We start from the raw sequence: 137659 nt of genomic DNA, 5'->3' as shown, positions 1-137659 counted from the left end.
GGCACCTCAGCACAGAGCACCATCCACCAGATTTAGGGAGGATCTGCCCACAGGGAGCAGGGGCCCAGCCACGGACGCCTCCTTGCCACGCAGCCCAGGGGGCGCCTATGACGGCGCCTCCTCCCTGCCCTTCTCTGCCCACATGCCCAGCTGCAAGGGTCCTCCCCATCCCTGGGTTCACCTCACACACTCCAAGTGGGCCCATCTGAACCCAAGGCCCAAGCCGCGGGCAGGGAGACGCCTGCTTCCGAAGGCCTGGGGAGACCTCCTGCAGGGAACTCTGCTCGTGGGAGCAGATTCACACGGTCCCTGCTTTAACCTCTTGGGCGCAGAAGAGTCCAGGCCAAGCCCCACGGCAGCCGGCGAGCTGCACAGAGGGTGGTGGTGTGACTGCAGAGGCTCTGCCCCGCTGAGCGCGCAAGCCGCTCCTGGGGCACATTCTTCTCTGTTGATAGGCCTGCTCCTGACTCATCCGACTCCCCTTCCCTCCGCCTTCTGCCCCGGAGGCTCGGGAGGGAAGACGCCTGGGCCCCCTCCCAGGACCAGCCCCAGGATCTGTGCTGAGCCCCTCCCAGGATGCGGTGGGGTCCTGCTGGTCCTGCTGCACCCTTCTCCGGGATCCAGCACCCCAAGGCTCATATCTAACACAGGCTGTGGCTGCTTGTTCAGGGCTCAGCTCCCAAGACCTGGGATCCCAGGGCCCAGGACTGCCCCCAGGACCACCTCTGGAAGCTGCTCCCCAGATGCGACTGTATCTGAAGGGTCCACTGTTTTGCTGTGTGTTTTCAGCTCAGCTGTTTCCAGGGAAGTGCCCAGTCGACTCCCTGTACCGTTTCTAACTGGTGTGATTATAAACCACACGGCCGCGGACACCTTCCTTCCTGCAGTGACAGGGCCGCCCTGCTCCTCCCTGGTGGCGGCCTTGAACGTGTCTTCTGTGTCTCTCTGACTCATCGCTCGCCTTGTGAAGATGACAGGGCAGTGAGGGGTCTGGGGAGACCCTCTCCCTGGCCCCCTGTACCCTGGACACCGGGTCTGAGTGCCCAGCTCTGCTGGCCCTGGGCTCCCAGCCACGTGAGCCGTGCAGACTCGCACCCAGGGGGACCAGGGGCTGTCCGCCCCAAACCCCGATCCTCCCGCTGGTCTGAGTCCAGCGCGGGGCTCTCCGCCCACCACCAGACAGTTTTCATGGAAGCCAGACTGTTTTCAACACGACCAAGTACCTTAGACAAAGCCGGGTTTCACATGCCAGAACTATGTTCAACAAACAAGACATATTTTTATTTCGCAAATAGAGAGTGTGCTCCAGAAAGTGTCGGGCTTGTCACCACCAACACCTGGATCCCATTTCCAATACTGGCTAAAATTTGAACCATCAGCTTTGACAATGAAAAAAAGCTTTATTTTTTTTTTTACCCTGGAGATGGGGGGTGGTTCTTGATCGTCCTCAAAGAATGTCTCTTAACACTATGCACATTTAGAAACATGCTTTAAATCCTGGATCTTGAACAATAAAGTGCTTTTTGAAAGCATATGAGGACCCAAGGGCCTCTCTCCACCTGCCCCACTCCATATGTATCTGTGAGTGTGTGTATATATATAATTTACTATTAAAATATGGTCTTGATATATGCATGATTCCCAGGTGGCTCAGTGGTAAAGAATCTGCCTGCCAGTGTGGGAGACGCAAGAGACCCAGGTTCAGTCCCTGGATCGGGAGGATCCCCTGGAGGAGGGCATGGCAGCCCACTCCAGTATTCTTGCTGGAGAATCCCAGGGACAGAGGAGCCTGGTGGGCGATGTACAGCCTGTGTGGTTGCAAAGAGTCGGGAAAGGCTAAGCAATGGGCCACACGCAATGGTCTGCGTGCGTTTTATGTGTAAATGCGCACGAATGAGCAACGGACCACACACAGTGATCTGCGTGCGTTTTATATGTAAATGTGCACGTATGAGCGGCAGACCACACGCAATGGTCTGCGTGCGCTTTATGTGTAAATGCGCACGAATGAGCATGCTGGCCCCACTGCTCTCACGAGGGGAGTGTGAAGGGGCGGCCTCGGCGCTCTGGTTGGCACTGCCTGCGATGCGCTTGATGGGCCCCGGAGAGGCAGGGGCAGCTGTGCGGTGGACACCGCCCTCCCAGCTCGCGGATGGGAGTGTGCCAGAGGCACCAACTCCCCAGGAAGGCTGAGACAGAGGCTTCCCTTTGTTAATAGAACAGGGAGCCAACGGCTCCTGACACTTATCCTCCCAGGCACCAAGAGTAGAAATGAAGCCCTAAGGCCAGGTCTCGGAGCTGAGCCCTCAACCAGGAGCTACAGCCTGTGTTAGGTATGAGCCTCGGAGCGCACTCAGGTCTGACTGGATCCAGGAGGAGGAGACTGCGCCGCAGGGCCAGTCGTCAGGGATCGAGCGGCCTCGCTCGCAGGACACGCGGCGCCTCTGCTCAGGAGCCGCCGAGACATTCACGGGTGCAGGGACGCTGGACTCGGTGGGGCCCAGGCCCAGTTCCCCGCGGGGCCTTCACACGCCCCGGGTCGGAGGCCGCTGCAGAGCATCAGTCTCCTTATTGGTAAACCATGTGACAGCCGGGCCTGGGGCCCCAGGGGAAGCCCTGGCTTAACAGCACCTTATAAATCACCTGCCGCCTCCTCTCCCCAGGACCTTGAAGTGCGTGTCCATGTGAGTGTGACTGTCAGTGCGTGTCCATGTGAGTGTGTCTAGGTGAGTGTGCTTGTCTGTGTGTGTCCATATGACTGCGCGTCTGTGTGAGTGAGTGCGGGTCTATGTGAGTGCGCGTCTGTGTGAGTGCGTCTGTGTGAGTATGCTTGTGAGTGCGTCTGTGTGAGTGAATGCGCGTCTGTGTGAGTGTGCGTCTGTGTGAATGCGTGTGGGGCTACAAGTGTGTATGTCTACACGCATTCTCCCCCCACACACACATTCCACGCTATTTTCAAAAGAAATCAATGGAAAATTTAACTAGAACTTTAAGGGAAAGAAAGTCACCTTTATGTAGCGGATATAAGTGAGGTCTCTGTGGCGTCTGCTGTCTTGTAGTTTACGGTGGGAAGTAGATAAACCTTCACATATAAAATCAAACCAAAAACAAATCAGCAGACCCCAAAATTAAAAACAAGTGAAACTCTATTAGCCAATTGGCATCATAAACATGGAAAAACTGCTTTGGGTAACGTTAGCTGTTTTTTTAACAAGTGTATTGACATATAATTGATATATATTAAGCTGCGCTCACACAGCTGGATGAATGTTGCCGTATGGACTCGCCCATGAAGCCGTCATTACAGTTAAGATGCTGACCACGTGCCCTCAAACGTCTCTCCCGCAGCAGTTCCAGAGAAGGCCCAGAAACCGCCGGGGAGGACCCCAGGGCCGGGCACGCACCCAGGCTCAGAGCGCCGCCCGATCTGCGGGCGTCTGACCGGAGCGAAGGAGGCGGCCGCGCTGAGGTTGGAGGGGGCGCGGCAGGGGGGGACGGAGCAGGGCTGGGGGTTGTCGAGGAGGAGGGGCAGGAGCCGCAGAGGGCGGCCCCACAGAAGCTTCCAGAGCGTGCTTCTCTGAGTGACTGCCCGAGGGCACTGAAGAGTGGCCTTGAGCCACCCTCGGTGTCCTCTGGAAGGGACAAGACCCCGGCCCCTTCAAGTCACGCTCTGCTTACTGGAGACTCAGGACCAGGCACCGGAACCGGCTGAGCCACCGTCCCTCCTCCTGGACCTCGCGCTCCAGGAAGGCGTCCCACTAGAGCTGGAGGGCGGACGAGACAGGGAGGAGCCCGTGGCCCCGTGCGCGGGGTGGCCGACCCCAGGCGCCGCCCCGGGCGCGCGCTCACACGGTCACTGCTCGGAGCGCCTCTCGGGAGCAGACACCCGCGACCTCACTGCACCCAGGGCTCCGCTGCGCTGTCCGGGGTTGGGGCGGGGCTGCTGTCAGAGCCTGCCTCTGGAGCCCAGCCCGAGCGTCCACCCGCAGGAAGGAAGGATGGAGCCCCGGGTGTGCTGGGGAGACACCAGGTGCCCAGGGCGGGGAGGCAGTACTGCGGCAGGTGCGGGCAGCAGGCGGCGGCCCCGCGCTCAGCACCCGGAGGACGGGCCGACTGCGTTCAGCTATGAGTTTGCAGCTTGAGCTTTGAGTTCGCTGGGAGCCCTGGTTTGGAGCCGGGTTTGCAGAAGGAAGTGGGGGCTCTTCCGTGGAGGCCGGCAGCCTCCCGCGTGCCCACCAGGGGGCGCCCTGCCCACACGGGGGGGAGCCCGCCTGGCCGGGCGAGGCTCCTCCCCAGAAGTGCTCCCGGAAATCAAGACTCAGCCTCGGGTCTCGGACCCACCTCCAGGCGCTTGCAGTTTCTAGTTTCTTTGCTCTCCGATTTTCAAAGCGAGCCCGGCGGGGAGGCGGCGTGGGGGCCTGTCCCTAGGTCTGCGGTCTTCCCGTCCCCCTCCGTCAGAAGGCAGGAGCGTCCTTGCGGAGGGGAGGACGAGTCCTGGGCGCCCCTCCTGACGCTGGGGGACCCCGGTGAGAGGCCTGGGCTGTCTGCGTGCCCGCTCGGGCCCCTCACTGAAGCCCAGTGTTCCAGACAGACCGTCAGCACAGTCTGAGCCCAGGACCGTGGCTGTCGGCCTCCAGGAAAGGGAGACGTTGAAAACTCCCAGGACGCCCCCTGGGCTGGAGATCTGCGTCCCTGCTGGTCCTAATGGACGAGCCTCAACAGCCTGCCTTGGGAGGTGGCCTGAGAAATTTTATGTCCTGTTACCTATTAGATCCACTTTGAAGAATCTAGCCCAAGAAAAAGGCCCCAAATGTGGGAAATTACACATAATGTTCCTCAAAGCGCCATTTTCAACAGAAGCAGCTAAGATAGCCCCTTGCACACGTGCTAAGCTGCTTCGTCGTGTCCAGCTCTCACAACCCTTGGACCGTAGCCCTGCAGGCTCCTCTGCCCATGCGATTCTTTAGGCAGGAATACTGGAGTGGGTTGTCATGCCCTCCTCCAGGGGATCTCCCCACTCCAGGGACTGAACCCACATCTCTTATGCTTCCTGCATAAGCAGGGGGTCCCTTAGCTCTCGCACCACCTGGGAAGCCCAAAGTAACCCTTTAGAAGCCTTAAAAAAGGAGTGAACCTCACACCACCACATAATAGAATAACGTGCAGACATAAAGGTGTGGTTCCCTGTTATACGGAGCTGCCCTGGTGGCTCAGCGGGCAAAGAATCTGCCTGCAGTACAGGAGACCCTGGTTCGATTCCCGGGTTGGGAAGACCCCCTGGAGACGGGAACAGCTACCCACTCCAGCATTCTGGCCTGGAGAATTCCATGGACTCTAGAGTCCATGGAGTCACAAAGAGTTGGGCACAATTGAATGACTTTCACCTTCAGAATGTTTCGGGTTGTATTTGCAGTTATGTTAAAATACAGATATAGAAGATCAAGGATTAGGGAAATTAAACCAAGATACTAGTGCAGTCATGTTCCAATAGTGAAAGTCGGACTCTTCTCTTCTGAGCTTCCTAAATTTAATGTGATACGTGATTTTATTTCATGATAAAAAATTTATAGAATTCACTTTTTTTAAAGTTCAATGCATTTTAGATTATATTATTATGAGAATGTTGAAACCGAAAGCCAAAATCTACCAAGACCTCTTTTGCACCTCCGATTTGGCTTGAGAAAAAGTCCTTACAAGAGGTGGCAACGCACAGCCTGACAGCTGCAGCTGGTGACAGGGTGGGGTTCCCAACCCTCACTCCCTCAGTCACCAGACCTCCGTCCCATCAAATACTCGGAACAGCAGCTCGTGTGCTGGGCGCTTAAGGTGTGAAGGCGCGACGTCATCCTTCCTGAGAAACTTTGCCACTGGCAACACCCAGCAGAACCGGCAATTCCGGACGACCCAGGTGCTTTTCTCCGGGAAGACACGTGGATCCAGACGGTCAGATCATCAGCACCAACTTCAGAGGCGCTGACGTCACATCATCGCTCTTCTCGGGTCATTTCTTTATTTTTAAATGTGGGATTTTTAAAACTAATTCCTGGATTTTTCGGTAACCATCATTGTTCACTTAGAAAAGGAAACACATTCCACCTTGAAGAAAAAGAAAACCTCTGAAATTCTGCTCTATTTGTTTACACGCTCTGAGTGGTAAACAGGAAACACGATAAAAATCCACACGTGTAGGTGGGATGCAGGCCGGGCCACGCTGTAAGCCCTTAGTCCCCCTCACAGTCGCCTTCTCTGCCCTTGGCCCATAATTGGCTGATGGGCTCCCAGACGCCCGGGGGTTCCCTCTTGCCCCCCACTCTTTGTTCATCTCAAACATGTTGAGAAACTGCACTTGGTGTTCCAGCTGCACACTAGACATTCAGCTCAGACCCCCTCCAGGCAGCAGAAAGGGAGCCGGGCTCGCAAGGCGTTTTGAACCAGAAACACCGAGGTTCATCGCCACACTGAGGACACACGCGTGACCTGTCTAATGGCACCAGGGGCTTCCTGATTGGCTGGAAAAGTCCCTGGAGAACGCCGTCCCGCCTCTTCCTAGGACTGCGCTGTTCCATCTGGAAGTGCATTAACCCCCAGCGGCTTCCCTGGTGGATCAGACGGTTAAGAATCTGCCTGCAATGCAGGAGATGGGGGTTTCACCCCTGGGTCTGGAAGATCCCCTGGAGGAGAGCATGGCAGCCCACTCCAGTGTTCTTGCTTGGAGAATCCCATGGACAGAGGCGCCTGGCGGGCTGCAGTCCATGGGGCTGCAAAGAGTCAGACACGACTGAGCGACTAACACTTTCACTCTCAGCCACTTACAAAGCATGGCTGCCCATAATAGTGAACACAGAGTCACGTTTTACACGTCCTTTGTCACAGGCAAGTCACGTCAGTTTGATCAGTGAGAACATGCAGGCGCCTACATCCCAGGTGAAGGAAAGAGAACCCAGCATTTCTGTGTGTTTTCAGTGTAAGAAAAGCAGCTGGTCCTCGGCACGGGGAAGGGGCTTAGGGGGCCCTGGACACCTTCAAACTTGCCACCCGTGTCCCCAAGGAAAGAATCGGTGCTGCTGACCTGAGTGGCCCAGTCAGATGGGGGCCCAGTCAAATGGGATCCCAGCCCAGCTTCACCCTGAGAAACAGTTTTATGGGATCATCTTCCCACCACCTGAACTCAGTGAAGTTTCTCCCCCCAGCAGGCGGTGCAGGATGGAAACCAGAGGAGCTGTTCTCCACCCTGGTGTGTGGTGGGGGCGGGGGAACGGGACCCTCCTTCCCTGCTGCATGGCCGGGAGAGACCAAACCCATCAGAGCAAGGAGCTCCAGCATCTGCTGTGACGGCCAGGGGGCTGCAGTGCTGAGCCCCGGTTACGGCATTTCCCTAGGGTTTGCGCAGACAGTAAAGAATCTACCTACAATGCAAAAGACCGGGGTTTGATCCCTGGGTCAGGAAGATCTCCTAGAGGAGGAAACAGCAACCCACTCCAGTATTCTTTCCTGGGAAATCCCATGGACAGAGGAGCCTGAGAGTCTACAGCCCATGAGGTCACAAAAAGTCAGACACATCTGAGCAGCTAACACTGCCACTCTACAACCAAACGCAATGAGTTTCCAGAGCAATGGGTCACTGATTAGATTTACTCATAAGCAAGAGTTCCTGTGGGTGGATTATCTGCGCCCTCGGCCCTCCAGAGCCCCGGGAGCTGAGGGCTGGGGCCACGCCCCTCCCTGACCTCAGCTCCCACCTCAGGGTCACCAGCCGGCCCACACCTGTGTCTGTTCAGCCTCTGAGCCCCAGAGTGGTTTTTACATCTTAAAGGGGCTGAAAACAGCCAAAAGAGAACAGTTTATGACCTGTGAAAAGCAGATGAAGTTCAAATGTCTGAGTGCATAAATCAAGTCTTCAGTTTCACCAGTGAAAACTGGTGGAAATCTGCTTTCTCCACTCACCCGAGCACCGACGGGAGACGCGTGATTTGTGTCTTGTCCACGAAGCCTAGGACGCTGTCTCTGCCCCGGTGGACTGTGTGCCCAGTCCCGTTCTAGAGGTGAGCCTGCCTCACCCCCCAGACAGCCTGCCGCCCTCCCCCTGGGATGGGCCCCTGACCCGGGGGTGGGGTGCATCACTGTGGAGATACGTGGGCTGTTGCTATTGGGCGCTTGGCCAGCGGGGCCCAGGACTCCACACGCCCATCCTTCCTACTGGGCCAGTTCTGGTTCCGCCCACTACCTAAGGGAGGATGAGCTAGCTCTGGTTCCGCCCGCTACCTAAGGGAGGATGAGCTAGCTCTGGTTCCGCCCGTTACCCAAGGGAGGATGAGATAGTTCTGGTTCCGCCCGTTACCCAAGGGAGGAATGAAATAGCTCTGGTTCTACTTGCTACCTACGGGAGGGATGAGATAGTTCTGGTTCCACCCGCTACCTAAGGGAGGATGAGCTAGCTCTGGTTCCACCCGCTACCTAAGGGAGCTGCTCGGGGCAGGGCTTGGGTGCGCAGTGGAGTGGGCTGGCCAGGGCCGGCGGGGACTCCAGAAAACAAGCCAGACGGGTGCGCGCAGAGCTGCTCTCTCTTCCCTGGGCGAGTCCCTCCCATCCCCAGTTCAGGACAAAAACAGGAGAGGACTGAGCGCCGCCCTGGCCCACGCTGTTTCCCTGGAATGACGTCTGTGATAGAATCTAACCCGGATGGTGTTTTGTTTTGTCTTATTTTCCCAGTTGTCAGGAAAAAAAATAATTGTCTCACACTGGATTCTTCTCCCGTAACTTTTCCCGTAAACTCTCGGCACGTGCCATCATCCGACACTGGTTGCTGACGTTCAGTGGCTCAGCCGTGTCCGACTCTGAGACCCCCTGGACCGAAGCGCGCCAGGCCTCCCTGTCCACCAACTCCTGGAGCTTGCTCAGACTCATGTCCATCGAGTCAGTGACGCCATCCAACCATCTCATCCTCTGTCGTCCCCTTCTCCTCCTGCCTTCAATCTTTCCCAACATCAGAGTCTTTTCCAATGAGTTGGCTCCTCTCATCAGGTGGCCAAGTATTGGAGCTTCAGCTTTAGCATCAGTCCCTCCAATGAATATTCAGGGTTGACTTCATTTAGGATGGACTGGTTTGACCTCCTTGCAACCCAAGGGACTCTCAAGGGATCTGCCACTGGAGCCTCCCCCCAAAGTGGGGCCCCTGCAGCAGAGGACAGGGAGCCCCCTCCATCTCAGGAGACCCCGGGGTGTGACCCTCTGGCCTGTTAAGCCAGCTTTTGTGCCAGAACTCCAGCCAAGAGGCTAGAACTCGTCCTACAGTGTCCTCGAAGGTCCTGGGAGCCAACAGGAGCAGACAGGAGCCTCCCCTGGAAGGACAGGCTCCCATCTCAGCCCTTTCCTCAAAGATCACAGAGACGGACTTTCAGGTCAACAGTCGCTGAGCACATGGGCAAGCAACTCACCTGGTGCCATCCAAGGACAGGGTCGCCCCACAAAGAGACAGATGCCGAGAGGAAGGAGGTGCGATTTTAAGAAGTGGTTTTTGTTTTAAGAAATGAAAGATGGAGAACGTGAGGAAAGAAAATACAACTGTCAGAACTGACAGGTTGGATTTTCACAAGAACCAAAGAAAACACCCAGAGTGTAATACGTGCCTGAAACTAGCAATTGAAGGGACAGTTTGAACAGCGTGTCAGGTGCGTGGAGAATGACTTGATGAGCTCAGAATCACCTTCGCAGGTACACTGGGCACCGCTTCAGGTAACGTCTCAAGTCACAAAAAGACGAATACACTGGGCTACATTAAACAAATAGCTTCTGCTTCTCAAAATACAGTGTGCAGAGACGGGAAACCCAGCCACAAACCTGAGGTTCTCTGCAACCCACATACAACTCAAGGTTGGCCACCAGAACAGAGAAAGACCTGGGACATCAAATAGACAAAGCCGAGCAACCCTCAGAGACACGGGTGAGAGACAGGAGGCGTGTTGCAGAGCCTGAAGATCCGAAGTGTTATTGAGAGAAACTTCACCCACTATTAACCAGAGAGACGCAGTTCAAACCACAATAAAACAAAACACCACACTCAGCAAAATGGCAAAAGTGAGTGTGCTGGGGATGACCCCTGCCTGACCACAGACCCCTCCCTGCCTGCAGGTGAGGTGGGAGGGGGTCCCACACGTGGGAATAACCTGCCACACGGGTCGTGGGCGCTGGACGCCCGCTGCCAACCCTGCATCTGAGCAAAGCTCTTGCAGACACACCCAGAAGGCAGACATGAGACGTTTCAAAGCAACATTGTCATGCGGGGGATGTACGTGGAATGGATAAATAAACTGTGGCTCGTCACAGAGTGAACCGCAGCTGTGTGGGGCGGCACAGGGGCCCCGACAGGATTTGGGCGGAGACCCGCCATCGCAGAACCGTGAAATCCGAAGTGTGTCCGACTCTTTGCAACCCCACGGACTGCAGCCCGCCAGGCTCCTCCGTCCATGGGGTTCTCCAGGCAAGAGCACTGGAGTGGGCTGCCATTTCCTCCTCCAGGGGATCTTCCTGGCCCAGGGATTGAACCCAGGTCTCCCACACTGCAGGCAGACACTTGCCCATCTGAGCCAGCAGGGAAGCCCCCTGAGCCACAGTCGTGGCCTTTACGATGCTCCAAGGGCGTCGCCTGTGTTAGCCCCTGCTCAGCGCTGCTCTGAGAGGCACAGGCAGGGTGTTTGTCACCTGCCTCCAGACGTGCTCACACCCCCGTGTCTCCTCCCCCAGGAGCCAGCCCTGCCCCCACCACCCCACTCCCCTCCCTTCACGTCCGACCCACAGATAGACTAGCGGCCTTCCGTCTGCAGCCAGGACAGGCCTGGGTGATGGGGAAGCAGACGTTGCCAAGGTGAAGATGACCCAGGGGAGCCCAGGATGTGGCTTAAGCTGCCCCTCCCGGGGCGTCTCGGTCATGAGGATTGACCTCCGGCCCAGAAATCGCATTTTGAACACGTCTCCTGGCTTGCGCCCCTGCAGCCGCTCGGAGGCTCCAGAACTCAGAAGCGCTGACCCGGAAGCTGTGGCTGGAGGTGAAGGGCTTCCCTTCCCAGCCTCTCAGGGCTCGTCTGCCCCCTCTCCTTCGGGAACTGAACACCACTCCTGGCCATCTGCTTCCCTGGTGGCTCAGACGGTAACGCGTCTGCCTGCAGTGCGGGAGACCTGGGTCCCTGGGTCGGGAAGATCCCCTGGAGGAGGAAATGGCAACCCACTCCAGTACTCTTGCCTGGAGAATCCCATGGACAGAGGAGCCTCGTAGGCTACAGTCCATGGGGTTGCAAAGAGTCAGACACGACTGAGCAACTTCGCTTTCTCTCTTTCCTGACCACGTGCCACAGGCGGGGGAGCTGAGCGCCCAGGCAACCGCTCCGACCCCGAGGCGTTAAGTGGTAGTCACTCAGTCGTGTCCGACTCTGCGACCCTCATGGACTGTAACCCTCCAGGCTCCTCTGCCCACGGGATTTCCCAGGCAAGGATACTGGAGCGGGTCGCCATTCCCTTCTCCAGGGGAGATTCCCAACCCACATACCCAACCTGCGCCTCCTGCTTTGCTGGCAGATGCTTTACCGCCTGAGCCACCAGGGAAGCAGGGCCCTAACCTGGGAGAACCTGAAGCCCGGCGCAGAGGTGGGGCCGGCGGGGCCCCAGGGCAGCCCCCCAGCACTGGGGACCCCAGGGCGCAGGCAGTGTACGGCCGCACCCTCCCCAGGGCCCCTCCTGGGATGGGCTCCGCAGTCACCAGTGTCCACGCCCCCGGGGAGGGGTCCCCCGCCTGTCCACGCCCCCGGGGAGGGGTCCCCCGCCTGCTCACGCCCCCCTGCCTGCTCACGCCCCCGGGGAGGGGTCCCCCGCCTGCTCACGCCCCCGGGGAGGGGTCCCCCGCCTGCTCACGCCCCCGGGGAGGGGTCCCCCGCCTGCTCACGCCCCCCTGCCTGCTCACGCCCCTGGGGAGGGGTCCCCCGCCTGCTCACGCCCCCCCTCCCCCATCTGCTCATGCCCCCCCCCCCCCCCGCCTACTCACGCACCCCTCCTGCCTGCTCACACCCCCGGGGAGGGGTCCTCTGTCTGCTCAGAAGGACACAGGTCTGGGTTCTCGGGTCCCTGAGCCCAGGTGAGCCTGACCTGCCTGATCCTCTGGTGGCTGGAGGGCCGCTGGGCTGCCTGGACCCCCCAGGGGGCTGCCCTCTGCTTGGTGGGCGCCCCCTCCCCCCCACGAAGCCTCCTAGGGGACCGGACGTCTGGTCAACGTCTCCACAGGAGGGATCAGGTTGCTCAGCCCTGCGCCCCCAGCCACACCTTCCCCCCCCCCCCCGCACCCCCACCCCCCGACCCTCAGGGAGACCGACGTCAGCCACACCCGCTCCCTCCTCCGCGTCTCCAGCTGCACACCTGCTGCCGGCACAGGCCCGCCCTGCCCGGAAGGCCACCCTTATCCACCCTTCCAGACTGAGGTGTCTGGACACTTCCTCCTCCCTCCAGCCCCGTCCGCACACAGAGCTTTTCTGCAGGCCCCGCAGTTCCGTGCCGAGGCTTCCTCCTCCCTTGAAGGCACCCACGAGGGTCTCCAGGCCCCAGAGCGCGTACTGGGGCCCGGCCTGGATGAGGCGCTGCAGAGGCGGGCCCAGCGGCTCAGGAGCAGACAGAAGCCCTGGCCGCTCTTCCTGGGGCTTCTCGCCTCGGCGTCGGAGGTCACGGCCGCTGCTCCAGGGGCCCGTCATGACCCCTATTTTCAGAAGGTAAACCCAGATAAGGAGTTATTCTAAGCCCTTTGTTCGGTTCCAGTCTTCCCCGCAGGCTCAGCGCTCACTCCCGTGTCTTCCCGGGGAAGGAGGATCCAGTCTGTCAAACCCGCAGGCAGGGCCCGCCGCTGCCCCGGAGGCTGTGCAGGGCGCCTTCCGCCCCGCACCCTCGGGCTCCGGCCCCGGCTGGCCCTTCCTCACCCCATGTCTCCCAAGGTGGGCTCATGGAGCCGCTCACGGAGTCACCCAAAGCCTCCTCTCTAAGATCCTTCTGCTCAAATCAACTCCCGATAAATCCCGCCCGGCTTCCGCAAACCCCATAGCCTGTGTTCTGAACGTGTGGATCCCGTGGCCTCCACTGACTACACAGCTCCTGTTAGGTTTTCCTGTGTGTCTTCGCCTGTATTTGTGAGACACCTTGTTAAAAGTGCGGGTCTGGTGACTGGCAGAGAGTAAATGTTCCAATGACAGTTGGTATCATCTCTCTTACCATCTAGATTTTTCATCCTCTCAAGGACAGTGAAACCACCCTGTGTTGCTTTAACCCAACAGGTTAAAACTGACCCTGGCAGTTACTGAGTGGTTGCAAAGTGGAAGGGCCTCCTGTCTATTGAGTCACGTACAGCCGCTCCACGAGGCGTTGAGGACCCAACATCCCACCAGCAGAGAACTTAGCAGCAGTGACTGTGGCCCATTCAGGGCCTCTGGCTGGTTCCTGACTCCACTGCTGGCTCCTTCCAACAGTTTCTGCACGTTCTTGGTGAGGGAGGGAGCAAGCAGTCCGCCGTCGGCAGGGACCGCCCGTCGCCCACGTGGTCTTCTGCAGTTGCCTGGGGCTCGAATGTTGCCATCGCTGGCAGGCGTGGTGCTGAGGTGACGGGGCGCAGAGCTGTCGTAAATCAGGGTGCACGGGCTCTGCTCTGGCCTGTTCCTCAGACCGACGATCAACAGCTTCATCTTGAAACAGAGCCATGAGCCATGACAATGGAAACGCCCTCTGAGGAGGACCTGCCCAGAGTTTCATATTTTACTTGATGAATAAAATCACACACCCTTTGCTAGAAAGCCTCTGGGTGCTTACACAACATTTTAAGACCGAAACTGATAAATTCACTGGCGTTGAACTGCCCACTAAGTCAGCCAGCCTAGGAGCTGATTCTCGTCTCCCAGCACGGTGCTCTGGGCATCTGGTCGGCAATGCCCAGGGTCACCATGGGCATGGAGCGGACACGTGAGCAGCTCCCTGGGTAAACACAGATCCGCCCCCTCCGCCCGAGGCCCGTGGGGGTCACCGGGCGGCTTGGAGCTGAGAGGCAGGGATGGGACTCGTGAACTGGCTTCTAAGCCCAGGCAGAGACCCTGACAGGGGCTCGCCCACCCCCGCACCCCTGCAGCGTCACCTGAAGGACCGCAGACGAGGGCGGTTCACAGGCTCTGCCTGCTCAGCAGCCTGATTAAGCTGGCTGAGGAAGAGGGTGGCCCGCATCAGCGGTTTCTGGAAGTGTCCCGGGAAATTCCACACACAGTCAGTAGGACAAGCCCCGGAGAAGCGAAGCGAGCTGTGAGGAGCTCTTCTCCCACAGAAGCAGTGGGAGCCATGAGGCTCGGCTGGGCCTGGCCTGAGAGATGCCCCATCTCATTGGGGTACCAAGCAGAGCACCCAGGGTTTCCCCACAGAGAGTCCTGGGGTCCCAGCTGGTGTGGTCCCCGCAATTCTCAGCCACCTGTTTATTGAGAAGGTGGAAGTCCTGCGTTCGGTCCAGTGACTCTGACCGGGAGGTCTGACTCCCGAGCCCGCAGTTCACACTGCAGTGACCCCGTCCCCCACACTGACTCTGGGGTCAGACACAGGTGGTGATGCATCAGGGCTGACACGGGCCTGGAGTCCGTCACTGAGGGTCAGTGTCTTCAGGGTGTCCAGGGAGGGCCAGTGGGCACTCCCGAGCGCCTCGCAGCAACAAGCAGACAGAGGTTTACGAAGCCCAGCGCTTGCTGCATAGCTGTTTGGTTGCTAAGTCACGTCCGACTCTTTTTCGACCCCATGGCCTGTAGCTCACCAAGTACTCAGTAAATGTGCAATAAATTAAGAGAGAAACACAGCCTAAAAGTTAGGAGACTATGGGCAGAATTTCGTTTCCTTTAGTTCCCTGCTCTTCCGGATTATCTGATTAATTCTTTAATATTTATATGTAGCTGACTTCATAACGTTATGATTTTTTTAAATAATGAAGTTTTTGAAAATAATAACACTTGATTTAGCCAGATGGTGTGGCCAAAGCCTTGTCTCCACGCAGCACAGACTTTCTGAGGGGCGATGCTTTCACTCGCTCTGTCTGTCTCTGACCTAAAGACACACAGACGGAGCTGAACAGATGCGCGGCTGCCGTGGAGCAGGTCACAGCAAGCGTGTGGCGAGATCCAGGCCCTGATCTAACAGAGAGCACCCCATAAGCCTCCGCCAACCAGGGGAGAGCCACCTCGAGACACAGACACCAAGGCAGTGGACAGGGCGGGCCCAGGAGAGGGGTGGTCCAGCCTGCTGGGAGGGGCAGTCAGGCGAAGGGCCCAGTGTGGGGGGAGGGGGCTGGGGCAGCGTGAGCCCCCCAGGGAGACAAGGGCTCCTTCTCTCCCGGCAAGACAGCATCGGGGGCCAGGCCTCCCCTGGCCGACCGGCCCAGGGTGGACAAGGCCGGGGGGCAGCCCAGCAGGTTCGGAGATCGCACAAGCCAGGAGGGGGTTCATACACAGATCCCTTTGTCTACACACAAAGAAAAACTCAAGCGCTGGCTCGGTGGTAAAGAACCCACCTGCCGCTGCAAGGCACACAAGAGACACAGGTTCGATCCCTGGGTTGGGAAGATCTCCTGGAGGTGGAAATGACAGCCCACTCCAGTGTTCTTGCCTGGAGAGGCCCATGGATGAGCCTGGGGGCTGAAGTCCACAGGGTCACACAGAGTCGGACACACCGGCAGTGACCGAGCATGCACACCCGACGCCCACGCGGGTGGTGGACGCCGCCGGCGGGCGCCACGGAGTCCCAGAGCGGGTGCCACGGAGTCCCAGAGCAAAGACCAGGTCGGCAGTAGCACGGTGTGAGCTCCTCTTTAACATAAAGTATCAGCCCCTGGAAAAGAGCACACAATCAGACCAAAAGAAAAAAAGGTAGCTGCATTAAGCTCTGGGGGCTGAGGTTTTGGACTTCTTTCTCTTTCCTTTGCTTATCAATATTTTCCAAACTGTCTAAATAAGCACGTACTACTTTTGTACCAGCAAGGGAACATAGGAGGGTTTTATTCCCCAAATAAACTAAATTAGGGATGTGCGGAAAACAAGCAGGTCTGGCTCTTGTTCAGCGTCACCCGGGAGCCCTGTCTCTTCACGTCTCAGGAGCATAACCAGCACCATTTCTGCCGTTGGTTTATTTAATTCCAGGCCCGTGCGTCTCAGCAAACCCTGCCCACCCTCGGGGCTGGTGGACACAGAGCTTTCTGGCAGCAGCGACATCAGTACCTGCGAGGTTTCTCGCTCTGGAGGTTTTTTAAAATCTGACCAGCTATGGTTTCTGTCTCTCTTTTCAACGATTCTCTGTCGTCTTACTGAATTTGTTTAAATTCCCCCCTTCCTTTCATTCCCTTTTTTAAAACGTCTGCAATCTTTTTCCCCACGTACTATATAAGCACTCTTCTGCCTATTCAAAACTCACCGTGTACACCAGTGTGTGATCAAATTACGTGATAAAGTCAGTGCTCCATCTTTTTAAGATGAAAACCTCAACGACTTCCCGTGGTTCAACCCAGCGGAAGAGTCTTGTGCGATACTGTAAGAGGATCTTGAAATCTGTTTGATTTTACTCCTGTTCGGCTTCCTCCTGGGTGGAATTCTATTGTATATGGGGCAGATTCTGATCTAATCTAACACTGAGCCTGATTAATGTTTTACATCGAAAGCGTTGAGGTCATGGCTGCCTGCAAAAGTTACGCCTTTCTTCTCAATGCTTGTTTTTTCTCCCTCCCTACCCCCTAAAGAGCCGCTGTACAGGACTCTGACACCCTTTCTTCTCATCTGAAAGCATTTTATACCTGCCTATTTAGTTACACTCTATTTATACTCTGAAACTATCATGGAGTTATTACAAAATACATCAAAACTTTAAAATATTTAAACGTTTATTATAAAAATGCCACCTTACATGTATACAATATAATAAGGAAGGAAAGAATTCATATTTCTCCAACAATAACCAAGACTTCCAATAAAATTTCATTTTTGAAAAAAACATCTGCATTTCTCAAAAGAAGATTCACAAGTGTCCCCCAAAGTCACCCTTTTCGTCCTTTTCCGACTTTCCTCCCAGGTAAATGCACAGCAGTCTCACCTTCCAAAGCTGGACACTTTCTGGTACCAAGGCTGGCTCCACACAGGCGGGGACGCACTCGATTCTCAGTCCCAGGAGAAGGTGGCTTGATTGCTGCTTAGCCTTGGGCTGAGAGACGAGCGCTGTCTGAGCGGTTCCACAGCAGTTATCATTAATTTCCTTGTGTAAACGGAGACAGGTTTCTTAACCCTCACGGTCTGAATTCCTAGATCAGCAGGGTTACCTGGAGCCATACCCCATCCCAGGCAGGGACAGAAGGTGAGCGCTTGGTGCAGGGACAGAAGGTGAGCGGCCTGGTGCAGGGACAGAAGTCCTGGGCAGCTCCTCCGTCCCAGCGGGAACCTCAGGTTGTGACTGTCAGGCCTGGAGGAGGTGGTGGTGAGAATTCAGACACAGGTGACTGTTAACCAGAGCCACCCCTCACTCTCTTTGCTCCTGGTTAGAGGGTTGTCCCTGCTTCCTGTACTTACATGAGCTGAAAGCACATGAGGATAACCAGCAAAGTGTGTCTATCCAACAATTAAACATCGTTTCATTGAATCTCACACAAAACTGTTTAACAGCTAGATGTGGACAATTACATCAACTTGCCCCCAAGTTTCCTGTTTCTCGAAGATTAAAGTGCTCCCTTGCTTTCCAGTCATGACGGAGAGCCTGGTTGTGAGTGATGCTGTGCTCCTCTCAAATAAAAGGCGCAGGAGCGCGTGTGGTCCTCTCTAGACTCTGCCGGCCGTGGGCATCAGTCGGGGGAGTGTTTGACTCTCGTTCGAGAGTGGACGATCCATGGACGCCATGGACCAGCCTCAGCCTACACACGCCGTCACCTTTGTGAATCTCAGTGGGCTCTTCCCACATGCGGAAATCCCCATTCAAAGCAGATGTGCCTGTAACGGAGCACCTCACTCACTTAGGGTTTTCACTCTGAGCAATGTTACCGCACTCTGACCCTCACACTGAGGGCTCCCAAATTTGCTTTATGACTGTTGACTTCTCTGCCCATATCTTTACTATAGGGTTCTTACACACCCATGATAAGTATCCCAATTAAAGTTTTGACAAAATATTTGAACAGGAAAATACCAAAGAAGACCTAGAGATATATAAAAAAAAATCAAAAAAATGTTCAATCTCGATGTTAATCTAAGAATCATATAAAATTAGGGGAAAGTTTCAATAACACCTTGTATTGGCGAGACTTTTTCAGAGGGTGGGGCAGAATTAAGCACTTTACTTCAGGATGACTTAGACTAGAGAAAAATAATTGATTATATCACGTCCATGAACAGAGGGGTTGTAAAATACATTATTATATTGTCACAAAATGAGATATTAGGCATGAACATAGAAAAAGGAGAAAAAAGTGTAACCTAGAGAGCATATTGAAAAGCAGAAACATTACTTTGCCAACGAAGGTCTGTCTAGTCAAGGCTATGGTTTTCCCTGTGGTCATGTATGGATGTGAGAGTTGGACTGTGAAGAAAGCTGAACGCCGAAGAATGGATGCTTTTGAACTGTGGTGTTGGAGAAGACTCTTGAGAGTCCCTTGGACTGCAAGGAGATCCAACCAGTCCATTCTGAAGGAGATCAGCCCTGGGATTTCTTTGGAAGGAATGATGCTGAAGCTGAAACTCCAGTTTTTGGCCACCTCATTCGAAGAATTGACTCATTGGAAAAGATTCTGATGCTGGGAGGGATTGGGGGCAGGAGGAGAAGGGGACGACAGAGGATGAGATGGCTGGATGGCATCACTGACTCGATGGACGTGAGTCTGAGTGAACTCCGGGAGTTGGTGATGGACAGGGAGGCCTGGCGTGCTGTGATTCATGGGGTCGCAGAGTCAGACACGACTGAGCGACTGAACTGAACTGAACTGAACTTACAGTGGAAAAATAAAGCTCAATAAAACTGAAGTTACAAGGCAGCTTTACCTTCTCCGACTCAATTCCACCTTACAGACGGCTACGAGTTACAGATTTAATCTTGGAACAAAAATGACTGCCTTGCTAACTGACCATAGGACTCAGCACCCTTCGGTGTTTTAACAGAGCAACGCACACACAGACACACAGATGGGTTCTCCTTGCGACGCTCCCCTCCCCGCCCCCCGTGTGCCAACACGCTGTCAACAGCACTCGGAGGCTTTCTCACCGTGCATCTGTCATCTCAGAGCTCTGATGAAACAGACACCCACCCAGGCGATCATCACGGAAGGAGCTAGGAGTGAAACATTGCTGAGCTAATGCTCTCAAATCTTGCGAATTTAAAAAAAGGGGAAAGGGGGGGGCGGCGGGCAAAAAAAAAGGGGGGGGAGGAGGAATTAAGACGTGACTTCAGTTTTGAAATAAGAAGAACGCAGTCCAATAATCTGGCTCCTTGACATGCGACTTTCATGCTGTGGAAATTCACCAAGACTGCGCAGACAAGTCACACCACATCAAGCCAAAACGCCCGAGTCTGGATGAGTGATGTCATCTTGCGAGGTTTACGGTGGCTTCAGGCGAAAGCCACATGGAATCTCAGCCCTGCCGTCTCTTGGTTGCTGATCACAAGTGTTCTCAGGCCGTGCACACCGGCACGGAGCCACCTCCCCGCGTCCACACCCTGGGCAGCCCTCTCTCGGGACACTTACGGGAGCTTCAAGCCACAGGCTGCCTGCTCGCTGCTCCATCCAGACACAGGAACGGCAGGAACCGCTGCTCAATACTCAAATCCACATTTCGGGTGGATTTATGGGGATTTTTACGTGTCTCAAACAAGAGACAATGCTCAAGGCCCTTCACGAACACCCAGAGGTACTGAAAACTTGCACAAATCTTAATTCAGACCGCATCAGCCATCCTTCTGGTTTTTCAAACCCAAACCAAACATCATCAAGAAACCTCCCCCAAGACAGAAGCGGGTCTCAGCAGACACGCTGCATCCCCAGCTGTGAGCCAGGGTCACGGGCAGAGCTCCCCGGCCCCCTCTCGTCCCAGGACTGAGCGCTGGCCCCACTGGGAATGTTCCAACAGCCTCCCCATGACCCGCTGCGGCCTGAGGCTGGACTGCTTTCACCTTTCCAAGCAGGTGGCTGGGATGGCTGCAATCCGACATCAGTTACACGTCTGGCATCTTCTCCTGACCCTGTCAGGGGCAACCCCCAGGGCTGTTCAGGGCAGCACTGCACGCAGTGGTCCAGCCCAGGCACCAGGGACCTGGAGCCAGGGAGGAGCCTCCACCCTCTGAGCCCCAGATACACGGCGGAGCTGACCAAGCAGTCTGCTGGTGGGAGGTCACAGGTCCCAATCTTCTCTATGAGATGGTCTTATAGATAAAGGGAACCCTATCTGCTGATGGACATGCTGACACAGAACCTAACTGCTTAATCCCCAACTGCCTTTGGCAACAATATAATTATCGATTCCATATGGTTAGTTTAACAAGCATAGAGGCCAGTGTGTATCGGCTACAACTCTATTCGCATCCTTCTATTTAAGCAGAATAAGCGAGCCACGACAGCCTTTATCGAGCCCTAGGCAAGGAATACCTATACAGCTCGCTTCGTTTCTAATATTTTTCCTGACTGCTATATGAATGTGGTGATAGCTAGAGAGGTCTGAAGACACAGCAGCGTTGGCAGCTTTTCCTTTATTGGTCAAGAAGACTCACTACGTTTTTAACTTATAAATTTAATTACTGGAGAAGACTCTTGAGAGACCCTTGGATGGCAAAGAGATCAAACCAGTCAGTCCCAAAGGAAATCAACCCTGAATGTTCATTGGAAGATGGGTGGATGGAAAGACTCACGCATAGATGGAAAGACAGACAGACACATACGAAGATGGATGGATACACAGATACATAGACAGACGATAGGTTTGTGAACGGCCATGCCTTAGAATACATGCTTCTAAGTCACTTCAGTCGTGTCCGACTCATCGCGACCCCACAGACTGCAGCCTACTAGGCTCCCCCGTCCCTGGGATTCTCCAGGCAAGAACACTGGAGCGGGGTGCCATCGCCTTCTCCGCTTAGAACACATAAATAAGGCTTAATCCAAGAGGGACTGAGTTGCCGTCGTTCAGTTGCTAAGTCGTATCTGACTCTCTGTGACCCCGTGGACTGCAGCATGCCAGGCTTCCCTGTCCTTCATGGTCTCCCAGAGTTTGCTCAAATTCATGTCCACTGAGTTGGACGTCAGAAAATATTAATTTTTCTTTACATATCTCTAGAACCTTGCATATTACTTTTGTAACAAAACTCAACAATGTAAAAATGTATCATCTGGGGGATGACCTAAGAAAACCATGGTATAGTTTTTTCTCTTTTATTTTTTGGCCAAACCACTCCAGCTTGTGGGACCTCAGTTCCCAGACCAGGGAATCAAACCCAGGTCCTGGCAGTGAAAGTGCAGAGTCAAAATCGCTGGACCATCAGGGAATTCCCCGGATATAGCTCTGAAGTTTCCTTTCAGCTCAATGAGGAACAAATTACCAAGAGTTTATTCAGCAGCTTTTACTAGGCAGCTACTTGGAGCCAGGCTATCACCTAAAATACTTCCGTTTTTAAACGAAGGTCTCTGTTCTCACCCGGCTTACAGTCTAGTGGGGGAAACAAACAAGGAGGAAGGATCAGAGCAGGCAAGCAAACTCAAGAACGGGAGCGGACGGCATGCTGCGGAAAGGCAAAGCGGGCGGTGAGCCCTGGGGCCAGGCCCAGGCCGGCCTGACGAGAGCCTGACGGGGAAAAGGCGCGAGGAGGGCAGAGGAGGCCACGCGGACCTGGAGGCCGAGACTTCAGGGGAGGGCATGGCGCGTGCAAAGGCCCTGGGGAGCCGAGGGGCCATAGGAGGCCCAGCTGGAGGGGCTGGGGCGCCGGTGAGGAAGGCGGGGGCCAGGAGGGGTCAGAAGGAGGAGGGTGTGTGGGGGCGGGCCTTCGGGGGAGGGCCTTCCCGCAGCCCCCTGCTCCCTTCAGTCTCGCACAGCATGTAGGGCCGGGCGTGTGCATGTGAGCACTGGCTTATTGCACGGAGAAGGCGACAGCACACACTCCAGCACTGTGGCCTGGAAACTCCCATGGACGGAGGAGCCTGGTGGGCTGCAGTCCATGGGGTCACTAAGGGTCAGACACAACCGAGCGATTTCACTTTCACTTTTCACTTCCATGCACTGGAGAAGGAAATGGCAACCCACTCCAGTGTCCTTGCCTGGAGAATCCCAGGGACGGGGGAGCCTGGTGGGCTGCCGTCTCTGGGGTTGCAGAGTGGGACACGACTGAAGCGACTCAGCAGCAGCGGCAGCAGCACAAGAGAACAAATTTAACAAACAAGAGAACACATTACCCAGGGGAGAGAGGCTCTCAGAACCACAGCAAACTGACGGCTCCTAACTTCCTTCTGCTCCACAGCGAGCCTGCTGGGCTGCAGCTGCACTTTTTAGACACAAGTTTTAGTTCAGTTTGTTTTTTCTTGGCATCTTACACACATTTCCTTCACCCCTGTTTCGTTTCAGTTACATGGTAATCTTTAAGAGCTACATAAACGTATGATCACTGAATACGACACATACTTTCAGACCCTCCAACACTCACAAAGGAGTGGCCCGCCCTCTGCGCTCACTGTCACCCCAGGGGAAGGCAGGGGGTAAGGGAGGAGGTGACGGCTGGCACCTGAGCCCCAGGAAACTCAGGGCGGGAGGTGGAGTCCAGAGTCTGCGGCCTCGGGCCCCACGTCCTTCCCAGGCCAGGAAAGCGGGAGACACTCCCAAGAGCACTAAGGACGCGAGCGCTTCCCCAGGGCTCCCAGGACAGTCAGAGCGTGAGGAGCCCTCGGGTCCTCTCATCGCATCCCTAAGTCCCAGAACAGCGGAGGCTGGCTGGGGTAACTGGGCACTCCAACTGCCTCACGCCACCCCAGGCAGGCCCACCTCCAGGGGAGAAGCACTGAGGCCCAAAGCTCAGGGAGGACCGCAGAGCCTCTTTGACCGCTGCAGCCCCAGGCCAGCACTGGGACTTTAGAGCCCTTTTCTGCCTGCCCCACATGGAGGACAAAACCCGCAGCTCTTCGGGGCTCTCGATTCCTTCTTCCCCCACTTGCCCTCCTTCTCCATTCTGGACAGTTGATGGGCTACAGATAGAAAGATGGGTCAATGGGTCGATGGATCGGTAAACAGATTAACAGGAGCTTCCATGGGCTCAGTGGTGGAGAATCCACCTGCTGAGGCAGGAGACTTGGGTTTAATCCCTGATCGGGAAGACCCCACACGCCCCAAAGCAGCTAAGCCCGTGCGCCTCAACCACCGAGTCATGCGTCAGCACTGCTGAGGCCCGCGTGCCCTAGGGCCTGCGCTCTGCACCAGCAGAGAGGCCGCTGTGGCAAGAAACCCACCGCGCTCAGCAGCTGGGGCAGCTCCCACTCGCTGCAACCAGAGAAAGCCTGAGCGGCCACGAAACCCCAACACAGCCCAAAGCGGACAAATCAACTTTCACAAAAACGGATGACGGCTCGATGGTAGACAGGTGAAGGGACGGACAGACAGATGACACCCAGAGCTACAGATGAGGTGGTTGTGCGCGGGCGGAGCGTCCCCGTCGGTAAGACGCAAGGATGCTCCCCACTCAGAAAGACAGCCCAACCCAGGAGGCACCTCAGCAAGACGAACCCCAGGAGCAGCCTCAGCGAGACGAACCCCAGGAGCAGCCTACAAAACGGCTGGTTCTGGAAGCACAGCATCTCCAAAGTACTGAGTCACGGGCCAAGGAAAGTGCTGAGTCACGGCCAAGGACAAAGCAGGCGCTACTCCAGGCTGAGAGGCCTCCAGCACGGAAGGCCAGTAAGCGCGCTGCTCTGGAGGGGGCTGCTCTGAGTCAAAGGACATTAAGTAGGATAAAACCCGCACTGGGTCTGAAAATTAGATGATGATTACGAACCAATGACAATTTCCTGATTTTAAGGACTGAATTTGGTTATTTAAGATAACAAGTCTGTGCAGGAAGCAGACACTAAGACATCTGGGGCAGTAAGTATTGCACTGAGACGCGCCTGTGAGGAAAAGCCAGTTGTGGCCTCCCCGTCTCGTACAATAAACAAAAGGCCATTTTAGGTGGATTGTAGATTTAAATAAAAAAGGTACAATAATGACGTTTCTAGAAGCGGCTTTACATAATATCTTCAAGCTCTAAATAACGTCTTTGACTTTCTTCAAGCAAAAATTTCTTTAAAATGACCCAAACAGGATCAATGATAAGTAAGACTACATAAAAATTAAGAACTTCTGTTCCTCAAAAGACACCATTGAGTGAGTCACAGATGGGGCGTCAACAGATAACCAAAAAGGCTCCTGGCCAGTCTTCCTCTCTAAATCTCCCTTGGAATAAAATGTAAAGAGGAATCATACTTTTTTTTTTTCTTGTTGATTACAAAGAAAGCAGCATTAGGAATCGTTAATAAACTCATTTTATAGTTTAGAAAACCGAAGGCAAAAGAGCTTGGAGTTGAGGTCTCTTTAGTCCCAGCCTAACGTTTTTTCTCAATATTAGATAAATATAGATAACCAAGGGAAAAAACAAAAGAAGCCTAACCCGAAAAACTCAACGATACAAACACTCAAGAAACGTGGAGTCCATGAGAACTTCTTCACTCAGATAACAGGCACCTAAGGAAAACCTACAGCTAACATTTTACTCAAGAGTTCAAGACTGAATGTCCCCCCCTCTCCAAGAGCAGGATCAAGACAAGGACGCCTGTTCTCACCACCTCCATTCAACCTGCGCAAGAAGTTCCAGGCAGAGTGATAAGGCAAGAAAAGCAAATTAAAACCAACTAACTAAGAAAGCAAGAAATGTGTCCAGATGACACAATTTTGTAAATTTTTAAAAATGCAAAGAAATCCACTAAAAATTCATTAAACTAATTAAAAAATTTCAGAAATCTTGCTTGGATCAGTATACAAAAATTAATTGCTTATTTCTATACACTAGCAATGAACATTCTGAAAATGAAGTTAGAAGACATTTCCATTTATAATAATTTAAAAAGGAATAAAATTTGTAGAAATAAATTTAACAAAAGAAGTGCAAGATTTGAACACTGAAAACTACAGAACACTGTTCATTAAAAGCCTAAATCAGGGAAAACCACCACGTTTATCGTTCACAAGACTCACCCTTAAGGCAGCAATACTTCTTCAATCAATCGACAGATTCCAAGCAGTCGCCCTCAAAATCCCAGCTGCCTGCTTTGCAGAAATTGACAAGCTATGCTTAAAACTCAGGTGGAAGCGCAACAAACCCTGAATAGCCGAAACAGTCTTGAAAAAGAACAGAAGTGGATGACTCACACTTCCTAACTGGAAAACTTTCTACAAAGCAATAGTAATCAAAACATGCAGAACTGGCTTAAGGATAGACAGACACTCTAGTGAGATAGAATTGAGAATCCAGGAATTGATTTTTCCGAATCAACTGATTGTCAACAAATGTCCCAGGGCAATTTAATGGGGGAAAAAAAGGTCTTTCTAACAAATGGTGCTGGGAACACTGAATATTCACATGTTTAAAAATGAAGCTGAGCTCTGTGGCAAGCCGCGGAGTTGGGGTTCTGTTCCTCAGCATGGGGTTTGTTAAAGTTGTCAAGAACAAGGCCTACTTCAAGAGATACCAAGTGAAATTCAGAAGAAGGCGAGAGGGCAAAACTGACTACTATGCTCGGAAACGATTGGTAATCCAAGATAAAAATAAGTACAACACTCCTAAATACAGAATGATAGTTCGTGTAACGAACAGAGATATCATTTGTCAGATTGCTTATGCCCGTATAGAAGGAGATATGATAGTTTGTGCAGCTTATGCTCACGAACTCCCAAAATATGGTGTGAAGGTTGGCCTGACAAATTATGCTGCGGCATATTGTACTGGCCTGCTGCTGGCCCGCAGGCTTCTTAATAGGTTTGGTATGGACAAAATTTATGAAGGCCAAGTCGAGGTGACTGGTGATGAATACAATGTGGAAAGCATTGATGGTCAACCTGGTGCCTTCACCTGTTACTTGGATGCAGGACTTGCCAGAACTACTACCGGGAATAAAGTTTTTGGGGCCCTAAAGGGAGCTGTCGATGGAGGCTTGTCTATCCCTCACAGTACCAAACGGTTCCCTGGTTATGATTCAGAAAGCAAAGAATTCAGTGCTGAGGTCCACCGAAAGCACATCATGGGGCAAAACGTGGCAGATTACATGCGTTACCTGATTGAAGAAGATGAAGATGCTTACAAGAAACAGTTCTCTCAGTACATAAAGAACAACGTAACTCCAGACATGATGGAGGAGATGTATAAGAAAGCTCATGCTGCAATACGAGAGAATCCAGTGTATGAGAAGAAGCCTAAGAAAGAAGTTAAAAAGAAGAGGTGGAACCGTCCCAAAATGTCACTTGCCCAGAAGAAAGATCGGGTAGCTCAGAAGAAGGCAAGCTTCCTTAGAGCTCAGGAACGAGCTGCTGAGAGTTAAACCAAACCACAATTTTCTATCAAGATTTTTCAGATAATACAATAATAAACTTATTGAACAGCAAAAAAAAAAAAAAAAAATGAAGCTGGACTCCTGCCTCATTACATGCACAAAAATTAACTAAAACCGGACCAAAGACTTCAACATAAGCACCAAAGCTATTTCTAAATCTTAGGGGGAAAGCACAGATATAATCTTTGACCTTGGATTAAACAGTGGTTTCTTAGACAGGACGCTGAAAGAACAGGCAACAACAAAGAGGTAATTTGGTCTTGGTCAGAATTTAAAACTTTTTGCTGCAAAGTACACTGTCAAGGGAGTGAGAGGTCACCCCACAGAGTGAATGAAATGCCTGCAAATCATTTCAAGCGGAAGTGTTTCTAGAACACACAAAGAATATTTACATTTCAAACAGAAGACAACCCAGGTTTTAAAAAATTGGCAAAGGATCTGAACAGACATTTTGCTAAAGACAAACAAACAGCCAATAAGCACGTGAAAAGATACCAGCATCACTCGCCTTGAGGAAAATGGAAATCAAAGTCACAATGAGAGACCACTTCATTCATCCTGGAACAGCTGACTCTGAGAAAATTAATGTTGGTGAGGGTGTGGAGCACTTGGAACCCTCAGACAGTGCTGACGGGACATGGGGCGGGTGCAGTTCCTCAGAAGACTGGACACAGAAGTTACCAAGGACCCAGGAACTCCACTCTTAGACAAACACTCAAAGAGAAATGAAAACATATCTCCACACACACACACACACACACACACACACACAAGAAAACCTTGTACATGAATTCCATAGCAGCACTAATCATAATAGTTACCACAAAGTGGAAAACAGCCTGTTAAGGACTAAACAGATAAATAAAAGTGGGTCCTGCCATACCGTGGAACATTATTTACCAATGAAAAGGAATGAAGTAATACTTGCCACAATGTGGATGAACCCTGAAAGCATGATCAGTAACAGAAGTCAGTCCTAAAAGACCATCTCTTGTTTGATTCTATTTCTATAAAATGTCCCAAACAGGCAGCTTCAAGTTGGGGGTGCCTCGGGAGGACTGGACTGCTAGCTAGGCAGGGCTTCTTTGGGGAAGGAACGTAAAAACGTTACCTGAAGGTGATTGGGGTAATAGTTCTTGGTGAGCATACTAAGGGGCCATTGAACTGAACATTCTAACAAAGGGAATTATATCTCAATAAAGCTTTCATTATAAATTTAAAAAAAAAGACAAGCTGAGGCTTCTAGGAAAAGTGGAGGTTTTTTTCAAAGTTCTAATAAATTTATAATGGTAACAATCCTACAATGCGAAACTATGCAGCAATTTGTTTTATAAAAACTTGCTTTTAATCTGAACAAAACGTCCCACCGCCTTCAGTCTATTTTCACACTTGCCCACCGCCCGCGCGGCGGCTCTTCCCCCAGACTCCCTCCGGGGGCCCCGCGCGTCCTCCGGAGCGCCCGGGAGCGCGCGGCCCAGGCGCCCAGGGCGCGGGCCCCCGCCGACGGGGCGGGCCCGGGGGCGGCCGCTGTGACCCCGGGGCGGGTGCAGACGCCGCCTCCGCGGCCGCCGATAGGTCCCAGCCCGCCTCGGCGGCCCGCGGGCCGGGGGCGGGGAGCGGCGGCGGCGCGGAGGCGGCGCGCACGGCCGGGCGCTCCGGAGCCCGGGAGCGAGGCCGGGGCGGCTCGCGGGGCCGAGCGCGGGATGTGGGCGCCGGGCGGGCCGCCGGGGCCCGCGGGCTGGGACCGCCGCCGGGTGGGCGCCAGGCTGCGCGCGGCGCTCGCGGGGCTGCACGAGCTGCGGGGGCTGCGCGCCAGGCAGCAGGCGCGCGTGTGGGGCGCGCTGGCCGGGCCGCCCCCGCCCGGGCCCGCCGCCCCGCGCGGCCCCCGCGCCCACGAGCTGCGGCTGGAGGCGGCGCTGGCGGCGCTGCAGGAGCAGCTGGTAAGGAGCGCGCGGGGGCCCGGGGGGCCCGCGGGGGCCCGGGGGGCCCGCGGGGCGGGAGGCGGCCGAGCGAAGGGCACCCTCGGCGGCCTTGGAGGACGCAGCTCGGTCCCAACGCAGACGGACGCAGAGGCTCCGCAGATGCGGGTGCTGGGAGCTGCCCAGCCCGCCTGCGCCCTGGGGCTGCGCCGGGCTCTGCGTGTCGCCCGGCGCATACAGACTTTGAGGATGAATTCCTGTGTGGAGTTTCCCTCTTGCGCTGACAAGAACGCATCAAATCGGTTTGCCCTGCGGGGGTGCTCCTTGGAATGCCCATTCCGGGCGCCAGTGTCTCCCTGCGGAGTGGGTCGGGGGACAGAGTGCCGTGCGCCCCTCAGCTGGCCTGCTCCCAGGCTGAGCTCTGGGGTGCTGTCATTGTTGGGGGAAGTGGGGGTCTGATGAGGCCTCTCCAACTTTAAAATGTAACCTGACCTGCGAAAAGAGGTGTGTCCTCTGGACGGAGAGGCGGTGGGACCAAGCCTCCTGGGCCAGCAGCGGACTCCTCCACACGCGGGTTCCTTTTGTGCCACTGAGGACACTCAGCTCACTGCCCCGTTATTGATCTGTGTGATTTCACTTCATGTACTGGCGTCAGCTGAAGAGAGTTTTTGCAGGGTTGCAGTACTTTTTTAATGAAAAATTAGAAGGCTTCCCTGGTGGCTCAGGCGGTAAAGAATCTGCCTGCAAGGCAGGAGACAGGATCGATCCCTGGTTCAGAAAGGTCCCCTGGAGAAGGGAATGGCTACCCACTCCAGTAATCTTGCCTGGAGAATTCCATGGACAGAGGAGCCTGGCGGGCTACAGTCCATGGGGTCAGGAGTAGTCAGACATGACTGAGTGGGCTACAGTCCACAGAAAGACGCCTATTTGAGAACTGACTCTATTACACCAAGTGGAAAGTCTTTTGACTGAGAAGTTAAATCAGCCCTGTTTAAAGTTGCCATCTGTACAAAGCAGGCTGGATGAAGCTGCCACGTTGCTGTCAGCTTAGCGCAGTCGTGTCGTGCCAGTGATTTGTGAGCTGCTTCTGGGTTAGAGCATCCGGAAGCCCAGGGTCTTGCGATGCTTCCCAGGACTCCTGCTGGTGCAGCCTCTCCTCCTGGGATTCCCCGGCTCCTCCATGGAAGGAAGGAGCCAGTTCCCAAGTGGGACTTTATAGGCTTTTCACCGCGCCCCCCCCATATCCAATCCAGTCAGAGCAGCAGGTGTAGGTTCTGTGTGTGTGTGTGCGCGCGCCCAGACACAGCCTCCCTGGAGGAGGCACACAAAAGCCTGCAGAGGTGCCTGACACGCGTGTGACGGGAAGGAGCTCCGGGGTGCTGCTGTGCATTGCTCTGTGGGGGAGCAGGAGCACAGTTGATGATTAACTGAGCTTAAGTCACATACAGATCAGACTTGTGGGTTCTCAGCCTCTAATTACAAGTAGCCTTTTGGGAGAGAAGATCAAACCGGTTTTTTTGTTGTTTTTTTAATGTGGGGACCAGAAGGAACACGCACACTTTGTCTTGAAACTTTGTTCTTGGCACAGACTGTGTGCTCAGGAGAGGAGAAGAGTTGAGTTTGTGTGACATCAGCCCAGCGATTAGCAGGCTCACGTCTCTCCTACAGGGAAAGCGTTGGGAGTGATCCCCATTCTGCAGTGAAGGGGCGATCGCAGGGCCTTCGCACCCATCTCTGTCTCACACTTGGGTAGCTCGCGGCTCAGGCAGGGCCCCTGCCACCCACGCGGGGTTGGCCTGGGCAGGGCCGCCAGTCAGGTGTGAGGACAGGAAGAACTTTCATGGGGCCCCGCAGCAGCTGTGTCCGCAGATGTCCCAAGTGCAAATGAGCTCGAGCACCTGGGGGATTTACGCTGCCTTTAGGAACAGTCCCCACGCCAACACTTACCACAGGGAGCTGTGCCCTGTTAATTGCTACAGCTGAAGTCACAGCAGGAGGCGCGAAGTAGGTGCTTAGTGAGTCTTTGTTGGATAAATAGACAAGCTGAGCTACCATTACTGCTGATAGCAAAGGAGAAGAAGGGTTCAGTCTCTGCGTCCTAGACTTCCGAGCTCTTGAAAGCCCCGTGACCTCCAACCCTGCCTCTGTGGCCGGCACTGTGGTCAGCTGTCCGTCTTCCGGGGTTGTCCTTCCCCGAGACGAGGCTGCCTTTCCCATCTCTGTCAGGGTCAGGTTCCCAGAGGCCCTGATGAGAAGCCTTGGATGCCCCAGAGAGCCTGCAAGCTCCACGTCCCGCCAGGAGCCGCCAGCACGAGAGGGGCCCAGGGGCACGAGAAGGCAGGCCCTGGGCACCTGCCGGGACCCCGTGGGGAGTTTCCCGCTGGTCACGCTGCCCGGCCCGAGCAGCAGCGGCTCCTCCTCTCTGGCAGGCGCTGGCCTTTAGCAGGGGCTAGAGGCCTGACTGCCGTTGGAGCCGCAGCGTCTGGTGCTGTCCTTGGGCCGCTAGCGCTTGCCCCCTGACCTCTCAGGGGATATGGACTGGTTCAAGGTCACGGGAAGGCACAGGGGCATCCACAGGCCAGGCAGGGCTCCCTTGCGCAGCGCCGGTGCCCGTGGTCCCCGAGGCTCACCTGGGACCCTGGCCTCCCGAGGGCCTCTCCCCCAGCCGGATGGGGCTCTCGCGGTGCCGCGGGACTGATGCCCGAGCTGCTTCCTGTGCGTATGTCTGGGTTTCGGGGAGAGGGTGGCAGTGTTCTAGATGCCGTCTCTGTACCCCGAATGTGGGGACATTCGCCCTCCGAATCTGCCGCAGAGCTATGAGAGGTCCAGAAAGCCGGGTTGCAGATGGGAGCAGACGGGCCAAACTAGAGGAAATGGGATCCACCTCTGCAGCCTGTGAAGTCAACAGTTCGAAGAGGGGGCTAAGCCCGACGTCTGGTTGTAACAGCATGCCCTGGGGAGAAGTTCTCAAGCGTTCGTGGTCACAGAAAGTTGGTCCCTGGGGAGCTTGTCAAAGTGCAGGCTCCCAGGTGCGCCCTAGTCTCAGTTAATTGGTGTGGCAGGGAGCTTGGGGGTCTAAACAGAGGCCCCTGGGGGCTCCCGCCCCTGGGAACCCTGCTGTCTCTCCTTCACAGCAGACCCTCGCCCCTCACGAGGTTTAGGGGACTCAGACAGGACGTGCTTCCCGACTGTGAGCCAGAAGGCCTGCGGTGCGTCGGGGGCGCAGGGACAGCACGGCTCGCTGCTCTGGAGGGAGCCCGTGCGGCACAGCCGTCGCGTTTACTCCATGGTGACATTTCTGCCGCGGGCCTGCCTCTGCAGAAATGCAGGCGAGCGCAGGAATGCTGGGCGCCCGGCTCCGCAGCAGACCATGCTCTATGCGGCTCCCCCAGGAACCTCTGACTTAGCACAGCCTGAGAGCCCACGGAGGGGCTGACGAAAAGCAGAGACACAGCTCCCCATGGAGGACGGTGTGCGTCGGGGTGAGACGCCCTATCGCCCTGCAGCGGGGTCCTGGGGACACGGTCATTCCCTGGAAGGTACTAGGGCCTTTCGACATTAAACAGGAACCGCCAGCCACGGGCCAGGCCAGGCACATGGGAATTGCAGAGCATTTATTCCGGCACAGACAGGCCAGGGTCAGTTTTGGTAGGGGGATGGGGCTGGACAGGGAGGAAATAGCCAGAGGGGGCCTCTTTCAGAAGGAGGGGGCTCGTGGCTGGGGAGGGAGGCGATCTCATCGATGCGTTTAAACTCCTGCAGTAGAAACTCCCTTTGTTTGAATCTAAGTGATTCTCCTTGGCTGGAGCCTGTCCTAGAGCCCGCCCCCAGCTCTCAGGTCAGGCGTCCACCTGGGGAGGGTTTCCCTCTGTGAGAACGTTCAGGGACGAAGGTGGCCAGGCAGTCTCGGTGGTTGTGGGTGTGTAAGACGTGAATAAACTCGGGACTGCCTTTCACGGCGTTACATTTACAGACACTGTTCCACGAGGCTGGAGACTGTCGTGCTGTGAAACGTGGGGGTTGTTCTGAGACCCCTGCATCGGGTCCTGAGGAAAGTGGATTTGGACCGGGTGGGTCCACCCACCGGGCGCCGGGCTCTCAGCCCCTAACCCAGAGCAGTGTGCCGACGGCGTTGTCCCGTGAGGATCAGAAGCTGCTGCCACCTGCCCCCTCTGGGACTGGCTTCTTGTATTATTGAAATTGCTGAAGTAATTACTCATTTCCTATATAATAAACAGAAATACAATTAATCACCTTCTTAAACAGGAAGACCCATATAATTACAGTCACTAATTATTGGCCTTGAACTTCATTGCTAATCTAAACAAGAGATTTAGGCAGTGAGCCTCGGCAGCAGGGCGAAGTCTTATCACTAAAGGAGGGGCGTCAGCGTCTGTGAAGCACGGGTGCTGTTTCACACGCATGCGACGCACGCGTGTGCACGTGTGTGGGTGTGCATGGTGAGCATTAACCGCATGCATGTGTGTTACATGATACGCACACGCGTGTAGTTAACACAGTCACGCGTGTTACAGCCGGGGCAGCCGAGGCCTGGAGCGGGGCAGAGCCGGGAGGTGGGCCCTGAGACCAGAGGAGGCTGGGCAGTGCAGGCTGCGCCCGCCCCGGCGCCAGACATCCCCTCCTGCAGGCCTGTCCCGCTCCCCAGAGCCCTGCAGGACCATCCTCAGGGTCTCCTGTGCAAGCCATGTGTGTGTGTGAGTCACTCACGTCATGGTCCACGTGCGGGCTGGAAAAGAATTTCCAGACGTGAGGCAGAATGAGAGGAGAATGGAGTTTATTAGTGTGGGAGAAGCTGTTAGAACAGCGGGGTGGCTCAAGGGAGGGCCGACCCTGAACAGGGTCCCTGGTGCATCTTTATGCCCAGGGTGCCAGGCACGGGACGGGGCCAGGCCGGGACGGGGCCTTGCAGGTTGTGTGCTGATCGGATCAGGCAGGTGCACTGGGTGTAGGCGGGGAGGCAAAGGCCTCCCTGTGGGGTGGGAGGGGAGACAGGTCATGCTGCTCTGGAGGACCTGAGGTTTGTTACAGGTCACGGCACGGGCGAGGGAAGGACGATAAGGGCCTGGTTTGTTCTCCGCCTCCGTTCCAAGAGCCTGCTTGTTCACTCTGCTCTTTGACTCTTGGGACACCACAGCTCAGTCGTGTCCAGCTCTTTGTGGTCCCAGGGGCTGTTGCCCGCCAGGCTTGTCTGTCCATGGGATTCTCCAGGCAAGAATACTGGAGTGGTCGCCGTTCCCTTCTCCAGGGGATCCTCCCGACCCAGGGATTGAACTCAGGTCTCCTGCGTTGCAGGTGATTTTTTACCGTCTGAGCCACCTGGGAGACACACCTGCGCCCTGTAGGCTAAAGCTCTGCAGAAGGTGGGGCCCTTTTTCTCTCCTGGGGACGCTCCTGTCCCCCCGCAGAGCTGAAAGCCCAGTCCCCCCGGTGCCACAGACGGGCCGCCGTGAAGGGGCGTGGCGGCACAGGCACCAGACGCAGGGTCCACGGGGCGCGAGCCCGGGGCAGCGGGCTCTTGCAGAGATGGAAGGACCTTGAAGACCCTCAGTGGCTCCTGCTGGAGGCGGGGACCTCGGGCTGGTTTGGATCCCAGTCCCGCTCTCATACCCTGTCTCCTTATAAAGGAAGATGTCTAAGTGACCATCGCTGATTGCAGCGTCTGTACCTGGGAAGAGGAGCCGGCAGGAGGGCCAGGAGGCCATGTGTGGGGTGGAGCTCGGGGCTGCAGGCTGGGGTTTGCCGGGGGATTGGGGAGGTTGCCGCATGTGAGGTGGCTGCACGGAGTGCCCCAGCCTCCTGGTCTGTACTCAGAACGGCCCTGTGCCCCCCTCTGCCCCTTCCTAGGACCGCTTGAGACGCCAGGACGTCGGCCTGCAGACGCACCTGGACCAGCTGGACCGTCAGATCAGTGCGCTGCAGCTGGACGTGCGCAGGGGCCCTGGCGAAGCCGCGGACAGCGACAGCAGACCCAGCTCGGGTACGGCCGGCCGGGGAGCCCACCGCTGCTCGGGCCCCTGGGTCAGCAGCCACCGCTGCCTGACAGTGCGCGTCACGGAAGGATCCGATCACTTTCAATGCTTGTGTTTAAGTGCAATTGGGAAGAAAGGGGGGCTTCCCAAGGGGCGCTGGTGGTAAGGAACCTGCCTGCCCATGCAGGAGACACAAGAGAGGCGGGTTCGATCCCTGGGCCGGGAAGATACCCTGGAGGAGGGCACGGCAACCCCCTCCAGTATTCTTGCCTGGAGAATCCCATGGACAGAGGAGCCTGGTGCACCACAGTCCCTGGGGTCGCACAGAGTCGGGCAGGACTGAGTGACTCAGCGTTCACAGGGAAAAAGAGAGAGTGTTCTCTGTGCACTGTTTCGTTGGGAAAATGCTGCTTTGGGGGGAAGAAGCCGCGTGAGTTTCTCTCCTCTCTCTGGGCCGAGGCACGTTCTGGGCTGTGTCTGGGTGGAGCCGGTGTGGAGGCTTTGGTGTGACATCAGGACGAGTTTTGAGGCCGTGGGTTTATGCAGCCTAAGGGCAGAACTGCGTCCTCCCCGCGGCCTGTGTGCCCTGTGTCGAGCTCGTTCAGGGCCACACAGCGATGGTTGGCATCGTTCTGACCGACACAGTCCTGGGCACCCGGCTTCCTCTCGCGGTTCCAGGCTCAGGCAGCAGCTCAGACAGCAAACCCGGGAGACTAGCGTCTCCCCGAGGACAGTGCTCTCTGCCGCGTCTGTCTTTCTGTTTGCAAGATCCTGTCACGCCTGTAGCAGGGCCGGGCAGGGGCATCCCTGAACGCGGCCCCTTTTCTGGTTGATGCCTCAGATGGAGCTTGAGGGGCTCAAGGAGGGAGGGGAAAGGAGGGTCCCACTCCCGGGGCCAGACGCCAGTGGTCACGTGGGGGAGTGAGCCGGTCGCCCCAGAGAGGGGTGAGCAGGTGGTGAGCGGGGGTGTGGGTGAGGGCGGAGGGCCCGCTGACCCCCCGGGAGGGGGAGGAGGCAGCGGGGGTCCTGGGCATCCTCGCCCCGGGCACCCCCCCGCCAAGTCCCACGGGCCCCTCGCACGGGGCTCCCTGGGCCGCACTGAGCACCTGTACCCCCCGCCAGGCTTCTACGAGCTGAGCGACGGCGGCTCCTGCTCCCTGTCCACCTCCTGCACGTCTGTGTGCAGCGATCACGTGTCCTGCTCCCTGGGCACCTTGCTGCCCGCCGCCCCCAAGGCCAGGCCTGGCTCGGGGGACTGCCGGCCCCGGTCAGCCGACGAGACCGCCGTGTGTGGGGTCCCCCTGCCCGCGTGGGGGCCCCTGGCCAGCGAGGAGGGGCCAGGCCAGCTCCTGCAGGAGGAACCCCGGCCCCGGCCGGTGTCCACAGGTGAGGAGAGCCGGGCAGCGGGGGACCCGCCGGGCCCTCGAGCCCCGCCCCCCGAGGAGGTGAGGTCAGCCCCAAGCTCACATCCCGGTGGGCCCAGCCCCGACCTGCCAAGCACAGAACAGGAAGCCCTGTGCTTGTGGTGGGGGGGGGGGGGGGGTTTCCGCCCCAACAGGGGCTGCTCCAGGGTTTCCATGGGCTTTTGGATGGACAGAGGACCCAAAGGCCCGCTTCTGTTCATCGTAGCAGGGCTGTGGTGATGAAAAGCACGTCTTATTTAAAATGACCGTCCTTCCATAGCCTTCCGTGGCCCCCCTGGGACCAGGATGGAGCAGAGCTGGGCACGGACGGACATGGAGAGAGCTCAGCTCCCGCGCGGCTCCCCCGCCCCGGCCCACAGATGGTCCCCACACTCCCCATCCCTCAGGCAGTCCCAAAGGAGCAGCACCTCACTCCCGGTGCTGGACCTGAGCCAGCGGATGGTGGGCGCGTCTGCAGACGTCTCAGGGACGGTCTGCCCCGTGACCTTGTCCCCGACCCCCCTTCTCTCTGTGTCCTCGGCACCTTTGCCGCATGAGGGCAGAAACTGGGCATCAGGGTCTCGGCCTCGCCCCGCCCCGGCTGTGGCTGGAGTGGCCCAGGTGGTGGACGCATGGCAGCTGCCCACGTGTCCAGACGCCGCATGTGCGGGGCTGGGGTCGTCCTGCCTCAGCTGGGCGGGGGACGCTTCCTGTCCCAGGGCGGCACCTGCATCTCCCCTCGTTGACACCTCCCTCTTTTTCTCCTTCCCAGGTGACCTTGAAAGGATCCTGCCGGCCGATGTGGGGCCGCAGAAAGCCGGGGCACACCCCATGGCCGCTCCCTTCCTCTGCCACGGGGTGGACCCCAAGTACCAGTGCGACCTGGTGTCCCGGGGTGGCCGGGAGGTGTATCCCTACCCCAGCCCGCTGCACGCCGTGGCCCTGCAGAGCCCGCTGTTCGCTCTGGCCAGGGAGACGCCGCAGAGCGAGGGCTGCGCACCCCCCCGCCCGCCCCCCGCCAGCCCTGCAGGCCCCAGCCCCGTGCGTTCCGGCCTGGCCTTCGAGGCTGGCCCGCCCGCGGCCTACATTGAGCGGCTGCTGCAGCTGCGGGCCCGTGGGGGTGCACGGGGGGCCCCCAGAGGGGAGGCGTCCCCAGCCCCGCCACAGCTCGGTGCCCGGAAGGTGGACGGTGAAGGTGGCCTGGAGAAGCCGGCCTGCACCCCCAGGAGGGCAGTGGTGAGCGGGGCCGCCAGCGGGGTCGGCCTCGCCCAGCCAGCACCCACGCCCTCTGTGGGCACCCCACGCCCCAGCAGCCATCCCGAGGGGGGACGTGGCCCATGTCACGGCCATACACATGGGGAGGCCCGTCCAGACGCCCCCCAGTTGGCCTGTGGCCGGGCCCCCGCTCCCCGCTGCCCCACTCGGCCGTCGGTGCTCGCTGGCTGGCCGGGCGGAGGCAGGTGGCCAAGCGGGCGTGTGGACGGACACTGTGCCCACCCCCGCCTGGTCCCCAGTGGAGCTTACCCCACGGGGCCCCCCAAGACCAAGCCTGTGATGGTCAGGAGGGGGCCCAGTGACAAGACGCCGGGGCCTGCGAGGCCACAGCTGCAGTGGGGCGCCCTCGGGGTCCCCCGGCCGCCCCCAGAGTTGGGAGGCGCTCCCCAGAGGCCCGCACTGGCCACAGAGGCGCCCGGCCGGTCCTGCTCTGAGTCCAGCCTGTACCCCGTGTCCTTCTTCGTGCCCCTGCTGGTGGCGCGGCGGGAGGGCCACCGGGCATCAGCCCAGGCCTTGTTCCCCTGGGAAGCCGCGCCGCTAGGGGCGCCCGGGGGGGCGGCACGGAAGAGGCAGCGCCGGTGGCAGTCCTCGGTGGAGATCTCAGCCCGGGCACGCCCGGACCCCAGCCTGGGGCCCCACAGACCTGCAGGCCGGAGAGGGGGCGGCCCACGGCCTGTGTTCGCCAGGCCCAGGCCCCCGCCGGCCCGGCAGGTTGCCCGCGCCCGCAGCGCGTCAGATGGCTCGGAACGCTCAGCTGAGTGCGCCTCGCTGCTCCTCTCCACCGCGGCCGAAAGCAGCGGGGACGAGGCCAGCGACCACACCGCCAGCCGCTTCGGGGACGCCGAGTCCAGCGGCAGCGACTCTGGGGGCGGCGGGCGGCTGGGCCAGCGAGCCCGCGCCAGCTCCAGGCTGGCCCTGCCCCCGGTGCCCAGGCTGTGCCGCGTCAAGGCCTCCAAGGCCCTCAAGAGGAAGATCCGCAGGTTCCAGCCGGCCGCCCTGAAGGTCATGACCATGGTGTGAGGGGCGGGCCCGCCAGCAGAGGGGCCTCAGCCGAGGACAAGCCCAGCCTCGCTCGGGGCTTGGTGTTCGGGCCGCCATCTGACGCCTCTGCTTGGTCCCACCCAGAAGCCGCCCCTTGACAGGGGTCCCCTCAGAGGAGCTGCCAGGGTGTCTCTGGCGCGCCGCCCCTGGGTTAGGCTGTGACTCTGGCGCGTTGCCCATGGGGCCCAGTGGGCGTCTCCAGGACTCCAGGGTTGCAGGCCTGACGTCCTGCGTCCCGGGCCCTGTGCCCCGAGCCCGGGGTGGGTGCCCTGGGTCCTGTGCGCGTCGGGGGCAGGCGGTGTCCCCGACGGCTGCAGCACTGGGCTCAAGAAACGGGGTTGGAGTATGAGTCCTTGTCAAATGCTCCAGGTGAATAAACACCCGAAATGCCGTTGTCTTTGCAAGTCAAGTCTGTCCCCGTAGCCTCCCCTGCCAGGGACGTAGCTGGTGGTCAGCAAACCCTCGTCCCTCCCACCGTGAGGACGCCCTCTCACCCTGGGAGGAGAATGCGCTTCATGTGAGTCCACGCCACAGTCTTTCCAACACTCGTGTGTTGAGCATAAAAGTGCTTTTGAAAAGAAACCCTTGTATGTGGTGTTTATTTTTCAAAGGAAATTTCCCTCAGCTTTTCCAGAAGGTGGGATTTTCAGGGAATCTGCTTGCTGAGAGCATCTTCAGTTCGTAGAGCACTTTGCCCTGAATTTTTCCAGGCTGCTTCTGTGGCTGGGAGGCAGAGAGAAGGCCTGGGGGGAAGGGGCGTCCCCCACCCCCGGGAAGCCTCAGAGGGTCTGGGCTCTGTCAGCCCCTCCTGGGCTAAATGCACAGATTGGCAGAAACTTTTGAAGGCAGACAACGAGAAAGCAAGCTGAAATAGTAGATTTTATACTAGACACTAGATGGCCATGAACAAACAGTCTCGAGAGGCGCTCTTTGGAGATTGACATTTTAGAATAAAGAAGTTCACCTGTTCAGACTGGGCGGCTTCCAGAGGTGAGGGCAAAACAGAGAGACTGCTTTCTGCACAGCCTCTGAAACACCGCTGTTTCCAAGGGCCACGCACAGGCGTCGACACCCAGGCCTCCACTGGGTCTGGATAGAATTCCCACGTGGGCCTCCTGGAATCCACTTGAAGGGGTCTTCCTAAGCTTTTTCTAAAACTGTGTTGATATTTGGAGGAAGAAGCCAAACCTACCAGTTACGGGTTTTTGGTAAAAGGTTGTACACGGGACAGGCACTTCCCTGGGGGCTCAGCTGATGAAGAGTCTGCCTGCTGTGCAGCAGACCCGGGTTTGACCCCTGAGTCAGGAAGATCCCCTGGAGAAGGGACAGGCTACCCTCTTCAGTATTCATGGACTTGCCTGGTGGCTCAGATGGTAAAGAATCCACCCGCAATGCAGGAGACCTGGGTTCGATCCCTGGGTTGGGAAGATCCCCCCTGGAGGAGAGCGTACTCTTGCCTGGAGAATCCCGTGGACAGAGGAGCCTGGCGGGCTACAGTCCATGGGGTCACGAAGGGTCGGACAGGTCCGAGTGGCCACAGCACAGCTCACAGGACATTCTCTTCAATGGTCTAATTCTCATCCATGTGGCCTGAGAAGGTGGGGGTCCTGTGAGAGGACCCAGGCGCTGAGAGGCCAGCCCTGCCCCGGTCCTCACAGTGTCCACAGCCTGCGCCCCTCGCTGAGCACCCTGGAGAAGCGGCCGTGAAGCCCGCTTCGCAGAGCGTGTCCTGCTGTGTGACGTCCTCGCTCGCATCAGGCAGAGCTGCTCCCAGTTCAGGGGCTGCAGCGCCGCGTCTGCGACCTGCAGACGCCCTTTGTTGTCATCAGGAACTCTGTCCTTGCTCCACAGAGAGCCCCCGGGCTCTGTCTCTGGCCAAGGTCTTGCAGGGTCAGTGCAGGAGGGGTGCAGTGGGCGTCCTGACAGCGTTTCTCTTTCTTGGAAGCCGGGCTGTTTCCTCATGATTCAGCCTCTGAAGTCAGCCAGACAGGAATGCGTCCCCACCCAGATGATGCTGGGCCTGTCTGAGCAACCAGCAATCAACTGTGCCAAAACCCAGCAAAGTAACCCTGCCGACGGACCAACCGGTGATCCAATCATGCCAGTTAACCGGCAAAGTCACCATGCCGCCCAACCAACCAGCCATCAACCATGCCAATTAACTGGCAAAGTAACCATGCCAACCCACCAACCAGCCATCAACCATGCCAGTTAACCAGCAAAGTCACCATGCCAACCCACCAACCAGCCATCAACCATGCCAGTTAACCAGCAAAGTCACCATGCCACCCAACCAACCAGCCATCAACCATGCCAATTAACAAGCAAAGTAACCATGCCAACCAACCAACCGGTGATCCAACCGTGCCAACAGCCTGTCTCCTGGACAGCCCAGGAGGTCACGGTTGCAGAGGAGGCTATGGCCGGGTAAAGAGCAGATGGAGGGCCAGACAGACAGCAGATCAGACAGACAGACAGCAAGGGTCTCTGGCCCCCGGGAGCAGCACAGGCAGGCTGGCAAGTGCCGTGGGGAGGGCTCTGTGGGAAATCTCTAAAGGCACAGAATCAAAGTTGAGAACATCAGCGGCAGAAGGCAGAGCCTGCCTCCAGCCCAGAGGCGCCAGAAACTCAGAGAAGAAAGAAACTCAGGGAAGGCAGAAGGCCGAGGGCAGAGTGTGCAGAAACAGAGATTAACTGAGACATTCCATTTATTTGCCTGAATAATTTGTGTTTTTAGCATGTTTTTCCTCTGAACAGGTATGGTCGTAACTGCTCAGGACAAAGGGAAGACAAAGCAGGCAGCTGCTCTGGGCTGAAGGTGGCCTGTGACGGGGAGGGCGGAGGATTACTCGACGATGGGGGTCCTTCCAGTGCATTTGAAGGTGGGTGAGCTATTTCCCCATCCCTGAACCCAAAGAGAAAAGAGAGAAAGAGATTTACTCTCTGACTTTTGAGATCATTAGGAAGCATTTGTAATTTCCAGCATGAGTGAAGTACAAATATTTTAGCAAGAAAGTGAATCTATAGAGGATAAACTAGGTCTAAGTATCAAAGTCAAACCAAGATAGAAATTAGATAACAGCTAGTTCATAAAAATTAGAAAAAATGTGTAATCGTATCAGAGAAGATGCCTCAGCCATTTTATCAAACCGCCTTGTTTGATTTAAGGAAGCAGAAGGTTTTTCTCCTATTACCGCCTGAATGTGCTTGTCCCGGGGTTCCTGCACTGATGCCCTGACCTCCCATGGGATGGCGTTAGAGGGGCTCCTGGGGATGGACTGGAAGAGACGAGTCCTGGGGGGGGGGGTTCCCTGCGGGGACTGCCCACGTGGGAAGAGCTCACACGGGCGGTGCCGTACAGATCCAGAATAAACCTGCGCCCACGAGCAGTGCCATCTCAGAATCCCTGTAGCTCAAACCCCAAGAGGGGGTGGCTCCACACCCACAGCCCGTCAGCACTCACAGAGCGGGAGGGGGAAGAGCTGAGCGAGAGAGCACAGAGGGCTGCAGGGGGGAGAGACTCGCCCCTGCATACTTCTCGTACAACCAGGGGGCGGCTGGGCAACCACCCCAGAGCCTGTCTTCACCGCTCCCTGCACTCAGGCCCGTTCACCAAGCCCCTGCTGTTTACAGGAACCGCACCAGCTGCCAGGGGTAGGGTACGGAAACCCAGGGCACCCGTTTTGGGGAAGCTTTATCCACTTGGAGGAAGTATGCAGCCAGCAAGGTCGGCCTTGCTGTTCAGCAGCTCAGCAGCTCAGCCGTGTCCGACTGCGACCCCACGGGCTGCAGCACGCCAGCTTCCCTGTCCCGAACTCTCTCCCAGAGCTTGTTCAAACTCGTGTCCATCGAGTCAGTGATGCCATCCAACCATCTCATCCTCTGCTGTCCCCTTCTCCTCCTGCCCTCAATCTTTCCCAGCATCAGGCTCTTTTCCACTGAGTCAGCTCTTAGCATCAGGTGGCCAAAGTATTGGAGCTTCAGCTTCAGCATCCATCTTTGCAATGAGTAGTCAGGACTGATTTCCTTTAGGATTGACTGGTTGGATCTCCTTGCAGTCCAAGGGACTCTCAAGAGTCTTCTTAAGGATGACCTAGCAGCCCCTGAAGAGGTCAGTGCCAGGCACTGGGGCCCAAAGGAACAGTGTTTGGACCCCATGTGGGCAGCAGTTAGAGCTTTAGCTGGGAGGAGTGGAAGCTGTGCTGGGCTGAGGGGAGATGGGGGCGGTGGGGAGGGAGCCCACAGCCGAGCAGGCATGCAGAGCTGGGGTGGGAGGGAGGCAGCGGGGTGCTCCCAGAGAGTTCAGATCTCGTCCTGGACGTGGGAATCCTCGAGGCGTGGGAGTAAGAGAAGACTGTCCCAGGCGGGGCCTGTCCACGCAGGGCTGCTGCAGCCACGGGTCAGCCACCAACAGAACCAGCGTCAACAGTGTCCAGCAGAGGCTGGGCAGACGGGTGGGGGAGCTTCCTGTGGGAAGAGGGCAGGAGTGCTGGAGGCCGAGGGGGCGCTGCAGGGGTCAGCAGAAGTGGGGGTCCCGTGAGCCTGGGAGGGCGCACTCAGGGTCCTCCAGTTGGCCCTGAGCTCGGAGCAGGACAGGAAGTGGGCAGCTGTCTGCTGCAGGTCAGTCCTGCCAGATCGGGGCGGCTCCTCACAGCCGCCCCCGGCAGCCCCGTTGTGGACGGTCACCGCAGACAGCGACCCGACGTCTTGCACGCCTGCCTCGCGCTGCTTCCTGGGATGTTTGCTGCAGATGAGCAGGAGGGTTTCTGCCTGGCAGGTGGGCGCTGGCTGAGCCTCCAACCCCGTGTTCACGGGAGGTCTGGCCACTGACCAGTGTGTATTCAGGCTCTCAGATGCCCAGAGGACTTGCTAGGCTTGTGTCTGGAGAGGCCTGTGACCACCTGTGCGGAGGTGGGTCTGAGAAGTGTCAGGAGGTCTGTCCCTGTCCAGGCGGGAGGTGCTGAGGAGGGGTGTGCTTGAGGCCAGACATGCAGCTCACGGCCATTCTGTGGTTTGGGGGCGCGGTCCCCTGCAGAAGACACCCCCGAGCAGTAGCGACTCAGGCTCCAAAGGAGACTGAAGCACTTTCCCAATGTCATTCCCTTACCCCAGCAAGAAGCGAGAATTTTCACTGAAACAAGGATATGTTCTTATCTCTAAGAAGAACATCCCTATAGAAACAAGAACTCCTGACCAATATTTTTATTACCATGTTTACATTTCATTTCCCTTTTATTATTTCATTCCCTTTTATTTCCCTTTTTATGTTTCTCTCAGCCGTGATCTCCCATCCAAGGATAAAGCCCCCAGCAAACGAAGCAGCAAGTCATTAGCCCCCGTGCATTTGGAGAAAGAAATGGCAACCCACTGCAGTGCTCTTGCCTGGAGAATCCTAGGGACGGGGGAGCCTGGTGGGCTGCCGTCTCTGGGGTCGCACAGAGTCGGACACGACTGAAGCGACTTAGCAGCAGCAGCAGCAGCCGTGATCTCCTAACCAAGGATAAAGCCCCCGGCACACGAAGCAGCAAGTCATTAGCCCCCGTGCACTTTGGCTTTGTTTTCCTTAATCGTCCCTCCATCTCCATGCCATAGTCCCATCAGACACCGCTGGACGGGTTTGCACACCACTGGCCGGATGACGCACACAGCCTGGAGTCTCAGATCGGTCTCTGTGACACTCACCACCTCCTGGGTGGCCGGCGTGGGGGGGACAGCCTGGTGTCGGTCGGGGCCCTCCCTGCGGCCTCCCCTCCAGCAGGCTTGTCCCCGCTGCACGCGCTGGTTTGCTTCTCCTATGGAGAGGGAAGAGGAGCCTGGAGGCTGGCTCGGCAGGGCTGCTGGGCCACAGGGAGGAAGCCTCTTCCTCGGCCACCCCCCAACCAAGGAAAGTCCGCAGGCTGTCTGCGACGGATAAAGTCATTTCTAATCCCCAGGGACGCTGAACAGACTGCATCAGGGGGCTTGTTGAAGCACTAAGTGCTCAGGGATGCGCAGAGGCCTAGCGAGGATTTCCGCCGCAGCTTGAGCAGGTCTGGTACCTACAGACAACTCGGGCGCTCCCACTGCGTTCATCTTGGCAAGCACTTAGGACGGTGGCTCTCTGAGCCACATCTAGAGAACAGCTTGTCATCAGCTGGAAAGCGCTTGCTCCCTGCCATTTGCTCGGCACCTGTATGGTCCTAACAGTCCTGAAGAGCACACCTTCCCCTCCTCGACAACACCTGGAGTTCACATGTCTGAGACTGTCTCCCTGGGTCTCCGAGATCAAGCCTCGGAGCAGCCCAGCACCGCGGGAGCTTCCTCCAGAGCAGGTTGGTGTTTGATGACCAGACAAGCTGCTGAGAAATCGTCAAACACAGAGTCTCACTTTGGGGCGTTTACAAGGACGGCCTCAGAGCCCGCAGACAGCGAACGCCCCCTGGGCTGCCATGTACGTCCTGGGGCTGACGGGTTCCAGACGCAGCTGCCTAAGGGCACCGTGCAAACCTCTGTGCTTGAGATGACCAGCCGTGGTGATTTGCTCAATTCTAAACCAACACTTGTTTCATCCGACTCCGTCACGGATCCTGAAACTCACTCCAAGTTGTGACTTTCAGTTCAGTCGCCCAGGCGTGTCCGACTCTTTGCGACCCTGTGGACTGCGGCACGCCAGGCCTCCCTGTCCATCACCAACTCCTGGAGTTCACTCAGACTCACATCCATCGAGTCGGTGATGCCATCCAGGGAGAGAGAATAATAGTTCCTGGAGTTGAATTTCATTTGATTGTTTTTCTATTTATCTTATTTGCTGTCAAATATCTTTTCATTTCGTCAAACTGTTGGAAGCAGTGGAGTTGTTAGGATGCAGAGATGGGCGGGTCCACAGAGTCTGCTGTGTTTAAAACGGCTACTCAGGAGCTCTTGTAAGTTCACTCAAGAAAGACCGGAGGCGGTCAGGGAAGACAACAGGAAATTGAGTTAGCTTCTCTGTGCACTCACCTCCGTCAGGAATCACGCGGAGGCTGTGGAAACCCAAAGCAGCCCCTGGATTAGCTGGGAAGTGGATGATGTCAGAAGCCCGCTTAGGGTTAAGATTGTGCTTTTACATATAATTTAGGAAAAATAGTTTATCAGAGGATTATTAGGAGCCTATAGCTGAGAGGAAGTCAGCTCTCTGGGTTGAGAGAGGTATTAATTAACTCAGACTCACAGTGTACTTGGCAATGACTGGGGTGTATTATTCGCTATTTATCTTTAACAAGTACCTGCGGTTAATGATTAATGCTCACTTAGCACCTTTCACATGTCATCTCCCCAGGGTCTCTCTGTGTCGCTCAAGACAGAGGTGTGAGGCAGACAAGGTGGATTCTTGCCCCGAAACCACACGTGAAAGCTGGGGGACCTAAAGCAAACGCACGGCTGGATAGTGGAGTCACCCCATCTATCGGGGGCGTCTTGCCCAAGGTCAGGCCATGGCCCCCAGGAGAGGTCTGCAGGCCCCCAGGAGAGGTCTGCAGGCCCACCAGGCTTTCACTAACCATATAAAGTTAGTGTGCATTCCTTTTTCATTTTAAAGTAAGCCTTTCTAATACCTCACAATTTTTGAGTGATTTTTGGTAAATATATTATTTTTGGATAAAGGAAAATTTCTCTTCTGACTTGTATACACAAATGATACTGAAAATAGTGTGAAATTTGAATACTTTTGAGACAATCATGTTCTTTTCTCCTTTAATCTGTTAATAAAATGAATTGCATTAAGGAAGTGTTAACCCAACTGTGCGTGGAATGAACAATACTGACTGTGAAGGTTTTGTTCACACTCGTAAATCACTGTATTGTGGAAAGTTTTAAACATACACAGAAGTAGAAAGGAGGACTTTCCGAATGCCTACCACGTGGTTTCAACACGAGGCTTCTCACCTTGTTGCTGTTAGTCACTCAGGCGTGTCCAACTCTTTTGTGACCCCGTGGGCTGTAGCCCGCCAGGCTCCTCTGTCCATGGGATTTCCCAGGCAAGAATACTGGGGTGGGCTGCCTTTTCCTGCTCCAGGGGATCTTCCCGACCCAGGGATCGAACCCGGGTCTCCTATACTGTCAGGAGGATTCTCTACCATCTGAGCCACCAGGGAAGCCCCTGTTTGCATCTTAGCCCACCTTACTCCCACCACTCATATTTTTGCCAAGTCCAGACATGAAATTCTTATATGGGCTCTTTGCGTGCATTGCTGCAACCAGCCTGCTAGGATCCTGCATCTTCTGCTCACAGATGAGACCGGCCTATAAAATCCCCTTCTGTGCTCCGCCGGCCTGATTATCACAGCAAAGCTCTGCCAGGCCCTGCGCTGCTCCCTGGAGGGTTCCACCCCTTGGATGTCAGAGAGCAGCCTTTGAAAAGCAGGAGCCCCTTGTTCGCGGATCATGCAGGTGGACCCGCCGTGTTTAATCACCTGCGTGCGGTGGGGAGGGGGCGCGTTTCAGAGCTGCTTCGATTTCTTTAGCTTGTCAGCTGTGTCGTTTTCTACTGCCTCTAGCGTCAGCTTGTAAACGTATACTAGGAAATTCTCCATTTCATCCAAGTTTTTAGGCTTAGCCACAGACTTGCTCACAGTTTTCCCATAAGATTTAAACATGGAGACTGCACGCGTGGCTCCACTTTTCATTTGCATCATCGCGCATTTCTGTTTTCCCTGGTTTTTGTCCTTGTGTGGTCTTGCCAGAGGCCTAGCAATGTTATTCTGTTTATCAAAAAGAAATTGTTTTGGTCTTTTAAAGGTTTCTTGTCTGGTGGACGTTGCCAGAAGTGGGCCCATGGAACCCAGGTCTCCAAAGGCCCCGCCTCACGTGTGCAGTGCTCTGGACACCGCTTCCTGTCCTGTCCCGTTAGCTCCTCCTCCCGTTTCATCACCCCTCCTCTCTGTTTTTCTTAGGGTTGAGTCTGTGCTCAGCTAAGGCTCAGCCTCACACTGCATTAGCTGAATCCTGCAGCTCTGAGAAGCCATGCGTTCCCGATGCCAGTGGGAAATGGTTTTAGTTTCCATGTTCCTTCTTCTCTAACCTGTGAGTTACTCAGATGGCCTTTAAAAGCTCACAAACAGCAGTGGTCTTGCCAGTTGCCTGGGAGCTATTCGTTTCTCGGGTGTTGTGAGGTCTGAGAGCCAGCCTTGCCTTCAGGGAGCCTTCTGCTTCGTTGCTTCTGGTTCCCCTTTGTGGAGGCGTCTCTGTGGCCTCCTTGGCCAGTTTTTGGAGACCCTCCAGGAGTTGTCTGGGGCAGAGTTCACCTGCGCCTGCTAACAGTGAGTCCCTGAGGAAGGTGTGATGACGAGCCCCGGGACTGTGGACTGGCGGGCTCCCCGTCTGCTGGGCTCACGGAAGCCTGCCCTGCGAGGCCTCTGCCCCGGAGCGCTGTATTGTCCTGGTGAACGGCCGCTTTCATCGCTGCCCTGGAGGCTGATGCCGCTGACAATGCTTCTCTCTCGGAAGCCTGTCCAGCCCGCCGCCTGTCGCAGCCCCTTCCTCTGAGCTCTGTGCTCCCTGACAGACCTATTTACACGTTTGCCTTCAACCCGTCTGTGATGCTGTTTAACGCAGGTTCCGTCCCTCGTATTTTAATGGCTGATTAAGCCCATTGATGATTATTGAGTTTATTTGAATTTGTTTTGAATATTTTATGTTTTCTAATCGCCATGTTTTTTCTTTGCTTTATGATGGCTTGATTATGATACTTTTTTTCATTCTACGAGTTGGGAAAGGTGTGCTTGTTAAGATGTGACCTCTCCTGTGTCGGTGGGTTAGCGTTCACTTTCTGACCTGCCCGCATGCCATGCTCAGCCGCTCAGTCGTGTCCGGCTCATGGCGACCCCGGGGACTGGAGCCCACCAGGCGCCTCTGCCCTTGGGATTATCCAGGCAAGAGTACTGGAGTGGGTTGCCGTTTATATTCTGGTGTACACTCTTGTTTAGGAAAGTTTAAATTTAACAGCTATTTCTTTCCTCTCATGATGCAAGCACCACAGACTGCTCTGAGCCCACTCACGCCTCTTCTGACCCTCACTGCGCTTGCTCACCGCATTTCCGCTCCATCGTGTTTTAGCCTCCCCCATCAGAAGGTGCCATTGCTTTCTGTGGTTCAGCCTCCCTGCATTTACAACATATTTGACCAATGTTGCTTCTTGCGCTCACTCTTTCCTTCTGGTTTCATCTCTCTTCATCCCAGTGAACACCTTTCAGAAGTCCTTTCCAGGGAGGGGCCACGACCTCACTCTTGGTTTGGCTGAAATTATCTTCGGTTCACTCTCAGCCTCAAACGATGACTCGCCCGACGTAGACTTGCTGACGGGCCGTGCTGGTCCCTTCCGCATTCACGCGGTCACTTCACGGCCTCCTGGTCCCCTTCCGCGTTCACGCCGTCACTTCACGGCCTCCTGGTCCCCACGGTCACAGTTTCTTCACTTTGAGATGGGCGTGGCTGCACCTCATAGCGGAGCATCTTCTAACTGCATGAAGGGAAAATGCTCCTTCTGAATGAGGCTGCCTTAGAGTTCGTGACACAGCGTCACTGATGGACACTCTGTGGCTCATCCGTTTTCCTTGTCACTAGTGGGAAAGAACCCCCCTGCCAGTGCAGGAGATATACGAGATGTGGGTTCCATCCCTGGGTCGGGAAGACCCCCTGGAGGAGGACATGGTGACCCACTCCAGTACTCTTGCCTGGAGACTCCCATGGACAGAGGGCCGTGGGGGGCTGCAGTCCACGGGGTCACAAAGAGTCAGACACGGCTGAGCAACTGAGCACGCAAGAAGGAAATGCGCTAAGAGAAACAAAACCTCTGGAGCGAACTGTTACCACTGCCTGGGAGCCTGTGTGACCTGTGCACCTCCCTATATGCCCGCCTGTGGGTCCCCCCCGTGTGACCACCTAGGCGTCCACCCAGACACCCACCAGTGCCCACACCCGTGCGTCCATCTGCCTTGGTTAGAAAGGGAAGCCTGGTGCCCTTGACTCGAGGGCCCCCTGCGGTCAGACAGCCCAAGCCCCTGGCTCACAGCTCGGCGTCAGGAGCCGCCCACGCTGCCGCCACGCTGTTCCCAGGGAGGTGGCATTTGGGGCGACAAGGAAGGTGGGAGCTGAGAGTCTGAGGTGCTGATGGGAGCCCCAGCAGGCGGGTGGGTGACAGGTGTGTGTGCACAGGTGAGTGTGTACAGGTGTGTGCTCACATGTGGGGTGGGTGTGTGCACGGGTGTGTGTGTGCACGGGTGAGTGTGTACAGGTGTGTGCTCACATGTTTATGTGGGGGTAGGTGTGTGTGCACGGGGGAATGTGTACAGGTGTGTGCTCACAAGTGTGTGTACACAGGTGAGTGTGTACAGGTGTGTGCACACATGTGGGGGTGTGTGTGTGCACGGGTGAGTGTGTGTGCATGGGTGTGTGTGGGAATGTGTACAGGTGTATGCACACATGTGGGGTGGGTGTGTGCACGGGTGTGTGTGTGTGCACGGGTGTGTGTGTGCACGGGTGAGTGTGTACAGGTGTATACTCATGAGTGTGTGTGTGTGTATGTGTGTGTGTGCAGACGCCTTCCCGCCCTGCTGGGTGGAGGTCACAGCTGAGAAAGTGATTTCACAAGGCCCCTCCCTCAGTGACCCCTCCTGCCCGCCGCCACCTACACCAAGTCTTGGCGCCATTTGTGCCGAACCTCAGGGCTGGGCTGTGGGGCGGGGGGACCTCTGGCCGCGTCTGTGCTCAGGCGGAGCGGCCTCCCTGGGCCTCAGGCTGTAGGAAGGGGTGTCCCTCCACTGTCGGGGGCTGACACGGGGCCAGAGGGGAAGCAGCGAGTGTCTCCATCTTCAGGCACAGCCGACCCTGTGGAGGCAGGGTGATGCTGGCTGGGGGCAGGGGATGGACAGGGCAGCCAGGTCCTGGTGGGGACTGCATGTGGCCTGGCCGGTGACAGCCCTGAGCCACCAGCCCCCGCTGGTCCTCAACCTGCCCCACGGGCCGCCCCATGGACCGGCCCACAGACCGACCCACGCAGCTGCAGAAGGGAGCTCTGCTGAGCTCAGTGCTCGCTGCTGGCCATGCCATCTGTGCGGCAGGACCACTATTCCTGTAGGAAGCTTCCTGTTTCCATGGTTCCTTCTTTTTAAATGGTAACACGTCAATGTGCTCTTCTCCCCCAAACATCCTCTAATCCCAGCGCCGCCCCCGCCCAGAGGCCTTGCTTGCAGCTCCTGAAGCAGGCCCTGCACTTACCACGGGACCATGGGATTGAGAGTCAGGCTCTGTTAAGAAGGAAACGTGACCCCTCACTTCCAGAAGTCTCGGGAGGAAGGGGCCAGAACGCAGGGCACATGTGTAGCCCTACCCGCTGGGGATGGCGGGGGTCTAGCTGCTGAGAGAGCTCTGAGTCATCACTGACCCCTTTGTATGGTTGAAAAGCAGTTTTCTAGAAGCAGAAATGGAAAGAGAGGGCAGTCAACCCCACACAGGGACGAAAGGAAGCTGGACATAGGGAGGGGACGTTGCCTGGCACTGTGTGGCTTTGGGGAAGTCGCTTAACCTCTCAGAGGCTCGATTTCTAGCCCAGGGAATGACGATGCTGGTCGTCTTGGTACAACTTTCAGAAGCGGTTTTGAGCCCCCTGCTGCACCTGTCCCACAGCAGAGGGTAGGGCACCGTCGCCAAGCCTGGTCTTCTCGGAACCGCCTGTAAGTTTCCTGGTCTGAATTTGTTTGCCTAATGTTTACTAAAACAACAAAATACTCGCAAGTTGGTTCACCCTCCAAAAGAAATAGCATTTCCAGTATCGAGTCAAAGGTACTGACGAAGTTTGAAAAAAATCCATGTTGGCCGTCTACATCAGATAACCCAAACAGGCTTCTTTTGAAGTGGAAAGCCCTGTTCTGTGCGTGGCTTCTCCCAGGCGGGGTGTCGATTGTCCGCAGGCAGCCCAGAGGCCCGGGAGGCGTCTGTCCCGCTTTTACAATCAGGGCAGGAAGCTTTTGAAGGGGCAGAGATGCCTCTGAGGGTTTATCTCTGGGGCCCAGCTGGGTCCCATCTGGTTGTTTTCAGAGCTGGCTGGAAAGCGATCTTTCCAGATACAGCACTCGGAATCAGGCTGCACCCACGGCTCCGGCTTTCTGATGGATCCCAGATGGTCAGGAGCACAGCTCTCCTCCCCGGGGAGATCACCGAGAGAAAGGACTTCAGACTTCTCACACCAGCCCCAGTCTGCCGCAGACCTGCACGTCCCCTCAGCCCCACTGCTGCTGGGTGCCAGTGGGCGGGGGTCCACACTAGTCCATGTGGGGATGGAGGGGCCGCGAGCAGGACAGCCCCTGCCGGGGACCCAGGACTCTGAAGTGGGGGCGGGGTGGTGAGCGCCCTGGGCCGGTCGGAGCGGGTCTCCGGACCCTGCTCGGGGTGGTGTGCACCCTGGGCCAGCCGGAATGGGTCTCCGGACCCTGCTCAGTGGTCCACTGACCCTTCCCCCACCAGGGGCCCGGCTGCCCCTCCCCTGGGGGTTTGCTCTGGCTCCATCTGAGGACAGCTGTAGTCTGGTTCCCAGCCTTCTTTCTCCGCAGAGTAGAAACAGGGGCCAAAGTGGCCTGCTGGGTGAGAATGAAGGACCCCGCCCGAGCCCCCGGGGAGCTCCCCCATCACAGCGCCATCGGAGAGTGGCAGCCCCTCGGCTGGGCAGGGGCAGAGTCCGTCTCAACCCCAACCCTCACCCCACATGGTCCCCAGGCTCACCCTCTCCAGCGAGTGGCTGCCTCTGCCTGGGTATGCCCTCTGGTGGTGGGGGGGCGGGTGGGCACTGCTGGTCCTCTGCATGGTCAACTGGACCTCAGAGACCCTCAGGACCAGGGCCAGCCCCTCCCACACCTGGAGAACCTTCTGGAGGGGAAGCCCGTTTCTCTTCCACAGTAGCCTCTGCTCCAGGGGTGGACACCACTGCTCCACACACACGCACGTCCAGCCCATGATGGCCTCCCTCCAAGGACAGTTGGCTCACATCCATGAGAATTGAGTCCATGCTGAGCGTCTCTGCAGGAGACCCATGAGGTCCGGAGGTCTGGGAACTTCATCCACGGGCAGGTCGAGATGCTCACTCCCTGCCTCTGGGGGTCCCCCTCTTGCCAGATCTGGGTGGACAGTGGGCTCAGGGGGAGCCCACCTTCCCTTTTCTGGGTGTCCACCCTCTTCCACCTTCCCCAAGGACCCCACTTGGAGGGGTCTTGACGTGCTGGTCCATCCACCACCAGGAGGACAAGGGGCTGGACGTCTGGCCGGGCGTGGCTAGTGAGACGGAGGCCTGAGCAAGTGGCCCAATGCCAGGCAGGCCCGGACAGAGGTGTTCTGCTGGGTTGCCTTTGAGTAGTGGGGCCTGATGAAAGAAAAAAGAACTTATCAAAATGAAAATCAGTAAGCATTTTAGCCAAAGGTATGAGATACTAGACGCATAAATCGATAAGACGGAAGCCAGTGAAAGGCGGGCAGGTGCCGGGTGGAGGACTCTGCGGGATGGAGAGGAAGCCCGAGAAGACACGGCGTGAACGCGCAGAGCGGAGGCTCCCCTGCTCACACCGCGCTGAGCAGCCGGGTCACATCACACCTCTGTTCTGTGAACGCCTTCTCTTTACGAGCCTCCAGGTACTGCCAACCTGGGTCCTCCTCCCACTCTGACAGCAAAGTTAATGGTCATTTTTTAAGCTTTTGTAAGACATCACATGAAACAAAGCTCTGGAGATAGTTCTGGCACTCAAAAATAGAGGAAAACTGGAGTGAATAATTGAATTTCTTTAGAAACTCAGGTTACCACTGGATCTATTTTCTTGTAATCCATCAGATATAGATGAACCCCAATGGCATAACCTTCAAAATTGGGGTTCCATGATATCGTGGCAGACGAGGGCTTTGACAAGTCTCTAAATCTCTGCCATGTGGACACAGGACGGCCAGTGTCCTTGACCATGACCCCCTCACGTCCCGTCACGCCCCCTATCCATCCCCGCCCCTCGGCGGCTCTGGGAGATGAAGGAGCAGGTCCAGTTGCTCCTCCCCGGGATCACCTCTCTGGTCCGATCACAGTCACAGAGAACAAGAGGGGACTGGGCACCCCAGGATGGAGTTTAGAACGTAGGGGCCCCAGGACAGGGTCAGCAGGGCAAGCCGCTTGACCTTGGAGGCCCCACGACTGCCCTTGGAACCCCGACCCAGGCGTCCGGGACAGCCAGGCGGGTCCCCAGCCTACGGGGTGCCGCAGCCCTGGGCCTCTGCCAGGAAGGGAGGGCCACTCTGGATCCACGGGGCCGCTTTCCGCGGAGGTGAGCCCGGATGCCATGGGCAGAAAGCAGCCTGCAGGGACGATGCTGCCGCCCCCCTGGGCTGGGGGATGGGGTAGCTGCCGTGGGCAGAAAGTGGCCTGCAGGGACGACGCTGCCGCCCCCCTGGGCTGGGCGGACACAGGAGCTGCTGTGGGCAGAAAGCAGCCTGCAGGGATGACGCTGCTGCCCCCCTGGGCTGGGGGATGGGGTAGCTGCCGTGGGCAGAAAGTGGCCTGCAGGGACGACGCTGCCGCCCCCCTGGGCTGGGCGGACACAGGAGCTGCTGTGGGCAGAAAGCAGCCTGCAGGGACGACGCTGCCACCCCCCTGGGCTGGGGGGACACAGGAGCTGCCGTGGGCAGAAAGCAGCCTGCAGGGATGACGCTGCTGCCCCCCTGGGCTGGGGGATGGGGTAGCTGCCGTGGGCAGAAAGTGGCCTGCAGGGACAACACTGCTGCCCCCCCTGGGCTGGGGGGACACAGGAGCTGCCAGCCACATGGGTGCCCCTCCCTGCCCCGCACCCCTGGTGTCCCCGGAGAAGACTGTCTCTCAGCCTCAGTCTCCGCTGCTGTGAGATGGCACACGGGGTTGAGTCTGGGAGGGCAGGACGGGGCCCTGCCTGTCGCTCCTCCCACCTCATGTCCTCCTGCTCAGGGCTGGGGAGCTTGACCGACAGGAGGCCCCGCCGCTCTGTCCTACCCAGGGACGCCCTTGGGCGTGGGGGCTGTGACGCCAAGTGGGAGACGGGCCCACCCCCGACTGTGGCCATTCGGCCGACGGCATCCTCATCTCCTGGTCCCGTCTCTGCACCAACAGGCGAGGCTCCACCCGGCCGCCAGCCGGGAGCCCAGCCCCGCAGCCTGGCTCAGCGCGCGTCTACGACAGCCTGGGGGCTTGGGGCTTCCTCGCCGGGAGGAGTGCAAGCAGCCTGACCACTGCACAGAAAAGCAGGCTTCGGCACCCAGCCAGCTGCCACCCGCCGCAGGCTGCCCGCCTGGACTGCAGACGGCCGTCCCGTCTCACCGCTTTCTGGCATCGTCACTGGGGGCGTCGGGGTCACTGAGATGGACCCTCTCCTGAACGTCAGCGCTGGTACAACCCAGCCCGGGCAGGTCTGGGGCTCAGCGGCTGGAAGCCCCCTGAGCAGGACGCTGTGGCGTGCCCGTCCGGAAGGCCTCGGGCAGGGTGGCCTCGGCCCAGGCCCCCGGGCTCGGCGTTCCGCTGCCTGCTCGCAGAGATCAGGACTTCTACATTAAACAGCCGATCGCACAGGGTTCGGATGCACCGTCTCACACGTTGAAGATTAAACCGTTCCCAGGAGGAGGACCATCCACAGCGGAGCCCGGGCCAGGGCGGCCGTCCGCCCACCCCCACGAGGACTCCAGGGAGGAGGTGGCAGGAGCCCCCTTGTTGGGCTGAGAACTGCTCCTGCCCAGTGGGGCACCAGTGACCAGAGCTGGGGGCACAGGGTGAATGCGGTCCCTGCTCCTGGACCGGGGCTCTCGGGGGCACCCCGGGCCGGCACCCACAGGAGAGGGGAGGGTCTCGGGGGCCCTGTGGCTGGAAAGGGCCGGCCCCCACAAGTGCTGGCTCTGCCCAAGGGCGTTCCTCCCAGTGCTGGGGCCAGGGGGCTCCGCCAACATAGACAGTGGCCTGGGCGGGGGCACATCCTGGGGGCCCCAGAACTGTGTCTTCTCTGGATTCGCACAGACAGCTGGAGTGAAAGAAAAGTTTCAAGAGCACATACGTGCTAAAGGACCCGGGGGAGGGGACGCGGGGCCCCACAGCACCTGCCCCCCACCCAGCCAGGGCCGAGGCCTGGGGACTCGGCTGCCCTGAGGAGCCCCCACCAGCCAGGGCCGAGGCCTGGGGACACGGCTGCCCTGAGGAGCCCCCACCAGCCAGGACCGAGGCCTGGGGACACGGCCAGCCTAGAGGAGCCCCCACCAGCCAGGGCCGAGGCCTGGGGACACGGCTGCCCTGAGGAGCCCCCACCAGCCAGGACCGAGGCCTGGGGACACGGCCAGCCTAGAGGAGCCCCACCAGCCAGGACCGAGGCCTGGAGACACGGCCAGCCTAGAGGAGCCCCCACCAGCCAGGGCCGAGGCCTGGAGACACGGCCAGCCTAGAGGAGCCCCCACCAGCCAGGGCCGAGGCCTGGAGACACGGCCAGCCTAGAGGAGCCCCCACCAGCCAGGGCCGAGGCCTGGGGACACGGCCAGCCTAGAGGAGCAGCCTGTTGGGACCCCTGCCCGCAGTCCCCTGCCCCTACTCAGGGCATCAAAAAGAAAGCTCCTGTTGGTATTTTTCTGGAGCAGAAAAGCAACTTAAATTATGAAAATCAACCTGGACTCGGCCGCTCGGAGAAGCAGCAGTGGGACTTCCCTTTTCCAGAAACCGGAGACGGGACCCCAAGGCCCTCACAGGCCCCCAGCGCCAGCCCATCCACCGGCCAACAGCAGCTCACGCAAAGCAAGGGGAGGAGGTTCGTGAGTCTGGATGGAAATGCAAACAAACGCAGAAAACGTGCGGGTTGCATGCAGCCTGCTGATTAATTACACTCAAGTCCCCGAAGAGAAAAGACACGACCGCAGCAATGTCTAAACTGCTATTTTATAAATAAGGGGTTTGGCAGAAATCGCTTCCTTCTCTTGAGCCTCTGCTCAGACTTGCTGACGTGGCAGGAGAGCCTAGAGAGGAGACTGGCCGGATGCCGGTGAACGGGTCACAGCTTTCACGGAGTCCCGGCACAAAAGTGCTCAACACCACGCTCCATTTGGCGTGCAATGCCACTTACATCTCATGATTTTAAGATAAATCAGGATAAGTTAAGCTCTGTGTGTAGGGAGGGTTTCACACATGTCTTTCCTCTTAAAAAATATGTCTAATAAAATATGAAAGTTTGGTGCTAAAAAGAAAGCAGAAGGCCCTGTGCCTCGCGCGTCCCCAGGCTGAGTCCTGGCTCTGCTCCAGCAGCTGAGCAGTTAGCCGGCTCTGTGAGGAGGAGACGCTTCCAGCCTAAGTGCACAGGTGCTTTGTGGTTTGATCTCTTATCAGCTGCCCTCGGGCGGAAGAGAGATGAACTAGCTGGTTTCTGTGGCTTTTAAGCTGAGACGACTGTGAAAATTCTCCAGAATGGCCAAGTATGGCTGTCGACAGTAATTGGCTGAACTTGCAGGGAAAGGGGCTTTCCAGCTTCTGAAAGGGAGTAGAGGACAGTTTCGGCTTTTAGAATAGTGCCTTTGTATGGCGACTGAGGCTTACAGATCCCATCCTGTGTTCTGGCACTGTCTCTGCATCAGGGACCGTCCCCCTCCCCCCGCCAGCAGGGACCAGGCCCCTGGCCCACAGGAAGCCTCACTCAGCTTCTCGCTGGGGCTTTACGGTGGCTGGTCTGCTCTCAGTCTAGAGGCATCTGCATTTTCTGAGGATGCCTGGGGCAGGGTGTGTTCGGGACGGGAGCGTCCTGATGGGAAGCATGCTCTAGGTCTATCACCGGTCTGGGCTGTAGGACGGTTTTCTCTCTGCAGCAGAAATGATGGTGCTGGTTGAACCGCCACGTTCCACGTTGGTGGGTCCCCATGGTCCCCCCCCTTCTGCACACAGTCGAGCGCTGTGCCTTCTGGACCCTGCACTGGTCCCCACAGAGGGACCCAGGGGCATCGACACCAGGGCCCTCTTTACTTGAGTGCTATCTTCCAGGCTCTTTGAGGCCATGCGCTTTCTGGGCCGTGGATGTGTGGTCCCCCAGCTTCCCAACAGAAAATGTTTATGTAACACACCGGAGCATGGGAGAGGGGTGGGGCGAAGGGTGGGGTCGTCACAGGTCCGAGGTCCCCATCCCTGACGGAGCTTCAGGAGAACCGTGACCACACTGACCCACAGACTCTGGGTGATTGAACTTGAGAATGTTGAAGGACATGCTTTTTATTTAAAATTCTCAGAACTTCCCTGGCGGTGCAGGGGCTAACTCTACGCTTCCAGTGCCAGGGGCCCAGATTCAATCCCTGGTGAAGAGCTAGAGCCCAAAGGACGCCTAAGACCCAGGGCAGCCAGATAAAGAAACAGAGTTTCCAAAATAATACATTCTCGTTTCCCCACTTTGGCAGTTTTAAAGAACCCTGTGTCTTTTCTTATCAAAGTGATTTTGGCTTCTCTATAGTATAACTTAATATCCAACACTGGATAAATAGTCAAGGAAATATGTTCATCAACTTACCGGAGTATTTGCAAATCTAAGGATCTCGAAGAAACACGCAGACACCTGGACAGCAAATGTCAGACAGATGGCGGATTTACAGTTAACTCTGACCATATCTGAGGAGACGCCTTCGCCAGGGACAGGGAGAGAGACAAACAGCTGCTAAAGTGATGAGCACTTAAAACCCGGGAAACGGGTTTTAAGGTTCATTTTGTCGTTCGGAGAGAAGCTGTGCCTTTAAATCATGCCGCAGTTCTCAAAGCGCGGCTCAGCACATGCACCCTCCTTGGTCCCAGGTCACGTGAGCAGGTTCAGACCTGCAGGTTCTGCCCCTAAAGGAGACAGCGCTGCTCCTAAAGGGAGAAAGCAGAAGGGAGGGCACTGAGGGCCTGACGCTGAATAGAAACAAGCTTGGGATGGGAGGCGCAAACTCAGTCTATGTGTCGGGCTTTCGTTTTCACAACAGCAGGGATTATTTTGGTTTTCAGCTACCATAATCCCTCAGGGTAGCACCGTGCCTCAACCAGACTCTAAGGACAGGCAGCCTTGCTGTCCAAACACCAAAGTGTACAGTTCACGTCCAAGCCAGTGACTCGGGCCTCTTACAATACCAGCCGTGCTTTGCGCTTTATTTCTTGTAAGAAGGCCCTCAGTAGAAAATGATAAGCTTATGTTTGCCGATGCAGAGGGCTGTGAGGTGTTTGTTAGTGAGTCTCAGAAGGGGGCTTTGAAGGCGGGCTTGCCTGACGCGGTGATTCCAGCTGCTCTGACTGTGCGAGGACCCCGGAGGCAGAGAGGCTTGGCGGCCGTACGCTGCTGGCCAGGGTCCTGGTTAATTTTTAAAACATCTGTGAGCACTTTGGGGACTGCTGGAGAATAAATGAAAAGCCCTTTCAGCTTTAATCGTCCCCAAGGGAGAAAGCACCGTGCCCCTAGGAAGGGGTCACAGAGGGTCGAGAGGAATGAGGGGCAGGCTTTTCATGGCCCGGCCAGTGTTTGTGTTAAATAAATATTTTAAAAGTCGAGATCCACATGCCTCCATCTGGGGACCAGTTAGTCTTTTTCACGTGCAATTTGTTCAGCCGGACATTGTGCCCGGCCTGTAGAGGCCCCAGACAGCCGCTCAAGCCCTGTCTTGAATCTACCCTCAGCCCCCAGCCCAGTGCGGCGGGAAGGCAATGCTTCCTCCAGAGTGGGGTTCTTTGAAGAACCCAGAAAAGGGGGATTTAAAAGGAAAGTCAGATGTTTTTAAAACTGGGATATTTTGGAGCTCCAGAAAAGACTTCCAATTGTAGGCTAGTTTGTTTAAATTCAGCCTTTCCTTTTCAGATTACAGTAAACTAACCTCTCGTTTGAAACTCCTTTGTGTCTTGAGAGCAAGTAGTTTTTCAAAAGGTCGCAGCTTACTCATTCTCTGGCTCCTCCCCCTCTTCCCGGAGGTGCTCTGTGATTGAGCGGCATCATAAGTGAAGGTCGTCGTGCCCAGCTCTTTGCGGCCCCATGGGCTGTAGCCTGCCAGTCTCCTCTGTCCACGGGATTCTCCAGTAAGCATACTGGCATGGGTTGCCAGTTCCTCCTCCAAGGGATCGTCCCGATCCAGGGACTGAACCCATATCTCTTGCACCTCCTGCACTGGCTGGAGGATCCGTCACCACTACGCCACCTAAGAAGCCCTCAGCTACATCAGCTCGACCCATCTGATCCTTCTGGGCTCCAAGAAGGGAAAAGGCCAAGCTTTCCTTTCAGCAGCCCCTCTGTGGACATCCTCACCACCCCCCCCCCCCCCCGCAACTCCAGAGAGCTCCACGCTCCTCATAAAATACAAACCCATAAGTAATAGCGTGTCAGGGCGTTCAGAGCGGGCTGGGAGAGAGTATATCGTAAGGAAATGATTATATGAAACTGTAGACAGTGTGCTTGACGCAGTGCTTCTGTCCCTGTTTTCATCTCTGGGCCTGCAGCCGTGTAGGCATTGTTCCCGACAGAAAAGCCGCTGTAGGTTTCATCACCCACTTCTGCAAAGGCCACACTCGGCACCCGCAGCCTCCTAAGAGTGACTCGGGTGTCACTGGGGTGTGAGCGAGGGAGCAAGGGAAGGGCCCGCCTCTCTGTCCCCAGGGGCACTCCCGCAGCCTGCAGCGTCACGCACCATCCAAGGTCGAGCGTGCAGGCGCGTGCCTGGAGACGCTGATCCGGGTGCCCAGCTCTGGGTGGTACACCCCGGCGTAAACAAGAGTAGCTCTCATCAAAGCCAGACTCAGGGAGCTTGGCAGCTGCCCAGACCTCTGCACAGATGAGTGTCGCGCTTCCGTGCAAACCCAGTTCCTTCAAATTTCAGACCTCAAAACTGTAACAATCACTGCCTGGGACAGCCTCTGAAGGACAGAGTCAGTCAATGCCGTGAGATGCCATTTGCTTCCTTTTTAAAATTTCAGGCTTTTCACTACGAGAAGGAAGCTCTGGGTCCTCGGGGAAGCAACATTCATGTTAAGATGGCAACTTGTCTTCAGATCACGTGGCCCACCAGCCGGCAGCCCCAGCAGCCGCCCCAGACCTGCCTTTTAACCAGGTGCCCACTGAACGTGTGGGAAGCACCTCCTTGTGTCATCAGGGTGCACCCTTAGCAGTTTCCAATCGTACTGAGGACCGTCTGTGGTAAAGTGATTGATAAAAGGCAGTGAAAGTGAACACCTGCTGTCCGTTTCAACTTCCTCTCTCAATTTTATCGACCACGAGCGGGAAGCCAGTTCATGCAGCTCAGGTCATGCTTTGCTCCGAAGGGATTAGGGTGACTTGGAGTTTTGTCGGGTAAACTTGGCTTGAGATTGAAAAATTAAGTAGTTGTAAATATAAAACGTTGAGATGATCAACAGAAATAATGACAGAAATACATGATTTTTTAAAGTGTCTCTTATTCAAAGGCAGACTTTGATGTATATTGTGACTGTCATTTATTTTCTTTCAATTTAGAATAAGCATTTTTTGCTTTCGTATTTTTATTACAAAACAGTTGAAACAGTCGAAATCATTGTAGCAAGTTTAGAAAGTACAGTTAAATGAAGACAAGGAAGGAAAGCGGGGCAGGGGCAGTCTATAGTCCACAATCCAGAGACAACAGGCAGCAGCCATTTCCGTGTGGCTAATTCTCAAACAGTGAAGCGTCTATACATTTACAGATGAGCACTGGATGATGAAACTGCTTTAAATAAGCTTTTCACCTAATAAGTGTATCAAGAACTTCTTCCCATAGAACTTTGACTTTTTAATCCAAAAATGTTAAAATAGAACTATCGGTGTGCTGGATGGAGAGCAGGAGGGGCAACAGAGGACCAGACGGTTCGATGGCATCACCAACTTGATGGACACGAGCTGGAGCAAGCTCCGGGAGCTGGTGATGGACAGGGAGGCCTGCTGCGCTGCAGTCCAAGCGGTCACAAAGAGTCAGACACCACTGAGCGCCTGAACCATAACCCGTTTTAAGGGAATAAGAAAAGAAAAATGTCAGAAAAAAGTAAAGTTTTTTTGGCAAACTTCTCAAACAACACTGCCAGTCTGAGGACCGACGTTGAAAGTATTCACCAGCAGCCCCTGAGGCCCTCTGCGATGGTCTGGTGCGATCCTGTGTCCGGAAGCTGAAAGCGGCAGGTTTCTCCCCCTAAGGGTGGGCTCTGCTCCTGTGGATGCGTTCTCTAGGAGGATGGGTTTTCCAGCTGCTCAGTTCAGGCCCTCCTCAGTGGAATCCTGTGTCCTGGCAGGAGCTGGGGTCAGAGTTCAGAGGTCAGCAGGAGGCTGGCCCCGCGAAGCCGGATCCAGGTGGGATGAAGGCTGCCGTGCCTGAAGCAGGGGGGTTCTGCCTCTGAGCCAGTGGGATTCAGGGTGTGGATGGGGAGAGCCCCCTTGCCTTTCATCCTCACCACCCCTCTGCCCTTCACCGCCCCTTCCTCTCTGAAGGTGAAACTCCCCAGGGACCACCGGGTCACGTGTTCTACCCATGAATACTAGAGGCGTTTGCTCCTAGATGTGGAGTCAAAGGGCCCAAGGGGACTCTCCTGATCTTGTCTGAGTTTGCGGTCTTATCACCCTGCCCGCCAGCAGTTGAGTGTGCCTCCCCCAGCTGGGGGCCAGAGGGAACTCGGAGTGTTTGTTGAATGAAGCTAAACTCCATGAAATGAGGTTTCAAGGCAGCCAACTCCATTTCGCCTCAGCCGCCAGGACCGTGAGCCCAGGGGCCCCTCATCTCTGCCCCGTGCGGTCCTCTTCCCGAGGACAGTCCTAGCCTCACAGCGCATCACAGAATTTCAGGCAGGGATGGCAGGTACTGCCCCCCGGGGTCCCGCCTGCTGCCCTGGGCCGTGCCCCTCTGGGGGCGGGGAGAGATGGGAAATGCAGAGGCTTTCTCCTCCTAGAGTCCCGCTTCTCCCCCGACGGTGAGCGTCATGAGCGGGACTTAGGTTAAAAGCGCTGGCTTCATCGTCGCCATCTCTGTAGCAATGCCCCGCGGTGATCATGGGAGCCAGCTCCCTAACCTGCCTGCGGGAAAACGTGAGGCCGCTCTTCTTTGGACTCCTCTTTGGTCCACAAAAGTTTGCCTGTGTGCAGATGCATCCTTGCACCTGTAGGCCGCTCAGTTTCTGCGCTGATTTTCCAGCCGCGAGCACATGCCTCTCCGGCCCAACACACAGCCAAGCCGGGTCGCCGGGGAGCATGGCACACACACCTCCAGGGAGGAGAGCAGAGTTTGTGAGGGGATAACCCCTGTGAAGGGAGACCCCCACTACGGGACCCGGATGGTAGGGACCCCACTCCCATCCTCGGCATCAGCTTCTGGAGAATGCAAAGCCTGGCGGGCACAACCACCTCTCCTGAGCCAGCCTGCCCTGCGCTGCACACACCTGGCCTGTGCAGACGCTCAGGTGATGTTTGCGGACCAGAAAGAAAGCAAAGTCGCTCAGTCATGTCCCACTCTTTGCGATCCCATGGACTGTAGCCTCCAGGCTCCTCCAGAGTCCTCCTCTTACCAGGATTCCGTCCATGGAATCCTCCAGGCAAGAGTACTGGAGTCGGTTGCCATTTCTTTCTCCAGCTATGGACCAGGTGCATTAATAAAAGAGTGAACACTGTCCAGACATCTGCACTCATCCAACAAATAGTCAGACTGGTAGGTTGAGGCCCGGAGTGGCAACGAGCCAGCTTCCTTCTGCAAAGTGATGCCTGTGCCTTCTTTTTTTGATGCACAGTTTGCCTCAGGAGAGCGATCATTTAAAATCCTTCTCCAAGGAGTCAGTAAACAGCCCTCTGAAAGTCACCGCCAAGCCTCAGGCAAAGCTGCCTCTTATCAAAGAACCTGTGTAGAAATCAGCAGTTCTGAAGGGAGGGACAGGGTCTCTCAGCCACTAATCGGGAGACACTGACAGCAAATCTGGAGTCCCCAGGACAGACCCCAGGCAGCAGGTCGTGGCCCTGGAACCTCAAGCGTCAGGCCCCAGGCAGAGAGGCAGCCCCTGGGCCAGAGGTCCCAGCCTGTCTCAAGGGTGCACTTAGTTCCGGGCTGGCCGACTTCTACGTAGCTTTGTTGTTCCTTAAAAAAAAAAAAAAAAAGGTAATGATTCTTTCTAGCCTCAAATCCTAGACCATGCAAGGTTTCCTTATAACAAAAAGCTATTTGAAGTTCTGCCCGTAAATTGCTACTTAGAGACTCATGACCTGTGTCCTGCACATAAATTTCTGTTTGCTGCGGTTATTTCCCAAACAGCACATTGTTTCAAAGTTTACCTTTTTAACAAAAGATGCTCAAGGAACTGCAGTTGTGATATTCATTTATGCGGCAGTGGGAGGGCTAAGTGCTGCCGACCCCGAGGGCAGGTCCAGGGCTGGCCTGCGGAGGGCGTGGCATCGCTCAGCTCCGACCTTCTGGAGCCTCCGAGCATGTGCACAGGCTAAGCCCGACATGCGTTCTCGGATGCCAGGGTTCCCTACCGCGCCAGCCGGCAGCAGTGATCTTGTTCCCAGCGGTTATGATAATAACCGTCCCAGCTCATCCTCTGGAGAAGGCAAGGGCAACCCACTCCAGTGTTCTTGCCTGGAGAATCCCAGGGACGGGGGAGCCTGGTGGGCTGCCATCTATGGGGTCGCACCGAGTCGGACAGACTGAGGTGACTTAGCAGCAGCAGCAGCAGCAGCTCATCCTTGGTTTATCAAAGATGCTGAGACTTCTCTTTGAAATCTAAGTCCCGTGGGCGGGCAGTAACCTGGTGATGATGTGGGTCACTGATAGACCCGGGCTCAGAATTAATCTCCCCATCTTGCCAAGAAGGTTGCCACCAGGGAGCCGCTTAACCCCAGGGCCACGGGGATAGGCGCTCCGCCTTCCTGTGACAGCCACAACGGAGGATGAAAACCAGCTCCGAGCTCGTCAGGAACCCAGCACACAACGGACCCAATGCCAGAAAGCCCTCCACTCAGCAGAGACCCTGAGCGCCCCCGGGGCCAGGGAGGACAGGGCCCAGAGAATGGGCTTTCGGGCCTGAGTCCTGAACTCTGGACGAAGTGCTTACCTGGTAAAAGTTATTCTTGTTCCACTCATTTCTGCTGCCTTAATAAATGAAGACGTAGAAAGGTGACGCTTAAAAGAATTTTTTTTTTGAAAGCTGACACTGCTTCTATATGTAACTGGAGCCTGGCATCTCCAGCACTGTGTCCCACAGACAAATGACTTTCCCAGGAAATCTTCCAAACTCAATAGACCATTTGGCCTCTTGGGTGACATTTTTTTTCCCATGAGTGAATTTTAAAACTTTAACGTCTATCAGCAGACCTAACTATATGGACTGCCTGACGCTCCATACTCCCATCTCAGGACGCTCCCCAGGACTCCTTACCCCCGACACCCTGCTCAGGAATCCTGATACCGTTGCGGTAAACCCCCACCTGCATAGACACAGTGTGGCGTCTAGTCCAGCCCCCAGCAGAGGCTGCCAGCCCTGCAGACAGAGGGCAGGGGCGGGAGACTTGCTGTCTCCAGGGGAGGGAGCGACTCCTGCAGGGAACAGTTTCTACAGTGAAAGGACACAGGCTTTGGGGAGGCCCAGCTGTGGGCGGGGTCTCTCTGAGCCTCTGTCTTCTCCTCCGTGAGGCCGGCTAGTCCTTGGCCCCTCGTACGGCTGCGCCTGCGCTCCTGAGGTCCACACATGACCACAGAGGCGCGATGGGGCTGCTGGGGTGGGGCTGGCTTCTGAGGGTGCCACGGAAAGTGCCCCCAGGATTCCGTGTGCCCAGAGCGGAGGTTCAGGGTCCTGGGCTCTCTCAGCTTCCCGGGCTCTCGGCTTGTGCCCTGCCTGTAGGAAAACCAGCACTCACCAGCCACTCGAGGCCACGGCCGGCGCTCAGCGTGCAGCGAGCGCTTCATCCGTGAGCTGTTTCTCCTGCCTCTCAAACACACAGCGCACTTTCATAGAAGAGCCGTGCGCAGCCAGCAGATTGGATCCATGGATGGCTAATAAACCACAGCTCCCCCCACCCACTGCATGTTAGAACCACAGTGTGTCAGAACCCTGCCAATCTGGGCTTATTTCTGATGACTGCAAACCCCTGATCATGACTTTCAACCCCAAGGAAAGCCTGTCCTGGGGGTCCGTCCTGGGGGTCTGAAGCCACTGAGGCTGACGCCTTGGCCTCTGGGCTGTAGCTTTCTGAGCGAAATGGCTCCTGAAGGGCCAGCGTTTGTACCGAGCCCCACGGCTCTGGGTGTCCCAAGCTCGCTCGTCCCGGAGACGGCTGTCTGAGCCACTGGGGCAGGCCTGCCTCTGCTCCCAGCTGGCCTGGGTGTTCCCTGTGGTGAAGATCACTTTCTGTCCATGAGCTGCGATCTCTATTTTGGAAAGGGCCACACCACCAGACCCGGTTCCATAGAACATCCCACCCTGTGCGCAGGCAGCTGGCTCCAGACAGGCCGGGTCACTGGTGGCAAGAAAGAGCCTGTGATCCCCCGCCTCCTGGGTGCGGGGTGGACGGGTGAACAGGACGGGCCTTCCCCCTTGAGAAGCCACCCCAGACACATCAGCAGGCTGGCACGGTTCTCCAGGCCCGGTGTGGTTCTGACGTAGCAGAAACCCACACCGGGAGCCCTCAGGGCCAGAGACCAGGCGCTCCGGTCTCTGAGCTGGACGCTGCCCTCTCCAGGGGCTCAGTCAGGTGGTAAAGGGGCAAGCAGGTCTACGCTGGGTGGCTGGAGGGCTGTATGTGCCAAGTGATGTAGCAGGTCGACCTTCCCGCCTGAAAAATATAGCCTATTCCTTTAGAATAAATGTTTCCTCCAAAGTCAGAAACACGGCAGCAAGGAACAAGAGCTTTTGCCCGAAACAGCCTCTGCAGAGACAGAAAGATGATCGCATGAAAGAGGCCGTGGGCGTTTGTGGTGGAAACGGGCCGTCGGCAAGCACGCAAAGGAGGTGGTGCAGACCCCGAGCGAGGGAGCAGGCGGGAGACTCAAGGGGAGGAGGTGGTGCAGACCCCGAGCGAGGGAGCAGGCGGGTGCCTCGGCGGGGTCTGGGGCAGGTGTCTCCCTCCCGGCCAAGGGGCACAGGGGCCTGGCTCTCAGCAGCAGGGAGCGGGCTTTCTCTTGGAGATGCAGCGGTTAAAGGTCCAGCAGCAGCTCCGTCCTGGGTTCAGGTTAAATATCTAGCAGGCGCCTCTTTGCATCCGACCTTGGGGGTGGGGAGGCGAGCGTGGCATCCTGCAGGGTTTATCCTTTATTGGTGTCCCTGCTTTCTGCGCGTGCCTCTCAGTTGTTCACTGTTTATTATATGCCTGTTTCTGGTGAGTCTCGGCTCAGTGACAGTTTTCCGCGGTGTCTTTACGAGGGGCTGATCTGGGGGAACTACAGCGGAGGTGCCCCCGGGGGTCCCCGGACAGGACATCGCCGCCTCCGCACTCCCCCGGAAGTGTCCATGAACTGCCCTCAGGGGCGGGGAGTCCAGCAGCCGGTCAGTGGACCCGGGGGAAAGAGGGCCGCTACCCACCCTGGCACGGTGCACTTTAAATAGAAGAACCGCGGGGGCAGAGCAGAGTCTCCGTCCCCAGTCACCGCTCCGGGGGTCCTTGCAGGCCCCGCGGCCTCAGCTCCTGGCCTTCGTCCTCAGCCGTCCCAGACCAAGGTCACCGCGGCAGCCTCTCCTCCGACGCCACCTGCTCCCGGCGCACGGGCGCGGCTGCGGCTCTGCGGCGGGAAGACCGGGCCGGGTCTGGGAGAACGATCCCCGGCGGGAGGCCGGCCTGCCGGCAGTGTGGGCCACAGGGGAGTCGGCCAGCAGCGTCAGGGTGGCTCCTCCGTGGGCGGACGAGGGGAGCTGGGCCGGAGACGTTTTCAAAGCACGTCTGTGAAATTTTACCGTAAGGCCACCATTCTTGAGGGAAAATATTTTGGATGACCTTGAATAAACGTGGAACCAGAGAAATTTAAAGCTGGCCTTCGGGTCCCCCGGCTGTGGGTTTTTGTTGGCTGGTCGCCTTTGTCTGTTGGGCTGCCCCCCTGCAGGCCCTGGACTCGCTCAGCTTCAAGAGCCCAGACCCCGCCATGGAGACAACCCGGTGCGGTGGATGCGGGGAGCGCGCACGTCTGAAGAGGGTCCTGGAGCGGCACCCACCCCCCGCTGCTGCGGGCAGCGGGCAGGGCTCGGGGAGGCGCTCCGAGTGATGGGGGCACCAATCCCGGGTTGGCTCCTTGGTTACCAGGGAAACCGGCAGAGGGCGGCGTGGGCCCCGCGGTAACCTGTGGTGGGGGCGCCTGGGGCAGGGCGTGGGCACGGAGGGCTGAGAGGGGAGGTGGTCAGGTGAGGAGGACGGGGGCGGGCCTGGGGGGCAGGGGGCGCCCAGGGAGGAGAAGAGCAGCCCTCTCGAGGGGCTGACCATGCGCCTCCCCCAAAGCCTCGGCCGTTTCTCCAGGACCGTCTCAGAAATACGCAGCCCCCCGTGGAGGCTACTCAGGCTTCAGCCAAGCGTCCCCAGTGAGACAGTTTACCCCTGAGGCTCCGCAGACGGTGCTCTGGCGGAAGCCCCTCCCAGCCCTCACCGGTCACCAGCTGCAAGACCAGCGCCTCGTGGCGGGGGGCGGGAGGGCTCACGGAGCCAGCCCGGCCGAGGCCCTGCCCCAGGCGCTGCTCCGGGGCCTCTCCCAGGCCTCCTCCGACTCTCCTTCCCTCGGCGCCGGGGACAGACCCCAGCCTGGACCCCCACACCCGGGAACTGGGAATCCCGGCCCCCAGCGCCCCGGATGCCGGGGCCCCGACCCGCCCCCCACCAGACCACCCAGGCCCCGCTGCTGGGCGGGCACCCCGAGTTCAAGGCTGCCAAGGGAGGAGGGCTTAGGTGCTAGAGGTGAGGATGGGGGTCTCCCCGCGAGGCGCATTCAGGACCCCAGTGCCGGGACGGACACACACGCAGACCGGCCGGACCGAGCGTCAAACAAACCGCACCCCTGTGGCCAGCAGGTCACACGGCGGGCGCCCGAGCAGTCACCTCCTGATCGGTGACCCGCTCCCGCCACCCGGCAGAGACACCCAAACGTGCGCCTCCCCGCCGCGCAGCCGGCTTCTAGTGACCCTGCCCCTCGGCGACCCCTTCCCCTCCAGGGCGCCCGCCCACCCCGTCTGCCCGGCTTAGAAGGGCAGCAGCCGACCCTGCGCCAGCGGCGCTGAAACGCCCCTTTTCTGGGCGAGCGGTGAAACGGAGCAGGCCCCGGCAGAGGGGCTTCCGTTGACATCTGCAATCAGAGCCCGGAGGTGCAGCGGGGCCGGCCGCCACGGTCTGACCCTGCCCTCACCCCACACCAGGCAGCAGTGAGACGGGTGACCTCCCATGTCCCTCCGGGTGGGTCCCGGGGCAGCACGTCTTCACTGCAGGCCTGAAGGGAGGAGCGCCCTCAGAGGTCCCCCGGGGCCGCACACCCGCGGCAGGGTCCCTCTCCTTCACCGACGGGGCCACCCACCCTCCCCGTGCCCTGCCCTTCACTCTCAGTGGGGACCACCGGGTCCTTGGAGGAGTTTCCAGTCCCTGTCGCCCCTGAAACGCAGGTTCCGGGGGAGGAGGTGGACGAGCCTCCTGGGAGCGGGGCTGGGCGTCTGGGAGCGGGCAAGGAGTGAGGTGTCTCCTGATACAGCGGAGCTTTTAACCCGAAAACCAGAGGGTAGGTGTCAAAATTTCAAGAGCGTTTTCTGGCTCACTTTCCCCCTATTACTTTGGGTTTCCAGCACATAAGAAATTATTGAACCAAGTAGTGTTATGTACATGCAGGGTCCAAGCTGAATTTTAAGCATAAATAGCCAAGACTAAAAACTTAGGTGCAAACTTAGTGACTCGTGAGCCGGACGATGTAGGCATGGTATATAGACTACTATCACGTCTTACAGAAAGAACAGTGTTATAGATAAGAAGCTTGCCGGATTGAAATCCATTATTAGCTTTGGAAGAAAAATATTTCCAATTTCGTTTTAACAGCACTCAGATCCTTCCAGTGTTCCTAATATAACTTCAGCTTTGTGGTTCAGGGTTTAAAGTCTAATTCAGCCCAAAGACTTTACAAAAATGGCACTGTTTTTATGATTCAGTCCCTCAAATAATAAATGATTCTCTGCTGGTAAAAGTTCAGCATAACTCCCATATAAAAATTGCACTCATTGGGGTGCCAAGTTATTCAAACTGATGGTAAATTCAGAGTGAGTCAGACTATTATTAACCACAGGATCGAAAGTTTTGATTTGTTCTCAGCATTTCAAAAGTTCTGCTTTTCTGAATTTTAGTCAAATTAACATGCCTGTGAAATTTACTTTTCTTCCAAAGACGAAAAATTCTTGGCCTGACCCTCAGGTCAAGGGAGAAAATGTGACTTAACCCCTGTCTACAGAAGACAGTTTCTAGAATATTCAGTTATATAAGCTCACTTGTTTCTCAACAATTCTGACACTGGAAACTGATATAGATTGGGCGGGGGGCGGGGGGGGGGGCCGCTGAGAGAGATAAAATAGGCATTTGGAAAACAAACAAGTCCCCCAGATGCTGTTTGTAAAAGCTGCCATTTCTGGACTCGTGTGTGCCTTCCTCAGCGACCACAGTGAGAGACGCTGGAAACCTGAGCCCCGGCCTCAAGCTGTGAGTGAGCTGCTCTTTTGGGAAAGGAGAGGAACCAACTTTCTTTGCTCGTGTGGTTCCAGCCACTCACCATGCCAGTGGCCCGGGATGAAGCCTGAACTGGCACCGAGAACTGAGCAGATTTCTCCTGCTGAGCTGGTGTGGATGCTTGCTCATGTCTTAACAAGCGCCGTTTTGTCAGGCCCAGAAGCTCCTTGAGGAGAATCAGCAGTGTGTGCCCAGAAGCAGTGCTGTCTGCTTGAAGCTGCTGTCTTAAAAGGCAGCTGCTCATCAGGGCCTGCGTTATAAAGGGTTACGCAGGAGGTACAAGAAAATCACAGTTATTTCAGGTATTGAACCAGGAGGAAAGTCATAGTGATTGATGTGACTGTGTTTGTGTCTGGGTTATAGGGACTTCCCTCCCCAAACATGCAGTTTCCTCCTCGAAGTGGAGATGGGGACCACGGGCACGTGGACGATGACCGGGCCGGGAGGGGACAGGTTACACCGACTCAGCCATGGACCGGAGCTGACTGGAGGAAGCGGAAGCTTTCTGCGGGAAAAGCGTGTGCCCTATTGTTCTTTGTATTGTGATACAACGGGCTTTTTTCCCTAACAACCTGAGAACCTGCTTTGTAGAACTGTAAGTTGATCCCTTGGCCCCAGTCTCTGATTTGGGACGACTTCTGAGGGAGTGACAGCCGTGCTTGGTAAACTTGGGGCTGTTTTCCTTGGCACCCGGGGACATCACCTGTCCCAACTCCCAAGGAAGCCAAAGCCCTCTGGGTCTCCTGGGCAGAATGAGCCTTTGAGCTGAAATTCTACATGTAACGCATTCTGTCAAGGTGGAAAAAAAAGCTTTGAAAAGCTGAATCCGCAGACGCGTGTTAAGTAAACGGGGGGTGGTTGTTCATCCGTGAGTCCCCGGAAGGCGGGCGCCGTGCAGGAGCGTCAAGAATGGCACCCGTGTCAAACTGGAGTTGAAGAGTTTAAGAAAATAAATCACACTTTTTTAAAATCCGGGTATAGTTGCTTTACAATGTTGTAAAACAACGTGAATTAGCTATGTGTACACATAGAAAAGACAACCCTCGGAATGGGAGAAAATATTTGCAAATGAAGCAGCTGACAAGGGATTAATCTCCAAAATATACAAACAGCTCATGACACTCAATCCAAAAAGAAAAAAATCAGAAAATGGACATAAGACCTAAACAGACGTTTTTCCAAAGAAGAGACACAGATGGCCAAGAGGCACATGAAAAGATGCCCAAAAGCACGTTTCTTAAACAAAAGCATTAGTAATAGTGCCTTTCTTGACAGTGTTCCTGTCCGTCACTGAGCTTTCATATCCTTCGTGACAAAACAGGGAAAACAGTGAGCGTAATCACGGATTATACAGACGGATTTGGGTCTGGGCTGACACCCGCTGCACGTCTGGACTGGGCTCCCCACCTCTGCAAGGTGGTAACGGAGTCCCGTGGAGGCAGAGACGTGGTCCTGGGATGCAGGCAGCTCAGAATCCAGGTCCTTGGCACAAGTCTTGTGTCTGAGGTCTCAGCAGTGCTGGCCTGGCAGCTGGACGTGGTTCTGACCCGCGGGCTCACGTTCTGTGGCGGAGATGGGTGTGAACCCACACCCCACAGCTGTTTATTCAGTGATTTACTAAACGGACGGCTCTTGTGACAGCAAAGGGAAGGACAGGGAACCACGAGCGTCAGCCAGGAGATCTGACTGGGCAGGAGCTGAGACTGAAGGCACCCCTGGGGTCAGGCCCGGCGGGGGCAGAGACGCCCAGGAATGGGAGCGGGGGAGAGGCCGCGTGAACCTGTGCACGGGTCCCAGTCCGGTGGATCCCAGAGACAGACACGCGGACAATTAGCAAGGCGCTCTAGTAGGCTTGATGGCGGGCGGGCGGGCACCGAGAACTGAGCAGATTTCTCCTGCTGAGCTGGTGTGGATGCTTGCTCATGTCTTAACAAGCGCCGTTTTGTCAGGCCCAGAAGCTCCTTGAGGAACCAGCAGTGTGTGCCCGGAAGCAGTGCTGTCTGCTTAAAACTGCCGTCTTAAAAGGCAGCTGCTCATCAGGGCCTGTGTTATAAAGGGTTTACGCAGAAGGTACAAGAATTCAGGCAGCGATGTGTCTCACCACCAGCTCCCCGGTCCTGACTCATCTGGACACCGGCACCCAAGGGCCGTTCCAGCGCCTGCCCTTCCAGAGGGGAGGTCTTGACCCATGACCTCCGAGTCAGCTCTGCTGGGGGTGCCCCTGGTTCTCCCCCACAAAAGGAGACCAGCTGCGCCCCTCTGAGGCCACCAGCCCCCCACAGTCCCTGGGGCTGCCTCAGTCCCTCCTGGTCGCCCCCACCCAGGCTCCCTTGGCTACCTCCTGCCCAGTGTGTTCCCCCAGCCCAGCCCGCTGGTGAGGCATCCTCACCCGTGAACCTCCAGGGGCTCCCATCCTCTGACTGGATGAAGCCTGAGTCTGGGACGGGCTCCCAGGACGTCTGTAATCCGGGATCATCTCTGTTCCCTGCCCACCGACCCTGTCCCCATTTGAAAGTCTCTCAGTTGTGTCCGACTCTGCGACCCAGAGTCTCCAGGCCAGAATCCTGGAGGGGGTAGCCTTTCCCTTCTCCAGGGGATCTTCCCAACCCAGGGATCGAATCCTGGGTTGGATCATCTGAGATTCATTGTTTAATAACATTTTCCCATGACAATAAATTGAGCTTTGAGTAACCAAATGTGTAGGAGACCTAACTTTTTAAAATAATATCCACGTCTTCAGTGAGCTGAGTGCACTGTCAGCTTGCCATCCAGGCTCCCTCCTCTGGGGACAAGAAAGGTCAGGAGAGGGTGCCCCCCACCCCGGGGCCCTGGGACAGGTGCTGCGGCACTGCGACCAGAAGCCCTGCTCTTTTCCATGCCCACATTTCAAGTGCTAATCTGCTTTTCTGGCTTAGCTTGAAAAAATTAAGTTTGATCTTGTTAAGGGAAAAGAATGGTGTGAGGGTGTTGGCTGTTTCTTCATGCTATAATTAAAGACGTCCTGGGATCACAGGCAGTTAGACGGAAAGTGATGTTTACAGGCTTAAGGGCTTAAAAACAAATTTCCTGGAGGCAACCGTCTGTGAACACACCTCCTCCTTAGTGGGATCCAGTGGGGACGAGAAGACGGTAATTACGCTGCACCCTGCTCAGGCTGAATCCAGCGAGGGGCACCCTCCTGCTGTGGGAGGCTCTGCTGAAGAGAGAGCAGGACGGAGAGCCTCCAGGAAACTAACATGTCTCCACGTCTCCACGTTGCGAAGAGCGAGAATCAGGGGGGTGGGGGGAGTCGTCACTGCAGCTCTGAGCAGTCCTCCCAGGATGGCGCAGCTCGCCCTGGGGGAGAGAGGTGTGTTGGAGCCACCAACCCCCTTGCTGAGGGCAGTGTTGGGGACCAGGGGTGAGGCTGGGGGCCAGGGCAATGCTGGAGGGCTGGGGCAACGCTGCAGGGTTGGGGCAATGCTGGAGGGTTGGGAGCACTGGTGGGGGCCGGGGAATGATGCTGGGGGCCCAGAGCAATGCTGGGGGCAGGGGGATGGTGCTGGGGGTCCAGGGCACTGCTGAGAATCTGGGGGCGATGCTGGGAGGCCAGGGGACGATGTTGGGGGGCCAGGGGCCAAAGGCTCAGCAAGCCTCAGTGCCCACCCTGGAGATCCAGGCTGCTCCAAAGCTTCACCTCGCCTGGGGAGGGGGAGGGGGCGCTTCAAGTGGGAAAGGAGACGTGCGTGTCTCACCCTCAAACATAAAGCCAAGAGGCAGCTTTCTCTCCAGGGACGAGGCACAGCAGCTGGCAGACTTCAGAAGGCTGGTTCCCACGCCAGGGAGGGTGGCTCTGGGGCTGTGCTGGGCACCAAACTCGCCACCCCCTGCTGGGTGCCCAGAGCACAGCCCCAGGCGCCCAAAGCTCAGGGACACACCTGCCTCGTCTCCAGGACAGTCAGGGCTGGGATCTCACAGCCTCTCCAGGGGTGTCTCTAGCACGAATCAGGTCCTTAGACGGACGCCTAATTCCGTTCATCCCGGCATCCCTGACTCCCGCCCCTCCTTCAGCTTTGGCTTCTGTGGGAGAGACCCCTGGGACCCCCACACAGGGCGAGGAGCCACACCGCTCACTCTGTCCACAGACCCCAGGGTTTCAGCCTCAGAGTGTTTCCTCTAAGTCTCTGGGTCCTGATTTGTCTCCGTGCCTGCTCCTTGAGCCGTGGGGTCCACCTCAGGGCCACGGGCAGGCTCCTTGAGCCGTGGGGTCCACCTTGGGGCCACGGGCAAGTTCGGGCGCAGAAGCCTACACAGAGCGGCGTTCCCATGACATCACAGGGCTTAAAGCAGCACCTTAAACAAACGTCTCTAACACGTCCGCGTTCGCCCTCATCCTGGCTGCAGGGTTCAACCTCCAGGAGCCTGGGCCCAGGCAGGTGTGGCTCGGGGACAGTTCCAAGGCTGCAAGCAGGGGGCTTGGAGCTGACACCACCCTCTGAGCTGCGTGCCCCCCTCCAGTAAGGCTGTTATGCTCACAGCACTGTCTCATGGAGCAGGCAAGGGAAAGCACTGCACACAGGACAGTCAAGTACACTCACTACACGTTAGGAGCTTTATTCCTGGGCACTCACTGGGCACCTGCTGCTGAAAAAATGCGGAATGCCTCAAAGTGAAAGTCGCTCAGTCATGCCTGAGTCTTTGCGACCCCATGAACTCTAATGTCCGTGGAACTCTCCAGGCCAGAATCCTGGAGTGGGTAGCCATTCCCTTCTCCAGGGGATCTTCCAAATCCAGGGATCAAACCCAGGTCTCCCACACTACAGGCAGATTCTTCACCAGCTGAGCCACCAGGGAAGCCCCATGTCAAATGCCACCTCCCCAGTGAAGCCTTTTATGACATGACCTCCCAGACCGCCGGGAGCCTGGCCCTGTCTCCCCACCCCCACAGCCCCACCTCTTGATGGCTGGTGCCATCGCCTGCCTCAGTCGTGGCTCCAGCCCCAGCCTCCGAGTCCACACCCACCCTCCTCCCGTGCCCCTGAACTCACGCTTACTGAGCAGCCACCCCTGCTCATAGCACACTGGGCGCGGAATACCAGGACGGGTGAAGCCTTGGAAGCGGGTGGACAGGCACCAAGCAAATCAAGCCCGCTGTCAGGAAACACACAGCGGCAGACACTGCGGAGGCCACAGGCCGGGGCGAAGCCCAGAGGAGGGGCGGGGGAGGCAGGCTGAGCGAGGCCCCCAGACGGGACGGCGACTGTGCCCATGAGCTCAGCCCCACAGGGAAGTCTGGGGAGAGCCCTGCCTTCCTGAACCTTGGAGCTGCCAGCCCCCCATGCCACAACCCCCCAAATCATCTATACACGTCCACAGGTCCGTGGGGGCCACCTGCGTCCATGGACGGGGTTCCAACTCCACCCTGGCCCCCTAACCCAGAGGACTTCATGGTCCAGGCTCTGGTCCCTGCCCCGTGTGTCCAACAGCTGGCCGGACCCCCTCCCCGTCTCCAATGGAGACAGCAAAACCCCCCGCCCTGTTGAAAGTAATGCTACTTCTGAGACCCTCATCCTCAAGCTATCACATCCTTAATTAAGATGAGGCAGCTGCAGCCTCGGGAGTGTGCTGTGTGCCGCTGTCCAGTCGACTCTGGCCTGTCACTGCCGGGGGGCTTTACGGCCTCGCCCCTCCGCCCTTCTGCCAGCAGCGCCACGGTGAGGCTGGAGGCAGCAAAGGGCCCTAAATTCCAGGAGGCTGTGTCTCCTGACGGCTCTTCAGGGCATTTCCCACGTTTACAACTTTGTCTTCCCTCCACCCAGAGTGACCTCCCCTCCCAGCCCTTCCCCCACACCAAGCCCACCAGCCCCCAACCCTAACCTAGCCTAAGCCACCAACCTCCCCATTCTGCAGATCAGCCAAACGTGTTCCCAGCCCAGCGCCTGGCCAGGCTGGAGCCTCAGAGCTCCCAGGGCCACCGAGGGCCCCCGGCTGCTCTTGGGGTGTGAGTGCGGGGAGCGTGCTCAGGGCCCCTTCTGCTGCTCCGCGGTCAGGTGGCACTCCTGGCACAGCACAGAGTGAGAGCTGCTGAGACAGTCAATTAGTTGCAAAGCCTGTAAGTCTAATAGAGCACATCATAAGCCTGGAAAACAGATACTTCAAAGAGACCAATAATGTTGTCAACAATGCTATTACTTTTGCAGGCTACTTTAGAAACTTAATTCTTATAAATACATATATAATATATGGGGCGTCCTAGGTGGCACAATGGTTAAAAAAAAAACAACAACTTACCTGCCAAAGCAGGAGACTCAAGTTCAATCCCTGGGCCAGGAAGATCCCCTGGAGAAGGGCGTGGCAACCCACTCCAGTGTTCTCGCCTGGAGAATCCCACGGACAGAGGAGCCTGGAGGGCTGCAGTCCACAGAGTCAGACAAGAGTCAGTCGGCCTGCCTGCAGCCTGGCAGGCTACAGTCATAGAGTCGCCAAGAGCTGGACGCGACTCAGAGAGTAAACAGCAACCGCATGACAGGTGATCCACGTTTACACAGTTCTCATCTTTTTGTGCAGAAAAGGCAGTGATGCATAGATCATTACAGGAAGCTGGACAAAACACGAGAGATTCCTTCCAAGGATTTTTAATCCAAGAATAAAGCATGAATTAGTGAGGGACTCACAGAAAAGGGAGCAATCTTCTTGCCAAAAAAAAGGACCAGATACAAACACACACACAAATACTGTGCCATGAAACGATCCATCACCTATTTCCCTGCTTGTCTTGTGGACAAGATGAAAATCACCCTTTTTCAGTCTCACTGGGAAATCCTATTTGGTCCTAAATGGAAAGCACATGACCGACCTCTGGAAATGAAATTCATCACGGGGTGGACTCGCACATCCCCAGTAGGCAGGAGGAGGGTGGTCACACCCGGAGGGGCTCAGCGGCCCCCCGGAGACCAGGGCCCAATTGCCCGCTAATTGGCTCTGCAGGATCCTGCCACCTCGGACTGAGGCCTGCAGTGCGGCTAATTGGGGAGCTGCTCCGCGTCACTGAGTGTTAATATTAAAATCAGACACATGTGCCCTGGGGGCTGAGTCCTCGCTTGCAGGCCGGGGAGGCAGGGCTCCTCGCAGCACCCTGTGAAGAGTCACGTTTTATCCACGAGTCTGGGCACAGGCTGCCTGGTGACCGTTCGTCACTTCAGCGGAGAGAGATGAAACCAGGGAGTCCATCACTCCTCTACGGGAAGCTGAAGCAAACCCCCACTGTGGGGCTTGTTTCCTGCCTGGGGGAAGCCCCTGCCAGGGCGGAGTTCCTCCTCTGGGGATAAGTTTGGGTGGGTTTCCTCAAAGACAGATGCCTATCAGGGCTGGAGGGACACCCCAACCTCAAATGACCCCCCGAACTTGGCAAGGAATGGAACAGCTGGGGCTGCAGGCACCAGGCTGAGCCCGGGACCCTGCTCAGAGGGGGTGAAAGGTTATGTGACTTGAGTGCTCAGGAATAAGAAAAGGCGGTGGTGGGAGCACGTGGGATGGGGGAGAGCCAGGGAGCGGCAGGTCCTGGCAGGGCTGTCGCCACGGCCACCCTGGTGACCGCTGCCGGAAATCCTTTTCTCACGGTCACCTCAGAGTATCCAGACACACACACACCACAAAATCTCTCCCCAAAAGATCTTCACTTATTTGAAAAGAAGCTTTATCAGCAAGTCAGAAATGGCGCTTTGGCGCATGCTTGCCCAGGATTCGCCTGAGAAGCTGCCTCTGGGCCCCCGGTGCCAGGCCGGCCTCTGGGCCCCACCTTCCAAACCCCGCAGGACACGCGCTTGCGCTGGCTTCCCTGAGTCCCTCCGTCTCTTGACTGTCCGACCGCACACCCGCCTCCTGGGGCAGAGGCCGTGATCCGAGCAGGTCCTGACTCTGTCCACCCTCGAGTCCGACTCTGAGGCCATCAGTCCCAGCCGGGCCCGTCCCCGCCCCTGGGTACTGCGTTGCTCCTGGCGGACGACGCGTGCTGTGGCCAGAGACGCCGTGCCCGGGATCGGCACTCTGGGTGCAGCGTCTGGCTGCCTGGCCCCAGAAGTGCGCCAGGGAGCCCGGGCTGAGGGTGGGGAGACGCGCGGTCAGAGTCCAGCCGCTGCGCACGGAGCCCCCGCATGGCATCGGCGGGCTGCCCAGGCTCGGCGTCTGCGTGTCTGGCTGGACTGGACTCCGGGGATGGACTTCCCGGGGTCCAGGAGATTCGCTCGCAAAGGTCACCCACTCGCTGGGCATCTGTGGGGAAAGAGCCCCCAGAATTAGCACGAGAGGCCCCACACTGACCCCACGATGGACCCCTGCTACGATGTGAGTCCAGCCCCGGTCCCCACGATCCTCAGAGACACGTAAGGAAGCACTGCTTCCCTGGGGGTCACAGACCTCAGGGCACCCTCTCACCCCAACAGCCACCCTGGCCTCCCACCCGCTACCGTGACGGAGGGGCCTGGGGAGGGGTCCAGGGAGGGGTCAGAGGGATCTCAGGAGGGGTCTGAGGGGTCTGGGGAGGGGCCTGAGGGGTCTGGGGAGGGGTCTGGAGATGGGTTGGAGAGGTCTGAGGGGTCTGGAGAGAGGTCTGAGGGGCCTGGGGAGGGGCCTGAGGCGTCTGGGGAGGGGCCTGGGGAGGGGCCTGCTCTTTTCTTCACTAAGCATCTTAAGCACACCGCCACCCTGACTTCCTGGTCTCCTGAAGGCTGAGCTCTGCGCTCGTGTGGAGCACGTGTGCCTCGATTCCTGGACACCCCGCTCAGAGAAAACGCCCGGACGTCTGCCTCCACCTGCAGCGCCATGTGGACGGGCGCCCAGCAGAACCCTGCCCCGGCCTCGACAGTCCTGAAGGTGTCCGAAGGCAAAGAAGCCCGGGGAGAGCAGCCCAGCACTCCCCGCAGAGCGCGGCCTCCCCGCCCCTCCCTGCAAACAGACGCCTCAGGCCCCTCCCCGGGCCCCTCAGGCCCCTCCCCGGGCCCCTCAGGCCCCTCCCCGGACCCCTCAGGCCCCTCCCCGGACCCCCAGGCCCCTCCCCAGGCCCCTCAGGCCCCTCCCCTCCGTCAGGTAGCGGGTGGGAGGCCAGGGCGGCTGTTGGGGTGAGAGGGTGCCCTGAGGTCTGTGACCCCTAGGGAAGCAGTGCTTCCTTACGTGTCTCTGAGGATCGTGGGAACCGGGGCTGGACTCACATCTTAGCAGGGGTCTGTCGTGGGGTGAGAGTGGGACCCCTCATGCTAATTCTGGGGGCTCTTTCCCCACAGATGCCCAACGGGTGGGTGGCCTTTGAGAGCGAGTCCCCTGGACCCCGGGCTTGTTCAGGCGAGCGCTTCTCCGGGTGGTGGCCTGGTCTCAGGGCAGCCCCGTTCGGCACCGTCCAGTGCGGAGGTCGGGGATGTGGCTTCACTTGAACGCGTCTGTGATGGAGAAACAGGTGATGAGCCTGGGAGATATGTCCTCCAAAAGCAACGATCCAACAAGCCAGCGGGACGGCCGTCTCTGTGACACTAGGGCTTTACCCCTGAGTCACAGACGCTGAAAGTCGCCAGGCTCTGGGGTCAGAGCAGTGCTTGGGACAGAACCAGATGTGACCCAGGAGGGAGCGACCTTTCCAAGGGCCAAGATTGTCCAGGGTGATATCCGAAAGAGTGTGGCGATGCTTCCGCTGGCGACCGTTGATGGCGGCGAGCGTTCTGGGCGTGAGGAAGTAACAGGTGGGGCCACACAGAGGATGGGAGCTGTTGGCCCCTTTCCGGGAGGAGCCAGGCTGAGGTCCAAGGACAGACCTTCCAGCTCATGTCTGCCCCCTCCCCCGGCGCAGGGCAGGAACGGGCCCAAAAGCCCAGAGAATATCAGCCCAACAAAGTATGTTTTCCATTGAAAATAGACATCTTTGGTACATTTGGGCCAATAATAAAATATTTTAAAGAAAAACAGTCTGCTAGGAAAGACCGCTAAAGTGACAGCTGATTAGTAACGTGAGTTCGGGTTCAGGGCGCTCCCCGTCTTACGCTGGGGCAGCCCTCTCTCTGCGGCGGAGCCGGCCGTGGGCTGGGACACCTGTGAAGCCCTCCTGAGGGTTCTGTGAGGGCCAGGACTCCTTCGTGGGAGGGTGTCACCTGTCATCTGACCGTCTGACCCGGGCTCTCCCTGGCCGCCCCACCCATTGTTCCCTGCTCTCTCTCCTGTCGGCCTCTCAGGTCCAGCCGCACCCAGGATATGAACAAAAGCAATAACCCAGATCCTGACGAAGACTTTGCCAGGGGCCACAGGCCACGCCAGCGATGCAGGGGCAGATTCCAGGCTGCGACGGGCGGAGACGCTCTAGGGCAGTTGTGTCCGAGGGCGGGTGAGCGCCTCTGCTCACAGCTTTCTGGCCCAGCTCCCCCCGGGTCGCAGCCCCTCTGCCGCATTCAGGAAGCTTCCGCATAGCTTCTCCCCTTCCCTAGTGTTTGGAAGTGCTGACCAAGCACTCCTGGCCACTCTGGGGGCTCAGACGCCCACAGTCCCCTCCGCTTCCTCCGCCTACGAGCTGTGTGGTCTGAGCAGCTGTCTGTCCCCTCGTCGGTTGAACGGCTCTGACCTCGTGCGGCTCCATGAGGATCACACATGATGCCCGCACAGCACCGGGCATCTCGCCCGAGAACAAAGTGTCATCATTGGCGTCTCCATCCGTGTGGCCCACGGAGCAAGGCCTGCTGGTCTCGTCCTGCGTGTCCTGCACAGAGCGGGGCTTGAGGGAGGCCTTTGTCAGCAGAACCGCAGTATTTCCGGCCCATTCCCGAGCCCCAGGCCGTATACCCAGGGGCTTCCCGGGCATCTTCCCCTGACTGTTCCAGCAGCAGGCCCACCAGGGTGTCTGCACTGGCGACCAGCGTCTCCCGGCCTCCGTCTCTTTTCTGCAGTTTTTACCTTGGGAACAGACACAGTCCCGCCTGCCCCAGATGACTTGAAGATTAGCCTGGGACCTCCAGCTCCTCCTGTCTCCAAAGGACTTGGGTTCTGCCCGAGACATTTCCCTGGTTCTGCCCTGTTGCCTCTTCCCTCCGAACAACAGCCCAGCAGAAGTCGGAGGAGGTGAGGGGCGTGGGGGTCTAGCACACAGAGTGTTTCCCGAGCCTCGATTCCCGCCCTGGCCCGGCACTGCCCACGTCGTCAGTGGCCCCTGCTCCCTGCTCGTGCCCACAGAGGCCCTGAGAGTGATGCAGCTTCCAAGACGCCCTTGCTCTGCGCACAGGGCCACCCACCAGGGTCAGCGCCCACATCCAAACCAGCCTGGGACCGCGTCCTGCCAGGCGTCCCTGCCCCCGCTGCTTCAGCTGGAACTGAACCAAAATGAGAGGAAATCAATTGCAAGTTTGAGGGGCCACCGGACAATTTTCAGCAGACCTTTAGCTGCTGATTTATTTTTGACTAATTACTGTTATGGGGACAGATGAAAGGACATATTTATCATAAACAGCCGCCATCGGGGGCAGGACAAAACCCAGGCCAAATGATCAAAATTTAATAATAGAGCATGAATTTATGTACACAGACTTTATCTCATTTGATCTTTACTGGCACCAAATGAGCTCAAAAACGTATTATTAGTCACAAAGGAGCACAGAGAGCAGGATTCCATTTGTGTGAAACCTGGAGAACCGGCAGACCCGCCGAGGGAAGGTTTGTGGTTCTCAAGGCAGGGCCAGGAGGGGAGGGTGACAGCCGGCGGGGCGGGGGCGAAAATGTCCTGAAACTGATGAGCGCTGGGCGTCGTGAGCACCCCTGAGGTGCACGCTGTAGGTGGAGCCCTGTGTGGCCTCTTGAGGGACGTGTGCTGAGCCCAGGGCAGCCACCCCGGCCACGCTTGACACTGACCGAGAGCGATCTGGGTGGCAGGGCCTCACGCGCACCACGTAACTGTTGGGTTCCCAGCACCCTGCCCTCAGGTAACACGCACACCTTCAGGAGGAGCCCAGGGACACGGAGTGAGGAGTTTGGAAATTTGCCTCGCATCTCAGAACTGGGTTGCCTGCACCCCCCCAGGCGGTCGCTGGCCTGGCCGCAGCCTCCCCACTGCTGCCCATCCTGCTCGGCCACCAGGGGAAACTTGGGATTTTGGAAACCTCTGCATCTGACACTTTCTCGCAGGAGTCGGCCCTCTAAGTAGCAACTGGAGAATTTTCCTGATTCTCTTTGGGGAGATCTTCCATAATTGGCCCTTTTTTGATATGTGAGCCTTATTTTCAAATAAGGCAGACATAGCTTTAAGAGTAAAGTGCAGTTTGGGAAGATGTGCTCTTTGCGGCGAAAACACTAAATGGAATATGCCAAGGGACCATAGAATTTTTTAATTTCATTTTATTCTTTTACAGCATTTCACTGGGATGTGATGGACATACAAAAACTGTGGTGAAACTTTAAAGACCTTTTCACAGGGACCAAGCATCTGAGTGGGCACTTTCAGTTCAGTTCAGTTCAGTTCAGTTCAGTCGCTCAGTCGTATCCGACGACTCTTTGCAACCCCATGAATCGCAGCACGCCAGGCCTCCCTGTCCATCGCCAACTCCCAGAGTTCACCCAAACTCATGTCCATCGAGTCGGTGATGCCGTCCAGCCATCTCACCCTCTGTCGTCCCCTTCTCCTCCTGCCCCCAATCCCTCCCAGCATCAGAGTCTTTTCCAACGAGTCAACTCTTCACATGAGGTGGCCAAAGTACTGGAGTTTCAGCTTCAGCATCAGTCCTTCCAAAGAACACCCAGGACTGATCTCCTTTAGGATGGACTGGTTGGATCTCCTTGAAGTCCAAGGGAGTCACAAGCATCTTTTCCAACACCACAGTTCAAAAGCATCAGTTCTTCGGTGCTCAGCCTTCTTCACAGTCCAACTCTCACATCCATACACGACTGGAAAAACCATAGCCTTGACTAGATGGACCTTAGTCGGCAAAGTAATATCTCTGCTTTTGAATATGCTGTCTAGTTTGGTCATAACTTTCTTTCCAAGGAGTAAGCGTCTTTTAATTTCATGACTACAGTCACCATCTGCAGTGATTTTGGAGCCCAAAAAATAAAGTCTGACACTGTTTCTGCTGTTTCCCCATCTATTTCCCATAAAGTGATGGGACCGGATGCCATGATCTTCGTTTTCTGAATGTTGAGCTTTAAGAAAACTTTTTCACTCTCCTCTTTCACAAGAGGCTTTTTAGTTCCTCTTCACTTTCTGCCATAAGGGTGGTGTCATCTGCATATCTGAGGTTATTGATATTTCTCCCAGCAATCTTGATTCCAGCTTGTGCTTCTTCCAGCCCAGCATTTCTCATGATGTACTCTGCATAGAAGTTAAATAAGCAGGGTGACAATATACAGCCTTGACGTACTCCTTTTCCTATTTGGGACCAGTCTGTTGTTCCATGTCCTCTTAAGAAACCTATATGCAGGTCAGGTGGTCTGGTATTCCCATCTCTTGAATAATTTTCCACAGTTTATTGTGATCCACACAGTCAAAGGCTTTGGCATACTCAATAAAGCAGAAATAGATGTTTTTCTGGAACTCTCTTGCTTTTTCCATGATCCAGCAGATGTTGACAATTTGATCTCTGGTTCCTCTGCCTTTTCTAAAACCAGCTTGAACATCTGAAAGTTCACAGTTCACGTATTGGACAGGACCAAATGTCCTGCAGGTCTTCAAATAAATTATCTAAACCTATCAATAAGATTGCCGTGCCTATTTGAGAACCGTATGTGATGGGTCTGGGGGGAGCGGGCACTGTGACACTCCCCGGGATCCACAGGCCCCTGAGGCAGGTCCAGAGCACATCTGTGACCGGGGAGGGGGTGACACTGCTCCGGGCCCCCCCAGGCCGTGTCGTCACCCACCCAGGAGAAGAGAGGAGTGACAGGCCGTGGCCTCGGGCGGCCCGGGTGCTGGCCGGCTGGGTCTGGACAAGGCCGGATGCCGTCCGAGTCGACATCCTTTCCCTCGAGGTCCCCACGTGCACCTCCCTGCCTCGGGACCACACCTGGGCAGGCTCCCTGCTCCTGCCCCTTCCAGGTACGGACGTAACTTCATCTCAGGTCCTGGATGGTTTAGTTTGAGCTGAGTAAACTTTCAGGGGGCATCTGACCTCAGCTCACCCCTCCAGCCCCCAGCACCCCCACCCCGCCCAGGGCTGCCTCCAGTGCAGTGTCCTCAAAGTCAAGCCTGGGGTCCCCTGATGTCTGTGCTCCCCTGGGAGGCAGTGCAGGGCATCCGGGGGGATGGTGAGGGGGCAGGGTGCCAACCTCCCCTCCTAGGGACCCCACGCCCCTACCTCTCTGCACACAAATACAGACAGGAAATGTTCCAACTCTTCTTATTCAGACAACGCTCTTCAAAGAAGCCCTCGCTGGGTGGGAGGTGGGAGGGAGGTTTAAGAGGGAGGGGACATATGTACGCCTATGGCTAATTCATCTTGATGTATGGCAGAAATTAAACCAATGTTGTCAAGCCATTATCGTTCAATTAAAAATAAAAAAAAATTAAAAAGAGGAAGCCCTCGCTTGCCAGGCAGGAGGAGTGCCCAGTTAAAGTCCTAGGACAGACCCTGATGACCCTCAGGAGTCTCTCTGCAGGTGGCGCGTCCCTGGAGACGTGGGGAGTGCCCTGCTCCCATTCCCCGAGCCTTGGGGCGAGTGGCAGTGCGCCCTCCCTGCCAGCCTCTCAGAGACCCTCTTCTCCGAGGCCTCGGAGCATCCATTTTAGAGCCGCGATCACTGGGGGCCCAGGCTGTTCTCAGGGGAGTCTCTGGTTCTGCCCTGGGGCACACCAAGCTCCACCCTACATCTACTGCAAATGAGGAAAAGCAGTGGGCCTTGGAATAGAGACCCTCGTCAACAGCATCGTGACGAGCATCTCACCGCCCCACTCCCAAGGAGTCACTTCCTGCCCCCAGGTATTACGATGCCAGGTTAGGGCTTTTCCTTGTGGTCCAATGGGAAAGACCGCCTTCCACTTTAGGGGACATGAGTTTCATTCCTGGTCAAGGAACTAAGGCCCGACACACTGTGCCATGGCCAAAAAAAGTCCAGTAAGACTTAAGGTGGGACCACCTCCCCACATGGCCCCCTCAGGAGACGCCACCCAGTCTGATTACGTGGACCATCCCTCTTACTCCTGGAAACTCCCTGGAGCTAGAGCTCTGGATATAACTGTTTCCAAGTGACCTTGTCTGTCCCAAGACTGTCTTACGTCTCGTCCGTGTTGTGCACAAACATGTCACTGCATTTACTCAATACGTGTTTATTCCACAGTATGAACGCACCCACGCTGGGGAGACAAACGCACAAACCAGACGAGTTTCAACCAATATCAGTAAAACACTTCTGACCAAGAACCGAATCAAACTTCAGTCACGGCAAGCTGAAATGAGATGTATGTCCATGAACGCTGTCACTTGGTCCCTAGACGCAGGCCAGATGCAGTCAGAGACCCCGGGGGACATGAAGAAAGCCTTCCATAGATGAGCTTTCCCCTTCCCTGACCCCCAGAAGGAAACACCAGCACCATCAGCCTCACTGCTGCTGCTAAGTCACTTCAGTCGTGTCCGACTCTGTGTGACCCCATAGACAGCAGCCCACCGGGCTCCCTGGTCCCTGGGATTCTCCAGGCAAGAACACTGGAGTGGGTTGCCATTTCCTTCTCCAATGCATGAGAGTGAAAAGTGAAAGTGAAGTCGCTCAGTCATATCCGACTCTCAGCGACCCCATGGACTGCAGCCTACCAGGCTCCTCTGTCCATGGGATTCTCCAGGCAAAAGTACTGGAGTGGGGTGCCATTGCCTTCTCTGCATCAGCTTCACAGCTACCCCGAAAAAGTCATTCTCTTAGCCCCAGATGTGCCCTGTAATTTGCAGTAATGTTCACACTTCGGGTGCTCAGAAATGGCCTCTTGCCTTTGCGTTTTCTGAGACAAACATCAGTCTTTTATTTGTAAATGATATCCGAGACCCTGACTCTGTTGACGCAGAGGCAAACTGCTGCATGCAGTTTACCATTAGTAGGAAGCTTTGAAAAACGGAAGGAGCCAAGCAGCCTGAAAAGCAGGCAAACCCCACCGCAGCCACGCCGGCCGCTTTGCTAGTCTTCCAGAGCGACGCCCCCACGTGCTGCCCCCAGCACCTCGCTAATCCCTCACCCATTTTGTTGGAAAACAAAAACACCGTCTTGAGCCAGTGATGGCAACTGAACTGCGAGCCAGGAAAGCCCTCACACTCTCCTCACCACGTCACGGGGTCGCCAGACCTCTGCCTGCTCGCTCCAGTGCTCTGCCTTCTGCAGAGAGAATTATACCGCAAAGACCAGCCTTCACGTGAGGGGCTTCCATCCGTTCTAGAGTGCGGTCCTGGCCCGTTCAGAGAGGTCACAGTGAAAGAAGCCACTTCCTTCCAATTCACAGACAGCACGTCTCAGCGCCTCCGGGCCACTCCGGCGATGCAGGAAGCTGGGAGAGGGACGCGGTTTGGAGTCAGGCTGCAGAGCCTAGCCTTGGCAAGACAGAGGCCTTCTGAGTGCAATTTTGATCAACCTGGAAATGCAGCAAAGGGGCCAGTGAGGCTGCAGGACCTCCTGGACCTGCTGGGATCGGCCTCTTGGGTGAGGGGCGCAGGGTTGTGTGTGAGTGTGGTCGTGTTGGGTGAGAGGCGCGGGGTGGTGTGTGATGTGGACACGTTGGTGTGAGTGTGATCACGCCCTCGGGGCCTGCCCTCCCAGCACCCTCCCTGCCTCCTCGTCACTTTCCTCCAGCAGGTGGGAGTGCCGCCTGGACGAAGCCCCCCTCGCCCAGTTCACGTGAGGGCGTCCTGCCATCTGACAGAGGTGCCCCTGGGGGAGGACGGGCAAAAGCGCCCACCTGAGGCGACCCTCCTCATGCTGCCTTCCCCCCACCCCTCACAAAACCGGGAGGAAACCCTGACCAGGGGGACCCCGGCACAGCCACTCCCCAGGAAGGCGAGGGGTGCGAACGCCCTGCTGCTCCCCGCTCAGGTCGGCTGAGGCGGCCGGTTGTCGGCTGAGTTTTGAGGGCGAAAGAACATACTCAGGCCACATAATCACAGCACCACGTGATTTAGCAATGCTAAAGGAGCTCGAATCACTGTTATTCAGGACTCCAGATATTTCTTAGCACCTATGTTTTCTCCTTCTAGAAACCAGCACAGCGCATCCAGACCTTCCACCATCCTGGAGAGGCACGTAAGAAGCTGACAGTCCTCTGACCAAACAAAACCCCTGAGAGCATGACTCCTGCGTCCTTCAAATACCGCATGGTAAGTGCTAAGAATCATTCTTCAAGGTTTTACTTCCAAAACTGACGTGTCAGGGAGGAGTGCGCCCTCCACCCAGGGAGGAGGAAGCCACGTCAAAGTGAGGTTCCGCCAGAGGCAAGATGAGGTCAAGGCCACGCCCTTCTGGCCGGGGTGGCAAGAGGGCTGAGTCCCATGATGACAGAGAGAAAACATCCCCCATGAAATAGAAGTGAAGTCACGCGATGATGTGGCCCTGCGGCTTCGGGGAATTAAAGTCTTTCCAAGCCGTCTTCCATACTCGCGGGGAATCATTAGCCAAACCTCGGATCTTTCAAAATCCAATTTTTAATTAAGCATCACTGTGTGAAGGCCTTGTTAGCAACTAGGACGGTAGGTTTAAAGTGGAAAAATAATGGGTAGAAAGTCAATGCTTCCAGTAATGAGCAAGTGGAATTTGGAAATAAAAACGCGTTGCCGCTCACATTGGCATCCAGAAAAGAGAATGTGCTGGTGCCTGTTGACAAGGCATGGATGAGCCACGTGTGCGGAACACAGGCTCTGGTGATGAAATCAAACAGTATCTAAATACATGTCCACGGATAAGGGGACTCTGTAGGGCCCAGTTGTCTGTTCTTTCCAGCTTCATCATCCCAACCAAAACCCCAGCAGGCAACTTTACAGAAACTGACAAACTGACTCTAACGTTTACCTGGAGATACAAAGCCCCAGAAATCAGAACTTTCACGTTAACCCAAATAAGAGCTTCTGTGGACCCAGAACCTCTCGAGCTGTCAGGAGCCAAGGCAATGCGACCACAGACAGGGAGAGCAAGGCAAAGACAGAGCCGCCCTCTCTTAGGTCCAGGAAGTAAGGCCAAATCCTCGAGATGCCAGGCTCTCTCCAGCACCCATAGAAAAAAGCTCCTTAACTGCAGCCTCAGCTATGGAAACACACTCTCCTATCCATTTTTTCTAGGTCACATTTTCTCACGCATCATTCCAGGCTGCAGACCCTGGATGGTTCACGCCAGCTGGTCGTCCATCCTGCAGCTAAGTCGCTGCTCCCTCAGCTGATGTTCTGGGTGCCTTCAGCGTGTCAGGCACTCACCAGACCCCAAAGCCCAACACTGAGAAGGGGGCACTGCCCCAGGTGCAGGGGGTGAATACTCCTCATCTTCAAAGTAGTGGGCGGGAGTGGGCACAGACGGTTCACTGCTCACCTCCTCTGGACCCCAGGCTTCGTGTCTGTAAAGTAGGCCTAACATCAGTACCCACGCCAGCATTATTGCAGAAATGTGAGCTGGTGCTTGGAATGATGCTCGCTGTGACACTTGGCCGCTGCTCACAGGCGTCCCTGCTGTTTGTCAACACCACAGTTGCTTTCTCCCAGTACTGTGACCCAGGTCACAATGTCCTATTGAGCCATGATAGTCAGCAAAGGAAACAGAGAAAGAAAAGTTGTACTGATACGGCTGAACAGACATAATTCAAATACCTTGCTTTAAAAAGCTAAATACTTTCAGTAAAATTGGTCGATTTTATTAATCAGATGATTTGCAGTTTAATTTTAATCATTTATTTTCCTAAGAATAAGACTAACAAAACCTACTTTAGAATTGTTTAGTTAAAAACCCAAATGTAACCAAATAATCCAGAAAGTAATGCTCAAGGTAGGAAGAAATAAATTTGCTGTTTCTCACCATCCTTGAAGGTCTAAGGAAAGGCCCAGCTCAACCCCTGGTTTTCGTGCAGACGAGGAAGGAGGAGGTGGGGTGCTCCGTGACCGAACCCCGAGTCAGGACACCTGGAACCTGGAACCTCAGGAACACGAGGGGCTCCTGAGCCCAAAGTTGTGCTTAGGATTTCAGGCTCATGGTCACGGAGCCACCTGCCCAAAACCGTCATCCAGTCACGTGAGGTCATCCTCTGGGCTCTCGAAAGCCGCAAGCCACCCAAAGTCCTCCGTGGGAAGCGGGCGGCACCCACCCCCTTCTGCAGCACCCGCTGTCTGCTCGCTTCTCTCATCTTTACCCGGGAGTGATGGGAAAGTGACTGGAAAGTCCCCACACAGCTGGGTTCCCACGACACTGTTACAGAAACAGTGGCGTTTCCGCCGTCTCTCAATGTTGGAAGCAAGAAGCCCCGCTTCCCCACAGTCCCCACTGCCCCCGACCTCGCTCCCCAGCTCCTCAGTCTCCCCCGCCGACCCAGAGCTGCTCCGGGGCTCTGCTCCTATAGACAAGACACCCGCCTCTGCCAGGGTCTGGCCCAGACGCTGGGAACACTCCGTGAGCCCACGGAGCGAAGAGCAGCACCAGAGTTCCGTGCTCTGGGCCAGAGAAGAGGCACTCTCCCACTGCAACCCACCACCCCGCCCCCCGCCCCCAGCCCCTCCTGACCCCGATACCTGAGACTCTGCCGTGAGCCAGGTCCTCGCGCAGACCTCCCACCCACCTCCGTGGGCCCCGGGCACAGGGGATGGGCTTGGACCTGCCTCTGCCCCCTGCTGGGTCCAGTACCAGACCTCGCGTCAACAATTGCCGGTGGACTTGAATTCCACCTGCAAGATGAAAAGGAGCCCCAGGCCAGTGCCAGCCCGAGCTGAGGCCTACCCATGTCACCTCTGACCCCCAAGGTCTCACTCTTGATTCTTCTGGAAAGCAGAGGCGCAGGAAGAAACCAACCTCATGGATAAACGTTCTGCATCTGAGCTGGGAGTTCTGAAAAAGAGAAGCCACGAAAACACATCCTCTCTCTGAACTGAAAAACGAGTCAAGACTCTTCTCTCTCTGTGTATTGGAAAAACAAGCCCCAGGATATAAGCTGGAGTTCTTTCTCTCTGTTGGACGACACAGACTCTCACCAGCCTGGGGAAATCCAGCAGACTCAGGCGCTCAACCCACCCAGCTGATCCTGGAAACGGGGCTGGAAGCCTCGCACAAGGTGCTGGGAGGGTTTTTCTCTTGCTTTTTTTTAAAAAATAAACGTGAGTTACAGTAGGGAAAAGTGTTCTGTCACAACACAGAGGGTGTTGTTCTAGGAAAAAATGCGCAGGGTATGACTGCTTCATCACTTCCAAATTCTGAAATGAGAGTGGGCGAAATCACGAGGACTAGGGCAGCGTCCTCTGTCCCCTGAGCAGTGACAGCAGTGGGGTGTCCACATCACCCAGGGGTTTGCTGTGACCCATGGACTGCATCACAGGCTGTGCGAACATTCCTCCCTCCACCAAACATCAGTGACTGCTGAGCGGATGGACCTGGAACACCGCTTGGCCAGGATGTCGGTGCAGGACCCACTCCTGTGGGGGGTGGGGGGGTGGCCTCTCTCACTGTCCTCCCTGGGTCTGAGCACAGGAGATGCGCCAAGGCTATTTCAGGGCCTCAGAGAGGAACCCGGAGACACCCTCTTGTCCCATGTCCCCCTGGAGGCTGAGGGGCATCGCCTAGTCCAAATCTTGTAAACTTGGGGGAATCCAGTTATAAAGTTGGATTCCCAGGTGGTGTTGGTGGCACAGAACCCACCGGCCAGATGCAGGCGACGTGAGAGACACAATTTTGTTCCCTGGGTTGGAAAGATTCCCTGGAGGAGGGCATGGCAGCCCACTCCGGTGTTCTTGCCTGGAGAATCCCATGGACAGAGGAGCCTGGCAGGCTACAGTCTGTGGGGTCGCAAAGAGTTGGACACGACTGAAGCAACTTAACACAGTTATAAAAATATAGAAACAAAGTGAACGTTTTTGGAAGGAGGAAAGGAATTTTACAAATCAGGAGAAGCATGGAGATGCCGGGCCTTTTCCTCTGAGATCTCTGTAAGTAATTTACCCAAAACGCCTTCTGGTTGCGAACACCCCGCCCCTGGGGTCCTTGACGGTGCCCAGCAGCGGCCAGCTCTCCCGGTGCTGAGTCTCATGCGCCTGCCTCTCTTGGACAGTCTGCTCCAGGTCCTGGGCTACAGCCCGAGCCCCAGGCAGCGCGCTGCACACCCGACCTCCTCCTCAGCCCCCGGAGGGTGGTGGGGTGGGGGTGCTGAGCTCCTGGGGGACAGTGATGAATGCTGTCACGGGTGCCGCCCAGGACACTCACATTAAAGCGCCCCTGAGAGGACCCCAGCACTTGACACTGAGTGGACGCTGGGCAAACTCCAGGCCAGTGTCCTCTATGGCCAGAGTGTGGCCTGCAGGGTGAGCCGACGCCGCCTCAGTAATGTCTCTGATGCCATGGGCCTCAGTGAATCACGCTTGGAAACGTTCAGCATATTCTACTTAGAAAAGAGTTAAAACAAAGCAGGCGGAGCCCGGGGCGGCCTCGCCAGGTCTGTGGCTGCCAGAGACTCAGCATCACTGCAGGACTCACCCCGTTGGCTTGTGGCCGGCCGAGTGTGTGTGTCCCGTATCTCCCAGCTGGAGCCGCTTCACCGCCGGCAAGCTTTGCTTTTCAGTTCAGGCTGCGTGAGCTGTATCGTGATGCGTGCTGCTTTGCTCCTGAGACTGTGGGGCAGCAGCCAAGGAGATTACTGGGGATTTTTGATATCTCCTGCGTGCAAAGAGCAGGAGAGAAAAGGAACAAGCCTGCCTGCTGTGTTCAGTAACTCAGTCGCTTTCTTTTATTCTCATTTGAAGGGAGCTTTTAGACAGAGCAATTAACATACTTCCCACAGGCGTGCAAAGTTTATGTCTTGATTGATGGACTTAAGGTGTTAAAAGAAAATCTCTAACGGTGGAAACACCATGGAGATACGGCACAAACCGCCGCCTCCACCTGGAAAGTCAGTGCTTTTCCTGTGACAGGGCTGACCTTACCCCGAGGGGAGGGAGCGTGTCCTCAGAGAAAGAGGGGCAGAGTGGTGATCAAGAGCAGCACACACGCGCGTGTGTCTGTGCACGTGTGTGTGTCTGTGCGTGGGAATGTGTGTCTGTGTGTGTGTGTGTCTGTGTGTGGGAATGTGTGTGTGTGTGTGTCTGTGTGCGGGAATGTGTGTGTGTGTGTGTCTGTGCGCGGGAATGTGTGTGTCTGTGCGTGTGTGTGTGTGTGTCTGTGTCTGTGTGTGTGTCTGTGTGTGGGAATGTGTGTGTCTGTGCACGTGTGTGTGTGTCTGTGTGCGGAAATGTATGTGTCTGTGTGTGTGTGTGTGTGGGAATGTGTGTGTCTGTGCATGTGTGTGTGTGTCTGTGTGCGGGAATGTGTGTGTCTGTGCATGTGTGTGTGTCTGTGTCTGTGTGTGGGAATGTGTATGTGCATGTGTGTGTGTGTGTGTGTTGCTGTTGCCAGTCACTCGGTCACGCCTGAGTCCTTGTGACCCCGTGGACTGCAGCCCGCCAGGCCCCGCTGGCCATGGGGTTCTCCAGGCAGGAACACTGGAGGGGGTCGCCAGGCCCTCCCCGGGGGAATCTTCCCGACCCAGGGACCGAACCTGCGTCTCTTATGTCTCCTGCGCGGGCGGGCAGGTTCTTTACCATTAGCACCGCCTGGGAAGCCATATGTATACATGTCTCTATATACACAGAGGTGTGTGTGTGCGTGTGTGCAGATGTGCATGCACGTGTGTGTGTGTGAATGTGTCTGTGTGTGTGTCTGTGCGTCTGTGTGTATGAGTGTGTATAAGTTTCTGTGTGTGTGTCTCTATACATGTCTGTGTGTCTCTGTGTGTATGTGTGTATGTCTCTATGTATGCCTCTGTGTGTGTATATGTGTGTGTGTGCCTGTGTGTATGAGTGTGTATACGTAACTTTCTGTGTGTGTGTCTCTATACGTGTCTGTGTGTGTCTCTGTGTGTATGTGTGTGTGTGTCTGTGTGTCTGTGTCTGTGTGTATGAGTGTGTATAGGTAAGTTTCTGTGTGTGTCTCTATACATGTCTGTGTGTGTGTGTGTGTGTGTCCGTGGGATACCGCGGTCAGAGGCTCAGTAGTGCCTGGAAGACGAAGCGCCAGCTCACTCACGCTGCAGTCACACTGAGGGAAGGCCCGACGTGAAGTCCCAGGAAGACCCGAGAGGACAGGACTCAGACGCGCTGTAAACAAGAACGGCTCATCACCGTGACCGGGTCATCCCTGCCCCCTCACCCCAGCTGTCAGCGTTCACAACGGGGAAGGAACAAGTCTCACCCTGAAGCCACTTTTCAGAAACTGACCTCACACCACTGTCGTCTCAGCCCCAAAGAAAACTCGGAGCTGACTCCAGGCAAAGGGTCACTGATAGGCCCGTCCAGGGAGGTGGGGACCCAGGGTGTTCGGGTGAGAGATGCATGGTGCTGAGGGGGCCAGGACCGAGCAAGTAGGGGGCCAGGCTGGAGCTCCCCTTGACGCTCCTCTCTGGGGGCTCCGGGCCAGGCTGGGACTGGGGCTCGGTGGATCCTCCCCCTGGCTGCCTCAGGACAGGACCTTCCTCCACTGGACAGGCCTGTGGCCCCTGAGAGGAGATACATTGTTCCCTCTGAGCAGAAACAGGCTGAGATCGGAGCCGAGATGCCCAGCTGAGCACCGCCCTGGGGTGTAAGCTCGGCCGTTGGTCTGTCTCTGCAAAGGTCAGGGTCTTTCTATCACATCAGAGTCCTCAGCTGGGGCCTCAGAGAGCTGGGTGGGGGGACAGGGCGAGGGGAGGGCCCGAGCGTGCGTCCGCACCTGCCTGATAGTGTTTGAACTTCCTGGTTACTGAGATGAGGCTTCTTTTCTGATGAGGACGTCTACAGTTGAAGGACGTTGTCAAAGCAGAAGGCACTGGGTTTTCAGCCAGCATTGCCTGCAACAGGCTTACCTGGCCCTGCCTGGCTCATCCCAGATTCTGAGACCTTGTGAATTCACAGGGAGAAGGCGCATGGCGGCTGCGGGGCACAAGACCCCCGTGGGCCAGGCCTCGCTGTGGGCCAGAGGAAGCCCGGGAGTCTTCACACCTACGCCCCTTCCTGAGCAGAGGCTACGGCTGTGCCGGAGGGTTAGCCGCCTTTGTGCAGAGCTGTTGGGTTCATCAGACACAATAGACAGCTGGTTACTAGCCGGCTTCTCGTCTCTGGGGGGCTGACTCCCACGGCAAAGCCAGTCTATCTCTGCCTTGGCATCCCTTTCAAAAGGCCCCGGGGTTGGGTCTGCAGTCGCTGCTTTGCACCAAGGCGGGGCGCAAGCCCTGCTCTCATCGAGAGGAGCAGAGGTTTTGGCCGCGGAAGGCGGGGCTGCTCTGGCCGGCTGGAGGGTCTCCTGTGGGGTGAGTTTCCTGGGGGGCCGGGGAAGGGGTCTCTGCTCTGTGACCAGCTCCTCCCTCTGTCTGCAGCCACAGGGCTGCTCCTCAGGCAGGGCAGCCGGACTGATGCGTGCTTCCACATGTAACATAACGCAGGGACACCTCCAGCCGGTGGTGTTTCACGAGTTTGCAAATTTATTTCGTGCGGAGTTGGGTTGGGGGATGTTGGTCCATCTACAGGCTGACATTACCGCGATGAACTTTGTAAATTTAACTAAGTTGGAGGGTGCCTGGAGGACTTCCTGGAGGAGAAAATGGCAGCCCAGTCCAGTATTCTTGCCTGGAACATTCCATGGACGGAGGAGCCTGTCGGGCTGCGGCCCCCGGGGTCCCCACTGGACAGCTGCGCTTGCGTTCCTGCGTGGAGGAGCCCTGCTGCTAAGGGCTAACGCTTATCGCGGTTCACCCAGGCTCCCGCTATCCCCCGTCCCCTGCCTCTGAAAGAGACCTCTCTCCTGGAGTTTTCCTGCCAGCTCTTACTCTTGGTAATCACAGCGGGCGATGCTGCCAGGCACCTCTGCGCTTCCCTGCCTTACCTGTCAAGGGCTGAGAGGGAGAGGCAGCCCCGAGCCCGGGGTGGGGGCCAAGCCGTGAGCAGAGGCTCGCCAGGGAGTGAGTGTGCAGGGACCCCCGTGCCTGAGCCAGAGGGCGCCGAGGGGACACGGGGGCGGAGTGCAGGAGGGGCCCCAGCCCCCGGGGAAGCTGGGAGCCGCGCCCAGGCTGTGACTGGTGCAGGTGAGTCAGCAAGACCCGGAGGAGAGGTGAGCTCCTGACGGAGAAGCGCAGGCGGCAGTCTCCGGGGCTGGGGGAACTGGGAGGGGCGCCGGGCCGGGAACACCCTGAGACGTCCGCGAGCTCGCACAGCCACAAGGACATCGGACATCCGGACATCCGGGAGGAGCAGGGAGAAGCCCTGCAGTGAGGAGCATTCGCGTAAGGCCCAGGCCATGTTTCCGGAAGGGACGCTTTCACTTAGTCATGATCGCCCTGGAGCAAAAACTGTCCTGTGACTCACCTGCAGGCTGACCCCAGACCTGCAGGGGCCACAGGGCCGAGAGGGAGATTCGGAAAGCAAGCTCTTGTGGACACTCGCCCGCCAGTGGCCGCGCTGAAAGAGGACTTTTTGCTGCTCATTCAAGATGTTTCAGTCCCTCAAGCCAGACTTGTCCAGTGGTGTAATATTCTTCCCCAAGAACCACCCTGAGAGGCTGAGGAATGAGGCTAGAAGTGATGTCATAAAGTTTAGACTGGAGACATTAGGAGGTGAATCTCAGGATGCCTGGGGGACATTTTCCTTGAATTCATGCAGTCCAGACAGACCCAGGACGTGGGCACTGACCAGGTGACGAAGCCTCCAGGATACAGGACTGTGATGAACGTGTCACCAGTCAGAGGACTCGCCCTGCGCCTGACTAGGACATCAGACAGGAAACGCAGCAAACATCTGTGGTCACCACAAGGCTGCAGGCTGCCTGCCACCTCATCCACATCCCCTTCCCCGTGGTCTCTGCGGGGCCCAGGAGGCCTCCATGTCCACTCCGTGCAGGTAGCCATGGCTTCTCCCCTGGAATGCCCCTCTTCCTCCTTACGCTCTAGAAACTTCCACCATCTTTCCAGACCCACCTCTTTCCAGGTCTCCCTTCCTCGCCTCCCACCCTTCCCCATACCCCGCATCCTGCCCATGCCTTTGGAGTCCCCAGTCTTTCCCAGTCTACAGGGCAAGGTATGTCCCTCTTCAGCCTCAGCTACCGTGGGGGAAAACGACGGACCTGAGAGCCAGGCAGCAGCCCTCCCTTCCTGCGGGACCTCAGCCCCGTGGGGCTGCTGCTTCTCCTCTGCCCTCCAGGCTGTCTGTTCGCGCAGGCGGAGACCTCCTCCCACTCCCAACATCCTTCGTGCATTTTCCCTTCTCTTTCTTTTATTTCGTGTTTTTTTGTTAAAAGTTCACCCATGAGCTGGCGGCACTGAGCCTCAGCTGACGGAGTGGACGCTGCGGAGGCGTTTCAGAGCCTGGAGCACTCACTGCCGCTTGCAGCTTGTCGAGAGACAGATCTGAAGCTACAGACTTTCTACCATGTGTGCCAAGTCCCTCCAGCCGTGTCTGACTCTGTGACCCCATGGACTGCAGCCCCCTGGGCTCCTCTGTGCATGGGGATTCTCCAAGCAAGAACACTGGAGTGGGTTGCTGTACCCTCCTCCAGGGGATCTTCCCAACCCCGGGGATGGAACCTGTGTCTCTTGTGTCTCCAACATTGGCAGGTGGGTCCTTTACCACTAGCGCCACCTGGGAAGCCCATCTATCATTACAGATTTTCCCTTATAACTAAACCCAGAAAGCACAAGAAACAGTGCTATCCTTCTGCTGAAGGCAAGTCCCCCATGGACCAACCTGGGAGGGACCGCAGCAAGTGAAGGACTTAGTGGGTCTCTGACCGGTGGAGAGAACCCCGCGCCCCCAGAGGCCCCACCACAGTAGTATTTGCAGGCTTGGACTGCCACCTACTGGAAACAAGCAGAAAGAACACAGAAGGAAAGCAGGTTCTGCCCAGAGCACCTTCCACTCCAGGCCTTTTGTCCTTGGAAGCCTGGCACCGAGGCGGCAAGTGCACACATCAGGACTTGTGGGATGGGCAGGGGGCCCGGCTCAGAGAGACGCTGCACCACCCTACGACTTAGCCCAAACACCAGGTCAAAGGACCAACCGAACATGAAGACTCCATGAGGAAGCTGATGGCTGAACGATCTTGTCACATAGGGAAACATCACAAGTCACACAAACACGCGTCCTACATAAAACCCAAGAACGCGTGTCTTCAGCCTCAGTAGTTTCTCATTATGTGGTGGCCTTTTGTAACCTACTGAGGTGTTTCAAGTACCCTTAGAAATAGGACCCAAATGGCACTTTGCAAAGTTCCCAGCAAGCGCCTCCTTTACCCTGAGATTGAGCTCTGGTGGAGGGTGAGGGGAAGGTACGATGATGATGATTCTGGCCACAGTGGCAGCCGTTTGTGAGAACTTCCTCAGAATCTCTAACGTGATGAAGGGGCTGGTCCTGGGGTTATCTCCATTCTATAGATGAGATTGCTCAGTCACTAAGTCCTGTCTGACTCGGAGACCCCATGGACTGCAGCACACGAGCCTTCCCCACCCTTCACCAACTGCCGGAGCTCGTTTAAACTCATGTCCATTGAGTCGGTGAGGCCATCCAACCATCTCATCCTCTGTCGTCCCCTTCTCCTCCTGCCTTCAATCTTTCCCAGCATCAGGGTCTTTTCCAGGGAGTCAGCTCTTCGCATCAGGTGGCCACAGTATTGGAGTTTCAGCTTCAGCATCAGTCCCTCCAATGACTATCTGGGTTGATCTCCTTTAGGACTCACTGGGTCGATCTCCTTGCAGTCCAAGGGACTCTCCAGAGTCTCTTCTACAGGTGAGGAGACAGGCATAAAGGACCTAAGAAGCGTACTGAGGGCCCCGCACTCCTGGAAGTGGCAGAAAGGGACTCTCCTCTTTGGCTACATTTAATCCTGGAGCAATTTACACTTTCAGAGGTGTGTGAGTCTGAGAGTCACGGATGTTCCCAATCGGATCCAACGCTTCGGAAGATCCTTTCCCAAAGGAAGGCAACTTACAGAATGAGTCTCCGAATCAAGTACAGGGTTGGCTTACCTGTGCCGCTTAGGTGAGGGGCACTTTGCTCTTCGTCAGGGAGGGGCTTGAAGTCCACTCCAGAGCTCTCCCCAGATTCACAGCACAGCCCAGCTCCTCACCTCTGACCCCCACCCCTTCCCTGGGGCCTGAGCTCCCAGCCCTTTCAGCGTAGGAGGCTGGCAGGGTCACATCCCCTCTGAGTGGCCCACTGCGCCTGCTCCATTTGGCCCGCTGGTGCTTTGTTACTGCAGCTGCAGAAACTCACACCAGCTCGGGTCCATGCAATCCGAGCCCCCGTGGCCCTGAACTTCAGCAGGAAACCGTGGAGCCCGAAGGCCTCTGAGATCTTGTTTTCACCACACCCAGTGGCCTTGAGATTCAGGAAGAAACATGATTCTCATGGCTTGAGGGTGAAGAGCACCCATGGTATCCCTCTGCTGTCCGTATTCCTCGGTTGTTGGCATGTCTGTTTCTATCACACTCTCAACATTCTCAGTGACACTTCTCTCAGCTTCCAGAGCCCAAGGCTCTCAAGATCACCCAGGAAGCGGTCACTGGGGCCACCCCACTCCCGATTCCTGAAAGGCGGCTGAGCAGTTCTCAGCGGGCGTCACATCTGAGTGTTTACGTTCTGGGCGGGAGGGGTTAGGTTCCCTTCCGTTGATATCCTCACTTAATCTTCAAAGCACTCACAGCATTATTCAATAGCTTCTAAGACACTGCTTGGCAGTTCTACTTAATCCAAGAAACTTAATTAATTGAGGGTTTAGGGTTTGTGGAGCCTGGACGAGCCGCGCTATTCCATCTCAGATGGGAGGCAATGCGTGAGCCCTGCGGAGGCCACACCGTGGGTTGTTTTCTCACTTCCCATTTCCGAAGCAGGAACCTCACATCCTGTTCAGATCAGAAATTAGACAGGAGCCTGCCACGGAGCTGACAACTCTTGTGCTTCTTAGAAAAATGTTTGGCAACCACTTGGCGGACAGAACGTACAGAATCAAAAGGTCATTTCAGCCCAGCTCTGTGTTCTCCGCCGTCTCTCCTGGGCACCACGGAGAAACCAACCCTGAGCAGACCCACGTCTGAGCTCAGACCAGCTCGGGCTCGATGGGCTCATGTGGTGCAAACTCCCAGCCCCACTCTGGACCCCCAGCCCTCCCCACAGAGCTGCGTCACAGCGTCCTACGTACAGGAAAGGGCCGTGCGTGTGACAGAGAATGATGGACCCTGAGGGACGAACCAGGGCTCGTGGGAGCTGCAGGCTCAGGTGCCTCCAGGGCCTCTCGAGGGCCGTGTGCTCTGGGGCGTGGGCTCACAATGAGCGAGGCAGCCCACGGCCCCCACCGCCCGTGCCTCCCTCCCCCATCTATAAGGCCAGCAGCAGTGGACCTTCCGGGACCAGGTGGTCAGCCTGAGGCCGAAAGTGGACACCAGCCAGCAGAGGGGCAGTGTTCACAGGACAGACGAACCGGGGCCCAAAGCAGATCACCAGGAGCCAGGGAGAAGGGCGCCTAGGCCAGGCTGTGCAGAGGGAAGAGGCGACCCCTGGGGCTACCCACGCTGGTGGCAGGAAGGCACCCAGGGTAGACACGGAGCAGCCTCTGGATGGGGGAATACCCGGGGCCCTGCAGCCAACAGACAGCTGCTCTGCAACCCACGAACACGGGGGGACAGCCACGGCACCAGTGCTCTTGGCCCAACGGTGAGAACAAGTATCCCAGCTCTTGTCCCCTGAAAGTCTAGAGGTTTCTTTCTCCATCACTGGCTATCCCACGAGAGCACATATTTGAGTTTGAAACAAAAGCTATTTCACATATTTGAGGTCTGCTAAAATTATTGGTGGATAATGTTGGCAATTTGATAGCTTGCTCCTTGGAAGAAAGGCTAGAACCAACCTAGATAGTATATTAAAAAGCAGAGACATTAGTTTGCCAAAAAAGGTCCGTCTAGTCAAAGCTATGGTTTTCCCAGTAGTCATGTATGGGTGTGAGAGTTGGATTATAAAGAAAGCTGAGCACTGAAGAATTGATGCTTTTGAACTGCGGTGCTAGAGAAGACTCCTGAGAATCCCTTGGACTGCAAGGAGATCCAACCAGTCCATCCCAAAGGAAATCAGTCCTGAATATTCATTGGAAGGACTGATGCTGAAGCTGAAACTCCAATACTGTGGCCACCTGGTGCAAAGAAATGACTCATTGGAAAAGACCCTGATGCTGGGAAAGATTGAAGTTGGGAAGAGAAGGGGATGACAGAGGATGAGATGGTTGGATGGCATCACCAACTCAATGGACATGAGTGTGAGTAAGCTCTGGGAGTTGGTGAGGGACAGGGAGGCCTGGCGTGCTGCAGTCCACGGGGTCGCAGAGAGTCAGACACGGCTGAGCTGGATAATGACTCCTCTGTGAAGAATGTCACGTCTCAGGCTTGATTCTGCAGCTGCCCCCCTCCCGTGTCCCGGGGTCTGGGTCACATCAGCACTTTGCCCCCGCTCTGCCCCGCTCCCTGACAGGCAGGTTCTGAGCTGTCCGAGGGGTCTGGATGTGCAGAGAGCCCGTGTTTCCCGCACCCCGGGTGAGGTCAGCGGCAGGCCGCAGGCTGTGCCCAGGTGTTGGGGGAGGCATGTGCCCGGCTCTGTAGTCAGCTCCGTCCACGCGGCTCCCTCTTGTCCTCTCACTAATTCCTCCTTCCCAGCAGCTGCGCAGGGTTTAAGGAGCTCCTCCAGGATGACTGTACTTAAACGTTTCCGTCAATGTCTCTAAGGTCTCCTCTCTTAACCTCTTAGTATCGGTTTGGAAAGTGGCCCCTCACTCATCTCGGAGCCGTCCTGGGGCCTCCCGGACACCGGATGGTGGTCCAGGGAGCCGGGGCTCGGAAGAGCCACAGGACGAGCTCGGTGCCCCGCCCCCAAGGCCGGCCCCGCCCACCTGTGCGAGCAGCCCTCCAGCCACACGGCACCCTGGGGGCTCCAGTGGCCGTTGACTGTTGACTCTGCTACCACTCAGACCTGCGGGCCCAGCAAACCTTCCTGGCTGCGTGCAGGCTGTGCGCAGGTCATCAGCTTCCCGGCTCTAGTTCAAGAATGCGGCCCATTTGACTTGTTCTTTGCATCCTTATCGAGCACTTTATTGAGAGAGTGCAAGCTGACAGTCTGCCGGGATAGAGTTGCAAAGGTGAACAGAATGCCCTGGTTCCTGGCTGGGGGTGAGACCAACAGTTACCAAACCAAACATGGGACTCAGAAGGTGGAAAGTTCTAGAAGGAGACAGGGTGGTCCGGGACATGGAGGGGACCGGCCTTCAGAGCCAGCTGGCCCTCCCCCATCCCCTCCTCTCCCCTCCCCTCCCCCTTTCCCTCCCTCCCCTCTCCCCAGCTTGCCTGTCTGTCCCTGGTCTCTCTCTCCCTAGCGCCAGGCCCCTGGCCTTTCTCTTCACCCTAAACCTCTCCTCTCGATTCTGGACATACTGTGGACCTGAGTATGGCTTTACATCCCCAGTCAGGGGCCAACTCCTCAAACAGGGGACGTGAGGAAGTCCCCAGACAGAGCCCTGGACCTCAGGTCTGCCCACGGTGGCGCTTCTCCCAGGTGCGAGGCCCCCCGGGAGGCAGGTTCTTCCACGGCTGCTGATTGTTCAGGGCCGGAAAGGAGGCAGGGGTGTGGGTCAGGGTCTGAGAGGCTGGCCATCTGGAAGGAGCATGGTCTCCGAGAGCCTTGATTGTTGGTGCTGGTGCCTGGGGTCGCTCCTTCTTTCCAAAGCTGCCCTCCTTTCTCTCAGGCCAGGTATTCCACAAGAGAGGAGGGGGATGTGGGCCACCAGGAGGTGGGCCCACAGAAAGGGACTCAAGTGCGGACTGTGCGGAGAAGGAGGCGGGCATGGTGGACGTGGACCCAAGGGAGAAGAAAGTTGAAACAAATCCCCGCAGTTCGTAAAGAGTCGGCCTGCAGTGCGAGAGACCCGGGTTCTACCCCAGGGCCAGGAAGATCCCCTGGAGGAGGGCATGGCAACCCACTCCAGTATTCTTGTCTGGAGAATCCCATGGACAGAGGAGCCTGGCGGGCTACCAGTCCACGAGGTCGCAAAGGAACACAACTGAGCGACTAACACTCTCACTCTTTCTCAGCCGGTCTGCTGCCGCCGGAGGGGCCTGCACCCACCTACCTGCTGGCTCTAAGTGTCATCCCGCTTTTGGAGCCAAGCGGTGAGCAGAAAAGAGCTGGCTGGGTCTCCTGCGCTGCAGGAGCTTCTTTACCACTGAGCCACCGGGGAAGCCGGTGCCTGACTTCAGGGGTGGGTGCTGCAGGCGCTTACGGAAGGTCTTCTCTTTGTGTATTACCTGTGGATTTGTTGGTGTTCAGTCGCTAAGTTGTGTCCCGCTCTTTGCAGCCTCATGGACTGCAGCGCAGCAGACTTGCCTGTCCTCCACTATCTCCCGGAGTTTGCTCAAATTCGTGTCCATACCTGAGGATGATCGTGTTAAAAACTATTTTCAAGGCCTGAGGATCTGTGCAGAACATGAGGACCATTGTTGAAGCCACACCACGTGAAACTGCCATTTTCTAAGAGCAGAACTTTCCTGTTCCCCAAAGAGGAGAAGAAGGCGTGAGGCGATGGAGGTGTTAAGTAACCAGCTTTGTTTATGTTTAAAAACTCATGCTGTATGCTCTAATATCTTACAATTTTATTTGTCAATAATACCTCAATGAAGCTGAAAAATATGTATAAATGGAAAAATGTATACATTCCTCTGAACCAAAAAAGAATAATGGTTTTCAGAGGTTTGAAGGCGAGTGCTGCTAAGCTCCCTTGATTGCAGAGTTCTCTGTCTGTTTTGAATGCACTGGTATGAGTCTAAGGATTTGAAAAGGAAGGCATTTTTGTGAAAACCCATGTTGACACACACTGAGCAGCAGAGCTGAACTGTCAACTGAAACAAGTAGTCCCGGTCACCTGCCACCACCGAGTCCCGGACCACCGCCCAGCCCGGTTTTCTCCCCAGTGCAGGGCCCGGGTCGGCGAGCTTTTCCTGGACCAGTGACTGGAGTTAAGGGCGCCAGACAACCTTGCAGGCCGGTCCCAGGGGCTCCCACGTGACCTGAGTCCACGTGCACCTCGGGGAGACTGGGCCATCTGTCTGTCCGTCTGTCCGTCCGTCGGGCCGGCGCTCCTGTCTTCTCACGGGTGCCTGCGGGTCTCTTCCCAGGATGACAGCCTGACCCCCATTTCAGGGACTCCTCTACCAGCCTCAGCGGAGACGGGATCTGAGCGGGGGGCCTCAGAAAAGACGGGTTCCAGAGGCTCGATCCCTGAAGAGTCTGACTAGCGGCTGTCTTTTCCGAGTGCTCTGCAGACCCGAGGAACCATCTGAGACGCTGGGGAGCGACCAGGGCCGCAGTGTCCACGTGCTGGCCACTGCCGGGCGTGCTGGTGAAGGGCTCAGAAAGCAAACTCGAAGCTAAAGAGATGCGGCTGCAGGCTGTCCTGCAGGAGCCCGGGCCCGCAGAGGATGCTTCATCCGACCCCACCCCGCTCGGCCTCCACTCAGGCCCTGCCTCTCCTGGCCAACAGCCACCTTCACTGAAAAGAGGGGTCAGAACTCGGTGTCACTCCAACCCAGCAGCAGGGCCTGCGACTTGGCTCACCTGCCTCTGCAGCTGGGGAGCTGTCTCCAGGATGATGGGGCGCGGGGCAGCAGGTTCCACCCCCAGGCCCATCGCCCCCGCCGCCCCTGTGCCCCACCACCTGCTCCAGCCAACTGGGCCTGGCTCCAGCGGCCTCTGTGGGTCACCAAGTGGCACTCCCTCCTGGGAGGACACAGCCCAGACACGTGTGGGGCTCAACCTGTGCCTTTGGGGCTGGAGGCGGCCTTCACGTGCCGAGCTGCTGACTGGCCCATGGGCTCCATCCCTGGCTGAGGCCCCTGGGGTGGTGCCCAGGGATGCCCTCAGGCACCAGGAGCTGCAGGAGGCAGCTGCAGGAGGCCAGATGCCAGGCCTGCCAGGTGCCCAGGCCTGGGCACCTCTGGATGGACAGGAGCGATGCTGTGCTGAATCGACCCCCGGGACCTGCCTGTCCTGAGTGCTCACCCCTTCCTCTTCCTTTTCAGCACATCCTTAGAACTCCCTGCTGCTCTGCCAGCCCCTTAGGAGACACCACACCCCCACCCCAGATGTCTGAGCCGTCCTCTAGGTGGGGAGCCCCCCGCCTCCCGCTCCCATCTCCCTGGAGCTGGAAGCAGCTCTGGCCCTGCTCTGCTCTGGCTTTACCCTGAGACCCTCTGCTCAAAAGCTCTGGTTTCTCCAGTATCCTGCACGAATGTGAGAGCCGGACCATAAAGAAGGCTGAGCATTGAAGAACTGATGCTTTCCTGTTGTGGTGCTAGAGAAGACTCTTGCGTCCCTTGGACTGCAAGGAGATCAAACCAGTCAATCCTAAAGGAAATCAGCTCATATTCATCGGAAGGACTGATGCTAAAGCTGAAGCTCCAGTGCTTCAGCCACCTGATGCAAAGAGCCAACTTATTGGAAAAGACCCTGATGCTGGGAAAGACTAACGGCAGGAGGAGAGGGGGTGACAGAGGATGAGACGGTTGGATGGCGTCTCTCAACGAACATAAATTTGAGCAAACTCCAGGAGACAGTGAAAGACAGGCAAGCCTGGCACGCTGCAGTCCAGGGGGTCACAAAGCATCAGATGTGACCTAGCAACTGAATAACAACAATAAATAGTTCACCTGGTTTTTTTGTTGTTGTTATTCCTCTAACCCGGCATTCGTATATTTGAGACTTCTAATTCTACCCTTGGTATCTCTGCTTTTCTTGAGCAGCTTGTATCTCTTTGCTCTTCCCTGCAGACTCCTGAGGTCTGTCTTCGCCTGACTCCTTCTTTATTCCTCCATCCTGTGTGTGTCTGCCTGTGATACTGTGATTCGTAATGAAAAGCATGTATTTGGTCTCCAGTTCCTGGCACAGAGCTCCTCAAGCTCTTGAAGATCCCTCAGTGATAAACTTTAAAGCTGTCTTTTGTTCTGCGAATGACTTGACTTTAGCAAAGCTTCTAAGGATGTGGGCTGGTTGCCAGGAAACCAACCGAGTGATTGGAGGGTTAGAACTTTCAGTTCCGGAGGTAGGAGTGGCTGGAGACCCAGTCCAGCCATCAATGGCCCAGGACTGAACGAATCCTGCCTGTGTAATGAAGCTCCCTGAACCCAGAAGGACTGATTTGAAGTGTCCGGGTTGGTGACCCCCTGGACGCAGGCGCTGGGAGGGTGGGGCACCTGGGCGGCACAAAGCCCCTCCCGAAGCCTAGCCCAGCCCATCTCTTCTCTGGCTTTTCCGAGTTACATCCTTTCTTAATAAACCCGGTAATCTCGTGAGTTTCCCGAGTTCACTGGCCACACCAGTTTAGCCGGTTTCCTGAAACCTTGCGCTACTCAAGCAAATCAACAGAAACCAAGAACAGGGGTCCTTGGAGCCCCAGATGTATATCCTGTGGGTCAGAAGCACAGGTGAGGAATTGGTGTCTGATGTGGGGGCCGGGGGAGTCTCCTAGGATTGAGCTCTTACCCTCGCCGTCGGCAGCCTGTTGTTCAGCGGCTCAGATGGTGCCAGAACTGAGTGGAACAGCAGGACCCCAGCTGGTGCTGCGGAGGCCTGGTGGAGGACCGTCCCCACCCCAGGAGCTGGGACAGCTCTCCCTGCCCCAGCGACGCTCCTCACCTGCGGTTATCACAGCAGCTGCATGTCCCATGCCCGGTTTCCGGTCAGGCCTTTCTATGGTTTCTCGGTTTTATATCATATTGACATCTCTTCTTTATCTGCTTTGATATATTTAACGTAATTATTTTAAATCTTTGGCCCATCCACTTTGATAATTCCGATTCAAATTATACTATTGTCTGTTTCAGGGTATTGACCAGCTCATCCTTTTGTGTGAATTTTAAAAGGCAAAACTCTTTTTCAAGTAAATCTTGTCATATCAGTATATTACTTATTCATCAACAATTACTATAACAAAACCAATTTGTATAATTGTACACTTGTTAAACCTGAAACAATAAAAAAATTTAAATTTTAATCACAATACTTAGAAACTCCATGCCACTAGGTTTATAAAAATATAAAATAAATATTAAAATATTTATTGAAATATGCTTTGCTTTGGCTGAGAAAATGTTTTAAACGCATTTCATTACTTCCTGGCTTCAATATTGCATTTTATAAAATGGCACTTGATTTGATAGTTTTCATGACACTGTGGATCACAAGCAATTTTAAGTAAATTTTGAGAAGCTACACTTTCCACTAGCAAATGATAGCTGTATGTGTCCCAAGAGATTCAAAATCATTGAGAAATATATCCAATAAATCACTGCTGCAAATAGGTCATAGTACTTCAATGGGAGTCATCCGATCTTAGAAAATAGCCTGAAACTTTTAGATTCCCCTACACGACTTGCCCCCTCCCTCCCCCCACCCCTCCCAGCCCACTCGGTGTCTTCCTCCAGACTCAGCAGCAGACTCAGTAGAGGCGCACTTCCTGAGCTGGTGGAGCGTCAGTTCACCCAGTTTCCAGATTTCGTAAGTCATCTGGGAAACGGAAAAGGCCATAAAATTATTTCAGTATCTCAAAACCTTATTTCTCAATTATCATTGCTTCTAACATACAAAAAAAAAGATTTTTAAATTTTCTTATGTTTCAAAGATGGGCTGAATGTAGGTAGAAAGAGCATCACTTTTTCTTTTTCTATTACTTTCTTTGTTGGCATACTTGGCGTGAAATGTCAAGAGATCTCATCCTCTTTACTTCAGTCTTGATAGTATCGTTTTGGAAGCATGATCACTTTCCTCTCACTGAAATAATTTCTTGTGCATCAGTGATTTTCAGTGCGTTGAAGTTTGGTTCCCGCACCACTTTGCTGTAACATTAATTTTATTTAGAATATTGTGCCAGATCAGTAGAGAGCAGATACTAATGAAAATGAGTGAAAAGGTATGATTTTGACTTGTGTTATGGAGTCTTCGTTTTCACTAATATCAATAAATTCCAAAGGAATGGTGGACCCTGCTTCTAAGAAGCATCTCAGAGCGACACGCCCTGCGGTTAGCTCCCGCCTCAACACATCGCCCGCCTGCCTTCTCGCTGCATGGGGCAGCCCACGTCCACGTGGCCCTGAAGCGGGGGACAGCGCCCTTGAGCCCTCCTGGACTCTGATCGGTCGGCGGCTCTTCACACTCTGGCCTTTCCTTGCTTGGCTTCCCATCCGCTGGAGGCTCTGAGTCTGTAAGTCAAGAGTCTGCCAGATTTAAGCATCAAACGAGGCGTGAATTCCCTTACAGACCAGGAGGAGCAGACTCCCCAGCGACTTTCCGGCCCAGACTCGGCCATTCTCCTCCTCAGTCTGCAATGCCCTGTCACGCACTCAGCGGCGTGTTTCCTGCCCTCTCCCCGCTGGAGGGCACGAGCTCCGGCGGGTAGGGAGACACGCCAGGCAATCTACAAGGACGCGCCCCTGGCGCCACTCCTAAAGGGGTCACCTTCCTGCAGTTTTGGCCTGTAGCGACCAGGCGTCTACAGCGAGGCGTCTGCTCCCCACAGCACCGCGGTTCCCAGGGATGTGTTTCAGCGACCTTCTGAGCCCCAGAGGGGAGTTTCCAGCTGGGCTTCATCGCCTTTGTTCTCCAAGGTCAGTGAAACCCCAGATGCTGGTCCCGATGTGAGGTTGGTCTTTGTTTACCACGGAGACAGTGAAATGGTCTCTCCACCTTCGTCACCCCAGACCGCAGACACCGAACGCCGGACTTAGATTTCACTTTGAAGCCTGTCCCCTTGAACGCTGACACCCACTGGTATCTGATGGCACTGATACGGCTGCCGTTTCTAAGCTGGACGTTCACCCAGGCTCCTGGTGGCGCCAGGTGGCAGGCAGCCAGGCCACTGAGGTGGTCTTTGCTCTGTTACTGCTGCAGGTGAGACCACCAGCGCGCCTCCCTGTAAGACCAAAGGCCTGGGGCTTCCCACAGGCTTTACAGCGCTGTTCTGTTTAATTTCTCCAGCGCTGTGTTCATTTCTGCCATACAACAGTGTGAATCAGCCATAATTACACAAATGTTCCCTCCCTCTTGAGCCCCCCTCCTTCCCCCGACCCCACCCGAGCAGCTTCTCGCCTGCTCTCCATTTCACACACAGTAGTGTCTCTGCGTTGGTGTGCACTGTTGCTTTGTTAGGCAGAAAAAAGCTTGAGACCAAATCTCGCAGAGCCCTACATGCCAGGCAACTTCTGGGTGTTTTACAAATATTAACTCAATTAATCCTCAAACTCCTCCTTAAATTCTATCATTACCCCCATTTTAGGCAAAGAGAGATTAAGTAGCCTCAGATCACACAGCAGGAAAGTGAGAGTTTGGACCTCGGAAGTCGGGATCTCTATGCTTAGCCATGGCATAATGCCTTCTTTGCCAATTTTCACTTTGGCCAACTGCATGAGGGGTAAGGCTGTTTTGAAGGGGCTTCCCTGGGGGCTCAGTGGTGAAGAATCTGCCTGCCAATGCAGGAGATGCAGGAGACGGGGGTTCGATCCTTGGGTCGGGAAGATCCCCTGGAGAAGGCAACGGCAACCCACTCCAGTACTCTTGCCTAGAAAATTCCATGGACAGAGGAGCCTGGCAGGCTGCAGTCCATGGGGTAACAGAGTTGGACACAACTGAGCGTGGACACACACACACACACACACACACCACACGCACTGTTTTGAAAGATATTAAAGTTAAATAAATGGAATAATTTGTAATGATTTGCTAATCAATTTATCCAGCAAGTTTCTGGCTGGGGAAAAGCCTGGCTGCTCTTTGCTTAGCAGAGCCACCTCCCAGCGTGTGGACCTGCTTTGGCCTCAGAGTCCTGCTCTGTGAGTTGGGAGACTGGCTCCTGCCTTGTAGAATGAAGCACAGCACTGAACACACAGTCGAAAACCAGTGTCAGAACAGCTTGTCCTGGCCAGCGGCTCTCACGGCAGGGCAGGGGGCGGGGGCGGGGGGTGGGGAGCAGAGTTCAGTTCCTCAGCCAGCAGGCTCTCACGGCAGAGTTGGGGGTAGGGGAGGGGAAGTTCAGTTCAGTCGCTCAGTTGTGTCCGACTCTTTGCGACCACATGGACTGCAGCACGCCAGGCCTCCCTGTCCATCACCAATTCCCGGAGCTTGCTCAAACTCATGTCCATTGAGTTGGTGATGCCATCCAACCATCTCATCCTCTGTCGTCCCCTTCTCCTCCTGCCTTCTATCTTTCCCAGCATTAGGGTCTTTTCCAATGAGTCGGTTCTTCCCATTAGGTGGCCAAAGTATGGAAGTTTCAGCTTCAGCATCAGTCCTTCCAATGAATATTCAAGATTGATTTCCTTTAGGATGGACTGGTTGGATCTCCTTGCAATCCAAGGGACTCTCAAGAGTCTTCTCCAGCACCACAGTTCAAAAGCATCAATTCTTCGGCACTCAGCTTTCTTTATAATCCAACTCTCACCTCCATACATGACTACTGGAAAAACCACGGCTTTGACTAGACAGACTTTGTTGGCAAAGTAATGTCTCTGCTTTTTAATATGCTGTCTAGGTTGGTCATAGCTTTTCTTCGAAGGAGCAAGCGTCTTTGAATTTCATGGCTGCAGTCACCATCAGCAGTGATTTTGGAGCCCCCCAAAATAAGTCTGTCACTGTTTCCATTGTTTTCCCATCTATTTGCCATGAAGTGATGGGACCAGATGCCATGATCTTAGTTTTCTGAATGCTGAGTTTTAAGCCAGATTTCTCACTCTCCTCTTTCACTTTCTTCAAGAGGCTCTTTAGTTCCTCTTAGCTTTCTGCCATAAGGGTGGTGTCATCTCCATATCTGAGGGTATTGATATTTCTCCCAGCAATCTTGATTCCAGCTTGTGCTTCATCCAGCCAGGCATTTCCCATGATGTACTCTGCATAGAAATTAAATAAGCAAAGTGACAATATACAGCCTTGACATACTCCTTTCCCAATTTGGTACCAGTCCGTTGTTTCATGTCCAGTTCTAACTGTTGCTTCTTGACCTGCACACAGATTTCTCAGGAGGCAGGTCAGGTGGTCTGGTATTCCCATCTCTTTAAGAATTTTCCAGTTTGTTGTGATCCACACAGTCAGAGGCTTTAGCGTAGTCCATGAAGCAAAAATGGATGTTTTTATTGAATTTTCTTACTGTGATTCAACAGATGTTGGCAATTTGATCTCTGGTTCCTCTGCCTTTTCTAAATCCAGCTTGAACATCTGAAGTTCTCCATCCACATACTGTTGAAGCCTAGACAAACACCTAAAAAAAAAATCGCACTGCAAATGAATCTGCGGCATACATAATCCAGGTCTGAAGTGAGCACTGAAGAGTCCCAGGGAAGGCGAAACCTTCACCCCAGTGGTCGGTTCGCACGTGGCCCTGAGGCTGAACAAACAGGAAGATGCCAGCCACTCCCCCAGCTGTTTCAACAGCAAACAGAAATACCCGCCCCCCGCCACGCCCCGTGGAGCTTACACTCTGACTGGGGGACTCGGTAAGAATGAGAGTAACTGAAATACTAGAAGCCCACTCGAGCTGTAGAGAAGCGAGGTGCGCTTCTGGTGACGGGGGTTCGGGGTGCGCACTCACAGGGCCCTCATCCGCTTCTCTCCGGATCACGACCCCCTCCCCCCACCTTCCTGCGGGCCCCAGAGCGGTGCCCAGAGCACGGAGTCGCTTGCATCGCCAGGCGGGGGGCACCCCGCCTCGAGCCTCCCCCGACGGAGCCAGGCTCCCCGCACCTCCGCGCGGCTCCGAGCTCTCCGCTGCGCCTCCAGTACCAGCCGAGGTCAGGCGGGACCCTTCCACTAGGTCCCCCGGTGGACCTGGGCCCGTGTGATCCCGGGAGAGGGGCACCAAAGACCTCCGACCCGTGCAGCTGCAACCCTGGGAAAGGGCAACGACCCGGACTGTGCAGCCTCAGGAAGGTGGGCGCAGTGGGCGGGCGAGGGCGGGGCGGCGGGGCGGCGGAGGAGGAGGCGGGCGGGGCGGGCGGCGCCTCCCCCTCCCGAGCCCAGGCCCCTCCCCCAGGGTCGCCCCCAACCGCCCTCCCCCGCGGGTTCCACCCCGACCGCAACCCAGCGGCGGCCAAGTTCACGCTGCCGCCAGGACCCGACCCTCAGCCCCTCGGCCCGGACCCAGATCCAGACCCGGACCCAGACCTGAACCCGAACCCTGACCCGGATACGGACCCAGACCGCCACCGGACCCCGACCCGGACCCGCGAGCCCTGCCTGGACCTGGACTCCCATCCCCGCAGGTGAGCGTGCCAGGGGGCGAGAGGCGTCCCTTCCTGCGCCCCGGCCTGGACCTGGCCGATGGCTGTCGCCTCCGCTGCGACTAGCTGGGTCCAGAGCCGAAGCCTCGGGACCGCCCGCGGGCCTGCTGTGGAGACGTGTCGGGCCGGCTCTGAGGTAGAGGTGGGTCGGCCGGGTCCGGCCGGCTCCGCGCACAGCACCCCTTGCGCCGGCTGCCCTGCGGTCCTTCGGGAGGAGCCCGGCCGCCGCCCCGGGCCGCCTGCCCTCCACTCCCCCTCTGTCTCCTCTCAGCCGGGCCTCTGCTCCGTCCCCTGTACCCCGGTCCCCACCCTCCATCCAGAGTGGCTTGAAATGCGGGTTTTCCCGAACCTGCTCCGGAGGGCTAGACTCTGAAAGGGCACAGGCCGTCCTGCAGGAGGGGCACCCAGGTTCTAGGCAGTTTCCTGTCTCTTGTTACCCCCAGAAGCATCTAGAGGGAGACGCGGGGTGCGGGGTACCTGCAGGCCTGGAGGTCGGGTGGTCTTGGAGGTTTGTCCATGGGTGCTGGGGGAGTGAGCAGTGAGCAAGGCTACAGAATGACTCAGGCAGCAAGTCGCCAAGCGAGGGCCCTCCAGGGCTCCCCTGGCCACCTGCCCGTGGGAGCCTCTGTCTCCTTCAGGTCGGAGGCAGGCGGCGTGAGGGCTGAGGCGAGCGCAGGGGTACAGGAGGTGGCCTGGGGTCCGCGGGCCACTGTCCCTGCCTCCACCTGCCAGTCTCCCTGAAAACAGAGGGGGCTTTTCTAGGACACTGTCAGCAGGGATCTGGGCCCTGAAGCGGCCCTGAACCCCGTTTCCAGGAACCTAGCCCCACCCCCCCACCCCCTCCTCCATTACAATGTGCCTGGAGACAAAGTGTACCCTGTACTCATTCACCCAATCCTGGTCGGGGAGGGGCAGGCGGGAGGGAAGGGGCGTGCCCGGCCTGTCCCCCCAGAGATAGGCTGGCGGAGGGTGCCCATAGGAAGGCCCCACCCATGCTGGGGGCTTGGTCTCACCTGGGGTGGGGTGGCTGTGGGGGCCAGCTGCTTGTTGACAAGAGAAGGCTCCCCAAGTTGCCCCCGCTTACCGTGGCCGCGACCAGCTCCTTCCTCCTGGATTTCCAAGGGTTTTCCTGCGCCCAGGATCCCGGTGACACAGGGCGCAGAGGCCCCTGACCTGGGTGTGGTTAGGCAGAGCAGGGGCCTTGGGGCTGGCCCTGGGTTGGGCCCGGTGCCGGCGGAGCTGGGGGCAGCAGGCACTGGCAGAGCCTTATGCGGCTCTTCCAAGAGCAGCTGTCATCTGTGCTCATCCTCCTGGACATCGGTCCAGCACCATTCCCTTCAGGGGATGAGAGAGGTCAGCCTGACTTTCAGGAGACCCTGGGCCCCCAAGACCCGGAAGACGGGCCCCTGGGACCTCAGTGTGCTTTGCAGCAGGACGAGGCGGGTGGCGGCCTGCCGGCTGCTTCCCAGGGCAGGACCTGGTCACCCGCCGCCTGACCCCCTCCCCAGGGTAGCCAGGACTGGTCTGCCCCACAGGGCCTGCTGATGGCACCCTGCCCTCCTCCCAGCAGGGCTTTCTTCTCGAAGCAGTAACTGCCCAGGAGCCTAAGTCAGCCAGACCTTTCTGCGCCGTTCTGCTCTCAACAAGGGGCTGAGCACCAGCCGTGCGGACAAGGGGCAGGCCTGTGTCCCCCAGGCCTCAGCCACCTGATCCCCCGGGGCTGCTTTGTGCACCGTCGTGGGCGTGGCTGGGGCTGCCTGCCCACCCCCACCCCCACCTCCGGCAGAGGGCTGACCCTGTGCTCGGGCCTGGCAGACCTGCTCCTGCACTCCTGCCCCGTCTGTTTCAGGCCTCGGTGTTTATAGGAAGGTGGTTGGCTTGGAAAAGTACAAGAACTGGCCTCCCCAGAGTCGCTGGCTTCCTCCAAGTGTGGCGGGTCCTTGGCACGCCGACCAGGCACTTTGTACTTGACAGGACCTGTGCCCGGTGTGCAACGTGGCTGGGTCATGAGGGGGTGGTGGGGTCTCTGCTCTCACAGGGAGGACCTGGGGCTGGGACGTTCTCAGATGACACCTGCCGTCCCAGGGCTGCTGTCACTCAGGAGAGGAGCAACGTCGCCTGATCCTCCCCTCCTCCCATCCTTAAACCCGGGCGCAGCCTGGGTCAGACGGTGGGCGGCAGGGGGGCACGTCTCTGACTCTGGGAGCGTCACACCTCCCTGCCCGGCTGTGTCGGGGCTCTCCCTAGCCCCTCCCCCTTGGGCTCGGGCCCCTCCCCGTCCCTCCCCCTAGGCCCCGCCCTCTCCCAGTCCCTCCCCGGCTCCGCCCCCTCCGCCCTGAGCTCCGCCCCCTCCCCTGTGCTGCACCGGGGCCAGGGACCCGCTGCTCCGCGGCCCACGCCCTCCTGGTCTCCTGCTGGGAGGCCCTGGGCGCTCGGCTGGCGGAGGCAGGGTTGTTCCGTGAATCAGCTCAGTGAGCAAGCGGGAGGGCGACCGTGGCCGTCACAACACAGACGCGTGGACGACGGGGAGGAGAGCCGGGTGCCCAGGGCCTGGTCCAGCACTGCAGGGACCGCAGCTCTGGTCGCCACACGACCCGGAAGCGGCCAGGTGGTCCTGCTCACTGCCCTGCCATGGGGCACCCCAGCCCCCCAGCTGCCCCTCCCAAGAGTCCTTAGAGGGACACGCGGTGGCCGCGGCCGGCGTCCCCTCTGGACTGGCCTCGTGGGAGCTGGCATCACCAAGGGGGCTGTTCTTGGGGTTATTTCACCCGATAACGTAAGGAGGGGAAAGGAGCAGAGGTTTGCAGGGTGCCCGTGGGCCCTGGGCCCCCAGATCCAACTGTCGGGACACAGAGAGCAGGACTGAGACAGTAACTGAGACCGCGAGGCACACACGGGAGGGAGGCCGAGCATCTGCAAGGACGCGCCCCCAGGCCCGCCCCCACGGCGTCTGCGCGGCGCGCCCCCACACCTCCGGACCCCGCTGCGGCTGTTTCCTTCTTGTCCCCCAGGCCTCCGCCAAGACCCCCTGGAGGCACCGCCCTCCAGACCCAGCGGCCAGAACGGTCCGGGGCAGGTGAAGGGCACAGTGGATGTTACCAGTCGGTGCTTTCTTTGAGGGGATCTCGCGGGTGCGCGCCTTGCGCCAGGAATGGGGGGAGCGGACGCCGCTCTGGTGAAGGAAGCCACGGGTAGTTGGTGACCGTACAGCTTGTTCCCCGCCCCCCACCCAGAGAGTGATATGGCCCCTTGGGCCTCATGCATGTCCACTGAGCAGCTGGGCCCAGGGCCACTGAAGCAGTGGGGCACGGACCTGCGCAGGGAGTGTGGGGCGCTAGCCAGGAGACCCGCCCCGGGACACTGGAGACACAGGGTCTGGGACACGATCGAGCCCCAGTGTCTGCAAGGCACGGGGTCTGGCCAGGCTGGTAGAGGCCAGTGGACGGTGGGAAGGGCTGGAGCCCGAGGTAGCGTGTCCCAGGCTGAGGGGATGGTGCTGGGGAAGGCGCAGAGGTGGGGCCCCTGAGGTGGGGGTCCCGGTAGATTTCTGGATGAGGAGGGACTGGGCAGGAGAGAGGGAAGGTGAGGTGACGGAGACACGGTCAGCGTTAGAGGCCCTGGGGGACAGGGGGTGTTAGGAGGGTTTGCCTGGAAGTGACTCCTCATCCGTTCTCAGACGTCCGGGGTGCGGTGAGGAGGGAGGGGTGTCGGGGAGCGCCGCTTTGGTGACCCGAGTGGGGGGCACAGGCCAGGGCAGCGGGAGCTGAGTCAGCGAGGGCTGTGTGGGGAGGGCGGGCTGGTGGGGGAGAGAGCGGGAGGAAGCGGCTGAGGGGAGGAGGGAGGGGTCTGCTCCCTGGACCAGGCGGGCTCTGGGCCCAGGAGGAAGGAGGGCAGCACCCCCCACCCCGTCCCCTGAACCAGGCAGGCTCTGGGCCCAGGAGGCAGAAGGGAGGAGGGCAAGGCACCCACCCGCCCCGTGCTGTTCCTGGCATCACCAGGGAGCAGGGAGTGTCCTGAGACGCACACAGTAGGTGTGCAGTGGGCAGGCAGTAGGCAGGGTCCTCTGGGGAGAGAGAACCAACCGGAGAAACAGACAGACAGACGCTTCTTGAGCTGGCCCACATGGCCGCGGGGCTGGCAGGTCTGGACCCCGAGGGGCAGGCGCTGCGGCCCAAGTCGGAGGCCGTCTGGGGAGGGGCGTCCTCTCCCTCCAGGGGCCGGGTCTTTCCCGGCCTTCACCTCCTAGGGGGCAGCCCACCCGCGCCGTAGAGGGTCATCAGCTTTACCTAAGGCCAACTGATCGCAACAACTGAGAATCCCGTCACAGCAACACCCTGCACCGGGCACGTGGGCCAGCCAGGAGGACACAGGCAGCCGTGTGTGGTCCTGAGCCCTGTCGGCCCCTGCAGGGTGCTGAGCCCTGGGGTTGCAGAGTGGCCAGCTAACGTTTGTGATTGGGCCCCGATGAGGTTCCCACCGCCCCCAGCACACACCCACAGATCGGGAACAGCGATGAGGGGAGCTTTGCTTGGTTGGTTCACAGTCTCGGGAGTTTGCTGGGTGAGACTTGGACCGCCTCGGTACACAGAGGGCTCAGAGAGTCCCAGACGGCAGGCTCAGTTGATAAGCGGGGGACTCAGATGCTGCGCTCACCGTGGGCAGCACCAGGCGGGACCGGCCCGCTGCCCGCAGGCTCAGGTATACACAGAGGCCGTAAAGGGCTCCATCGAGGTCACCTCCTGGCCATCTCAGTCCCGCAGAGCTGCCGCAAGGCCACCTCCCTAACATGGTCCCTGTTGCGCAAACGGTGGGCAGAGGCTGCATTCCGAGGACACGGGCATGGATGGTCTGGGTCCAGCCGGTGGTCAGCCGGCAGTCACGCCCTCCACCACGGGAGGCCCGCTGGAAGCCTCGTACTCCCTGACTGCCCACACGCATGTGCGTGACCTGGATCATGGAATAAAGAGTGTTCTTCCGAGGGCCATGACTGACAGGCTGGCACAGCCCTGAGGGTCGCCAGGCAGGGCCAGGCTGGGACTCAAGGGAGGGGCCCCTCCCATAACCTTGCAGAGCCTCCTGGTAGATGCCAAATAAACGGTAACGGAGGCCCTTTGGCAGAGGGCGCAGCAGCCCGCCCCAGGATTCCTGCCTGGAGAATCCCAGGGACAGAGGCACCTGGCGGGCTACAGTCCACAGGCTCACAAAGAGCTAGGCACGACTGGAGCTGCAGCATGCGTGCATGCAAAGAGACCTTTGGGGCCCCCGGTGTGGGAGCCTCTGCTTCCCCAGGAGGCACCCCGCTGCGGGGGTGAGGTTCTGTGCAGCTTGGGCCCTGAGCCCTCCCCTGCCTGGGGACCTCTGTGTCCTGCACTGACCCTCAGATTCTCTCTGTAACAGCATGTCAGGATAGAAGCCCCGGTGTCCACCGTGCGGGCAGAGGGCTCAGGGGCAGAATACTCCCTCAGCACGTCAGGGCGCCCCCCTTCCCCGGCACCACCATCACTGATGGAGGAAGGCAGGCAGGAAGGATGTTTTACAGGGTCTAGTTCAGGCCTTTGGAAGGCCTGGCAGGGTTCCTCCAGGAAGCCTGGGAACCTTGAAGGCAACAGTCACTCCCCTCCCCGTCCTGGGGACCCCCCCTGGGGGCCCCCTCACCCTCCCTCAGGGATGCCGCCCTCCTAGTCCCTGGCTTGGGCTCCACACGGCATCAGGCCTGCCCCATGGGGTCCAGGCATGTCCTCGGGGCACATGGGCCAGTCGGAAGGAGTCACCTAGCTCGCCGGAGGCCCCTGCCAGCAAGTGGGGGGCAACCTGGTGTGTCGAGGGTCCCACGTGGAACGAGGGGCCCTGGGGTCACTGCACATGGCACAGGGGACTGCAGCCTCCTTTCACACCACCCGCCCACCAGAGGGGCGCGTCTGTGGGGTCCACCCACACCAGAACTCGGCTTCTCCGGTGGAGAAGCAGAAAGCGCGGGAAGAGCGTCCATCCGCGCGGCCGTTCTGAAAGGCTCCTCACGAGGGCGGGCCCAGATGACTCCGTGGTCTCTGCTCCCAGCGCACGCAGTCAACAGGGTCCCAGACAGCTCGTGGCCTCTGCTGTGCCTGCTCCAGAGACCCACAGACCCCCTGGAGGGTCTGCAAAGTGGCTCTGAGTCTGCGTGGTTTGTGTCTCTCGTGGCCTGCTGTGACCTCGAGCAAGTGGAAACCGTGGGTCAGCCCAGGAAATCCAAGGCGCCTCGTAGAAGTCGAGAAACCACAAACTCAGAAGGACCCTGGTCAGGGTCTACAGGACACTCTGCTCGGGGCATGGTGGAGTGTGATGCCGAGCGCGTTGGTCCCCCGCCTTTGACAGGGCTTCCCTTCAGCCGGGAGAAAGGGACACGGAAAATGACCAGACGGCCGTGACCTTGAGCCCTGGGGGGCACACACGCAGAGGTCCAGGGGCAGAGAACAGACAGGGCTGGCCCTCGGAGGGGCTCGAAGGCCAAGGACCCCGCATCTCCTCGGCGGGAGGTGGGAGCCTTTCTCGGCTAGAGTGTGTGATACGCCCCATTTCTGCAAGAATTCAGGGCTGAGGTGTCGAGAGTCCTGGGGTGGGGGAGCTGAGACAGGGGGATCTGGGAGGCCCCCCCGGAAGTTCACACTGGAGGTGTGTGGCGGTGCGTGGCCTGAGGTGAAGCCCTGAGCATTTGCTGCCCTCTGGACTTGGGGTGGGAGAAAGACCCCAGGCAACCCCTGAGGCTGCTATCCTGAGCCGAGGGCAGGGGGGCGGGGCACCCAGGTGACCTCCTGAGGCTGCTGTCCTGGGAGGAGGGCAGGGCGCCCAGGCGGAGGGGCTCGTCTTGTTTCCCAGCGATGGATGGCCCTTTGGGCTCCGCAGAGGCCTCCCGAGAGGATGAAGGAAGGACCCGCCAGGCGTGGGGCGGCTCGTAACTCCTCCCCGGCGGGCACCGCGTGTCCCGAGACTTGACTTCTTCGTCGAGACCCTCACACCGGTTTCGGGGCAGAGTCCTGCCTTCAGATGAGCAGGCCTGCTGTAGCCGGCTCTGCCCTTGTCCTTCTGTGTGGGACTCCCCAAGGCTTCACGGGTCCCGAGAGCAGGGCTGCGCCTGCCGGGCACTGCTGAGAAGTGCCCTACAGCACCCAGAAGGTTCAGAACCAGCAAAATACCATGCTACGCCCATCAGCTTTCCGTTCGCCCTGCACAGAGTAAACCACACACCCCTCCCCGCCTCACCCCTCTGCCCCGCGCCCACCGGGGTCACTTAGCCCAGGACCTGCGGGGCCTCCGGGACCCAGAGACCCCCTCCCCATTCTTGCTGGTGACCAGTCTGGCTCTGAACCAGCAGCCAAGTGCCAGCTCCATGCCCAGCGCAGCCTCTGAGACCGGACAAGGCCCCAGCGTGAGGCCCTGGCACCTGGCAGCCTTTTGCCAAAACCCAGGGCACTCTATGCCGAGGGCAGGGGGCCCCAGTGGGGGCAGGGGTTTACTCCGGAGAGCTGGGCGGCGCCTCCAGCTGGAGAGAGGTGCCCAGCCGGCAGACGTAGGTGCCTCATGGCCCATTTATTTGGATAACTTGCTACTTGGAAACTCTAAGCTTCGCTAATCTTCGCTGACCTTCCCTGTGGCTCAGACGGTAAAGAACCTGCTTTTATTGCAAGAGACCTGGGTTCCATCCCTGGGTTGGGAAGATGCCCTGGAGAAGGGAATGGCAACCCACTCCAGTATTCTTGCCTGGAGAGTCCCATGGACAGAGGAGGCTACAGGCCGTGGGGTCGCAAAGAGTCGGACACAACTGAGCGACTAACACTGCTGCCAAGCCTAGCTGAACGCGGGAGAAGGCAGGTGCTTCCGAGCGGAGGGTGTGCCAGACGCCCGCAGACCACGGGCCTGGCTGACCTGCCCCCAGAGTCCCTCGCCCCCAGCTCCAGCTCCGTGCGGTTGGGCAAACTGCCCACTGCGCACAGCTGGCTTCTTTCTCTGGGTGGGGTCATCGTGCCTCTAAATCCTAAGTTCACGGTCCTGGCTGGGTCAGCAGAGAGGAGGCTCCCAGAGGGAATTCTAAGAATCTGCTGTCCCAGCTGAAGGGCAGCTGGAGCTGCGGGTGGGCCCGGCCACCGCTCGGTGACAACCGCTGACTCATGTCCTTTCAGCACCTCCCTGCCCCCGGGCTGCGCTGCCCCGGGGAGGGCTGAGGGTTGACGGGGGGGGGGGGGGGGGGGGGGGGGGGAGGCGGGGGGGCGGGGGGGCGGGGGGGCGGGGGGGCGGGGGGGCGGGGGGGGCAGTCCCAGGGGTCCTCCGCCATCCTCACGGGGCTGGTGAGGGTGATGAGGGGGTGACTGGAGCGGTCGCAAGCCTGAGCACACCCCGGTTTGCCCCCCACCCGCCCCCCGAGTGACGGCTGCAGGCTTCAGACAAGCGCCGGCCTCTGCTGTCTGGCCGTCCTTGCCCCCCACCTGTCGTGGAGTGAGGAGCCGGTCAGGGTGGCTCAGCCCGCTCTCCCCAGGGCCCCCAGCCCTGCCATCCTTCGGGGGCAGTTCCAGCAGACCCCACATCCTGCCCTCTGCCGACCCCCTGTGCTGTGACCACCCCCAGCCCTGGCTCCCGAGTCCCACGTCTCTGCTCTGGTACATCATTTAAACCCCTGCCCCGGAGGACGACAGGCCCCCTTCCACAGGGGAGACCCCAAAGATGGGGGAAAAGCACAGTGTTCCCGCCCCTCGTGACGTGACCCCAGGAGAGCCGACCCGGGGTGGGGGCCCCTGCCGCCCTGCCCCAGCACCCCCAGTTCCCCCTTTTGCAGCCTCGGGGGTCGGGCTGACGTGGGTGGGAATAACTGAGAGCCTCAGGGAACCCCCCACTGCTGCCCTGGCCCCAGCGCCCCCAGTTCCCCCTTTTGCAGCCTCGGGGGTCAGGCTGACATGACGGGGGAGTAACTGAGGGCCTCGGGGAACCCCCGCCACTGCCCTGGCCCCCAGCGCCCCCAGCTCCCCTTTCTCATCCTCAGGGGGTTGGGCTGACATGAGGGGGGAATAACAGGGCCTCGGGGACCCCCCGCCACCCTGGCCCCCCATCCCCGCGCCCCCAGCTCCCCTTTCTCAGCCTTGGGGGGTTGTGCTGACGTGAGGGAGTAACAGGGCCTCGGGGACCCCACCGCTGCCCTGACCACCCTTCTCCCCCTCTCCCCCCCCCATGCCCTCCGCGCCCCTTTCTCAGCCTCAAGGAGTTGGGCTGACATGGGTGGGGAGTAACTGAGGGCCTCGGGGACCCCCCCACTACCCTGTCCCCCCACCCCCCGTGCCCCCCATGCCCCTTTCTCAGCCTCTGGGGTCGGGCTGTCGTGGGTGGGGAGTAACTGAGGGCCTCGGGGACCCCACCGCTGCCCTGATCCCCCATGCCCCGCGCCCCCAGCTCCCCTTTCTCAGCCTCGGGGGGTCGGGCTGACACGGGTGGGGAGTAACTGAGAGCTTCAGGGAACCCCCACCGCTGCCCTGGACCCCGGTGCTCCCAGCTCCCCCATTCTCAACGTCAAGGAGTGGGGCTGGCATGGGTGGGGAGTACCTGAGGGCCTCGGGGACCCCCCCACTACCCTGTCCCCCCACCCCCCGTGCCCCCCCATGCCCCTTTCTCAGCCTCCGGGGTCGGGCTGACATGGGTGGGGAGTAACTGAGGGCCTCGGGGACCCCCCTGCAGCCCTGGCCCCCCACCCCTGCGCGCCCTGTGCCCCTTTCTCAGCCTCGGGGGGTCTGGCTTAGGGTCTCCGCCCTGTTTCCCCACCACACACCCACCCCGGCCGCGCTCCTGCCAAACCCGGAGTAAGACGGGAGGTGGGGGTGGGGGTGCAAGGGCTGCTTGGGGGACAGCGGCCGGGGCATGGGAGGGGCCAGGACCTACAGGCTCCCAGGACCGCGCCCGGAAGCAGCACAGCCAGGCTGAGCAGGGGCGGGGGGTGCTGTAGGGAGGAGGCAGCAGGGGGCAGTGATCACGCCCAGGGGCTCCATCCCGGACGTGGGCCCAGGCCCTTGGTGGGGTGAGCTCGCCCAGACCTCAGGGGCCCCGCCTGTTAGGGGCCCTGCCCCCTCAGCCAGGAGAGCGACGCTCTGACCCAGGCGCTGCCTCTCAGGTCACCTCTGCCCCCACCGCCCCCGAGCCCCTGTTTGTTCTGCCCTCGGTTCTGGGCCGCCATTCCTGAGCGCTGTGTGGACTGGAAAAGGCATGCGCCCCCATCACGGGCCCTCAACCCAGGAGCTCTGTCACCCAGCCCGGCCAGGGAGGGTCCAGGAGTGTGTCCAACCGGGCCCAGGTCCCTTCACTAACGGCCGCTCCCAGACGGGGCTGGTGGGGCCAGGGAGGAGCTGCGGGGGCCAGGCGGGTTACTGGGGTGGCGGAGCGTCGGGTGTCTTGGACAGCGGCCCCTGCCGTGTCCAGGGCCATCCCTGCCGCTGTGATGGGCATGGCCCTCGGCCCAGGGTGTACACTGTCGCGGAGCCTCTGGCTCCGTGGGTCCCCCGGGCCCATGCCTGTCACCATGGTGACCCTGGATCTCAGCCTGAGAGTTGCACCCAGAGGTGCCCTGTGACATGCTGTGCGGGGTGGCGGGGTGAGCCCAGGGCTCATCTCCACCTGCAGGAGCAGGGAGTGGCCCCCAGTGAGCAGCGCTGATGCTGAGACTGAGGAACTCCAGCGCGTTCCTCCCTGCAGGGCCTGCGGTGGTGTCTGGGCAGGTCAGCAGGACGAGAGGCGGCTTGTGGACAGCGGGCGCTCTGCCCTCACCCCCGCTGAGGCGCTGGGCTCTCACTGAGGTCCGGAGGCACGCAGGCAGCGGGGAGAGCGCCCCGTCCCTGCCCTTCCCTCCCTCTGGCCGGCTCTCCTCCTCTCCTCAGCTGCAAACGCAGACAGGCCTGGGCACTCTCGGGGCATCCCGCCCACATCTCATCACCAGGTCGGGGCTGCAGGGTCGGGTTCCCAGCGGGGATACATCGGGGAGGCCACAGCACTCTGCACGCCCCCCACCCAGCGGCAATGAGACCCCTGCACTTCCCACCAGGCTGAGTCTGCCGCTCGGAATTCAGAGCCGCCCTGGACGTGCAGTGAGAGCTAGCATACGTCCCTGAGTCCAGCGGGGTCTGCAGCAGGGGTCTCAGAGGCACTGGAGCAGGGGCCTCTCTGCCTCAGGCTCCCCATGGATAAAGCCAGCAAGCTGCGTTGCCTCTGGCCAGCTGCCCCTCCAGGAAAAGTGGGAATAACAGCAGCCCCTTAAGAAGCAGCAGGGGCTGGCCCCGGCTGCTCACTGGACACGGGGTGGGTCAGGCAGGTGACCCTCGGCGGGGGCAAAGTGCAGTGGACGGGTGGGGTGGGGTGGGGGCGGGCGGGGCTGTCACCGCCAGTAAGCCAGCAGCTCCTCCTCCAGACTCAGGTTCCTTGTTCCTAAAGCAAAGCCGTTTCGACCATCAGAACCGGCTCCTTGAGGGGCAGGTGAGGCGCTGGCCACAGGCGGCGCTGACTTGTCAGGGCACACACACGCACACTGTCACACTCCTGCACACAGGGCACGCACATGCAGGGCACACACGCACACACACACTGTCACACTTGCGCACACAGGGCACACCCAGGCACACATGCCTGCCAGAAGCAGCTTTCTTGGCAGACGATTGCTTTGTATTCTGTGCCGTCTGTGGATGACTTCTTGCGGTTTTCTACCGTTTTATAGCGTATTTTAACGGCGTTATTGAAGTATGATTACATGTTAAAAATACATTCAAATGAGCAATAGAGTGAGTGGTAAACACACAACCGCGCCCCCGCTGTCTGACCGCAGCGCTTCCCCCACCTGCGGCCGCCTCCAGCCAGGCAGCACGGACCTGCTTTCTGCCTCCGGTGTGGCCTCTCTGCACGTGTCGTGGACTCGTGTAAATCCTGTTCTCCGCTTGGCATGATTTTTTGACATTTGTCCACAAACCAGTACTTTGCTCCTACTTACTGCTGAATGGTTTTCCTATGTCGTTCTGTGAAACCTGTACTTTATGGGCCTACGTTTTGGACGCTTAATTTCTGAAACAGTCTTGGCAGGCCCATCTTGTGGCAGAGAACGAAGACCAGGATCCAGAACGCGGGGCAGAGCCCCTGTGCCGTGCTCATTAGCTGCCCGGTGGGGGCTGGCGTCCGTTCCTGGCGCCTTCCCTGGGAGAAGCCCCACTTCTGTGTCCCTGCCTGCACCCCCGCGGGGTTCCCGTGTGTGTGTGTGTCCGGGTGCGTGACTGCCGCCGCTCGGACACTCGTGGAACGGGGCCATGCCCGCGTCCATTCTTCCTCATGGCAGGACCGTCTGTGGCTCACAGGTCATCACAGGCGGTGAGTCGGGCAACCAGGTGCACGTGCAGGGGTCAGGGGTTAGCATCTGCTTTCCGGCTCTTCAGCCATTTGAAACACCAAGTCGCAGGTTAAAGGGATGCGCACATCTTGGAGGCGAGCAGGGCTGCACTGTCCCTGGAGACAAAAGGCAGGGCGGCAGCCTGTTCAGATTCCCCGTGACCCCCACAGCGGGCGGGGGCAGGGTGGGCAGAGAGGGGCACACGGAGCCCTGAAGGGCTTTACATCTCCCCGCCCACGGCCCACGCCTTCCAAGCCCTGCAGGGTGGGACGAAAGGATAGCGGGAACCGAGTTCCCCGGGCCGGCCAGCCGCCCTCCAGGGGCCTCCTGTCTGTGGCCTGGAAGCCTCTCCCAGACCCTCTCAGAGGGGGCAGCTCAGGGGCCCCAGGGCTCACCCAGCATGCTGGCCGGTGGCAGGGGTGGAACCCACTTGTGGGCCCGCGCTCCCAGCAGCTGAGAGGTCAGGAGCCTCCGGGGAGACCTTGTCTGGGGACTGGCCTGGACATCTCTGGGTTCACCTCCCTCCAGGTGTGAAGGCAGGCAGGGAGCCGTGCAGACCTGGGGCACCTGCTCCTCAGGACGCCCCTCCAGCTCCTCCAGGCTCCCTTGCGGTGGCCCTGGGTCTGCGGTCCACGTCGGGCCCTTGGGCCACGATGGGGCTATGCCCAGCCCCAGACCTGGAGGAGGAAGTGGTCCGCTGGGGGGAGGGGTCAGCAGGAGCAGGGTGGAGCCAGCCGCATGTATTTGCATTCCAGGCATCGCGGCTACTTAGGAGCCTGGACCTTGGCCTGGCCCCAGTGCCAGCGTTTTCCCAGCCAGAAGCTCACAGGGCACCCGTCCCCGGAAGCCGGCAGCTAGGTGAGTCTGGGTGCAGCGCCCCGCCTGTGGCCAGACGGCAGAAGAGGGCCCCGTGCGTGGGGACATGCGGCCCCGTCCCTCTGGGGGCACACCGGCTGCTGCCGCTTCCCGGCCCTAACGAGTCCTCCCCACAGAAGCAGACAGAGGACCCTGGTCCTGAGAACTGCGAGTGGCCGGCGGGATGACAGCGGAGCTCCGGGACGTCCTGGTGCTGCTGCCCACGCGGGAGCGGCTGCGGCTGGCCGTGGGGGTGAGTGTGGAGGAGAGCAGGGCCTGGGGTCAGCGGGTGCCAGGGGTGAGCGTGGAGGGGAGCAGGGCTTGGGGACAGGGGGGCCGGGGGTGAGCGTGGAAGGGAGCAGGGCCTGGGGTCAGCGGGTGCCAGGGGCGAGCGTGGAGGGGAGCAGGGCCTGGGGACAGGGGGGCCGGGGGTGAGCGTGGAGGGGAGCAGGGCCTGGGGTCAGCAGGGGCCGGGGTTGAGTGTGGAGGGGAGCAGGCAGGGTTCTGCCTGGGGACAGCATGGGTTCGACCTACACCTCTGGCCACCCCACCCCCCGGAGAAATGGACTCTGGCTCCGGCTGCCTTCATGGGGCATGTCCCTCTTGCTCTGCGGCCCCCGGCTGTGGCTGAGGCTGAACACAGCCTGGAGCCCATGTCAGGCCATGTCTTGGGGCCTAGGGCTGCCCTCTCCCTCTGCGGCACCCCGCGTCCTGCCCTCTCCCCCTGCTCCCCTCGCCAGCCTGTCTCAGTTGAGTTTAGAGGCGCAGACGTGCCTAGGGCGATCGCTGCTCCTGGGGGGGCGTCCTCATGGAAGGGTCTGTGGCGCTGCTGGGGTTCAGTCGCTCAGTCATGGCTGACTCTGCGACCCCAGGAACCGCAGCACGCCAGGCCTCCCTGTCCATCACCAACTCCCAGAATCCACCCAAACCCGTGTCCATCGAGTCGGTGATGCCATCCAGCCATCTCATCCTCTGTCGTCCCCTTCTCCTCCTGCCCCCAATCCCTCCCAGCATCAGGGTCTTTTGAAATGAATCAGCTCTTCACATGAGGTGACCAAAGTATTGGAGTTTCAGCTTTAGCATCAGTCCTTACAATGAACACCCAGGACTGATCTCCTTTAGGATGGACTGGTTGGATCTCCTTGCAGTCCAAGGGACTCTCAAGAGTCTTCTCCAACACGACAGTTCAAAAGCATCAATTCTTTGGTGCTCAGCTTTCTTTATAGTCCAAGTCTCACATCCATACATGACCACTGGAAAACCCATAACTTTGACCAGACGGACCTTAGTCGTTAAAACGATGTCTCTGCTTTTTAATACACTGTCTGGGTTTGTCATAGCTTTCCTTCCAAGGAGCGTCTTTGAATTTCATGGCTGCAGTCACCATCCACAGTGATTTTGGAGCCCCCAGAAATAAAGGCTGACACTGTTTCCACTGTTTCCCCACCTATCTGTCCTGAGGTGATGGCACTGAAGGATAGCTGTGGTTTGTGAAAAAGCAGAACTTACTGTGGGAGGGGCCTGGCGAAGAGCTGGCTCTCTGAGGGCAGCCCTTGGGGCGGGGCAGGAGGGACCGCAGTGCCCCCTGGCTTCTCTGCTCAGGGACAGACTTCCGGCTTGGAGCCGAGGCCCCAAGCCCTGTGTCCGCATCCAGCGAGCTGGCCGAGCTGGCCGTGGGTCTTCAGGGGGATCACTGTGTCCTTAGAGCGGCCTCCGGCCGTGGGCAGGGAGCCCTCGGGAGCCTGGCTCCGCCCACGGGAGCCTGGCTCCGCCCACGGGAGCCTGGCTCCGCCCACGGGAGCCTGGCTCCGCCCACGGGACCTGGCTCCGCCCACGGGACCTGGCTCCGCCCACGCGAGCCGCAGGGACCTTGGGTGGGGGGGCGGGCAGGTTCCCTGAAGGACAGGTGTCTAGAAGGAAGGTGAGCCTGTCGATGCAGACGCGGAGCTCGGCTGTGGCGGGCCCTACAGGCTCCCCGCCGGGCCCTGCAACCTGGGGCCAGCTTAGTTCCAGGCATGTGCACGCTGGGCTGAGCGCTCGGGCGGACCCCTTGTTTACCTGCACCGCGGCTTCACACCGAGCGTCCGGAGACAATGGCTGGGAAGACCCAGATGGTGAATCACCATCCTGGCAGGCTGAGGGACCGACCCTCAACAAGTCAGATGGACAGTGGCAAGGCCGGCCCCCGGGAACTGACCGCTAAGAAGCGGGACGCGCCTCTGACTGAAGGCGGTGTGGGTGCTCTGATGACAGAGCTTCCCCAGGAGCCACGGCCTCCCCGGAAGCCTGCAGCAGTGTCCTCGGACGCCCTGGGCCAGGCCCCACGCCCAGCACCCGGGGCCACCGCTCTCCAGCCCCGCGGCCGCTCCGGGGTGAAAGGGTCCACGACTTGCGGCCTCCATAGCCAGCCTCCCACACACGGACTCGGCGGCGCTGCACAGGAGCTTCTGTCTGTCCGGCCGAACCGCCAGCCCAGGAAACGCAGAGTATGGAGGCCCAGAGGCACCCAGGAGACGTGTCGGCCGCGGGGCACAGCATCCGGGTGCCCCGAAGTCAAGGCCTTGAGCTCTGTCCAACCAGCAAAGCAGAAAAATGCTGACATTCATGAGACCACTGGAAATTTAAACCTGTGGGATGTTTGGTATAATGAACTTTTTAGGCGGATTGAAGCGTTTTTGGACTGAGCGAGTGCACGCCGTCCTCTGGGCACACGTGGGTGAAAGGGCCGCTTGGCTTCTGATGGTGCAAGGTGGACGCACACCCGGGACGGGCCGCGCAGGGCTAGGAGGGGTAGGAAGGTGCAGGGCTAGGGGCTTGGCCTGGGCCTGGAGCCCAGGCAGGAGGTGCCTGCAGCAGGAGTGCGGCAGGGGAGCCACAGACCACCCCCCCAACCAGCAGCTCCTTTCAGGGGTGCCCAGACCCCAGCCCCACTTCCAGGAGTGGCCTAGCGACGTTGGCCTAGGGTGGGGAGGCGTGGGGGCCCCCAGCCTCTGTCCCTGGAGGGGGCGGGCTCTCTCTGGGGTCAGGAGGCGTGGGGGGCACCCAGCCTCTGTCCCTGGAGGGGACGGGCTCTCTCCGGGGTCAGGAGGCGTGGGGGGCACCCAGCCTCTGTCCCTGGAGGAGGCAGGCCCTCTCTGGGGTCGGGCACCCCCACCCTCTTTCACAGGAGGCCCACTGCATGCAGGGACACCTCATCGTCAGCCCGGGAGCCTCTGGGGGCCCCGAGCGCTGACCCCGCTGGGTGGGAAGCCCCCTGCGCTGGGCCCCTGTGCACCAGCTCTGCTCAGTGGAGCCCCTCCTCTGCACCCCCGCCCCTCCCGGGGGCTGCCCTGCTCTGCGCCCTGAGGGCCTCCTGCCTCGCCCACAGGTGCAGGCCACTGGGCGTGAGCTGTTCCAGCAGGTGTGCGACCTGACCGGCATCAGGGAAGCCCACTTCTTTGGCCTCAGCGTGGTCAGAAGTAAGCAAGCACCGCCCGGCGACCCCGGGACCCCGACCCCTTCCCTGCAGGGGTGGCAGGTGCTCGGGGCAGACGATCCCAGGCCTCTGCCTGGTGCCCCGCCGTGCTGTGCTCCAGGGGCATGGGGCGATCCCTCCTCACCGCATCAGAGCACACACGTGGTCACACAGGCAGTCACACGCACACTCATACAGTCACACACATACTCAAGTATCCACGTGCACACACACGATCACACTCATGCACACCATTTCACACGTTTACATGTTTCTACACTCACACCCATGCACCACTCACACACACTCACGTTATACTTACATGCACACACGTGCACACACTCACGTTTACACACTCGCAGTGGTGCACACAGGCACACACACTCGTGCACGCTCTGCCCAGGCCCTGCCTCTCTTCGTAGACAACGAGCACATCTTCATGGATCTGGAGCAGAAGCTCAGCAAATACTTCTCCAAGGACTGGAAGAGAGAGACACGCGGAGTAAGTCAGCACGCCGGGCGGGAGGCCGGGCTGCTGGCCCTCGAGGGGCCCGTCCCCCGGGTCGTGGCATGGAGTCGGCCCTGAGGGTGCAGGCGAGTGCCCGACTGTTCTGGACGCTTGCTTTCCCTTCTAACAACGCGACATAAAGCCACGAGCAGCCCGCAGGACGCACGTGGGCTTGGGCTGGTCTGCTGGGAGCAGGGTGGTGGCTCCGGCGGTGCACCAGCCGGCGGTTAGCCCCCACCAAGGCCTCTCTGCAGCCTGCGCCCCCACGCTTCCAGCCCCAGGGCTGCGGCAGGCCAGGCGCCCCCTTCGTGGCCTTCCTCGGGGTGCAGTACTACGTGGAAAGCGGGAGGCTCATCAGGTAGGTGCTTGCTGTTCTCACGCCCGAAGGTGGCGAGCTCAGGCCCAGCCGCCAGGCTGGAGCGGAGGGTGGGGGCAGCTGGTGTTTCCAACCAGCTGCCTGGGAGGACCGGTAGGAACCAGCGCATTTCAAGCGCAGGCGTCTTTATGCCCTGGGGTGGGGCTTTTCCCCAGCGGGTGGGGCAGGGTCTGAGGGTTCCTGTGCAAGTGGGGGGCCGCGGCCGGGCGGGCACACTGCAGGCTCCTCCTGAGCTGCTTTCCTGAGAAACCCCTGCAGCCTGTGTGAGGTAACAGGGGCCCTGGAACCCAGCCCAGGCCTGGGGGTGAGCAGGGTCTGGGTCCAGGAACCACCCCCCAGCGTGTGAGCTGGGCCCCCACGAGCCTGCCCAGGTGTGCAAGGTTCTGGAAGAGTCTCAGGGGGCGATCAGGCAGGTTGGGGGGAGGGAGGGTGGCCCTGTGCCGTGGGGCCAGGTGCGCCAGGGGTGTTAGAAGTGGACTTGGCCCTGGGTGCCCGCCCCCCGCGGTGCGGGGAGTGAGCAGAGGAAAGGGGCCCTCCCTGGGGCGTGGGCGGCTGCAAACCCGTCTGCAGGCCGGTCCCTAGGCCCTGCTCACCTGGAGTCTCAGGAGCCGCACGCCCACCTGTGCCTGCCCCGCCGCCAGGCCCCGAGGGCCCGGGGGTGACAGGTCGGGGTCCAGGAGGCCGAGGGACGCAGGGGGTGGCCCCCTGAGCCCAGCCCCTCGCCCGCCCGCCCGCAGGGACCGCGCGGCCCGGCACCTGTACTACCACCACCTGAAGGAGCGCGTGCTGCGCTCGCAGTGCGTCCACCGCGAGGGGGCCTACTTCCTGCTGGCCGCCTACGGGCTGCAGGCCGACCTGGGCAACCACCGCCGGTTGGCGCACACCGGCCGCTACTTCCAGCCTCAGGCCTACGTCCCGCAGTGGGTGAGGGTCTCTCTCCCTCCCGGGGTCGGGGGTCCACTGGGGGTAGTGGGGGTGAAGGGCAGGGGAGCGGGTGGGGGCGGGGCCGGGGGAAGTTCACGGAGCCGGGAGAGTCCACTGGGGGCGGGGAGGTTGGGGGCATCCACAGCGGGGCGGAGTCCATGGGGGGCGGGGTCCACCGGGGTCAGCGAGTCCACGGGGGTGGGGGCGTGGCGTCCACCGGGGATGGGGGGTCACGAGGGGTAGGGGCGATGGGGGGAGTCCACCGGGTGGCTGGGGGTGGAGTCCACGTAGGTGAGGGTAGCCACTGGGGGCGGGGTGGGGGGAGCAGGAGGAGTCCAAGGGGGTGGAGTCCACCAGGGGCGAGGGGGTTCATCGGAGAGGGGTGGGCGCAGGCTGGACCGGGCTGCGGTCCCCCCACAGATCATCGCCAAGAGGGGCAGTGCCTATGTCCTCAGACACACGCCCGCCCTGCACCGCGAGCAGCGTGGCCTGAGCCCCCGGGAGGCCGAGCTGCGCTTCATCCGGGAGGCCTGCCGGCTGGAGGACGTCCCCGTGCACTTCTTCAGGCTCTACAAGGTCCCTGCAGGATGGGGGTCACGCCTCCCCAGGGCCAGGACAGGCTGAGCCACCGGGACCCATCAGGGTGGAGGAGGGGGTGCCAGTGTCCCCACAGCCGTCCTGGGGCCATGACCCTGACTCAGGCCAGCGGGGAAGCGGGAGGGCCCCACCTCAGCCTGCAGACTCCCCGATCCACCAGTGAGGGTCGGTGGGGAGGTCCACGGGCCTGGACCTCACTGACAGCCGTGTGCCTTTAGGATAAGAAGGAGGACCGACCCACCATCGTCCTGGGCCTGACGCTCAGAGGGGTGCAGGTCTTCCAGGTGACTGCAGGGGCCCTCTCGCCCTGCCCCCACCCCGCCCCAAGCGCTGGCCATGCCCGTCCCCTGGCTGACTGTGGACGTGGCCGACCCTGCTGTCTTGCAGGAGGTGAACCGCACCCCACAACTGCTCTATGACTTCCCCTGGCCCCACGTTGAGAAGCTGGCCTTTCTGGTGCGTGTCCGAGGGGGTTAAGGTTAGGAGGTGGACCTTCGCCCCCAGGGGAGCTGGCAGATGCTTGTCCTAAAGGGTGTTGACCAGGTACACCATCGCCCACGAGTGCAGGCCCAGCCTGAGGTCTGTGTCTGGGAGGGAGGTCTTGGAGACGGCCCTGCCCTGGAAGCACCCTCCTGAGGGGCCAGCTGCCCAGTTCTTGTCACCAGGAGAACTTCTGCCTCCTGGGTGGGGACAATAAAGCAGTCAGGAGGGGCCCATGGACACCCCGCACCAGGGGCTCCACTTCTAGACATCACGGCTGGGCCTGGCACCCGGTTGGGGTTGAGGGTGGGCGCTGGGGGCAGGCTGGCCATTGGCTCCTTCTCAGGCCTCAGGCGCCCCACACGCCGTGGGCCCAGGGGTCCGGACTCCCCCAGCCCAATGCAGAGGGCCCCACGTTACAGCTGCTCTCAGCGCCCCCCCCCCCTCCCCCGGCACCCTCCCGCCAAGGGAAATCGGGGAGCGAGACAGAGACCCAGGAGGGAGCCTCCCAGCCCCAGGCCTGGTGATCCCCCGCCTGGTTTCCTTCTGAAGTCACAGCTGGGACTCCTCTCTGCTCAGGGCGAGAGGTTCGAGCTCTGGCCTCATGGGCAGCCCGCGGCCCGGAGACTCGTGTACCACACGGGCTGCGCCTGGCGCTCCCGCCACCTGCTGCGCATGCTCCGTACCAGCCACCAGCTGCACCTGGGCCTGCAGCAGGCGCGCCAGCAGCTGCAGCAGCTCGAGGAGGCGGAAGGTGGGTGCCGTCCCCGCCCAGCCCGCAGGCCCTGCGCACAAGCGTGCGCGGTGCGCCTGTGTGCGCGCGCCCAGGCTGAGACGCGAGCGCCCTGGGGCAGAGAGGACAAGGCCTGTTGACAGCTTCCGCCTGGGTTCCGGGCGGTGACGGCGGACACGGGGCCCCTGGTCTCTGGTCCTGGGCGGTGCCAGTGGACACGGGGGGCCCTGGTCTCGGGTGGCACTTCCCTCCGCGCCCCACACACCTCCGGGGAGGCCTAGGCTCGCAGGGCCGGGCAGCCCGCTGGACCGCGCGCAGGGCCTCCCTCCAGCGTGCGGCCCTTCCGCCTCCCGCGCTGGTCTCACGGCCGCTGCCCCTCCCCGCACAGAGAAGCAGAGCTACCGGGAGTCCTACATCAGCGACGCGCGGGACCCGGAGGCGGCGGGCAGTGGGGACCACACGGGGGCAGACCGACATCCCCCGAGCCTCCGCTCGCTCCTCTGGGCTGGCAGCCGCTGCAGCTCCCACGCACCGGCCTTCAAGGTCGGCCCCCAGCGGGCAGGGCCCGCGGAGCCCGGGGAGATGTCGGTGGACGAGCCCGAGGGGGTCGCGGAGCTCCCCACAGAGGAGCCCCCCTACAGCCCGAGCACCAGCCGGAGCAGCCCTGGCACAGTTGGTAGCAGCAGAGGTGGGCGCACGGGGGACACCCGGGGACACCCGGGGCCAGGGGACGCGGAGTCTGCCGCCCGGCTAAACCCCGGCTGGACCGCCGCTGTGGGCGCTCCTGGAGGCCAGGGCGTGCGTGACCCTGGTGCCTGGGCACTCGGTTACATGGGATCCCTGCACCAGGGGGCAGACAGGGAGGGGCATGGAGGGCCGGGCTCCCTGCAGCCACGGCGGGCGGCCCCTGCCCTCCTGCAGCCGGTCCCTCCTAGGGACCCCGGCCCGGCCAGCGCCCCTCGTTACAGGCCCCACCGCAGGAAGGCGTTCGGCCAGCTCTCTCTCGCTGCCCCCAGGGTTAGCAGAAGCCACATGAGGGGAGGCCGCTGATGGAGCTCCGCCATTGTACTGCCACCCAGCTTAGTGTGGTCCTGGTCCTCAGATGCTTCCGCAGCAGGTCTGGGAGTGGGGGCCCTGAAGGGGTCACCCCAGGAAGGTTACACAGACTCTGCCAGTTCCTGGGCACCTGTAGCACCTTGGAGAGTGGACGTGATGGGTGCAAGGGCCCGGCCACCCAGGTCCACCTAGAGTCACCCAAGGTTAGGCAGGGGCACCCGGCGCCACCCAGAGTCACTCAGGTCATCTAGGGTCACCCAGAATCATTCAGGATCACCCAGTGCTACCCAGGGCACCTAGGGCCAACCAGGGTCACACAGCGGGTTTGGGTCAAGCCACCCTGTCCACTTCACCTTCTGAGTGTCTGGTCCTCCGGTAAAGGACAGACTGGCCTCCATCCCCGAGGCGTCCGAGCGTGTGGTCGGTGATCCAGCGTGAGCAGTAATGTTAGTAATAGTAACTTGGCGTCTTCCTGGATGTCAGAGCTTGGACAACCTCAGCAGCCAGTGTGAAAGGATGGGCAGCGGGAACTGGCAGGCGGAGGTAGGGGTGGGGTCTCCTGGGGGACCGTCTGAGGGGAGGAGCCCAGGTCGCCCGCAGAAACCACCGTTTCTTAAAGGGGCTCTGACCCCTCGCATGGGGAACACGTGTGATAGTCTTTGGGGTCGTAGGTGACCTGCAGGCAAGGGTCCGAGGTCACAGACCACCACCCTGCGACCCCAGGCCTGGGAGGAGGGGTGGGGGGGCGTGTGAGCCACAGACGTGCCCAGTCTGATCTCCGAGGTGGGTCCCAGGGGTGGGCCCCCCTCTGCCGGGAGCACGGGGGTGTCCCCAGGCCCTGCTCACACCCTCTTCCCCCACAGCTTCCCCGCAGCAGCCACTGGCTGTGGTGCAGGTCACGCTGGTCAGCATGAGGGCCCCGAGCGCGGAGGCCACCCTGCACCAGGTCAGTCCCCCCGTGGGCCGGGCAGCCGGCTCTCTCCCTGCTCTCCAGTCAGGCCAAGGGCCCCCCGAGGGCCTACGGGAGACTTGGTGGTCAGTGGAAGGCGGGTGAGGCTTTGGGCCACAAGGCAGGTGGGGGACTGAGAGCTTGGCCTGGAGTATGGGGGTCTCCCTGGCTGCGTGCATTAGTTAAGGGGGGCGGGAAGGGGAACGGAGCCGGACCGCGATGGGGCAGCTACAGGACAGCCTCGTGGTCTCTGCCTGCAGATCCTGGAAGCCGAGGCGGCAGCTGGACACACAGGCCAGCACAGCCGAAGCCTGGACCACACACGCCCCGAGCCCGCCCCGCGCCCGGCACCCCGCAGCCGTGCCCTCGGCCGAGCGCTGCACCCTGGGCTGAGGGGCTCCGTGAAGTCCCTGTTGCCCAGCCAGCTCCAGAAGGACCAGCTCCTGGAGGAGTTTGTGGTGTAGACACCTCCGGGGGCTGCTTCAACACCGCAGGGCTTGGTCCACGCCACCCACTCCATCCGCCTGGGGCTCTGTCCCTGCAGCACGGTTCTGTCCACTCAGGGCTCCGCCCACCCCCTGGCTCAGTACCTTTGTCCGTCCAAGCCACCCCCCCCCAACGCCCCCACCTCCCCAGCGGCACTGAACGCAGCCTCTGGCGCTGCCCCTTTCACCTGCAGAGGTGTGGGCCAGCTCTGACCGCCAGGCCTGGAGGTGCCCAGCAGGCCTCACCTGCCCTGCCGTGGGGACCACGGCCAGTCTGAGCTCCTGCTATCCGCGCCTCCAGGAGGCAGAAGCCAAAGCTTGGGGGTCCGGTCCCTGCTCAGTGGGGTGTGCGCTGACTCCACCCTGCAGGGAAGGGGTCTTAGCAAGCTTCCCAGGAGCCTGGAGCTCAGGGTCACTGTCATGGCCCCACTGGCCACAGGCTCCCCAGCCCACCCTGTCTGCAGCGCCTGCCACTCACAGTCCTGGGCCCGCTGGACAGAGGCCCATGGGGGAGGCGTGGGCCCAGCTGCATCGGCCCAGACCCCCGGCGGACCGTACCCTGTCTGCCATGTGTACACAGGAGTCACTGGGCCTGGAACCGTGGGGCTGCGTGGACACTGGTCCCGGGAGCTCGTGAGTCTGGTGACGGGAAGTGGGAGGGGCAGGCTCAGCCACGGTCCCCTCTGAGGGTGTGGAAGGAATGTTCCAGAAGGAAGCCTTGAGTGTCCTCCTTTCGCGTCACAAGTCAGGCTCTGAAGGAGCTCCCCCATCACCACCTCCAGCCCCAGTGTCTGTCCAGCCCCAGGCCATCTGGATGTCAGGCAGCCCTGGTGTCTGGTCGGGTCAGCCCCGGTTACCACCACCCCAGGGCCCGTTTGTGGCCACCACCCCCTCCCTGCATCAGGAGGCCGGACGGGAGGTGGGGGGAGATGGAGCGAGACCTCTCTGAGCTTCACCACCTCTTCACTTGGCATCCACCGGTGGCTGAATGCTGAGTAGAGTTTCACAGGGATTTCTGGAAAAGCACGCTGAGAGCCTGACCCTCGCTGGAGGCTCACTGTGGGTGACTGAGAGGTGGGTGAAGCCCAGGGTCCTGCCTGGTTGGGCCCACCGGGTGAGGGGCGCCGGGAAGGCGGGCTGTAAGTGTGCTGTCCCCGTCAGAGTCAGGGCGCTGCCCCCGGGCTGAGACACGGCCCCCGCCATTCCACCCCGAGGGCCCTGCGTGTGTGGGCCCTTCGTGAAGCCATCCACCTGAAGGCCCAGCTGGGGCGGGGGCCGGCCTCGCGCTGCCGTTCTATCTTCCCAGACGTTCTGGAGCACGGCTTACCTGCCTCCTGACCCCAGATGGGCCCCTGCCTCCCTTCCAGAGGCTCTGGGGGTGCCGCTCTGGACAGGTGGGACTCCACGGCAATGCCAGCCTGAGGCAGGTGACAGGCACCTGGGTGCGGGCAGTGTGGCTTAACCCACTGCAGGTCCTCCGGCCTCCCCCTTGCACCCCTCCGCCCTCTTTGGTTGCACTGACCCGTGCGGTTCCAAGCGCTCTGCCCGAGATGGCACCGTCCCCCCAGGTCAGGATGGAACCTGAGCCCAGGGGGCAGAGGGTGCAGCCCAGTCTTAACTGGGCCTCTGGGTCCTTTCTGTGAAAAGGGTCTTGTTTGCGCACACACCGGGCACAAATAAAGAGCTGGATGCTGGCCCGTGTCTGCACCTGGACGGCCCGTGCTGGGTGGGCAGGGAGGCGCGGCCACACCAGTGCCCAGTTGCCCTGGTGAAGGTTCCTGGGCTTCACCCTGTGAGGAACCGACTCTGTGTGGCGGGAGGAGCTTGGCAGAAAGGCCAGCCCTCGACATTGGAGCTCACGTTGATCTATTTCCTTTTTTGAAGAAGTGTGACAAGAAACCCACCCTCACCTGTGGTCTGTGGTTGCTGAAGGGGCTGGCCAGCAGGATGGCTGGGCCAGTCAGGGCAGCCTCTCCCTTAGGCCAGGGTCACCCAGGAGGTCAGGTGCACCCCGGGGAGGTGGCACACAGGGGCAGCCCTCCCAGCGCGCAGCACGGTCAGGGTCCACTATGGTGGAGCTGGACCTCCAGGGCTGCCCGTCAGTCCTGGGAGCAGCAGGTGCCCACATGCCTGGCTGGGCTTCTGCAAACAGGGCTCCCAAGGACACCCAGCCTGTGGCCACACGAGCAGGTGACGAGGCCGGTGAGGCAGGGCCTGGAGGATGGGGCGGGGCACCCAGAGCCCTCAGGTGGGGGCACAGCCCCGCTTCTCTGAGAATTCCCGAGGTCACACTGGGACGGTCCTTATGGTAGGACACGAGGCCACGTCTGCCCTGATCCAGGGCACGATTATCTTATTTCCTTTAAAGGAGCTCCTGGGAGCGAGAGCCCAGCCCGATGAACTGCTTTGCTCTCGCGCAGGGCTGAGCGTCAGGTTGGGGCCAGGATCCACACACACCCCTAGGTGTGCCCGCGTGTGCACACGAACGCAAGCACATGTGATGAGTGGACACGGAGCAGAGGAGGGACGCCCCTTTAGAGCTCCCGCCCCGGCGCGTGGAGTGGGGCGGCCAGCACAGGGCGCGGTGGCCCTGGGGGCGGGGCTGCCTTGTAGGGGGCGTGTCTGGGCGGAGGGGCGGGGCCTGTTGGGGGACAGCGCATCCAGCCTGCCCTTCTGTTACCCTGATCCAACCCAGCCTGGCGCAGGGTGGCCAGCTCCAGGGCCCAGGGAGGCCGGCCCAGCACCCTGTGCCCTCGCAGACGGAGGCACCGCTGCTGACCCGGAAACCACCAGAGCTCCGTTCCTATTTCTGTGCTCCCTCTGGGCCTTGTGGAGACGCAGAAAACTGCCCAATGTCCACTCAGCAGCAGGCTGAGTGGTGGTTGGGCAAATACAGGATGGCTGAAGGCAGGGAGGGGCCTCGCTGTGGTCGCCAGCCCCTCCCCCGGCGGCCTCCCTCCGTCTCTGCCCACCAGGGGGCAGCAGAAGGCCAGGGCTGGAGCAGGAGAAGGAGGGTTCTTTAGGACATCAGAAAAATCGTCCTTTCATTTTGCCTAAATTAGAGCAAAGGCCTTTCAGGCAAAGCAGGTACTGGAGAGACCCAGGAAGACAGCTGTGAGTGGTGGACGGGCTGTGGTCTTCCCAGAAAGCCATCAGGGCTGCGGGTGGGCCGACACTGCCACCTGAGGGCTGTGCGGGCCCCAGGGCTGTGGCGAGGGGCCTCCCTCACATGCCTCCCTCCACACTTGTCAGGAGGGACAGGGAAGCCCCCAGGTTCCCTCTGGACCCTGAAGCCTGGGCAGATGGCTCAGCAAGTACAGGCCGGACGTGACTGCAGCTCCCCCAGCACTGCCAGCTTGCTTCTGATGGAGGCAGAGGGCACAATAGCGGGTCATCACGAGAAACCCTAGGGCTTGCTCAGGGCTCACTCCTGGGCCAGCCACCAGCTGCTGGGGCCGGGGAACCTGCA

At 58.4% G+C, this 137659-nt stretch overlaps 4 protein-coding genes and 2 long non-coding RNA genes across 10 annotated transcripts; 3 read left to right on the top strand and 3 right to left on the bottom strand.

Moving 5' to 3' along the window:
- The first annotated feature begins 25675 nt into the window (after positions 1–25675).
- Positions 25676–26658, top strand: LOC138445396 (large ribosomal subunit protein uL18). The gene has a single exon (XM_069599335.1). The coding sequence runs from the start codon at positions 25712–25714 to the stop codon at positions 26603–26605; it is 894 nt and encodes a 297-aa protein (XP_069455436.1). The 5' UTR covers positions 25676–25711; the 3' UTR covers positions 26606–26658.
- Positions 26659–28251: 1593 nt separating this feature from the next.
- DACT2 (dishevelled binding antagonist of beta catenin 2) lies at positions 28252–38827 on the top strand. The gene is made up of 4 exons (XM_069599334.1): positions 28252–28557; positions 34402–34534; positions 35649–35912; positions 36702–38827. Exons 1-4 carry the CDS (start codon positions 28321–28323, stop codon positions 38222–38224), a joined length of 2157 nt encoding a protein of 718 aa, XP_069455435.1. The 5' UTR covers positions 28252–28320; the 3' UTR covers positions 38225–38827.
- Positions 38828–87503: 48676 nt separating this feature from the next.
- LOC138445393 (uncharacterized) lies at positions 87504–89265 on the bottom strand. Its single transcript, XR_011258850.1, has 2 exons — positions 88876–89265; positions 87504–88589 (listed from the first exon to the last, which is right to left on the bottom strand). It is a non-coding gene; the product is annotated as an uncharacterized lncRNA (long non-coding RNA).
- Positions 89266–107309: 18044 nt separating this feature from the next.
- Positions 107310–136093, top strand: FRMD1 (FERM domain containing 1). 5 transcript variants are annotated; one of them, XM_069599331.1, is made up of 19 exons: positions 107310–107737; positions 107831–108020; positions 108406–108540; positions 110328–110614; positions 110932–111047; positions 111229–111379; positions 124529–124631; positions 124766–124881; positions 127996–128086; positions 128505–128584; positions 128845–128948; positions 129704–129890; positions 130311–130466; positions 130706–130771; positions 130875–130943; positions 131547–131721; positions 132089–132388; positions 133620–133702; positions 133966–136093. In XM_069599331.1, exons 8-19 carry the CDS (start codon positions 124813–124815, stop codon positions 134167–134169), a joined length of 1584 nt encoding a protein of 527 aa, XP_069455432.1. In that variant the 5' UTR covers positions 107310–107737; positions 107831–108020; positions 108406–108540; positions 110328–110614; positions 110932–111047; positions 111229–111379; positions 124529–124631; positions 124766–124812; the 3' UTR covers positions 134170–136093. The 5 variants fall into 5 exon arrangements, 3 of the variants coding, with proteins under 3 accessions (XP_069455432.1, XP_069455433.1, XP_069455434.1); XR_011258846.1 differs by lacking the exons at positions 107310–107737; positions 107831–108020; positions 108406–108540; positions 110328–110614 and having other exon boundaries at positions 110649–111047; positions 111262–111379; positions 132089–133702; XM_069599332.1 differs by lacking the exons at positions 107310–107737; positions 107831–108020; positions 108406–108540; positions 110328–110614; positions 110932–111047 and having other exon boundaries at positions 111189–111379; positions 128866–128948.
- On the bottom strand, positions 108835–116335 carry LOC138445169 (uncharacterized). The gene is made up of 7 exons (XM_069598929.1): positions 116051–116335; positions 115493–115639; positions 114369–114569; positions 112482–112686; positions 111875–112134; positions 110862–111006; positions 108835–110379 (listed from the first exon to the last, which is right to left on the bottom strand). Exons 1-7 carry the CDS (start codon positions 116333–116335, stop codon positions 110318–110320), a joined length of 1305 nt encoding a protein of 434 aa, XP_069455030.1. The 3' UTR covers positions 108835–110317.
- On the bottom strand, positions 123090–124464 carry LOC138445392 (uncharacterized). Its single transcript, XR_011258849.1, has 2 exons — positions 124169–124464; positions 123090–123889 (listed from the first exon to the last, which is right to left on the bottom strand). It is a non-coding gene; the product is annotated as an uncharacterized lncRNA (long non-coding RNA).
- Positions 136094–137659: the final 1566 nt, after the last annotated feature.

The sequence above is a fragment of the Ovis canadensis genome, chromosome 8 (genome assembly GCF_042477335.2).
Source record: "Ovis canadensis isolate MfBH-ARS-UI-01 breed Bighorn chromosome 8, ARS-UI_OviCan_v2, whole genome shotgun sequence".
Classification (NCBI taxonomy): domain Eukaryota; kingdom Metazoa; phylum Chordata; class Mammalia; order Artiodactyla; family Bovidae; genus Ovis; species Ovis canadensis.
This window is presented reverse-complemented; position numbering and strand designations above follow the sequence as displayed.

What these genes read in the sequence shown, in the direction of transcription:
- LOC138445169 (XM_069598929.1), bottom strand. Translation starts at nt 116,335, where the DNA reads ATGCGTGTGGGCAGTCAGGGAGTACGAGGCTTCCAGCGGGCCTCCCGT. An exon ending in CCCGCCTGGTGCTGCCCACG is followed by an intron (nt 115,640 to 116,050) that starts GTGAGCGCAGCA and finishes GCTGCCCCCTAG; the next exon opens with GAGGTGAAGGCCGGGAAAGA. An exon ending in GAGCTCGGAGCCGCGCGGAG is followed by an intron (nt 110,380 to 110,861) that starts GTGCGGGGAGCC and finishes TTTTTTTTTTAG; the next exon opens with GTGTTTGTCTAGGCTTCAAC.
- DACT2 (XM_069599334.1), top strand. Translation starts at nt 28,321, where the DNA reads ATGTGGGCGCCGGGCGGGCCGCCGGGGCCCGCGGGCTGGGACCGCCGC. An exon ending in CGACAGCAGACCCAGCTCGG is followed by an intron (nt 34,535 to 35,648) that starts GTACGGCCGGCC and finishes ACCCCCCGCCAG; the next exon opens with GCTTCTACGAGCTGAGCGAC. An exon ending in GCCCCGGCCGGTGTCCACAG is followed by an intron (nt 35,913 to 36,701) that starts GTGAGGAGAGCC and finishes TCTCCTTCCCAG; the next exon opens with GTGACCTTGAAAGGATCCTG.
- LOC138445396 (XM_069599335.1), top strand. Translation starts at nt 25,712, where the DNA reads ATGGGGTTTGTTAAAGTTGTCAAGAACAAGGCCTACTTCAAGAGATAC.
- FRMD1 (XM_069599331.1), top strand. Translation starts at nt 124,813, where the DNA reads ATGACAGCGGAGCTCCGGGACGTCCTGGTGCTGCTGCCCACGCGGGAG. An exon ending in GAGGGGTGCAGGTCTTCCAG is followed by an intron (nt 130,772 to 130,874) that starts GTGACTGCAGGG and finishes GCTGTCTTGCAG; the next exon opens with GAGGTGAACCGCACCCCACA. An exon ending in TTGAGAAGCTGGCCTTTCTG is followed by an intron (nt 130,944 to 131,546) that starts GTGCGTGTCCGA and finishes CTCTCTGCTCAG; the next exon opens with GGCGAGAGGTTCGAGCTCTG.